The sequence below is a fragment of the Poeciliopsis prolifica genome, unplaced genomic scaffold (genome assembly GCF_027474105.1).
Source record: "Poeciliopsis prolifica strain line A6 unplaced genomic scaffold, Auburn_PproV2 SCAFFOLD012, whole genome shotgun sequence".
Taxonomy (NCBI): domain Eukaryota; kingdom Metazoa; phylum Chordata; class Actinopteri; order Cyprinodontiformes; family Poeciliidae; genus Poeciliopsis; species Poeciliopsis prolifica.
The window spans coordinates 4,560,333-4,704,511 of NW_026562387.1; the positions used below are offsets into that span (position 1 = coordinate 4,560,333).

The window sequence follows — 144,179 nt, forward strand, 5'->3', positions numbered from 1 at the left end:
AGAGAGAGAGAGAGACAGATTCACCAGGAAATATTTCCAAGAGGAGCAGAAGAAAAACTATTCCAGCAGCATATTTAAAATAAAAAAAAAAGAAGTCAAGTGAGCAGTGGATGCGACGGGAGTCTGAAAGGATGTGAACAGAAACAGGTAAACAGAAGGAAATATAAACTATGACATCTACGAGTGCAGCGCCGACGGTACACACTGATGCAGGCGCGTGTATTAAAAACCCCGGGGAAAAGTTATCAGAGCAAAAATGAAAATATGGATGGTCCTTCAGGAAGCCCCATGATGAGAAACTAAAAGCTCGTCTGCAGCAGCAAGAGGCCGCGAGACGGAGGGGCGCTCAGACTTTGAGGAAAGACTTCGAATGAGGTTTGCACTCGAGGACCCTCAAAGTGCCCCTCTGTTACATGAAGCACGGCAATAACTCAAAGACATACAGACATGCAGAACAAAAAAAACAAAAAATAGAAAGAAATTGCAACCCTGAGCACATCTTCAATCCCAAAGCAACAATTTTCCATCCGGTGAGAAACAATTTCTTGCAAAATGCAGAGGCGGTGCAGGTGTGCGGCTGCGACCCTCGACCTGTTGAACGTTCGGTCACGGCCTCGTACGTCGCCGCCGTAAAATCGTACGCCTTTGAGATTTTTGCGAGTGGTTGAAAGTTCAGTGGTGTGTAGGTGAGAGAAAGGAAGATAATATGCAACTGCTTTAGCAAAAAAAAAAAGATCTGAAAAGTTTTATCTCGTTCACCACATGTAATCCTAAAATCTCTCCTTCATTCTCTACTATAGGAAAGTCAGAGCGCAGGACATTATTTAGTCATAACATCATAAATCTGTTCTTTTTTTTGGTATCTTTTCTGAAGATGTTCTTTTTTTTGTCACTCTCTGCTTTTCTCCGCGACGTCAGGACTGCATTTCTCCACTCGCCGCGTTGTCCTTCCACTGTCTTTCCTTCCTTTGTGTTGTTCCACTTTTATTTCCCGACTTGCTCTTTTCCAGCATCAGTTGCTCGGCAACATCAAGTGGTGTTTGCTGCAAACGGGGTACAGAAGAAGCAACATAGAAAGAAAAGAAGAAGTGGCAAGAAAGAAACAGTACTTTTGAGTGTGCGGGGCCTTTTGTCATGTCGTGGAGCTGCTGGGTTTTGAAAAGCTTGAGCCGACTGCTCCGCTTCTGTTCCTGTTGTCGTGTCTACTTTCTGCTCCTAATAGCCTAAAATTGCGGGCATAAAGGAGCGGGTCCGTCGGAGCTCGTTGTTTAACTGGCACTACCCTGCCGGTTCGGTTCTATGCGGAAAGGCACAGCGGTGGCTTTGTGCTTGCGCTAACTTCAGTAGCAGCTACATGTTGGATGTCTCCACGGCGTCTTTGACGGCAGCTGGATAAAAGCTGGTGAAAACTGGAATCGCTTTTAAGAGAAAGTTCAAGAAAATGCATTCACTGAATTGGAAAGATGGAACTGAGCATCACTTGAGCTCGTTATAGGAGCTACTGCTCAATATAACGCTGGTGAAATTGTTGCTGAAGGGTGAATAGAGGAGCCATGTAGTGATAACTCCCTGAAGGCAGAATTTCAGAAAGAGCAGAAGTTTCTTAAAGTGACAGAGGCCCAATTCCAAGGCGCTAAATTACAAAGTCAAAGAGAAAGAGTCAAACAGCAAATGTTAATTTTCATCCTTTTTCGCTGTTGGCCAATGCATACATTCATGGTGACAAAGTAAGTACATTAGACTTTGACTGGGCCACTGCGACTTCTTGGTTCCTTTCTTCTCTCTCTCTCTGTTGCAGAGATGCTGCTGTGTTCAGCTGTGTTGAATCCAGTGTCATTTGCTGGCCCTCTATCATCTTGCTGCACACTTTAGAATGAGCAATTTGTTTCCAGTCAAGCTCTTAAAATTAGGAATCATTCCTTGGCATCATAATCAGATACAGGGTGGCTTTATGAGTTTTCAATGCTTCAGCGATCTTTGATTTTCTTTCTATTAACGTTCAGAAATTGTAGCTCAGGTCATCATAAACTCTTTTAATAACAGCTGCAAAATAGCCGACATCTTCATCTGGAATGGCATGATCCACAAGATATGACGACAGATTTCAAGACATTCTCTATCGCTGAGATCGAGAACTGTCTGGAAACATAACGGGACTGAGCTCGCTTTTAATAGCTTGGCTTCTTAAACACACTTGGCTTGTGTGTGTGCCGTTATGGTGATCGTATTAGCTGCACGTGATATGGATCTGTTATTGTTTGCTGCTGTGTTATGTGGCATATTGTTTTCTTGGTCTAGCATCCAAGAAAACCTCAGCCAAATTGCTTTGGCCGACGCTCTCTTACCACTGGAAAGAGGGAAAGAAAGAGAATTTCGCCAAAAATGAATGAATAACAATAAAGTCTTGTTTATCCAGAGCTCTGATGGTTCATTCAGAGGACTTTTCCTGGTCTCCTTTAAATGAAATAAATCATTTTTGGTCTGTTCTCAAACACTACTGTCACAAATATTTTATTTTTAATAGACTTGTGAACCATCTTTCTCGCTGGCAGGTCAACGAGCCTCATCACAAAGGCCACTGAGGATGTTCTTCCTCACTTAGCACTGTGCTAACACTCCCTCAATGACATCGTAACGACATAACTACTGCTATCATCGAGATGGTCGCGGTTGCTGATATCCATTATTTTCACGAATCAGAAACTTGAACATCACTGACGTCAATGTTCCTCATTAGCGCGTTGCATTTCTTAAACTATTTCTTTTAAATCCACCTTTTCTTGTGCAGGCAAACGTCACAGAGACAGGAAGTACTATTTTCTAGAGCGACCTGGTTTAAATATGAATGACTAACCACATGCTAAAATTCACCAAACTCAACTGTAGTAGTACTGACAGTCTACATAATATTGCTGTAATGCTACATTTAAATCACAGGCTATTTTAAAGGATCTTTCACCGAGAATATCAAGTTCAAAACATAAATATGTTATTTATTACAATCTTTGTTGTGGTAAGACTTTCTGAGAGGAAGCCTGGGAACTTTTAGCAAACAGCAACACAAGGATCCCAGCATGCACAGCTAATTAGACTGTACAGTGCACCAATTAGCTCCAGCCTAAATAATTTCTTCAGCAGAGCTGAATAGCCTCTTGAGTACGAGTCCTCTTTAGATCGGGCCAAATATGGATTTCTTTATTAGCCTGCACAATAAAGTGTGTCTTTGCTTATTAGTTCTGTGCGATATTAAGGAAGGTAAAGACCGAATGAGAAGCGTAAACCCTCTCCCTCCCCGTCCCCGCTGTCGCCTTTGCAATTTGCATTCACAGGGCTACGCCGACCAGACGAAGGATTAGCTCAATTAACTCGGAACACGCTTGAAGAGGAAATATGTTTTTTGGATTACTGACTTCAAATAACGATAATGAGCTTCTGTAGATGAAACCTAAACCGGCAGCTCAGATCAATCCAACTAGCAGTTCAGGAAGATATTTCAAGGCAGGATGTTTTTATTGTTTTTTTCTTTTTCTTTCCTCGCATTAAATCTTGTTTCAGGTCAGCAAGGGTGGTCAAAAATATTTCTGTATGCTTAACTGAAGAATGACGAGCGATGTCTTGCTTGGCTTTCTTCGAATGCAGATGTCTTATTTATTTATGCGGCAATTACTGTATCTTTAAAAAAATAATAATAATAATTGAGTGACGCCCCGACGATAAAGTCATGTCTTTATAATTCCGGTCGGTTTATAACATTTTCGTCAGCAGGTATGTCTGTGGGTGTGGGTGGATTTAAAGGCAACATCTCCCAAAGCAGGAAGTGGCCTACAGAGTGGGGCATTCTGGGTAAACACGATCAAACATTTGACCCAAGTCACACAGCTAAAAAGCCGTTCTTCAAAAAAAACTAAGGGATTTTCTTCAAACATCTGTATTGGAAGACAAATGTTTCCAATTATTCTAACAGTAAACAAGTGGTTAATCTAAAGTGGTCCAAAATGTAAGAAATGTAATGTCTGACGACAAAAATAAAACCCTGCTTATGTCCCTTTTTAAAGGTCCATTGTAGACCTCTGTTTTCAGCTGGAAAATTGCTGACATATTTATGTCTCTAAGTAAACATCTGACTATGTTTCGTGGTCAATTTTCAATATTATTTTAGCGTTATTGTTCTTTAAAACAGCGAGCGCTGGCACAGGCTGGTTTTAGCAGTGAAGTAGTTATTATTCATTCCGTGTCTTGCAAAACTAACACAATAGTTTAAGTCAATATGTTCACTTGTGTGAGTTACCGTTAAGATTAGTTACCTCAGAAGGCCGAAGCTCAACGTCTTAGGGATTTACAGGCCACACATGCAGAGCTGATATAACGCCAGTGGGGAATATGAAAGTGATGTAGGAATCATAAAAGAAGGTTTGTGGGACACGCCGAGTTTTTTCACACAACATTAAATATTAGCGCTTCTCTGAAACACCGAGTTTAATTAATTCCACTTAATGAGCCTTGCTCTGTCTCATTATTCGGAGCTGTAAACCCATTATTTAAGGATTCAGAAGTCAAACAACAGTCAAAGCACTTTGTTTTGGGGGATAAAAAACTAATTTTTAACACGTTTTACAAGATACTGGAGCTTTTCTGCCTTGTGCATTCACGACAAACCGCTGTCTACAACTGCTGGAGATAACACCACAACTCCATGTGATGACGAGAGTGTTTTACACCAATTTTCCCAATGAGTGGCCAAGCTTTGAGTCTGTGTGGTTCACAAAAGCTTCCAACTCCTCTCAGCCGTTTAGGGGCTTGTCTTTCCTCTCACCTTCTTTTCCCCTCATCAGGCTCCCATTCGTCTCAGAGAGGCACGAAGTTTTCCCCTCAGTGTTAGATGAAACACAGTGGGTAGGATATTTCGCTCGATTTTGTATTTTTTTTTTTTTCTCGGATCACTGAGAAGACATTTTGGAAATGCCAGCCGACGCCGGCTGCGCTGCATTCTGATTTCTTAAAAAAAAAAAGAAAAAAAGATAAAACGAGGAAGATTTAAACCATCGTCTCATGAATCTCACACTTCCTCCAGCTCACGGGTGAGAGAAACCTCACCGTTTGAGAGCTTTGAGCGCGCCGTTTGTGGCGGGTGTGTGAAGACGAGGGCCTTGATCAGAACCTTGGCCTGAATAAGACGAAGTGTCTGAACGACACGGCGTCCACCCGAAGGAGATTGCTGCAAATGGACAGAAAGAAAGAGAGAAAGAACACGCCGAAGAATAAGCCTAAACATCTGCCTGATTGGGACCGCTTGGCTAAATCCAGGCTAATTACAATAGGAAGCTGAGCACTGTTTAGGTTTAAGCGGTTCAACAGAAGCTTAAACTAATTTCAAGGGATTATACTGGTATTTGTCGACTCTTGAATGGAGATTAGAGCCCTTACTGTTAAAAGTAAACGGCATAAGCGTTATTCAAAACTCCCTATTATAGCACAAAGCCTTGGCTTAAGGTGGCATTTCTGAAATTTTTGAGTGATTCTGCTCATTTCTTCAACTTAAAATTTGCCTAGTTGACAGACAAAAAAAAAAACGCAGGCCAAAACGTACAGCTTTAAATGTTTATCAAACTACACGTTCAGCTATTTATGTAACTGACTGAATTTTCTGTATGACTCCATGATGTGCACGAATATTCAAGTCGGTTGTTTGTGTGGTGCTTTGAGATGACATTTGCCGATATGCGAATAAACTGAATCGAGTTGCCTGGAAGTGCAGGCGTCACTTAAAGTGTGAGCTGCTGGTTTATTTTACTAGATAACAGCATTTATGTTGTTTCTGGTGAATGTAGGTAACTTAAATCATTAGGATGTGAAGGAAGCGTGTTTCAGCCTGTCACGGCGTCGCATACGATACGACTTGATTCTGGAAGAAAGGGATGATTTTCTAGTCCTTGTTTTTGCATTTCTTCGTTAACCGGCTGCACAAAGACTCCCCACATGTTTCTCCCCTGTCTGTGTGCGTCTGAATAGGGTGAGGCCAAGTTCGTCCTCTGAAACATTCTGCCGAGACGCGGAGCTCGACCGGGTCTGTGACCGAGCCGCACAGATATAAAATTACCCCCACAAGTGTGTTATTAAAGCGTCAGCCCGGCCACTTCTGGGTCAGCCGCTCAATAATAGTTAATTCATCTCTTTCAGCCGTCGAACCTTTAAGGTGACGGGCCCGTTTTAGTTTTTCTTCCTCCAGTGGGTATCTGCCTTTATTTCTGAAACCCAAAAAAAAAAGTCTAAATTGGGTGGAATTTACTTCTGATAAAAAAATCAGACTCCGTTTTACTTTATGAGCATTTTTCCATTAAGCCCAGATGATGAGGCAGTTAAGTAAAATGTCAAGAGAGAGTATTTTTCTTTTTTATCTGTACAGAGAATGTTACACTAAACTCAGAGTTTCGATGAGTGTGGGTCAGAAGGTGAATTAGATTTGATCAGATCTTGCTCTTTCTCCTGACCTCTGGGCAGTGAAAGAAGTATTGTTTAGTGACGGCACCTGCAAGGCTGAACTGAATGACGTCCGCTGTCTGCCTCAGAAGGATTTTTCAGCTCAAAGGATCAAATCACTGACGTGTGACATGATCAATCTTCTGCACAAACAAGGGATTTGGCTCCAAAGCTATCGACGAGTCGAGTGGAAATGCAAAACAGAGTGTGTAGATCTCCGTCGTCGTCGCCGGGCTTTCGTATAAGCATACAGAGTTAAGCTTTGTTGTTTTGACAAGAGAGGTGAATCTAGAACTGTGTTTGGTTTCCCGCTCAGGAGAAGAACGCTTCTTCCTTTAATAAGGAGCAAGAGTCACTAACAAGTGTTTCAGAACAGCGCTGAAAGAAATGTGTCTTCTTTGAGACACAATATAATTTATTTTGAACCAGTATATGTGTTTTCCCAGAATGCTCTGGATACTTTCTCAGAACTTAGAAGTTTTTCCTGGTTTATACATCTTACTGAATAATCTCTAGAACATTCTCAGAACTTACCGCCGACTTTTTCCGGAAATTCCCGATAACCTCATAAGTTTTCGGGAACTTTCACCAATTTCACTGGCTGAATTTTCGAAACTGTACTACAACCAGTTTGGTTACTTTTCTGCAAGTTTTCTTCTCTCGTTTCTGACCATTTCCTCTTGAAATGTAAATGAACAGAACGCCAACACCCTTTTCGTCCTCGTTTCCTTGCAATAGCATTGGACCTGGTGGGATTACCAGCCGAGCCATCCGGGGAGCAATCGCACCATGTTGCAGCAACCGACTGATCAACAACCCAGTCATCGACTTACAAATAGAAGGGTTTTGCCGATGACAGATGACTTGTTATATTTTTCCCGCCCTTTGTCGCACTCGCGGCAGCTTCAACCAAACCAACAAGCCCAAACCAACAAGCCCACTTAAATCGTTATTCCCAAATCTGCGGTAATGAGATGGCGCTTCATTAGAATGCCTCACTTTATCCTCCCTCCAGCTTCATTAATTAAATATGAACACAGAGACCTGTCGCCTCATTGTATTTCCTTTCCCATCCTCCTCCCCTCAAAGATCTATCCTCAACCTTTCAAGTAAAGCAGTGGCCTTTGAAAAGTCAGGCTGTTAAATGTTTTAACAGGTGCTGCCAAGATGTTTTCCACGATGTCCTCGCCTCGCTGAGAGATTTGCCTCTCTTGTCCTTGGCAGATAAACACAGTCTTCACGCCTGTCTCCTCGCCTGATATTTAAGAGCGCACACACACAACACTCCCACCGCTTCCCTCGAGGTGCACTAAAATTTATGGATAGCCGAGGCGTGTGAGTGTGTTGTCCTGTTCGAGATTCACGACCAGATTCAGATGAGAGACTGCAGGGCCGCAGCGTGTCCGGACTTATTCAAAATGAGTCTTCTGGGCCTTTGAAGCGCCGGGCGGGGAGAGCTTCGTCACGAGTCCCAGTGGGTTTCCCGCCGCTGAACGTCTCCGAGGTTTGTCTAACGAGGGGCGGCCATGGCCATGCCGCCTCAGGGCTTGTTCACAAATCACTCGGCGCCCCGCTCTGGTCGCCCTCCCCTTTATCTTCATCTCCCCTTTTTAATTGTGACCTTGAGGTTCACGTAACGCCCTTAAAGGAGGAGGTGACCAAATAAAGGGTTCGCTGGAGAACTATTTCTGTCCACTGAATCACTGGTAAAAAATATAACAAAAAAAATCACAGGTTATGGTTGTTTTTTTCCCCCTCCAACTAAATCAAGGGAGTGATAACTGAAGTCGTCTGTCTGCTGGTGGCCATGATTGTGGATTAAAAAAAAAATCCCTTATGGCAGTTTTGAGCGAAGAAACCGTCACTATTGAGCTAAAGGTGACGCAACTGATTATCAATGACAGACGATTGCTAAAAGGCATCACCCTGGCTGTCGTTAATGTCAAATACCATACACTTGGTAAAGCTCTTCAAATGTTCAACGTGTTTGTGCTTAACAAATTACACAGGAACAGTTTCAATTGTTCGATAAAACTGAGACTTCAAGGATTTTATCCAAACTCAACGTGAATCATACACGCAAATGGCGACCATCCATGTCCATTCATCAAAACGATTCATATCTGTTCCTTCAAGTGCTGCAGAAGTCTGCTAATGATCCACTCTTTCAGGTCAGGTGTGTGGCAGAAGGAAAACGTCGAAATCGTGAAGGGCAGCGGTTCTTCAGGTCCGGAATGGAGAATCGCTGATCTTAATGTCCCTGGAGTTACACTTGGAAGCACCGACACGTAAAGACTGAAAGACTTCACGCCTGAACTCTGATGCAAAAAAGCTATGACCTTTCACCTCCTTGTTATGAAGGAGTTGACAAGCTTTGGGGTTGTCTGTTGAATTTGAACAAACCTGGTAATGTTGCTCTTTGAATTGGTTAATTTGTTCACAGGCTGAATAACTGTTGGGAAGAGGTTACCTTCCAAAACAAAACAACATATTTCTATCAAGAGATCCAAAACGTATATTTCCCAATTTTTAAACGGCTATATAAGTTATAGATCGGAGTCTCAATCAGGCCCATAAGACCCTCAGGCAGAGCGCTGAGAGGAGAGGCTCTCATACCAGAATGAAAGCACCTTCACCAATAAAACCATTGAAATACACCCATTAACGCTGACACACTGACTCTGCTTTGTAACTTAAATAGAGCTACAAACTCGGTTAAACAGAAATATCCAACTGCAGCAAATTCCTAAAGGGACTCTGCTGACATGGACTCCCATGTTGTATGACTTCCAAAAGCAAATGAAGAGGACAGACAGCTCCGGTCCGGATCAAATCCCAGTCCTCTAGCTCTAAACTAGTGATCATTGCAGAGGATTTAAACTGTGTAAGTGTAAATGTCAGAGGGAATTTGCAACATTCACAGATTTTTATTGAATAAGGCCTGAAATGTCCCAAAGGAGCCACACACACCCCACGGCAGGTCCAGCATGATTATGGTTGTTGTTCTTTGTTCCTCAGGACATAAATGTTTTAAAACCTTTCCAATGTCACTTTAAACCAGGGTTACTTTTCAATGTACTTACTGGGAATGAAACGATACGCAAGAGTTAGAAGCTAGAGTCAGAGAGATCAACATATCAGAAGCTTGCATCCTTCTGCGCTCCCACAACGGCTCCACCTCCCCTAACACGCCCGGTGAATGATTCCCGTTCACTTTCCCTCTCAAAATCAGCCCCCCAGGTTCTTTCTTCACACGGTCGAACAGCTTTTCAGCCCCTGTGTGCCTTACGGTCTCTGCCTGCCATACTCACAGACAAACAATCCGCTCTCCACAGCGAACTTGGATCTGAGGCGTTGGGTCCACGCAATGTTCGTCGGTTCCTGTGCGCTTGAGAAAAACGACGGGTAATCTTTGCCAGAAGCATTCACACAGTGAGATATGTTCTCCTGCGTCGCCATGATGGAGTGAACTGGAGCAGAAGAGAGAAAATATCAAATACAGAGATTACAGACGAGTTGTCCATGGCGGTTCGAGTCTACGTCTTCATTTGTGTACTGTAGATTGTTTTGGTCTCAAGATTCGCCTTACCAGATAAAACTACAAGGCAAAGCACCAGAGATCCAGCTTCTAGATGGTTCAGACATGAGGAACAGAGCCGATAGTCACTGGACTTAAGAAGAGAAAGAGAAGAGGTTGAAAAAACTGAGGAAAGGGATTAGTTTTCGAGTCGGAAGCCGAGGACTCCATGCCAAACCATGGATAAGGCAAAAGCTTTGTCAGAATGATGAGGGATAGAAGAACGTTTCTATCAAAGGAAAACTAATCCACCACGAGAGATTAGAACCAAGAGCAAAACTGTAACAGAACAAGCCACAAGGGGACTAACAGTGATAATAATTGCAACGGCAGATGATTGAAACTAAAACTAGATTGCCGAAAATCAAATAATCCCAGTTGAAACAAAAGTTCACCAGACTTGTTTTCATACCTTTTATCAACACTTCCGTGATCAATGCCTACAGATGAAGAAAGAAATGCTTCAGGGTGATTCCCCCCCCCCCCTCGCCTCCATAAAACACACAACTTTTCCTTGATTCAGCAATGCCAGCACACACGGATGAACCGCAACACCTGACTGCATCTGAAAGCCCAAGTCCCACAGAAGACAAGCGAGGCGCACAGATGCTCCTGGCGGCAGTTTCAGCTCCGCGCCTCCCTGCAGCAGCTCATCGGTCCCTTCATCTCCTCCGGAGGGTTGGGCCAACATCAGGCCACTGTCTGCTAATTAACTGGAACAAAGAGAGCGGCTCGGAGCGGATTACATCCACACTCGAAAAAGCTGGAATCAGAAAGCGAGATCCTTCTTTTAGTGCTTACCTGGCACACGGAGGAGTATTGTTTAGATTAGCCGGGTCCCTCTCGGAGGACCGCGAGAGAACTTAAAAGTCAGGATCGTGTTTAAAATGATTACCTCTCAATTCCTGCTTCTGCTGACTTAGCGCTCTGCCTGCATGCCTAATACGCCGCCTTGGCCAGGCGATTCACACAGGGAGAGAAAAAATAAGGAATACATTTGGCAGGGGGGCCCCAGCTGGGCAGAACAGCTTCTGGTGTAAAGAGGAGGAAGACATGGGCGATACAGCGAGACGAGACCCGAGAGTATTTGCTGAGGATCGTTTGTTTCTTCACTTATTTGAATGGCGGCTGAAGGGATAGGCTGAGCCAAGAAGTTTCCAGGTTTCAAGTGAACAGTGTTGGGTTCCCCAACGTTTCCATCCTAAAGAGCGTTGACCTTTAACCCGAGATGCCCCCCCCCCCCTTTGCAAACCCACACATTAAATGTACAGAAACAAAACACTTTATAATGTCTGATTTGTGATGGAATTTTTTTTTAGCATCAAGTAATGTTATTAATCGCATCATTCAATTTTAGGAATTAAAAAAGTATTGTTTTTTTTTTTTAATAAATGATTGAAAAAAATTCCGATTAAAGAATTTGTTGGATTCCGTTTTCTTTTCATTTTAAATTTTATTATTATTATTTTTTTGCCTTTGAATTTTTTTCTCCACAGCGCCTCCTTGCGGCCCTTTGAAAAAAACATCGGTCTAGTGTAAAACGGAGCTCGATGCAAAACCGGAAAAAAAAAAGCCTCTCAAGTCTAAGTAAACCCGTGACAGAGAAGAAATAAGCTCATTCAATCTGTTCGCTGTAGTGTTTTCATTGAGGAAACACTACAGCATGTCCATCCGTCCAACACCGCTCCAAAAAAAAAAAAAAAGAACTATAAGCCAAGTCATTCTTCGGAGGCCTCCATGTCGTCTCCTTCAGTAATTCTTGGTGCAGAGCCGCCACAGGCGACGGGGGTCAACAGGTCATTCGAAGGGTTTCGTTGGTTTTACGCCGTGCAGCGGGAGAACGAGCCGCAACAGATTTTGGTGCTCAATCGAACCGAGTCCACCAGACAATCAAGTGTTAAAACACCCTGATGCACTGACAGCGTCCTCCAATAGAAATATGCAGTTTGCTAAGTGCGTGTATTAAGAGCCCTTTGCCTAAACTGCGTTCATTAGCGAACCATCACGAAGCAGATTAATCCCGCTAAACCTTAAAACAGAATAAGTATGCAGAGCATAGTTAACGCCCAACACGGTGCGACTCGGTGAGCTTTCAACCTGGAGCGTATCGCCCTGCAGGCCTGCAGACGTTTAGACGCCTTTCGGCTTCTGCGTGCAACAAACTATGAACAGATAAAATTGTGTTGAGAAAAGATGACGCTGAAATGATAATTATTTCACAGAAAAAGAGAACAGGCTGGGAGGCAGCGTGCAGACCTGTCAGTGAAGTGATTTCTCTATTACCTCGATGTCGGCTCTGAGAATGTGAAATCTAGATCTAAACCACCTTGCGGTAAAACTGCATAAGTCACAGACTATATTATGAGCATACATGTAATATCTTTGAGATAAAAATATATATATATATATATTTATATATAAAGGATAAGTTTATTGTGAAATCAACCTTTTAAAATCTGTATGTTATAATGTCATTCTCTAATCAAAGCACACCTGGAGTGTTGCTCTGATTCTTTCATGCATGTTTGAGAAATCCTTCAGACTTTCATGACACCCAGCGGCAGCAGCAAACGAGCGTCAGAAAGAACAGGAGCTTCTTAAAGAGACAGAGTCCAATTTCAAGGCATCAAATTGAAGTCTTTTTTTAAAGACACGTTTCATGCAACATGTTTAGAACAGCTGAAAGTAACACAATCACTTGATTGGACTAATGAATGGCTATATACCTCAATAGATAATAGTGACACGTGCTAATATTTGCTAATGCTAATTGTAAGAACTCTGTGTGCGTCAGACAGGCACTAATTCAGATCTCTCATCAATTGAATCTTCCTCTGTTAGAAGGAATAGGCAACTCCGCAGATGCAGCTTCGAAGGTTTATTGTAGACTGACAAGCATCGATGAATATGGAATGAAAGGTGGTACAGTAGATGAGTTTATGTATGTGTATGTGTGTGTGTGGTTATCTGAAACAGAAAAACAATAAAGTTACATTAATAACTATGCGAGTAAGAACGGCTACACATAAGTATACAACAAAGAATGGTATGCAGCACCACACAACTCCTCCAGAGGGCACTACAATACCATCGGTAAAATGTAAGCACACTAATGACAAAACTGTCAGAAATACAAGTTAGTGTTAAATACTTTTACGTAATAATAATAATACAATAATATATATATGACATATATATAACCGAGTATAGCACAACCTGAACTATTACAGATAATTTCCTGTACCGTCGGCAGCCAAACACGAGGATGTCCCCACCTCCTGTGCTAACAATCGACATAAACACCAATATCGTATATGAAACGGCACACTTACATCATATAGAACGCACACAGGTTTTACACAAACAGGATAAAAAGGGATTGATGGTGGATGTCACCCGCAGACGCCACTCCTTACAACAGTAACACAGGAACATGAGATCAAAAAACTAGCCCAGCTATGTGCAACGATAACAAGCAAAGGAAACACAGATGCACCATGGGTAATGTAGTTGTACCAGAACGGACAGACTTTTAACAGCCGCCCCTGTATTTGTAAGCAAATACACACATGCAAAGGCTGTCAGTTCGAAGGAGGATCCGAATCTGCAGGCACTTCCGGAAGCTCCACCAGTTTGGTTACCGGTCGGATGTAGAAACTGTCCTTGACCTTCACCTCGGCAGCTCGAACTACACCATCCGTCCCAGGGAAAACTTTAGTGATGATTCCAACAGGCCAGAGTCCACGGGGAAGATTGGAATCGACAATCATTACTATTTGTCCCACAGTGGTATTGCCTGTAGATGTCCTCCATTTCTGTCTCAAATGAAGTCCTGGAAGGTAGTTCTGGATGAAACGTTTCCAGAAATGGTCGCTGATAACCTGACTATGTTGCCATCTCCTTTTAGATAGGGCATCATGAGGACCATATACTACTTGTGGTAGTCCTGCGTCTCGCCGCCCCATTAGTAGAAGGTTTGGCGTGATGGGATCCGGGTCCGCCACATCAGAGGATGCATAACCGAGAGGTTTAGAATTAAGAACGCCTTCAACCTCTATGAGAGCTGTTAGAAGCACTTCCTCTGCCACAACTTGGTCCGTAAGGATAACTTGTAAAGCTGATTTGACTGACCTAATTTCTCTCTCCCAGGTGCCCCCGAAGTGAGGAGATTGTGGCGGGTTGAAGTTAAAGTGGATCATCTGTTCGGCTAACCGTTGTTGTAACACTGGGGCCATATTTTCAAAAGCGCTCTGAAGTTCTTTGTGGCCTCCCCTGAAGTTGGTGCCTCTGTCAGACCATAGCTCGTACGGTTTTCCTCGGCGAGCAATAAATCTGCGTAACGACATCAGGAAAGAGTTGGTGTCGAGGCTAGGGAGGAGATCCAAGTGAACACATCGAGTGGTCAGACATTTATAGATAATCCCCCATCGTTTCTCACTGCGACGTCCAATCTTAACTAGATACGGTCCAAAACAGTCTACACCTGTAGACCAAAATGGCGGTTTGTAGAGTCTCAGACGAGCTGATGGAAGGTCCGCCATCTTTGGTGTGGCAGGTGAAGCACGCCATCTCCTACAGTCCACACTGATACTGGTGTTTTTTAATGGCCTGCCGACCTCTGAGAATCCAATAAGTGCGCCTTATCTCTGCATAGAGTCTCTCTGCACCTGGGTGAAACAGCTGAGCATCGTAGTGTTTTATAATGAGACGGGTCAATGGATGGTCAGGTGCTAACAAAATCGGATGGATGCTATCAGGGTCCATATCGATAGCTTGTCGTAGGCGGCCTCCAACTCTGATTAAGCCACTGATGCTGTCATATTCAGGGGAGAGAGCACTGAGCCGACTGCTTGAGGGCACAGCGTCACCTGCTTTAAGGGCTCGGACGTCTTCTGGGAAGCTATCCTTCTGTGCAGAGCGAAGCAGCTGATTCACTGCCTCTAGACGCTCAGCAGCAGTGAAGGATGTAGCAGCCGCCCCAGTCAGGGATTGGTGGGTGGCCAGAATCAGGTCCTCTAACGATGTGACCTGTGTAGGATCTGGTAGACTGTGAGATGTGGATGTGAAGCTACAGAAAGCAGTCTTTCTGAGTTCTTCACTGTCACAATTTGTAGACTCTGTTGGAGGTTTTGGCCAGGCGTCTGGAGTCTGTGTAAGGAAGTGGGGGCCTTGTGACCAGCGGCTGGAGATGGTGAGCTCTGACAGTGATTTCCCCCTTGTGATGTCATCAGCTGGATTTTCACTAGAGTTCACATATCCCCACTGCTCTGAGAGGGTCAACTCCTGTATTTCACAAATCCGAGTCCCAACAAAGACCTTGTATCTGCAGGAACTGGACTGGATCCACTTTAACACCGTTGTAGAATCTGTCCACAGATATACAGAGTGCAGAGGTAAAGAGAGTTCACTTTGGAGTACTTTGGCAAGTTGGGATCCTGTCAACGCAGCACACAGCTCTAGTCGGGGAATCGACACCTGTTTTCGAGGTGCAACTCTTGAGCGTGCCATAATGAAGGAGGTTGAGATGTGTGCTTGTTGCTCTGTGACTCTCAAATAGGCAACGGCTCCATAGGACCTTTCAGAGGCGTCACAGAAGATATGAACCTCATTAGTAGCACCAGTGATGCTGTGAGAACTGTAGCAGCGGGGAATGATGATATGTTGGAGGTTAGACAGTTCTTCCTCCCATTCGACCCACGACTGAAGCAAATGTCCTTCTATGGGCTCATCCCATCCTCTTTCTGTATTCCACAGGGCCTGCACAATGAGCTTGGCTCTTGTGGTGTATGGACAGATATAACCCAATGGGTCATACTGACTGGCTAGCACCTTATAAATGTTGCGCAGTGTGACAGTTGTGTAGGACACCGAGCGATGCTTGTATCCCAGAACATCAGTTGGGCAGTGCCAGCTGAGACCCAAAGTCGATTCCTGCGGATCAAGACTCTTGAAGTTCAACCATAACTCACAACTTTCTGACCTAGCCGTGCTGGGCAGATGGGCAATCACCGCAGGGAGGTTGCTAGCCCACTGTCTTATCTCAAATCCACCTTGTAATAACAACTCTCTCATTCTGTCAATGAGCAGCTTAGCCTCTTGTGGGTCAGAAAGGGACTGCAGACAGTTGTCCACATAAAAGGCTGTATGGATGGATTCATAGATGTCCTTATGAGTGTCTTGGTGCTCCTTCACGTGTTTCTGAAGAGCAAACGTAGCACAGCAAGGGCTACATGTTGTCCCAAAGGGCAAAACTTTCCACTCATACACATCTGGGAACCTCTCTGTTTCACCATCTCTCCACAGGAACCGTAACAGGGGACAGTCTTCAGGGAGCAGGCGGATCTGGTGAAACATGGCCTTTATATCTCCACTCACTGCCACAGGATATTGACGGAAGCGGAGGAGTACGCCCAGTAGTGTAGGCCCCAGAGGAGGGCCTGGCAGGAGGTAGTTATTGAGGACGGTGCCCTGGAACTCAAATGAGCAATTAAAAACCACTCGTGCCTTATTGTTATGATGTACCATGTGGTGTGGTACGTACCAAGATTCAGTAGAATTTTTGATCTCTTCTGGAGTCAGCTTCGTCACGTAACCAGAATCAACCAACTTCTTGATCTCTTGGTTGTATGTACAGGCCAGGTCTGGATGTTTAGTCAGCTTCCGCTCTGTGGACCTCAGCAGACCTTTAACTGCTTCTAAAGGGGCGTGCATCTGAGGGAAGTCTTTCCTCCTCAGCAGAGGAGTGGCATATCTCTCCACACCATTTACCGGAATCCTGATGGTCTTAGCCTCTAACATGGTTATGGCTTCTCTGTCCTCCTTTGAGCGTGTGACTTCCTTCTCATACCTATGTATGGGAGCATCCAGTTGCCACAGCCGTTGAACATTCTGATACAGGTCCTCAGCAGGAGAAAGGCATGATGTATGCAGGCAGTGCATGTCTCCCTGCTGTGTAGGCATACTACTACTTGGACCTTGGATGGCCCACCCCAGCTTAGTGCAGATAGCGACAGGCCCACGGGCTGGACCACGCCTGATGGGACGAACCGGCGTTATGAGGTGAGCATTGTCTGAACCGATTAGCACCAGAGGCTGTATCCGGTTGAATCCTTCCAGCTGCACTTGTTGTAGGTGATGATACCGCTTCTTCAAGAGCTCTACTGGACAGGACTGTTCAGCTAAGCTGAGCTGTTCTGCAGTAAAAGCATGTGTGATTTTGTAACGCCGTTTTGGTTGGGCCTTTGGAGACACCTGGAATGAGACGTAGCCTCCCTTTATCTGGATCACATCTTGACGGACGGTGCGCAGAGATAATGTTTCCTCCTCTGGTGTTAACCCTAACAACTTAATTGCAGCTGGGAGTATGATGGTTTTCTCTGAGCCGTCATCGAGGAGAGCATACGTGTCTAGAGATGTCTTCTGATGGTGTAACTGAATGGGCACAACCTTGAGCATTACACGGCCAGAGTGACTGACAGGATCCAGATATACTCTACGAGTACTCACAGTTAGGATGTTAGGGTCCTGCCTTCTAGCTTCAGCCAGGTCATGAAGCACTAATAAGTGCTGTTCTCCACAGTTGGTGCAAAGCTTCTTCAGAGTGCACTGTTCTGGAGTGTGTTTACGACCGCAGCGCCAGCATTTAGATTTATCCTTTAGCCAAGTGGCGACAGCTGTGAGGTCTAGCTTTTTAAAGTTCTCACAGCCACTGAGGTAATGCTCTGTTCCTTCACAGTATGGACAATATGGCTTAAACTTCTGTTTCTTCTTGGGAAGGGAAGAATGGCTCTCAGCTTCTACCTTAATGTCCGTCTTTGGCTGTGTTTGAGCAGGATCTGAGCCATAATATATGGATGCAGGCTTACTCGGTGCTTTAGGCCCTGTAGGCATTCTGAAGTTACTTCTCTCCAATCGTGGTCTATCCGATGACTGTGACTGAATGGCCTGCCTAGATAGCTGAAGAACTTGGGACTTCCGTTCAAGCCATTCAGAGAGATCGTACATGTTGTACGTGCGGCTGCTGCCAGTATGTATAATACCACGTGTGATACAGTACTCTATGAAACTGTCTCTATAGCTAGGAGGGAGTTTGGTGAGTAACCTGTCTACATGTGAACCACACTGAAGCTCACTGGCTGCTACATCATCCATAGTACTGAGGAGACCTACTAGGCTAGACACTGCCAGGGAGAAGTCTTCAAAGGCTTGAGGGTCACCGACTTTCACCGGAGAGCAGTTAAGGATAGCGCTGAGTTCACTCTGGATTAACTGTCGAGGCTGTCCATATCTCTGCTCCAATGCTCGAATTGCACTGGTGTAGGGAGTACGGTCGTGAATATAGCGCCTGGCAACTTGTAGAGCACATGGATGCTCTAAGTGATCCAACAGGATGTGATATTTATAGTCCTCTGTGAGGTGTGCATGGGGCCCCAGTAAGCTGTCTAATCCTTTCTTTAACAAGGCAAATTCACTCTCTCTGCCTGATTTGAATGTAACCAGTCTAGGCTTTGGGATGCCGTATGATGTTGCCACAATCATCTCCATCAGGTTTGGCTGATTCACTTCTGCTGTCGACTGTAAGGGAGTTGTAGTTTTGATATATATCTGGAGGTGATGAATATGTTACAGGATAATGGTGGGGAATGTCAGCAGATGGAGCTGCATAAAGCTGGCTGCAGTTCTGTTGTGCTGCCGCTCCCTGTAATGGCTGATACAGCGGTGTGGCAGAGGCTGCTGGGGGGTTATATGATGATGCAGCGTCTACTTGGTCAGCATGGCTTGGTAGTTGCTGATGATGGTATCTCTGCCTGTAGAGAGACTCAGCCTGATATGATTTGGGTTTCTTAATCTGCATGGATTGTGCTACTTGGATGTCAGGTTGTAGAACAGGCTGTATCACATGTCTCACTCTAGGCGGTGGAGCTGGCAACGATGCTTGCTGGATTTCTGGATGAACCGGAAGGCCTCTCGACTGTAGAACAGGTGAAGGTCCAGACCGACCTACTGGCTGGAAGGCTGTGTTCATCCAAGGCTGGGACGCAGGTGATGACTGCAACACATGCTGCAGTGCTGCAAGTTCATCTGGCTGTGGATCTAATGATGCAGCATCTTGTATTGGTCTCAGTAGGTTTACAGGTGTTCTGTTGTCCTGCCTTGCTGGTGTCACAACGCTCAACTGATCCCTAGCGTGATCCCTGGCGTCACTGCTATATGTGTTCACACCGCTAGGCTGTGATTGGAATGCAGGAAGGGATTCTGCTCGGTTATGTTGTTGAGTGTGACTGTGTGGCAAGAGAGGGCTGCATGACTTACATGTTCTCTCTAGTTGATCCACACGCCTGGATAATGCACCACTGGTCTCCTTCATGGTGATTTGCATCTGATTCATTGTTGCTAGAATGTTGCCCCATACTACTTCCATTTTGTCCCATCGTTGCTTCTTATCCTTATCAGGTTCTCCTGAGCTGCTGCTTGTTGACAACTCTGACTCCTCTGGATCAGATAGGTCATGTTCATACTCCGCCAGATGTCCAGGAAGCTTCCTGTTCCTACGTGGACGGGAACTATGCTGGTGACTTTTTCTCCTCAGGAGTGTTGTCTGGTGATGTTGCCATGGTGTTGATTCAACCAATGAAATATCCGGCTCGAAGGACCATTTGTAAGAACTCTGTGTGCGTCAGACAGGCACTAATTCAGATCTCTCATCAATTGAATCTTCCTCTGTTAGAAGGAATAGGCAACTCCGCAGATGCAGCTTCGAAGGTTTATTGTAGACTGACAAGCATCGATGAATATGGGATGAAAGGTGGTACAGTAGATGAGTTTATGTATGTGTATGTGTGTGTGTGGTTATCTGAAACAGAAAAAACAATAAAGTTACATTAATAACTATGCGAGTAAGAACGGCTACACATAGGTATACAACAAAGAATGGTATGCAGCACCACACAACTCCTCCAGAGGGCACTACAATACCATCGGTAAAATGTAAGCACACTAATGACAAAACTGTCAGAAATACAAGTTAGTGTTAAATACTTTTACGTAATAATAATAATACAATAATATATATGTGACATATATATAACCGAGTATAGCACAACTGAACTATTACAGATATTTCCTGTACCGTCGGCAGCCAAACACGAGGATGTCCCCACCTCCTGTGCTAACAATCGACATAAACACCAATATCGTATATGAAACGGCACACTTACATCATATAGAACGCACACAGGTTTTACACAAACAGGATAAAAAGGGATTGATGGTGGATGTCACCCGCAGACGCCACTCCTTACAACAGTAACACAGGAACATGAGATCAAAAACTAGCCCAGCTATGTGCAACGATAACAAGCAAGGAAACACAGATGCACCATGGGTAATGTAGTTGTACCAGAACGGACAGACTTTTAACACTAATATTTAGCTCTTTTCAATGGAAACTATCAGATTCCATCATTTATTATTTAATGAAATGCTAATAATGATTAACAAACAATAAAATCTTTTGATTTTAAAACACGTTTTTAGTCTAAAAGTAAATCTGCAAGACGGTTGAATAGTTTTTAGCAGTAGCTGTGCTACAAATAATATTTCAACCAAAGCAGTTTGTTTGTCTTGATTTGATAACCCAAAAAAAAAAAACCCCAGAAAGAACGAAAAGCTTTTGTCATTTACATAGCAACCAGCAAGAAATGTGTAGTTTTATTAGAAAATGTTTCATATAACAGACAATATTGACTTTGGCGCATATAGAAAGAACTCTTCTTCATATTTAGTGGAGTATTTGGTGCATAGCACATTATTATTGACTCATAAAAGGTAAAATGTGCCCTTTGAGGCTATTGTTATGGAATCTTCCATAAAAAGAAAACAGGTCCAAATAATTATCCGTGGGTCATCCAATAAAGCGTGCTCTATATATCTTTTTTTTTTTGTTATCTCTTTTTTAATACAGAACAGCATCCCAGTTGTGAGCCCACGCATTTACACAGGAGTTTACACCGGCAAATGTCGCAAAAGTTGCATTTATATGATAATCCGGGACATTATTGCAGCCACCTTTCAGAGCAACTCTGGGAAGTTTAATTGCTTCGTTTTAATGAAAAGATTGTGCTGAATGCATTAAAAGAAAGATGAAAGATGGTAGAAATCTCCTGAGACAAACAAGGGGTTTGTGAAAAAAGGACTCCTGGTGTAGATTGCAGATTGATTGATTCTCTTGTGAAGTTACGGCTGAGCCTTTTCTCGATTGTTTTCTTTTGTGGCTGCTGATCCGCACGGCCCGTTCTCATTGGGCTCTTTGCTGCAAAGCCCGGCAGATAAAAGAAGAACGCAGTAGCATGTATTAATTTTTTCTTGGCTACCAAAACACACACACGCGCGTGCTCCCCCAAACGTGCGTAAATTGCCCTTATGGAGATGTCTTCTCAAACGTCCAGCAGCAAAATGAAAGGACTGATCGGTCTTTTGGAGGCGCAGCGGACCACGGCTAACATTTTGTTTCATGGAGACGCAGGATGACCGAATACGAATTAGTTGTTTCTTTTTCTCTCCCACATCAAAATTTGATGGCGCAACATCGCAGGGTTTCAGTAAAATCAAAGAAATGCATTTATTTATTTACATATTGGCGCTTCAGAGCTGCAAGCTTCAGTGGATTTCATGTGACGGACCAAAACAGCCATGCATGACTGTGAAGCAGAAGGAGGGGGAGGGAAAACAAAAAAGATATACTCGGGTTTCAGATTTGTTTTGGAAATAAAACCCCCCAAAAAGTCAAGTGTATGTTTTTGCACCCTTCCGCTCCCCACTTGCTTTGATACCACCAAATGAAATTCAGTCCACCCTGGTGCTTTCAGAAGCCACACAGTTTATAAAGGGGGTTTTGGTAGAGGACATCAGTCGTCAACCGACGTCACACCAGACAGGTCAGCAGCTTTTTAAATAAAAAAATATCAAAAACTCTGAAATGTAGCTCAAACGTTCTGTTACAAAAGTGTTGTGTATATTAAAAGCAACTGAAAGCAAATTTGACTTCTCATATTTAATCCTTTGAACTCTTTCAGACACCCTCCCTTAAACAATGCTCCACCATTATGAGGTTTTTAACTGTTCTTAAAGTGTTGGATTGAGAAGAAGCTCAGTTCCTTCCACCATGTGTTTGCCAACTGCTGCTGCTGCCGCTAGTCTGGAGGAGCTATGTTGGGGAGGGACTGAAGCTCTGAGGCGGAGCTTTGGGAAAAAGGGCGGGGCTTTGTAGGAGTGCACGTTTAAGTACCCTGAGAGTGGTTGTTACGGGAGATTCCAATATTCCTCAAACATGCATGAACGAATCAAAAGCAGCATTCCAGGAACAGCATGAAAACATGTCACATACCGCAATGAAGTCGATTCTGCATAAGACAGCTGACTGAGTGAACTTGATAGATCGCTTTTGGAGGCAGTTGCGCGCTACATACCGTCTATTACATGAACCTAAATAAAACACACGTGACGTTTTTTGGTTATAATGTCATGGGATGAAAAAAGATTTCTATGGCTCTCTCCCTTCAAAAACACTCAGGTGAACCATCTGCAAGAAATATCTGCTTTTTCCTTTTTGCTGTTCTCTAATCCCCTGGAGACTCTCTACTTTTTTTTTTGCCACCCCACACATTAGTTACAGTTTCGGTTTCAAGGTTTCTTTTTTACTTTTCACACACACACACACATATACACACAAAAGAATCAAGTAAAATTGTTTCACCACGGTTCAATTACTGACACCTCTGTGACTTCTCTATATTATGACTTTTGGAGCTTTTCAAACAAAAATATGAATGAGAGAAGGTCATTTTTCGTGGAGGTATATGAGAAAGTTTTCTTTTGTACTAAGTTAATGGTTCCTGTAATTAAATAACCATCAGTCACAAGCACATTTAAATCAAAATGTGTTTCAGCTTTTTTTTTTTTATCCAGCCTACAGACATTTTCTACAATCCAAAATCTTTTACACACAACTGAGACATTTGGCTCGCTATTGTTTAGAATCCATTTTTTTTTTAATATTTAAATGAACTAAACAAACAAAAAAACAAAACAGCACAATAAAACATTTGCTCATTTTTAGTAACAAAAATGGGTAACTGCAAGGGCTTCTCATTGCACTCACAGAAGGATCTGAAACAGTTTAGGTTTTTCTCACCTTTAAAAAATATCCCCACCCAAAATATAAATTTATTCGCTTAGCCAGGGTATATACAGGGCATGGAGTCCTTGCTTTTTAAAGGCTACCGAGAAAGTCTGAGGTATACAACCGAAGCAAAAGCCAGTCAAAGAAAAAAACAAAACAAAACAAAGAAAAAAACAACTGAAATATTTAAATAAAGAGAAAATGGAGGTCGTTACTGCCTTGTAGGAGCACAGGGTGGCAACATTAGTGGGAGATGTCGCCGTAATTTGTCCTGCTGTGATAAATGCAGTTGTTTTACCTGCAGTCACAAGAGTAAAACAACCCCCCCCCCAGAAAAAAAAAGAAAACTCAAGTTTTGGACAGTCATTATATACAATGGGGTACACAGTCTAATTTGAAAGTAGAAGGATTGTTGAAATGCTCAGTTGTTTTTTCTTTTATTTGCTTCATGACGAGTACACAGAATGTAGAGAGGAAATGACAACAAGAACCCCGCCCCAAAAAGCCCAGAAGGTACGTACGGTTTCAACTTACTTTGTATACGTCTGAGCCCAAATCAGGTTCTGATACACATGCAAGTTTTGAAAGTGGATTTAGAAATAACAGTATTGTACAAAATAATAATAAATTTTGTTCTTTTTAATACACATATAAATATATAATTATCAAAATACACCTTTCTTTCTTAGCACCACTATATACTTTTTGTTTGTGTCGTGTTTTGATCAAGCACCATTTGTTGTTTTTGTACAGCACCCGGGGGGGTTGGAGGGGGATTTCGGCAAAGAGATCCGTTTCACCTCGTGTCGCCAGGTCCTGTCCGTCGGTCGCCTCCGATTCCTCCTTGTCCGCCACGCCGCTCCCGCGTCCCTCGCCCTCCTTCCACAGCGTGCTATAGTCGTGTGGTAGGACGACTACGACGCGTGGTACGGAGCGCTTTCCGGGATTACGCGTTGCAGACACGGAAAGACGTGTCTGCCGCGCCACCGCTCATTCAAAACTTGCATGTGGCATAGAAAAGGGTTGGGGGTAGGGGGAGTTTTAAATTTGGTGCCACCCAGGATGTCCTGGCTTGACTTTATTTCCTGTCCTCATCAAGTCCTTATTTGAAAAAAAAAAAATAATAAAAAATTTCTAACTTTGTTTATCCAAGAAAGCAGACAGGTCCAACTTCAAACCCGAACTTCTGGTTTGGGTCCCCGAAATCAGTCAACATGACATCGACGATTGGAACCTGGTCGATTTTGGGAGTGTTGAGCTCCATCACTGTCTTTCCGTAGCCGTTTCTTGTCTGCAGGATAGGAAAAAAAAAAAAAAAAAAAAGGGACAAAGTTCAATACCAGCTAATTGGTGGAAGGCGTTCTGGGAATAAATACGCCTTTTAAAATAAAAATCCAAATTAAGACAGCAATCTATTCACCTCAAAAAATACCTCAGCAGCAGGACAAGGTGCCAGATAAAAAGCACCTTGAAATTCCTTGTAGCTGAAATGTGCTATACAAATAAAATTTGTTTGATTGAATGATAAAAGAGGACTTTTCACAGCTAGCAGCCGACATTAGCTACAATTGCAGCTTTTCAACACTGTCTCATTCAGTCGGGAATAATAGGTCTGCCAGGCTTAAAGGATGAAACACTAATGGGTATTTAAAAATGTTCACCATATTGTAACCCCCTTCCCCCAAAAAAACATGGTTTTATGTTCTTAGATACTTTTTTGAAGCTCTTTAGATAATAGGAAAAATGTATGATTTATGGTTTGATTTGGCCTGATAAACCTTGTTTTTCAGACCTTTTCTGTTCAGTGAACCACACGCTTTGACATGGATGTTGTTACTGAGTAACGTTGATTCAAGAGTTAGCTGTTTTCTAATGTCAGTGGCTGGTTCAAAACTCAAGTCCAGAGATGTAAGAAGCTATTCAAAAGGCACCTTTTATTTCTAGGACACGCGTTTTTTGGGAAATCTGCCAGCGCAGACAACGTCTCGTCCACGGGCTCCACTCACCGAACATCCGTCTGAGATGGCCTTAAGGAACGGGTTATTGTCGAAAGACATCTCCTCGTCGTTGGCGCCCAGGAAGCGCAGCGCCTTGTCGTGGCTGTCGCTGGCCGCGTCGTGCCACGCCACCGACTGGTGGCAGCTGTAGGTGAAGTTTTGCCTGGCGGAGGCGGTCAGTAGTCTGAGGAAGGTCATCTGCACCATGTTGATGGCGTTTCCTTCAGCGTCCACGTAGGAAAACTGTGTTTTTGGGAATAGAAAGAGAAGACAAGATCATGAAAAGTAGTGGTACATGATGGAATAATTGCATTCGACAAATGCAATAGTCAAATGTAAATAAATGTAATGTAATAACTACATTTATTGAGTTGCGATTACAAAATAAAATCCAAAACAAGCAACATTCTGTACAATAATCAGTTAAAGATTTTCACTAAACAAGGCAGGTTTTTTTGTATATTTCTGGTAAAGCTTATGCACAAAAAATCACAGTATGTGTTTTATAAATAACATTGCAATGGTAATATTCAATGTTATGTTAGTTCTGTAGCAATAGGGTTATGTTTTGCTTTTCTATTTGAAAAAGAGAGAAATAAAATCAGATCTTTTCCATCGTTAAGCTGCTGCACAGGTACTAAAATATGTAAAAACTCAATAATATCTCCTTTTCAGGAGATTTTGGCCATTTGATTGGTTAACCTCTCTGATAAAAATTTCCATTTACTACCTATTTATATAAAAAGCTAAAGATCACTAAAATAACTCTTTTAGACACAGAAAAAATGCCTTACGTGTTTCGCTGATGTGTTTAAAAACACATTTTTATTCAGGACTGAATAAATCTAAAACAGTATGTTTGTCCCAAAATGCTTCTGGTCAATCTAGTGACACTGCGCCTCACTTTGAGCAACACGTGACCGTTGTTAGGGGTTACTACAGGTATTAAAAGTTCGTCAGTGGAGACACGAAGATAAACATTCAACCTCATATTTTTCCTACAGAAATATATAAATACACGGTCCAATGGGGAAGCTCAAAATCTGATTTTCACTACGAAAATGAGACATTAGCGTATGAAAGCCTGACAGGAGCCTCTAATAAACTCAAACTGAAGTTTCGACTGCAGGAACTCAGACAAAGAGAACCCAAGAGACGAGGCACGGACTGGATTGTGGTGAGAGACGGGTGAAAAACAAAAACACTCACTATTTTACCCCGCTTGAATTCACTGAACCATGAACCTGGAACCTCCTTGGGCCACGAGGATATTCTGACCTGCAGACAACAAAGCAGAACATCGGAGTGTGGAGAGTGTGAGTCTTGTCAAGGGTAATACAACCCGCCCACAGTCATGAACAAAACATGAAAATAGCTTAAAAGCGAAAGCTCTGGGGTAAAAATCGCACTTTATTATTCAAGAAAAAAAGAGAATGTTTTCTTCGTTTTTCTTTCTGATAAAATAATATAAAAAAAACTTAATGCCAGAGGGCTTTTGTGGTATTTTGCAAACATTTAGATGCTCGCAAAAGTTCCTCCAAGCCGAAACAAAACCTTCTTTGATGACTACGGTGTACCATGAAGGTCTACTCGTTGGTAAGGGAAGGAAATCGGGAGTTTACTAATGCCATGAAGCCAAAGTCGCTTACCCCATTGGACTTTTTATCCGGATAGATGCAGGTTTCACCCCCAGCAGTGAAGTTACAGTAGGCTTTGAATGAATCCCCAGAGCAGCCTTGGTTGGGATCAATCCAGTACTCGCCTGAAGAGAACGGATAAAAATCAATTAGAAATCATTTCCTGACACCACATATTCAGTGAAAAGAGGCAGCACACAATCAGTTCATTGCATGACAACAATTTTCTTTCTGATTAATATTTTTTTAAAATATTGTTGACAGAGACTTTATAATCCATTTTATTTATAGTTTTGAGTGTGTGGCTTTCATTTCTGTTTTATTTGTCGCTTTGATGTTCTTTACACTGTTAATGTTTACTGGTCTTTGAGAGGACAAGCTTGCGTTATTATCCTGATATCAAAACATTACCTGAGAAAATATTGCGATAAACGACGATATTATCGTTTATCGCAATATTTACTGGGACAACTTATCGTCCAGTAAAATATGTCCTCGAGTTTATTTATCACCTGAAAATGCAAAGAGTTTTGCAAAGCTGCCAATCTACCAAAGCACAGTCATCTGCATATAGTGAGACGCAGTGGCAAGAGGAAGCCGTTGTTGAAAGAATGCTGTATAAACTTCGATTTAAAGTTTGCCTTAAGTTATGTGGGTGCTTGGATTAGACAGGTCGCATTGCAACTTATTTGTCCGCCCAGGAAAAGTCACCCTGAACACACCTTCCACTTGGTAAACCTGCCAAAGTATATTTGTGTGTTAGAATGCTCCAGTCAAAATCAAGGTCTAAATCCAAATGAGAATCTGTGGCAAAATATAAAAACCAACATTCAAATATGCTCTTTGTCCAATAGCTTGGGCTATTTTCCAAATAACAGCACACAGTAACTGCTGTGTGCTGTTCTATCACATATAGAAAAAGTACATACAAATTCATGGTTGTAACAAGACAAAATGTGGTTCCTCTTTTTATTGAATGTAAAACCAAGCCAACAAAATGACTGAAGACCTATTTTTGTCAAAAGGAATTAGCAGAAGTGTGCAAAGCTTTGACTTGTAGGCTACACTTGAAAACAAATGGATTACTCACCATCGGGGAACTCGGGGTGGCACAGCTGGAGGTCTTTGCATGTTCTGGCCGGGTTGTTTTGCGTGCCCATGGGGTATTTCATGCGTTCAATGTCCTGTTTGAGGTTGTTGAGAGAGCTGAAGATGTCCTCCATGCCTTCGCCGTAATCCACGAAGGCGCCGGCGGCGTCTGACTGCATGTCACTGGAGCGCTTGGTCTTCTTGGGTGACTGAATGGGAAGGGGCTGGATGACCTCACCCGGTGGGCCCTGGTATCACACAGCATGGCTAGGTTTACGACTCGGCCCTGTGTAGATTTGATCAGTCTGACTTATGGAAGTAGAAGAAGAACTGAGATCACTTACAGGAGGACCTGGAGGACCTATTGAACCAGTGTCTCCTTTTGGACCAGCAGGACCCTGAGGGAAAAAAAAAAAAAACATACGGAAGATGAAAGCCAGCTGGTAGCACATATAGATTATATGTAGTAGCTTAGTTTGTACTTACACTTGAACCCTTGGCTCCTTTCGGACCTTGAGGACCCTGGATCACATGGGACAGAACAGGAATTTGGTATTCTGTCAGGAATATACAGGAAATAAATGTACATTCTATGAAATGTAATACATACAGGTAGACCAGGGGAACCAGGAGGACCGAGGGGACCAGCAGCTCCACTGATGCCCTAAAACACAGAAAGATTTGTCAATAGATACAAAATAAATTTCAGTCTGAGGCTTTGGTAAAGAGAGCTGGAAACAAAAAAAAAAAACAACCTCTGGCCTAAATGAAGAGGTTAAATGAATGTTAGTATTCATGAAAAGACGGCAAATTAAGTTCTAATATTAAGCCATTTTCATTTGAAGCAGTGAGGTCATTACCTTATCAAGAGAGCAACAATGAAACGGGACCTTCAATCCAATTCCAAAATTAAAACGTGACTAAAACGACTCTTTGATAAAATAGATGCTGTCATACCTGAAGCTTCACCTGCTTTTCAACATTTACCGCTGAAAACAGAACTTTTGATACTGCGGCGGCTTTGTATGAACAAACTTGTAACGCAAAGCGATCCGATGCGTGAGATCTTTTAATACCCTGAAAATAATCCCAGTCTTGTACATGAGTGTTGGCTAGAGAGATTTCAGGAAGCCCGTGAGAAGATTAAGAGAAAAAAAAAAGAAAAACATTAAAATAATGATAACAAAATATTAAACTACTGAACTACAACCAGAAACAGTTTACAACAGAGAAAATCGCAAGTCTTTTAACTTGAACGGTTCTAACACGGTGACCGAATGTCACTGTGTTAGAAACGTTTTTGTCCTGTTTTCATCAGGCTACGCTGCTGTGCTGACAACTCTTCGTTGTGGATGTTGTTACTGACTGAAGGCTCGCAGTTGGCTATTTCCAGAAGCAGTTCAGACAACACTTTGTTTTCTCCAACATATCCAGACATGTCTGCGGCACTGCGAGAAGGCGAGAGAGAGCAAGGCTTTCTTCGGCAGGTAAAACACTAAACAACAGACTCTTTTGATTTTAATAATGCTAGCCACGCTGACCATGCTGTTTGGTAGCACTAGCATAAATTGTTATTCCTTTCTTTTAAGATAGGAACACAAATATTTTTGAAAATATGATTGATTAATGATTGCTCATCGCAGGACGGCGAGAAAAAAGTAATGCTGCTCCCAAATCTTCTGCTCCCAAAGAGAAATAATCGGCAGTAGCGAGAATTGGTACAGAGACGTCTAAGCTTTACAAAAACTAAAGCTTGGAAATAGACCACAAAATTTTGTTTGGTGCTTCTGTAATATTCTACATATTCTGAAGAAAAAAAACAGCAATATCATCAACTCCAGCCGAGAAGAAGCAGATCTAAAATCTGAGCGTGCCTGCTGCAGGACTTGGCTACGCAGCATAGTCCAAACAACAGCGACCGCGTCTCGACCTTTGGCCACAGCCGGGAGGGCGAACGGGACGCAGGAAGTACGAGTTGAAGGCCAAAGCTGCACTTACAGAGTCACCTTTGCCACCAGGGGTTCCCTGGGGTCCGGGAAGACCTCGATCCCCCTTCTCTCCTTGCTCTCCAGGGGGTCCAATCAAGCCGATCAAACCTGGGTGACCCTGCAGAGCGGAAACGCACACACAGACACGAGGCAGTCAAATCAAACGAGATACAAAAATACCTGCAGTCTGAGTTGCTTTTCACGAAAGAGAGAGAGAGAAACACTTTAAGCGTGTTAACAGTGATGCTGCTTCGGTAACATATATGGAAGAAAGTCGGTGGAAAGGTAAAGGTCGTTTCACACCACAGAGCCAAGGACTTTTGAATTAAGAAAGCTCCAGCCGGGTCTTCTGATTCAACTGCATTAGAGACGTAGACCTCACACACACACACACACGCACACACACACACCAACACGCACGCAGATTCTGATGTGTTTCCAAATAGTTTCTTTCAAGCCATCATGTCAGGGTGCGAGAGGCAATTTAGACAGAGTAATGTGCCCTGTCTGAATATCCTTAGCAGTTATTCTTCACCAACAAATGTGACAGTAGGAGCAAGGAAAAGAGAACGATTGGACAGTTTGGAGTGATGCATCATATTCGGCTGCTTTTTCAATCCCATGAAAACATTTTCCCTTTCAGGGAAAGAGACAAAAAGAAAAAGAAGCAAAAGTCTTTGCAAAAGACTGCTAGAAGAAAACATGGCAATTATTCTGAGATGACGCATAAAGTCCACAATGGTGTTCTGAACCACGCTGCTAGAGACGTTTTTGTAAATGGTGCCTTAAGTTTAGGACGAGATGGCTTTCAGATGGGTACAAGAAAATGAAGGGTTGAGAAATAAATAAATAATAATAATAACATTTGATAATAATTAAAACACTCACCTTTTCACCTTTGGAGCCGGGGTCGCCTTTCAAGCCCGGCAGCCCTGGCGGACCCTGCATGACGAACACATCGAAACATTACATTGAGAAGAAAGAAAGAAAAAAAAAATCGATTGGAGCAATTAGGAAAAACACTCCCACGGAAAAGGTGTGGAGGGAAAAAGGAGAGAGCAACAAAAGACATTGAATAAGAAAAAAACAAAAAGCTTTTCGGACAAGACAAATCCATAAAAATGTGAGGTCAGCGTGCGTTTTTATTACAGTGGGACTTTGTGGGTTCAAAAAGCTCACAGAAGAGAGAGAGAGAGAGAGAAAGAAAACTGGTGGCAGGAATAAATCCAGACAGGCGGGAGAAGACGGGACGGACTCTGAATACTTACCATTGGACCTGGTGGACCGTCCTGTCCTGGAGCACCAGGCAGCCCTTGTTCACCCTGTGAAAAACCATTCAATTGAAGAGAGCATTATGGGGCTGCTGTATTTTCACCGCTCCGCCATTGATTTCCTGTGTGCGACTCGATGATTAATAGCCCAAACAGGGAGGAAAAGTGCGCTGAAATAAACAAGTAAAACTAAAGTATAAGCCAAATTGGAGTATCGATTATTCCATGAAGTCTATCATCATGCCTTCGCGGTACTTTTATGTGTGTGTGCGTGTCTCAGTCGGCCTGTGATAGTATTCACTGAACATTTTCACATTGTGTGATGTTCTGAGCACGAACTCCACTGGATTTCGTTGGGATTTTATGTGATGAACTAACCAAAGAGAAAGAGAAACGATACATTTATATAGATTCTGACTGGTTTATTTTGGGACGCTGGGGTAAACGGGGCACAGGCCGTCGCAGTTTTTACATTTCTACTTGTGAAAATGGAAACACTTGATGTTGAAGGGTGTGCATAATAATGCCATTCGGTAAATAATGACACTTCTAATGCAAAGTTGACACTTTTAATGGACTTTTAAGGCAAGTTTCAGTACAACTTTGTATTGAAAGTGTTATTATTTACCAAATGACACTTCATGACAACAGTCATAAATATTCATGAAGACTCCTTCATGTTCATGACAGTGTACTGTCAGTCTTATGCACACCCCTTCAAATAAAGTCTTACCCTGTATCATTTCCCGTCGATCTATTGTATTACTGTAATTACTTTTATCTGCAAGATAAAATCCCTATATAACACACTGGAGGTTTTATTAAATGTCTAAGACATTGTCAATAAATAAATAAATAAATAATTAAGGCTTTGTAAGCCTGTAAACAGGGACGTACAACAGGGCCAGGGATTCCACGCAGACCCTCTGGACCGGGCTTCCCGGGAGGTCCTTGGGGTCCAACAGGTCCAGTTTTACCAGCTGGCCCCTCAGCACCCGCTTCACCCTGCATGTGGATATATATATATATTAAAAAAACAATCAAAGCAGGACCCCAAACATAACATTTTCATATCTGATCCATCATATGAAAGGACTACAATGTTTTCACTGCCCAAATAAACTGCTGGCAAGTATTTAAATATGAATGTAGAGCAAAATAACAGGACATAAAGAAACACTGTGGATGCATGAGTGGCGGCCTAAAAAAAAACTAAACAAAAAACTGCAAACCACAAACAACTTTGGTACTTTGTTGTCAACACATCTTTGCAGCCTCTCAGGGCTTCAGAGTGTTTTTTTTTTGCCTTTCTTTTTTTTATTTCATCAGAATTCAGCCTCAGCCTGCGCAGAGTTTAAAATAAATATGCAGCGTGCATAACCGGCAAATGTCAACAAGTAAGCGAGGGTCTGAAATAATATGGGCTTCTGACGCATAAGGCACAAGAATAGCCAAGTACGTCGGAATTAAAAGTTACACGGCAAACATGGGGAAAAGTTACAGGAAATCAGGACTGGGCCGAGAAGTGAGCACAGATTACAGGCTTACGACAAAGCTCTAAACACGGGTTTTTCGTTTGGTTTTTTTTGTAACAGCTGCTAAATGAATGAATGAACGTAAACGATTTCTGTTTATCAGACTCCAGTCACTACAGGGGCAGCGACGAGGAGACGGATCGTTGCTGCTGCCACCAGCTGAAGGGAACTGAGTCTGAAAACGCTGTGTGTGCATTTCCATAGTGATGGCTGCGCAAATTGCAGCTTGATGTCACCGATCCCTGGCGCAAAAACAAAGACAGACAAAGGAAAACAGCAGCGTTGGTTTTCTTTCCACCAGACGCATGCAGCGGTTTTCTTACCTTGGCGCCCTTCTCTCCTTGCCGGCCCTCGGCTCCTAAAGCTCCCGGGGGTCCCTGAGGAGCCACAGGAGAATGTTTTAGTTTTTCCAACACGACATTGTGAAACCCACTGCATACCCAGTAGAGTGCAGTGGGTATGTTGCTGTCAGCAGTCATTTTGGTTTTGGTTTGACAAAACTAAATCAGGAGTGAAGAACAGTGGATTTAAAAAGACAAGAAAAAAATAACCCTTCACAGGTTGTCTTTCAGATTCACATTGACACTGGTTAGACCACTTCAAAACATCATAAAAATGAAATAAAAACAAAGCCTAAATTTGCCTGTATAACAAAAATCAAGCAAGCCATAAAAAAACGTAGATAAAATACCACAAAATATTCATGGCTTGTTGTCTTGGGGGCAAAACAACAAAAACAAACCAGGACATTTGTTACAAGGGATTTCATTGGACCGTCTGAGTGTTTTTGTTTTCGCCTTAATTTTTATGAGATTTCTCTCTGACTATTTGTCACAGTTGATAAATGCAACGCGGCGACCGTCTTCAGGCGCGGAAAGTAACCCGGCGGCATCAAACGTGCGCCACTTCAGCTATGTCAAGACCCGTTGGAGTGAGGGTCCTCTGTCCGCCCCGCAGAAACACACAATCACGCTGAGAGATTTGAACGGGGAACGCACGGCCTTCTTCAATCACGCCAACGCCGGCGCGGCCGCGTCTTCTCTCCCCCGGTCAGATTCTCTCCCGGCCTCGAGGATCCCTTTCAACGCCGCCTCGAGCCTCCGTCTTCAAACCTCCCTCCGCCATGATTCTGCTCTGATCTCCCCGACGGGCAGGCTGAGTGTTGTTGACTGAGAGAGCCATGATGCGAGCGCTCTCTTCAGGTGTCGGAGCTTTCATCTTCTCCTGATTTGTACCTCTCACTGGTGGTGAAGAGGCAGGCTATTCATCAGCACAAAGGAGCGTTTCTGTCTTGACGCGCGGCGGCGTGTAGGGTGTGCGCCTCGTGTCAAGGTTCCCTCCAGCGGCCCCCCAGCCCCTTTTTTTTTTTTTGTTCTATTCGGTTTGTGCTTCAAATGCTGACTACCAAGATTTTCACTGGATAACATTTCTTCAGATAAAAAGTGCAGAACTGCCAGTGGAGCTAGATAGTAGAAAATGCGATTCCTGTCCGCTCGAAAAGAAATTAAATAACGAATATAGACAGCTGCTACGGGCAAAGTGAAGGGAAAATTCAAAAGGTAAAAAAAAAAATACAAATAAAAATATCTTAGAAATTACACATTCAAAGGACAGACTTGCAGAGGAGCACTGGTCATTTTAGACCCTCTTTCCACCCTAAGCCCCATAAGACCTGTGTGTGATTACAAAATAGCTCCTTCCTCACTATAATCCCCCCCCCCTGGCCATTCAGGTGCTGCATATGTTTATACCATGATAATAAATGGAATACAGATTTCTGTCGACGCAGTGGGTAAGCAATCAGCCTTGGTTTGAAAATGCAGCACATGCACAATTTCTCATTGGACCAGAAAAATAAAAAAATAAAAAATCTCATTATCATCTACAACTCTGGTGAGTAATTTCTTCTTCCTTTCTTCCTTTTGTATTTTTGTTTTTTCCAAACATGGAAAACGAGCTGCAAAGATACATGAGAGAAAGTTGTTACTGAGGCAAACCCGATAGCAACTTTCATCATAATGTTTGGATAGTTTGGTTATTTGTGGGATATACGGACATAACCGAGTGAGAATTAAAAAGCCAACAGATTTTAATATACTAGTGTGTTTAAATTAAAACGAAGAGAAAGATAACCTTGAGGTTTTAAAATGATGAAACCCATAAATGTCTGTTTTTTGTTTCAAAAGCAAATGATGAATTTCAGAACAAGGCTCTTGAGAAAACGTCTACTGCTTCTGTAAGAAAGTGGGACTTCTAGATACTTCCGTTCACTAATGATTGGCTTTACTCAACCACATGCCATTTATTGCGATGACTTTTTAAAATACATTTCTGCATCACAAGCAGTCCTTCAACATTATTGCAGACGACAGGGCTCTTAAAGTTTTTGATCTATTTCCGGTGCAGGGTTCCTGCTCCATAAGGTCTCTAAAATAATATCTCTTCTAATTTGTGGGAATAAAATTTGAGCTAATTAACTCGTATTTGCGCTGAGCGTCTTACTTTGATCATCGTCGATGCATGCAGATTTCTCTGCAGCTTTAGGCAGACCTTTTTTGTTTTTCATGCTTTTGTGCGTATGAAAATCGACGCGACTAACAATTAAAAAGAAAAAGTTGAAAAGTGGCGCCGTGAGGGCTTAAAGGCGGACGTCTGTCGGCGTCTCTGTCAGGAGCCCCAACTGATTGGTGTGCTCTGCTCTTAACAGGGTACGTGTTAATTGGGGTGAGCCGTAGCTGTTGACGTTTTAACATCTTCCCTTCAAAAACGATTCAAAGCTTTAAACGGGACAACGCGCTCGTCACGTCAAATCAGACAAGATGATTGCATCGCGATGAACACGTTCGACAGTTAGAGCTTTTATTGTTTGTTTTTATTAGCTGCTGAATCTGCGCCTCTTTCCTAATCACCTCTTACCCACTCTGCAAGACGCGTCTCATGCTTCTGTTTTGCAGATGCAGCCACGGGATCAATAACGTGTCAGACTTGCTGCACATCTCCCCCCACCCTACTGAAGCGGCGCCGTAAGCTCCATTTTCGCCCTCTTTTTGTGATCTTTTCCCTTCTTTCCCCACCCCTTTTAGTAAGCCTTTCAATTTCTCACCGAGGGGCCGAAAAAAAATGATTCACGATTTTCACATCCTGACATTCATTTCTTTGTGGGCTTTAAAAAGGCTTTACCTCACTGATAGCGTAACACCTTGACCCCGTAAATCACCCACTTTGTTTCTGCCACTCTGCCTTTAATGAGAATGAATCTCTCCAGCTCCAGAGCCAGAGTGGGTTGTTGAGCTGAAGTTGCTGCCAGACGAGGCAGCATTCAACCGCTGGCTACGGGGGGCTGGCGTGAAATTGCCCACCGACGCGTGGCGATGTCGTCTTTTTGATTAAAAAACACGTCTCGTTTTATTTAACCAAAGAATTCACTGTGAATTCTTTGGTCAGGAGAATCAACTTTTTAAGGATTGATAATTGCACAACCAGATCGGTGTCTAGTCGAGGCTTGAATGTGGCTGGAAGCACATTTAGTGATGCAAACACACAACTTACAGGAAGGAAATGAGCTAGAAGAGGCAAGGACTTACTCTCTTGCCGGGTGGACCAGGTGGACCGGCCTCTCCAGAAGGACCCGGGGGTCCCTGAAAACAAGCGTGCAACAAAGACTGATGAGAGGGGGTTCTTGGATCATTAAATCGCACAGCTCACTGGACAGTAACAGCTCAGTAACCCTGACACAGTCGATAACGGCACCTCGTACTTTGATAAATGGCGGCACTTCTTCATACTGTTATTTCTTCAGTAAAGTTCAGGCAATGATGGCAGCTGTTCAAGATTCATGCGGGTCAGAAATTGACATCACATAAAAATTATGGTTTAAGCTTTTGCCAAAAGTGTATTTATTCTTTTGCCTAAATCATCTTTCTCCATTATTTTAGTATGACTCCAAAGTTACAAATACACCTTAAAAAGGGATTTTGGAGGATGTGAAATATTACCAATAAGACTATTTGCATTTTCATATTTCGTATTTCTTTTTTTACATTATTTTATGACTTAAAATATCAATATTGTACAAATAATACCTGTTATAAGACTTGTGATTGAGAAGGTTTCTGTGTTGGAGCTAAAATGCCTTGTGATATCATGATGACAGACCTCAATAAATTTATCAGATCATGATAAATGTGATATCATGATGACAGACCTCAATAAATGTACACAGCAAAAATTTGAGAGACAATTTGATTCTTGTATGTCTTTGTTATGATTCTTAGTGAAAGGTAATCAATAATTCATTCATTTTAATTAATAAACGGTATTGACTACTTACAGGTTGACCGGGCTCACCATCCTCTCCTTTCTCTCCTGGTTCTCCATCAGTACCCTGCAATTCAAGCGTAGGTTAAAGAAAGGCTCAAAGAAACCAAAAAATATATTTTCTTTACTCCAGTCAGTGTACAATGTCAGCATCAATCAAAAAACAAAGATATTATCTTTTCATACAAAGCAAGCGGTGTGCTTTCATACTTACAGCGACGCCTGGCTCTCCAGGGGGTCCTGGGTCTCCAGGGAACCCAACAGGTCCCTGTGAGAGAGGAGAATCAAGTAATAAAAAAAAATCAAACAAGTAAAGAAAAAAAAAAGGACACCAGAGGAACAGCTGCTGGGAGATAATTTCCTTGGAAGCAGAATTTGGAATGTGGGAGGTAATTTGGGCCGGGATTTCGTCCTGGCGTACTTGGTTACAACCTGTGAAGGTAATGTAATGAACTTAATGATAATGTTGCAAATCCAAGTGACCCCGCTGCCTCCCATTACCATGCAGGCATAAAATCTAATCTCCCTCAATAAAAAGGCTTTTTAGCTCTTGAATATGAGACTGGGTAATATGACCCGCCTTTGAGGTGTGACACTTTTCTTTTTTTTTTTCTAAAAAAGCAGCTTGTGACTGAGCATGAGGCGCCACACTTTCACTGGCTTCAATCGCAAACCTGTCAGACTTACGGGGTTGCCCTTTGGTCCGTCATCTCCAGGGGGTCCTTTGGCACCGGCGGGTCCAGCAGCTCCGGGGGGTCCGGCCTCTCCTTTCTCTCCTCTCTCACCTTTGGGTCCCTACAGTGACAGGGTATTTGTTATGTCAACATTAAAAGAAAGCAATTTTTTTTTTTAAAACTACATTAAACTCAGTGGAGGGAAAGAACCTGCGTGTCCAACATACTGACAGAAATTGGCTCTAAAGGAGATCTTGGACTATTGACAGGTCTGGATGCTTCTGTGGCCTCTGAGACAACGGAGCTCGATAAATAACTAACTTAACCTCCAAACGTTTAAAAAAGAAAAGAACATTATGGAACATTATATTTGTGAAAATATAAAACCTCATCTTCTGCTTTCCAGATATAATCCTAAAGTCTTTGAGTCACCAACAAGATTAGCACGTTTTTTTAAAAACCTCGCCGAAGTAGGAAAACAAGTGACAACAAAACAAAACTAAAGTACAACAAATAACCCAAAACAACTTTAACTCTGTTGTACAGAGTTTGTTTTTTTCACCCCAAAGTCATTATGTTGCAAGTAAAGTTCAAAGCTAAATTTAGATCTTGTCCAACAGAAACAAATACAGTTACTGAGACCTGCTGTACAATAACTGGTTCTCTTTTTTTACTTTTTTGATCAGCTGTTGTCCCTCTCTAACTTCTCAGAAATTTTCATCAGCAACAACAAAAGTCGGACAAAATAAATAAACTTCTTCCATTAATCAGCCTAACAGGCGTATGTACTCAGAAATTGGTGTTTGGGATTTGATTTTTTTTGTTGTTGTAAACCTTGTTCTTTAAATCGGCTCCGTCAGACAACTCTTCCTGATAATTACGCCTTAAGAGTCTGGAGGGAGTATGATGTTGGCAGGACATGCAGAGCACCGGAGCCACGCTGAGCTGAGCCAACCAACCGTCTGAATGCGAGAGGAAAATTACTTCTATTGCGACCGACACACAGCAGCCCTCCCTCTGTTTAGCACGTTTGCTGTTTCATGCCCGCCCTCAAGCTATGCAGGATATTCGATCGCGGTGGACGAGTGGTCGGAGCCGAGCGCCTGTGACACGAACCGAAACCTCTGCATGAAATGCAGGACGGCATTCGGTGGTGGACTTTATTCGTGTTGGCAGAGGGGCGCAGCGAAAGACGGCGTATTCTTACCCCAGTTCCAGGCTCTCCAGGTGGTCCCGGGTTTCCAGCCTCACCTTGTTCGCCCTGTGGTTAGATAAATGTCAGCGTCTCAACAGGTAAACATTCAAGCTGGTGCATGGAGAGCTCTCAAATCCAGACGCAGGTTTGAGGTGAAAGTCTGCACTCTTAATGGTAGTCAGGACTCAAAGCTCGTGACCATAGATGAGGGTGTTTTTGAAATCATAACTATGTAGAAAAATCCAGAGGAGTTTTCAGCTTGACATTTATGGAACATGCTACAAAAAGTTTGGACACCCCTGCGTTAAAGCGAGTGCAGAATTTCATCTCCGTTTCACATGACGACGTTGTCTGGATAAAGCGCCCCGCAGGGCCCTGATGGGGTCCTGTTGGGGCCTTACCTTCTCGCCCACAGATCCTACGGGGCCCACGCCACCCGGAGGACCTTGAGGACCCTAAAGAGACAGAGAAAAAGATCAGTCATACTTCATTTTGGAGTTATGATAATGACACATAAGCTACTACTGATTAGACATCTTGCAAGTTGCTGTAAAGATATATATTTTTCAGGCTGATTTAAATTTGAGAAAATGTTAAATTATGAATAATAATTTGCTTGACTAACTTGCTGGATAATTTAAGGTGAACATAACTTTGTTTGCCCAGATTTATGCTTTTTGCATCTGGCTTGGTTGCTCATTGCTTTTACACTTTTGCATCTTTCACACAGTATAGAGTCATGGCAACACTTCTCTATTTTAGCAGACTAATAAAATCCCAGTGTTTCAATTAGAACCTTATTAAAAATACACTCTGCCTTGACGAAGGAGCCCTCAGTGGATCAGAAAACAAGAACTTATTGACTAAACGGAGGAGTGGACTTTTTTTTCTCCTGTCTCTTTGCAGGCTTGAGGTAAACTCTGATGGATTTTATGATAAATTTGGGTGGTTTTGCTGCTCTGCATCACGACTCTTGTCGTTTTTTGGGCTTTTTTTTCACAGCACAGTAACTCCCTGAGTTCCTCGGGCAACAACAAATGAAACGGATGAGCAGCACTGCTCATCGATTTAAAAAGTTCATGGGGTGGGGGAAAGCAATAGGCGTACAAATGAAGACTTTTCAAAATTTTTTCGCCAAGATGATTGAATGTTAAGGATTTTTAAGACCTGAGGAAAACCCTGAGGGGTGCGTGGTGTTGCAAAATTTGTGCAGCAGATCATTCAGGAAGGAGAGTCTGAAAATTTGATCTACATTCATAAGCGATACGTACATCGGCTCCACTGGGACCCTGAGGGCCTCTGGGACCAGGGGGACCAGGAGGACCCTGTACATAAAAAAAAAGAAGAGAAAATGTGATGATGCGGTAATAGATTTAAGTTTTACTCGCAAAAAGTTGGGAGTTTCTCTTACCATGGGCCCGACGTCGCCGTTTTCTCCTTTTTCACCTGGAGGTCCGGGAAGCCCCTGGAGACATAAAAAACCAAAATAAAACATGACTGCGTATTTATTAGCATGCTAAAAAAATTTAAATATTCAAGCTAAATTAAGCAAAACAATGTAAAAAGCTACTTAAAAGGAAACTGTATTTTCTACTACAGGTTTACTGAAAACCTTTTCAAAAACCAACGTGAATAATAACTTGAACTGAAGTAATACGTCTTATGAAGTGGCGCTACATAAATAAGCTGAATTGAACTGAGAGAGAGCACGACTTTTAGCACATAACAGGAAGGCTAAACAGAATACAGCAAAGTTGCTTTCCTGTATTATTTTAAGCTTTAGACCTTTTTTTGTCGTGCAGCTGAATTGGGCAGGTTAAGTAAGGATTCTAAACTCGCTATGCTAACCACCCCAGCTGTGCTAACTGCTGCTGTAAAATGCTAATAGTTTAAAATGTCAACTGTAACCATTTTGTCCTTGTTATATTTCACACACACATGGTGTGACATCACCTCTGGTCCTACACTGTAAAAACAAACAGTCTTATCAAGTATTTTGGTCCAGTTTGATGTGCAGATATCTTAGTACATTTGAATTAAGATCAAACTAACATACAAGTGACTTCTCGGCAAGATATAGGATCTTGTTTTAGGTCAATTATTCTTGAATATTGATGACAAAGTGCTAGTTCCACTGGCAGATTTTCTTCTCTTATAACAAGGGAAAATGTTTTGTTATAAGTCAAGTAATCTGAAAGTGGAACAAGCATTTTTAATCAATATTCAAGAATTATTGCCTTAAAACAAGCTTGTATATCTTGCTGGAGAAGTTACGTCTGAGTTAGGCCTGTCTTAGGTAGGCCTGAGTTAGGTGGACTAAGATATTTGGACAAGAAACTAGATGAAAATACTTGGTAAGACGTCGTGTTCTTGCAGTGTAATAACCCCATTCGACTGGAAAACTAAAAATGTGTAAATTTTTCACCTTTATGCACGACAGCCCTGAAAGAAACGTTGGAATTCTGCAATAAATTCTGAAGAGTGCATCTTTGAAGATATCTGTACTGCAACACTGATGAGCTGTCGTGTGAAGAGGGCTTTTCATGTGTTTGCATCATTAACTGCATTCACAAAAGCTGCTTGCTCGCTGCTGAGATTTAATTTGACCACGGGAATACGTTGCTGTGATTCTGCGACTCAGAGCAGCATAAATTATTCAGCGTCAATGAATCAAGATTCATGTTTTAGCCGGTGCTGCCTCACTCAATTACGTGTTCATTGAATTATTTAAAAAAAAAAAAAAAAACAGTAATCAACAGTGCGGGGTTGAGACTAAGTTTACTCAATTAAACCATGTTTTTTAGAAAATGAGGTGCGTCAGGCATCCCGTAAACGGCTCTCTTACTGTTTCAACTCAAGCTGCTGTTTGTTCTCATTTTTGCTGTCAGTAACCTCTGCACACATATACGTATATATCTTGACTCTAAGGCGCAGGAATTAATCTGTACTCACTCACGCACAGCGAATGAGCAGCATGTTGGCGACCTTACGCGTGTTTGATCCCTGACATTTTCTCCCAGTAATTGGTGTGATTAAATTGCTGCGGTAGCTTCTTTTTGTGTATGTGTGTGTGTGTTTACTCTTGATCTGGAGGCAGTTTGTTGTCAAAAAAAGGTGTAGGGTTGTATAAAAAAAAAAAAAGGAGGACATCGACAAAGAATTCATTCAGGACGGTGAAAAACAAAACAAAATTGCCTTTGTGCATCAACACAGATCTTCATGTAATTGCCTCCGTTCAGGTTCATGTCTGTTTTTTTTTTTTTTTTTTTTTGAGTATTGCCGCTACCTAGATTGCCACACATCAGCTCCCGCCCCTCGCTGAGAAGCATCATTTGTGTAAAGGTCTTCTCTAATGCTAAAATCGGTAGCAGTGGTGCTAATTATGCATCCCGGTAAATGAGCTTGATGAGGAACAGACTGCTGGAGTAGGTCAGTCCGTGCAATTAATGGGATTGTGATGGGAAGTGAATTACTCCCAATTAAAAGTCCATCGAAGGCGATCCTGCTGAGAAAGAATAGCGCCGAGGAGCGACCGTCAGCGGCGTGTGTAATTTCATCAACACAATGACCCCGATCCCCGCAGCAAACTTCCAAAGTATGGGGCTTCGGAAGTTGATTCCTAATAAATGCATAATTACAAATAAATTGAACACAACCGTGGGAAAGGTCACACATCATTAGATCTCTATGCTGGGCCAACAAAACATCATTAAGGCACGTTAAAGTGCTTCCTTGTGTTTTTCCCTTTCTTCTTTTTACAAGCAGCTTCACAAAGTAATACTACATATTTGTGAGTAGCCTGGACTTTTTCCGTTTGTTTCTCGGACATTACGTTGTGCATTTTTTGGTTTGAGTTGCTGTTGAATGCAACTCCTGCGTGTTGAACTAAAGAGTCGAACCTTTTTGAGTGTTCGTTGCTCTAATGTCGTTCACTGGCTGACGACCTTCCAGGGAGATCCTCTAATGTAGTGCCACGCCGGCCGTTAGCCATTAGCTGTGGCTCCAGATGCAATTGTCCTTTTCTTCTCCCCATCATTCTATAATGTTGCACGCTTCGTGTTGTGGCCATTTATTATTAATCACTGTCCCCTGTAGGGCAGCTGTTACATATTCTGGACTGATGTATGAAACTGGTTTTTGTTTTAAAATAGTAGTTTGGGGCTGACAGGTGAGAGGAGGAGATAAAAGAGGAAGGAAGTGATTTTGTTTTTTGTTTAAATCTGGGGTGTGCACCCAGAGTTATTGCGGTGAATTTTTCTTATCCCAGAATATAGGGAGGTGCAGCAAAAGCCCAAGGATTTTCCAGCTCTGGTGAGACTTTTGCTATCCAGTTGTTAATCGATTCATCTAAAAATTGTCAAAAGATTAAAGCCTACTCTGTATTGATGGTAAGCAATAATACCAACCTGTAGACCAATGGGACCTGGGGGTCCAGGGAATCCTCTCGGACCCTCGTCTCCCTTCTGCCCGAACATGCCCTGCTGACCTCTGGGTCCTGGCTCTCCATCAGCTCCCTGGCAAACGACACACACGTTACGGCTGTAAACCATGTGATGATGTTCCATCTGTACTTTTTATCATAGGTTACTTTACACCTTTGGTGTCAGCCGGTGTTTATGTGTTGGATGTTGTTAAGATGTACTGAATTTTGCATGGACTTACAGCAGGACCTGGGGCTCCGACGGGACCTTGAACACCAGCCGGTCCGGGGGGGCCCTGGGAAAACAGAGTAAACAACATGTTGGGAGTAAAACACAGAAATAATAAAACGCAGCACCCCAGATGCTGGCAGACAAAGGAGGCCGCGTTCTGTTTCAGAACCACCACAGGAACACGAACCTGAACTTTTTAAAACTGCTGACATCAGCAGGAAAAGTTCCTGCAGCATCATAAGCGGCGCAGGTTTCATTAAAAATATGCTGAGCTGCTAATAGGATGATGTGCTTTACATTATTGAACCTGATTTACATCTTATTTCTGTTTTCTATTATCAATTGGGTCGTTTTGGGTTTTTTGTTTTTGCACAATGAGAAATGCTGCCTTGTTCTTTTTGATGCTTCTTACTACACAAATTTGCATAGATTCATTTGATTCACTTACATCACGTCGTAAAATTGAGTTAAACACAGCTAATTCTTATAGTGATTTATTCCTGTCATGTGAAACGTAATCTAATCAAAACACACAGCCAGCTTCATGTGAATACAAGATGTAGATTCATGCGCTTTTCATAACCCACCTGCTCTCCCTTGTCACCTTTGCTTCCTTTCTGGCCCGGCTCCCCAGCCTCTCCCTAGAAAAGACAAATACACACACGCGCACACGCATGCACGCACACGCACACAGACACACATAGTCTCAGATCCAATTTTCTTCTTTTGTGAATGTCAACAAAATCACTGACAACCCCGCAGCTCAGACAAAAAGCCAATATGTGTGACGATAATCCTGGAAGTTCCATGTGGATGAACAGATATGGAGATGTCCATTTCCTGTCCAGGTTAGAACGCAGGTAGCCTCTCAAGTGACGGCTGATTGGCAGCTCCGGAGAACACCAGGAGATTAAATCGGTGTTTCAGTTCTGCATTTCCTACAGCTGAGTTTTGCCTCCTTCACGAGGCAAATTTTTATTTATTTAATTGTTTTTATTTTTGTCCAGATTTTCCCCATCTGACAATCTTAAAGCCCTGATTATTGGGAAAGCTCTTATGATAACCTTAAGAGATATTCCTGCCGTGTTTGGTGTGCTAAGAGTCATCTGCTTCGCTCGGAAAACACTACGATCTAAAATCCTGGATATTCAATATATTGGATTGGATAAAGGAGAATGTAGCACGTCAAATGTGACGTGGAGCCAATCAGAAAGAGAGGGAAACAGAGGGGAACCCATAAAACACAAAACAACTGCTGATGGCTGACCAGAAAGTCCGGTGGACGTTAGAGACTTTGTATTGTTTTTCTCTGGTAAATATAGTCCAGAAACTATCACCGTTGTTTCTTCCCGGTCGGCCATGTTTGTTCACTCTGAACAAAAATGGCCGAGTCTTGGGGCACACCTGTCAAGTCTGAATGTCAGTTCACATGAGGTGAGTGCTCTCTCAAATTTTGAAAATCGGTCACCATCTTCAGAATCTTGGCGTAAGAACCAGACCTCAGCTGAGTTTTATGTTTACTTTGTCTGATTAGACCAAAGTGTTAAACATGGAGCTGACGAGGTCAGGGCGGCGGACGGACCTTGTCACCGTCCTCTCCGGGTGGGCCTTGAGGTCCAGCGGGGCCAGGAAGTCCGACAGGACCCTGAACCCCGTCACGACCGGCTGGGCCCTGCGGCCCTTTCTCACCCTAGAAGCACAGAGATGTTTTACTTTAAAAGTTATCCTTACATGAATGGGTGAAATTCTGTTTAGGAACAAAATACTCACAGGAGCACCTTTCTCTCCAGCAGGACCTGGAGGACCCTGAGGACCAGGTCTACCAGATAAGCCAATTGGGCCGGCTGGACCAGCATTACCTCTTTCACCAGGAGAACCCTTCAAGCATAGAAAAAAAACCCAAACCACTCTGTAAATAAATCCCTGATTTTACTGAACAACAGCTTCTGCCATTACGATCCTGGCAGACCCTGCTGAGTTCTACCACTAATGGATCAATGCACATATAAACAAACCCTTTAAAGGAAAGTGAGAAAACAGCAGAGGCAACACACAATAACAGGTGCCTTTTAAGTTCTAATGAAGCGGCGCTGCTCTTTTATAATGCAGTTGGCATTATCTGCTGTCCGGGGGCTGACGCCTCGGTGCTTCTGCTCGCTCTGAGGGACTCGTGTCTGCTACTGAAAATACCTTTTTCTTTTCAACATAAACACACTGTTGTATTTACTGGAGCTACAGGAAGTCAGTGTTTACCTTTGTCCATAAAACACATAGGTAAATACACCGTCTAATTGGCTCCATGCACCTTTTGTTCCTATTCAGACAGGGCCACAGAAGCAAACATTTTCCTCATTGTAATAGGTCTGACTTTGTACCTATTTATCATTAGCTTCTTGATGTGCTGTTACACAGTTTTCTTTGAAACATGTGAACAGAAAAAAATGATGCAATCAGCTTAAAAGATTTGAGAAAAAGGAAACAAACATTTCAAGATGTCATCCATCCATCCATCCGAGTCGGCTTATTAGAATAACTTTTTCCATTTTTAGCTTCCGTCTATCATCTTCTAGCTCCATTTTGTCGCTTGTTGAAACCGCACGGTGAGTCAAGTCCAAATCGTCTGGAGTTCGCATGCAGTGAGCTGCACATGTTACAGTTGAGATAACTCCTGCTCTGTATTTTCTTTCTTTCTTCCATAGTGTAAGCCATATACTCCTCTACTTAGACTAGAATAAATAGATCGGTACAGCTTTATGTCATGCATTCCCGTTTAGTTTTCTCTCTGCTGTATGTATGGTGGATTTATTAAAAGCCCAATCAGGCTGTTTGAATTCAATGTGGACATGTATGTTAACCTTTCAATAACTTGAGCAATTTTACTTCAAGGGAGAAAGCAACAGGGTTTCTGTGCAGTCGCAGCTTCGCTGTGCCATTATCTCAGTTCGCTTTGTCTTTTTACAAAGTGCTGTCGAATGTGAACTGGAAGAAGAGCTTGAAGTTATCAAAAGCACTACTTAAATAATAAGTATGGTCCTCTGAAAAGGAGAAGAGAAAGGAGTGTGTATACGTTCCCCAGCTGAAACCTCTGGGATTGATCCGGGATGCGTAGGAGGAACTCCCAGGGTTACTCAATATTTTGACTCAGCATATGGATGCTTCATGGCTGTGTGGTTTTATTGAGAGTGCATTTGTTTGCTTCTCTCGTCGTCTGCCAAGAGGCAAGAGAACAAATAGTCTTTACAGAACACAATGCCGCTTGTGCAGGGAAAGACACACTAGATGTGGATTAGTGAGTCTGACTGCATCCCATCTATATGGTTGACCCCCAAACAACAGCATTAATTTAGTTTATTTGATATCCCCTAATATTTATCATACAATCACTGACTGAAATTTAAGATTTCTAACGCTGTAGTTAGCTGAAACAGTGAGCTTTGTTTTTGACAAATACATCCAGTATCTTGCAAGAGTATTTATTTGTAGCCCTTGTACTTTTTCACCATTTTACAACTTAGTCGCAATATTTACTGAGCTATTACTTTGTAATAAACTGTTACTTTATTACAGAGGCACTGCTTTTCTTTTATGGACAATTATTATTGCTGTCACAATTTTTTACTTATGGACATCTATTATGACACGCAGCCATATCAACGAGGCGGTATACAACCGCGAGCAACTGATTAACATTGCCAAAGCTCAAATAATACCTCAAACAAACCTCAGATTAGCAGAGAAGGAGGCGTCACGGAGGCAGAACAGCAGCAAAAAGAAGAGAGAGAAGGAGGAAGTTAAAACCTTTGTTGTCGAACTTCTGTGCCCTAAAGAAGAACCTGCCAAAGCAGCCACTGTGGCACGACTGCACATCCCCGACTCCGATGTTTTTGCTACTGGGCTTCCACTTCTAAGCAACCTTTACTTGTAAACCTTAGTGGAGCTTTTAACGCGGGTTAATGAGTTAATTCAGGGAGTAAAAACCAGAGTACTTACAACAGGACCCGGTGGACCCTGGGGTCCCTCTCCACCCTTCAGACCAGATGGGCCCTGAAATGAAGAGAGAAACAATACTGACCATCACAATCTCCACATCTGCCAGTAATAACGCTACAATCTCCATGCTGGATCTCAACACAGGTTTCATTAAATGCCAGTCGAACTCCAACTGTCTGCCTCTGGCTGCCGGTTTGTCATTTAATCCCAAAACGGCAAGAAATGAGCAGTGAAGAAAATTCAGAGCTTTTCACCCTCCACGTTCGACGCCGTGAATGAGGTTTGACATTTTCATTCTGGCAGAAACACTGGCTGGAATAGAAAGTCCAAAAAAAGTAGTAAGGAGGTTGCAAATCATCATCAGTTGGCTTGAAGAGCTTCGTATAAAGAGCACGTTTGAAATAGGTTGGTGTATTAACACTTAAGTGAATCCGACTAAAAATCAGAAAAATTACTTCAGCTTTAACAAATATGGTTTGGGTCAGTTTTTTTTTAACATGTATTAATGAAAAAAGTCATGTTTTTGCATGACTTTGTGTTTGTGTAACACATTTCAGCAGCAGCGTAAAGCACTGCTGCTAAAAAGTGCTACACAAACAAAATTTGATTAATTGATTGAAAACTTAAAAATAGGGAGAGGGGACTTCCTCCTCCTAAAACAAAGATGGAGGAATGTTACATGGGGCAATTATTGGGGCTCTTTCTCATTACTTTCTTCAAAATATCACGAAGCTGGGAAACGGCTAAATGGGCGGTTGCCCAGGGTGGCAATGGAAATGGGGAATAGCAGTGATTTATTACATTTTGGTCCATCTGATGATGTCATTTTAAAACATTAAACGATTGACAATGTGATCACTGACTCAGTACTCGATTAGCTTTTGTACCAAATACCCTTTTTACTGTTGCATGAGCAATTTCAACTTTTTAATTGAGTAAAAAATATGTCGAAGTCCTGCTGCTCTCACTTGAGTACAATTTTTTGGGTACTCTTCCCGCCTCTGCTCTCTGGATGCAGAATTTGTAGCAATTGGTGGCAAAAATTCAGAAGTCATCCGAATGTTTAACAGCCGCACTGTATGCGAGAGCGTGTAAACAATTCAAATCCACATTCCTGCCTCTGTGGCTGTGTGGCAAAAAAAAAAAACAAACAAACATTGCATGGAGAATGCTTTATTACATATCCATCAGCGTCCAACATGGGCTTGCATGCATGCACGAGTGTTTGTATGCGTGTGCAACTCCCCAGTGAGCTCCAGAGCAGCACAAGGCAGTATGGGTAATGAGTTTCTGCAGCCTGTGGCTGCATGCTGGGCTAAATTACGGCGGCAGGGAACAATCAGGCGGGCCGCATGTCCTGCTGAGTTCGGCTGACCTTGAGGAAACACTTTGTTTCCCCGGCTGTGTATCCGTCCCGAGCCGCTCCAGTCTAATTGCCAACATTTTTGACTTAATAATTTATTTGCTAAATAATGCATGCGGCAACAAAATGCCGCGCCTTCCAAAAGCGCTGGCACTGACAAATGATGAAACAATAGACGTCCTTGAGTTAAACTGGGGACAAGACTTTCAATAAGTCCCTAACAAATCCCAAATTCTCTAAAAAAAAAAAATAATAAAAAAAAAATATATAAAAGGAGGCCCATTATCTACTGCAGCGGTCCAAGCCATGGATTCTGTGGTGGTGGAGCAGTGCGGGAGCAGTGCCTGTTCATTTGTAAGGTGTCACTTCGGATTTCCTCCCACCAGATTGATTGCTGCAAGTGCATTCCAGGGCTGCTGCCTCTAATGAAGTGAACAGCTCCAGATAGGTGCGGGTTCATTTGTTATGTAGCTGTGGTCTGTCGCTTTCTACCAGCAAGCGCATGTGGAGAAAAACTGTGACGGATATCTGCGGGTGAGTTCTTACCGTGGCACCGGGTAGACCTCTCTCTCCGGGGAAGCCACGAAGGCCCGGCGGACCGTCTTTACCAGGGGAGCCTTGCGGTCCAGGATCACCCTGCATACACAGAAATTGTATTTTGTTGTTTTTGTTATGATTATTATTATTGTTCACAAAGTGTCAGAAAATAACCTGAAATATTTAAAAAATAACCGGATGAACAAATTGTATTTTATAATGTCTTAACAAGAGAAAAGGAATCATATATTATTAATATCAAAGTTTAAATGTTTATTGCATATGTATGACAACTAGATTCACAAAGCAAATTACACTAAATACATGTTGGCAGGTTCAACAATGGGAATAATTTGCTTTGATTTTTTTTAAATATCAGGTCATAATTATTCTTGTATTTTAATTTTATTACGTTGCTTAATCAAACTTCAAAACGAACATTTAACTATAAGAAATAATGTCAGAAGGACGTTTTCAGCTGAATGAAGAATCACTCTTACCGATTATTTCAGATAAACCACACAAGCTACAGTTGGAGAGAATAAAAGAAGTTGTCACATGAAACATAGCGCTTTCATTCGCAACAAAATCAGAAAAACAACAGAAAAGATTAAATGAGCTACATTTATTACCATTATAAAGTATCCGATGGAAAGCTCCCCAACCAGAAGGTTTGCATTTGGTGTTCATAAAAGTAACAGCATAATTTCATCTGGTCATTTTCAAAAGCTCATTTTAATCTAAAAACGAGCCTCATCGCATTTTCAAATTTACCCGATGTGACTCTGCGGAGGTTGAATGTAACTCTTTTGTTTCCGGTAGTGAATTACTGTCTGTATTATCTCTGTTTACTTTGCGCCTGGTGCGTTTGATCTCAATTCTGCCCACATAGGACTCGCAAAAATCATCAAGTCCTCAAAGACTCTTTTTTATGTCCTCCATGTCTAAATACTGACTGTGCATCAACTAATGGCTTTGTACTTTCCTGCTGGAACAGCAGTGTATGTGTCTCAAAAGCACCAAGCAAACCCTAATGGCCCATTAGTGGCATTTACCTGAAGCATGTATTGTTTTCTATTCATCAATGCTGCTGCAGCTCAGTCAATGAAGGGACATCACCAAATCTATCAGTGTTTTCACACAAACAGCCACGGTCTGAACATTGGCTCAATGAACACATAGAGAACAAGATTTGGACTGAAATGAAAACTCATTAACGCAAGAAAGTATAAATATATTTATACGTTACCTGAAGGAAACCGTTTCTGTCTCCACTGTTCAAACGTTCTCATTTAAAGATTTTATTTTAATAGCTCTTTTTGATTTTGCTCCAAAGAGGGGGGAAAAAAAAGTGCCAACAAACTGCTGCTTTTCAAAAGCAATGATGTTTGAATGAAGTGGGGAAAAAAACTTCAACCGCTTGCCGTTTTCTCTGTGTGTGTTTTGACTTTATCTGCCCACTGCGAAGCCCAGACGAGAGGGCCTGAGAGGTTTTAGACGATTCGGTCTCTGCTGCCAAGGCTTCGCCGAAGTGACTCTGGCATACTGATGCTCGGGTCTGAGAGAGGTGGGAGAGAAGCGGGCCGCTCGGGGTTTGGATTGAGCCGACAGACTTGATTAAACTGTCTGTTCAGAGGAGATGGGAAGAAAATAAAACTAAAAAGAGAAGCTCAGAGAGAGGCGTAGGGGCGGGGCCACGCTGGAGGCTCCTGAGAATGAGGGGCTGGTCTCAGGTCTACTAAAAAGGTGACCTCCGTTGCTAATGGGCTCTTCTAAATCACCAGACTGGGAATGACAGAGAGGGAATGAAAAGATCTGAGCTGCTTAAGCAGAAAGGAAAAGTGAGAATCTTGCATTTGATTTTTGCTTTTTTCTAGAGACAATGCTCCAGAACATCCAGTTGTCCCTTGAGTGTTCATGACCTCAAGAGGTCATAACTCTTTGGATGTCTTCATAACATCTAAACTCAGTCATACACTGAACAGTTTTTGTTTTATTTGTCCGATCTCCTATGAAACATCCTTATGGCATCATCTAGTATGAGTTTCCATATGTTTAAGCATCTCCCTTACATTGCTTTCCTATTTATTGTTTGCATATGTATATTTTTATGCTACAACCATACCTTGGCTCCCTCCTTGCCAGCAGCACCCGGAAGACCCTGCTCTCCAGGTGGGCCTGGGGGTCCAGGATGTCCGCGCTCACCAACAGGACCGGTCTCTCCTGTGGGTCCCTTAGATGATCACATGTTCATATCATTACCTTTAGATCAACACAATATTCCTATCAGTGATACGGGACTTTCATCATCAGATTCCTGCTCCGATGGATGATGCATTTTGCATCACAAAAAAATTTGGGGAAGAGCATCTGCGCATTTTTCTGAATGACATTTTCAGGTGTTCATGCAAAAAAAAATATATTTCTTTTCTTTTTGAGGAATGAAAATATCTCCTTGGTAAAGTTATCGATTGCACTTTAACATTCATGAATGGTTGTCCGTTTGTGGACAAACTTTCAGTCACGCGAAAGAAAATATGCTTCAATTATCACAACGGTATTTAAGTTTTCTTTGAGCCAATGCTGCACTTTCTTCTTTTATTCCTTTACAGCTAAACGCCTTTAGGAGTACAACAGTTCGTCATATAAAACGGCTGTAAATGATTTATAACAAACAATAAATCTATGGCTTGGAAATCTGTCTTACCTGAGGCCCAACAACACCTCCTGGTCCCGGGGGGCCAGTTTTTCCTTGGAAACCCTGAAATCAAAACGGATGTTGGTTTAATACAATGTATATTTGTCATATATTTAATATTAGCTTCTTCATTTTTGAAAACAACTCAACAGTGAACAGTTTATAATTCAGCTAACTCGTTTTGAAACATTTATTATTTAATAACAAGAGATGAAATGTTATTAACACTGTGCGTGTTGGAAAAGAGTATTGACCTAAAAGCCAATACATATGAGTTAGATCAAGTAAATACATTGAATTAGACCAGGATTAAATATGTTAAAACGGACATCAGGTGTTCTGAATGTAGATTTTCTTGTGTAGGATTTGATATGATGCGTTCAAAACAAAAAGCAAAACTGATGACAGAGCATGTTTATGTTTCAGTGTTAGATACATTATATTGATCTCTACGGAGGAGATGCTCGTTTTCTTCCCCTTCATAAGAATCTTAACTGTTTTGACAAAAACTCTGAAATCAGTTCAATATTCAAGATTTTTCAGGGTTTTTCTCTCCGGGTTGTTGGACGCTAGACATTAAAAAATGTGGCAGCTTATGGAGTTCAGACTGAAGGTAAAATTGTGATAAAAGAGAAGGAAATTACACTTGACATAGAAAAAGACAAAAGTGCCTCTCAGTAGCGAAACGCATTAGTGTTCGGTTCTAAATTGCACAACATGCCTAGTAATTGGGCAGAAATGGGCAATTTTACTCTTTCGGGTTCACATTATAATGCCATAACCACACAGTTAACTCGGGTCTCTTGAAAATGCACTTTGTTAAACAACCTTCTGCGAGGTACATTTTTCCAAAAATGAACTCCTTTTGCTTGCTTTACTTTCTTTCCATAGTATTCTGACGTCTCTTGTTGAAACCTCGGGAGATTTTAAGCTGTAAGGAAAGTGCTAGAACAATAAAAACTCTGCTCAGGTGATGATTATGTAGCGCGTCTACAGAAAACCTTTCAAATCCAAGGGTTTTCAGGAGCAGCGGCCCCACGAGAGCGGCGTGTAGTCTGGCGTTCCTAATTGATCCCAGAATCAAAGCAAAGGTCTGATCTCCTTTACGTCCCTCGAGTCGCATCTCAGGTGCTCTACAAAGAAGAAACCCTCTACTTCCTAATTAGGTGACTTCCTGAGGATTTCATTTCATGGCGTCAGAGGAGCTGAACACAAACCCGTGCTGTGCTTTTCAGATTTTTACTTGAAAAATGTTAAATGTGATGCATTTAACAGACGACCATAGGACGTAGTTAGAGGATGATGGCTTGGCACGATTTTCATTGTCTTATTGTGCGGACAAACGTTTTCACGTGTGATTCTAATTGCGTTTCTTTTGTAACGAAAACGCCGCGATTGGGAAAATTGTTTTTTTGTCGACGATAAGCACTGCAGTCCTCACATGCACGGCCTTAGCAAACAGGATGCCACCAGTCAACACTTTAAAGATCCGCTTTGCTCTGAATCTCTGAGAATGACGAGGCGAAAGCGAAGTCGTTTAACTGCACTAACCGCTTTGAGCTCACGGCGACTCCTTCATTTTGACTTTCACCTGACTTTTCCAGCTTGATGCGATCGCCCAATCCCTCAGTTCTCAAATCCATAAGCAATTTCCAGAGGATAAGTTGATTTGAAACTTATCATCCTAAAACCAGAGAAAGATTTAGATCCAGGCGTTCGGGAAGCCAATCCCAGCTGACACGCGGTGTATCCCCGGGCTTATTGATCACAATACTTTGTCATTCAGGGTGATGTATTATTCAATGAAGCACCTTCAGGCCGACGGCGTCGCAGAGGAGACATGGGCATCTCCGCTTGATTTGCACTTCCTGAAATCCGGATTGTTTTGCTGCGAGCGTCTTTATTGCCGTGATCCATTTTCATATTGGATGCTCGTGCTGCCTGTTCACCAGGACGTAAATCTGCAGCCCTTAACGCCGCTTAGGAGTGAATCGTTACGGCTCGAGGCGCGGCAGGCGGAGGGAAGAGCTCGCTTGTTGCGTGCCACGTTATCTACAGGGAAGGGGACGGGTGGAAGCGGAAGCTCTAATAACGGGGTTGACGATCCGTCAGGCCCGCGGTGAAATTTATCGTCCTCAGAGAGTCGTCGAGCAAAGGTTCACTGACGCATACTAAGTGCGGGGATCGAAGATGAGAGCAGGGGGAATGCAGCAATTGCAAGATGGGATCGAATCAGTTTTTCTTCCTTCTTTCCAGTGGGGTAATTCTTATACAGTAGTCCTTGGGACATTCCTGATGTGGCTGTGCAGCTTTACTTGAGATTTAGTAAAGATATTAGTCATCAGGGGTGAACAGGGACTGCTGGAGGAAGCTGCAACGAATCCATGTTAAACAGTGCAGCAGTTTTCAGGTTACTTTTATCTTAAGGATGGGAGCATCAACATACACACACACACACACACACACACACACACACACACACACACACACACACACACACACACACACACACACACACACACACACACACATATATATATACATTTTTTGTCACCAGTAAACCTTCATGTTGACCTTCATGTTCTCTCATCTTTGCCGTTTTGAAGAGCGGCTCAGAGAAATGTGCCTCTGTTGCATTTCAGCTTACAGAACCAGCAAACAGCAAATCTACTAAGACCTACAAGATTAATAAATACATAAAGTCAAATGTTTCACAGTGCTGTGAAAATGCCCCTTTTTGAACGTAAACTAACAAGGCCATGATCCGCATGTTCAGAGTCTGTTTTAGTCAAACGCAAAACATTTTATGGATAGAAAAATGTCAAACTTTGTGAAAAAGTGTCACATCTCGTAAGTGTGTCCACCTTTCCTGTGTTGAATCACCTTTTGATTCGATTCCAGCATTTAGTTTTCTTCCGTACACAGCTGCCATCATTTATAGTGAATTTGATGAGTTATAGTTTTCTTATTTTTTTGTGATATTCCTGACATTTGCTCTCTGGAAAACACAGTTTTCCAGAGAGATTACAACATCAGAAATAATGGTAGGGTACAAAGGTACAAGTCAGGAGAAGGATACAACTCTTACATTTAAATTTCACCTGCACTTACTTCATATTAATTATTAATGACGATTTTATTCAAATTGATATTTTCTCAGTATTCTTTTTCTTCAACTTAAAACAAAAACAACATCAATTCAAATTTTGTCAGAAACTTATGCTGCTGCAATAAAGAACACATTTCTATAATTTATTTTACCCTGGTGCCAATAAATGCAGAGTCCACATTTATAGAGCCTCTTTTGATGATAATAATAGTAAACCAATATTTCAACAATAAGCTCTATCATATACTGAACCAGATTTATTCTGCAGTTTAGCTGTGTGAAAAGGAGAGTGAATCTTTGCTAAATAAACGCATTATTCACCAATAATGAGATTATTCATATTTTGGATTGAGGGATTGAAAGAGTCCCATTCTGGTGCCCTCACCGTCTCTCCACGCTGTCCAGGGTGTCCGGGAAGCCCGTCCTTTCCAGGTGGTCCCTGTTGGAGAAAAAAAAAAGTATCACACACTGATAACGACATTATTGAACATCAGATTATTTACAAATCAATGCTGGTAGTACAAAAGCCTCTTTGCTCATAGCTTTTAACTATCTGTTTGCGGTTTATATTTATTATTAAGAAAAACAAAAATGCCTTGACTTTCCCAAGTTCTATAATTGTAAAAGAAAATAAATAAATAAAAATAAATTACCACTTGTTTGCTGTCTGAACTGAAATGTGAGAGAACATTCATGAATACTGCAGTGCACAGGTTCTCCATGTAGTTCTCTGTCTGAATCAACCCTAATGTGTGTTTGGAAATCGGGGAGAGAAGCTAATCGAGAGTTCCTGTCGGAGGTCCTCGTGTGAAACCGAAGTGCTACTCACAGGGGGGCCCTTTGGTCCAGGGAAGCCCACTGGCCCCTGAGGTCCTTGAGGTCCCTGCAACCAGCAAGCAGAAATCCGATTAAACTGCAGAAACTACACGGTATTTAATATGCTGAAACATTTAATATGGTATTTAAAACTGCTGAGTGGATTATTACTAATTCAACCAGACATTCTGTAAAGCAAATAAAATCTGCACAATTAATTGACAAAAATAATTTCTCACTGATCTGTGCTATAGTGGAATCTCATTTGGTGTTTTTCTGAGTGATAAAATACATTTTCTCTTCTGCTTTCTTTCATACGACATATGAGCAGCAACTACAAGTTACCTTGCATACCGTAGTCTGACATTTTCTGGCTTTGTACACTCAAAAATATATATAAAACCAGATTGTAATAAAGCTTTTAAAAATAAATTTGTCTCATTTTCTCTCTCATCAAGCCCTGACATAAAAATATATTTTATAACCCCAACCTAGACCACATAATTCTTGCTAATAACAAAAAGACTCCATGTTAACCTTCAGTGTTTCACAAATGCAGCGTATCCGTTACTTTTCTTCACATCTTGACATGTTGTAACCTCAAACTTCGACAATATTTTACATGATGGACCAACCCAGAATAGTGCATAACTGTGAATTGTCCCCTCTACCCTGATACCATTAAATAAAATCAGTTATTTTTAAATTGTAAGTAAGATAATGACTTAGTTTTTCCATGTTGAGTATGATCAAAGAAAGTTTAAAGTTGTAATGTGACAAAATGCGGAAAACATCAAGCAAGCCGTTTTCTGGATCTCTAGAAAGCCTAATACTAAAAGAAAATCCAAGATAAATTGCTGCAATATTTGCAACATATTTTTGTTTCTCTATGTAAAAAATAATCCGACATTTCAAAAAAGAACAGAGACTTTACAGAACGCTCGAGTCAAACAAAACAGACGCAGATTTTTGCGAAATGGAAACATTACTCCTGATACCACGGCTAAATATCGTCTTTGCCGTGGGCTTCATTTTCATCCACTTGTTCTGTGGTTGTGCATACAAAAGACGTTGAAGCAAACCTCCCAGATTCAAGTCAAGAGGGTGTAAACGGTGAGGACTGAGGGGTTTATGACCTTCCGGCTTAGCCAAGTGAAATGTCACATCACTGAATCTCGGACTTGCCCTCCGCCCACAGAGAATCTCAGGGCTGAAAAGGTTGACGACTGCCTGTCAGCATCTGCGAATCGGAATCACCAGAAGTGTCACATCAAGCTGCCCTCTTTGGGAAGTTTTAAAAAGCTTCAGGGGAAAAAAAAAACATCTTTCTTTTAAATTAATAGAAGAAAATGTTTGTTTTTGTTGGGGTTTTTTTAAACTAAGTTTTGAATATTGAAGATTTGTTGGTTTATAAGCAAACTTTAAACAAGAGTTAATAAAAGATTACATTTTACTGTACAAAGAGGTATCACAAGACTTGAGGCGAAGTACTAGGAGATCATCCTGAACTCTGCTCACCAACAACAATAGCCACCAATTTGACTATTATAAACTAAGGCGCTTTTACAAAGTTGGGCAGACCGTCAGCATTTTAGCCTCTGGCCTGCGTGACTTTGAATTCATCCTGGAGTTTTTAAGAATGACTCCTTCTCTCCGTGTCCACCAAGAAAAAAATGCAAACGCGGATACAAATGAAGCACGCGCTGCAAGCTGATTTATCGGCCAAAGCTGCTCCTCTGTGGCTTTTGTCTCCGGATTCACGTCGGAATGTCACAGTTTCTCTGTTACGGAGCGAAATCAAAGTGCGCCAGAACAACGCTGGAAATTCAAGAAAGAAAAAAAAAGAGAGAAATTCTCTGAAAGTTATTAAATACAGCGCACCACTGCTGGGAGACTTTTACTGTGCAGCAACTTTAACTTTCCTGCTGAGTTGGGTCACCCAGGGCTGAAGACTGGGAGTGTTTTCATTTCTTGGAGAAATACACTTTATTACAACACTGGGAATATAACTATTGAGATTTGGATTAAAGGAAATGTCAGGAAACAAAAACATTGATGTAGAAAGTATAGAACATAAAGACCTGACCTCAGGGATCAATTTAATTGATTTAATCAAATTCTTTATTATTTTTAATAAAGCTCTTTTTAATATCCGTGAGAAATACCAAAGGGAAAAAATAAATGTGCTACACACGGTTCACTGTGGTGCGCAACATATTCAGATTCACTTTTATGAAACGTTTTAAAATAAAGAACTTTCAGGAAAATCAATTCATTTTACTCTTAAGCAGTATTGATTGGAACTTAAAAATACAGTTCCCCTCCACCCCCACTCAACCAGAAAACAATCCATCCCTGGGTGGATATCAAGATGGTCCTTTTAGTTTTGAAAACTCTGTTTGCTTTTTTCAGCATAATTAAAAGGGGGCTTCAAAATGGGGTTGGACAAAGTTCAAAAGGTTTAAGAAAGTTCTGGGAAGAAGTCATGGATGTTGACGCGCCTCATGACCGGCAGCTTCACGGAGATGTTAAGGCAGGCAGACAGATGGCAGCCAGGAGCTCCGGCTCAGCAGCCTGCAAATGTCACATTCTGAGTGCTGGCGAAAGTCATCCGGTTAGCACTAACATCAGACCAAATGACGAGAACAAACAGAGGGAAGCGTGCCTGTAGCAGGAAGCATATGGTGCATCAGACCTGCGCTCAGGCGTCTCCGTATGGAGAAGCTCTCTGCTCACCTAGTTTTCAATTGGCTGATTGATTGATTTTGTAGTAAGTGTGTATTATTGCACACTGAGACATACTACATTTGTTTTTGCATCGTGGATTGCACAGACATGAAACACAGGTGTGGAGGACTTACTCGCTCACCAGGTGGGCCATGGGGGCCGTCGTTTCCTGCTGTGCCCTGAAACACACAGCACAGCATCACTGTTGGTCAATATTTAGCTAGAGAATGAACTTATTTCAGACTGACTTTAACTGAAGGATAAAAGACTTCACAGGAACTTTGGACTCGGTGAAACAGTGGCGTTTTGTTGCGACAGGTTTACCTTGGGACCGGGTTTGCCTGTTGGACCTCTGGCTCCTCGAGCCCCACGAGGCCCCTATAGAGAGGAAGAGGGAGAGAACCTGCTCATTAATACGATGTCTTTGCTGTTTTCAGATTGTTTGATGGTATGTAATCGGTCAATAAATAAATCATCGAGGGAGGAGGACATACCGTTGGACCTCTTTGTCCTCTCGGCCCAGATTTCCCAGCAATGCCCTGTAGGATAGCCAAAAGAAAACAGGTCAGTTTTATAAGGTTAGTCTTTGTTCCACGCTTTTTCCTGATATTTCCTAGACAAGGATCAATATCATTACGATGCTGCAGAGAAAACCTTGAGGATTTGCACCACTGTCTAAAGCAAATGCCTGGTTTTATTTCTTAACATAGACATTAAACAGAAGTCGGTCATTTTCAGGGCATTCAAAAAACTTTTGCGCCAAAGGGGGAAGAAGTGGAATTTTTTTTCTTTGTTTAATCAGTATGCTGTTAAAAATGCCAACAACAAGGTGGCTCACGTTGCAGGGAAGCGGTGTGTGGGTGGAGCTGTTTACAGACGGTGAAAGAAAAAAAAAGATAAAATCATTCTATTCTGCTTGTTTTCCTGTTTTTGCACGCCAAGTCAATTTTACATCAATGCCAAAACGACACACAATGCCGTCAGAGTTTTGAAAAATAATGCATTCAGTGTGCTGTTCAGATCTGGAGAGGAGGGGGTCAGGCTTACAGCTAAATCCTACCTCATCTACTTTGACTATAAGCTGCTACTCATCAGAAAAATAAGCAACACAAGTCATACACCTAACTTTAGAATAAAAGTAAGCTGATAATGCTTCCTCTGTTGTTTTGTAATATATGCAAAAGTAATTATCTGTGGCCAGGCTGCAGGGTGATTTGTTTATATGGAGTCAGTCCCCAAGGTTTTGACTATAAACTCAAATATTTTACCATTACTAGAACCAAACTTATCAAAATTTAAGTCAGAGTGTGCATTTGGAGCGTTAACATCTCCAAGCAGTATGCTGCTTTCGAGCTAAATCCCATCCATTGTTCTCTCATTTCTGCTCATAGTTCGTTTTTTTTTTTTCGTTTTTTTTTTTGCCATCTGCTTATCAACAAGCCTTAATTTGACCAAGAGGTTTGCACTTGGTTTGAAATCTAAGCCATTTCCATAAACACTTCAGCGTTTTGATTTTTCAACCATTTTATCACGAATGTCGGACGACATGGATCTCCACCAAGATGCACATTGATGGTCAGCAGAAGTAGTACTAACAAATCCACATGTAAACTGTATCTGGTCTGGCACAGTGTTAGTGGTACGGCTCGCGCTTCCCTCTCCAGACATTCTTTTCTAGATGTTTCCAGCCAATTAAAAGACAAATTTCAACACGGAAATCCTTCTTGCATCAATCTTCGGAGGTCCATGTTGATATTTCTGGTAGATTTGCAGCTGATATTGATGTGTTTTTTCTAACTGAAATGTTTTTTTTTTCTTTTCTTTTTTTATTATTAGCAGCGGTTCTTCTTACAAGAGTTTTGTCCAAGTATCCGAGCAAGCTCTGCACTGGTGGCAACACAGCTCAGTAAGAAATTGTCTCGATTCTAAACATTATTAGCGCCATCTTCACTGCAGCTGAACCTCCCACCATAAAGATTGTTTTTTGGTGATGAAACATTTCTTTTACCTGCTATATTTCTTGGGTCTTTTTGATGCAACCGTTGCTGAACGCTAACACAATCGACAATGATGTAACCAAACTCAAGCTGTTCGGTTACACCATTAGTGTAACGACAACACGCAGAAAGCACACAGCAGTCCTACAATGTTGCTATAATGCAGTGATTCCCAAAGTGTGGAGTGCAGAGGATGAATGGAAAAAAAACAAAACAGTTACACAAAAGTGTTTCACTGTAAAGATGGTTTGTTTATTGTTTTGTTGCAACCTGAAGTATGAAATAAACTTCAGTGGAATTTGAAAACAAAATGTGTGTATAGGTTTATGTCTGGTTGAACAATGCGTGAGCCCAATTGATTTTTTATTTTATTTTATTGTAATCCAAAGAAAATCTTTGGGAACCACTGCAATAATGTATCTGCTTGATAAAAGTCTATAGAAACTCCTTAATAAATCACTTTGCACCATTTCTCAGTCTTCACAGTTTGTAGTAATTGATAACAGGAAATAAGCTCTGCTAAACCTTCAACCCTGGGTTACAACTCAAAAGCAACATTAAAAAGTTCAGTGCTCTCTTAAAAGTTCAAATTAAATCCTGGTTTCTGAATTTGATCTGAAATAAGTCGTGAGAACAAGCTCAGCCTCGAGGCTCCAAAACTGTTTCCAAATCAGTCGTTCTCTCGCCCAACATGGCGTTTGCCGTAGCTTTATTTGACAAAAATCCCTTCATGGCGGAACAAATTTTAAGCTACGTATTATAAGTGGGATTTTTTTTAATGTCTCCGGTGTTATGAGTGTGTGTTTCCCCTTACCCGTGCTCCTTTCTCGCCGTTTGCTCCAGGGAAGCCGGGGAATCCACTCGAGCCCTGTCAAAAATCAGAGGGAGACATCATGAAGGCAGATGAGGCTTCATGGGTCAGCGCATACATAACAATAAGGGATTATGTTGCATTCATCTGCTGACATCATAGATATCACTGTCATGAACGTTGTAAAACTTACAATGTTCATGACAAAAATGCTTTTTCCCCCCCTCTAATCAGTGAATAGACCATAATGCTGCAGTCCAGCTGACAACAACGTCAGCCATTTCCAGAATCAGCGACGTGTTTAGAAATAAGTCAGAGGAAGCGCAGAGCTGTTTAAGAGAAAACGCAACATTACTATATGGCTGTGGGTTTTTTTTTTTTCAGCCTGAGAGAGAGCCAAACTTAAGATGATAATAGGAAGACTGACTGGTGAATTGGTCACAAATTGTGAACGTTGCATTTCTTGTCCAAAAACTGAGCATGAAACACAAATGAAATACAAAGCAATGTTTTATCCATAGCTTGTGCAGAAAAGCCTATTTATAAGTGTCATTTACTAACATATCTTTGAAGTTTATGTTATTAAAGTCAAACCAATCAAAACTTTCCTTTCCACAAAATGTTAAAAAGTATACCTTTAGCAAGTGCCTGTTTATAATTCCATGTCTAATAATCAGTCACTTTTATGGAAAATGTATATTTTTACTCTCAGCCGGAATCGTTTATTGAATCAGGTTATTCTCTCTTACGTATGGCTCGTATTTCACCTAAACTGCTGAAATGTTTCACCTTGAAATACATTTCTAGGTGTACAAAATATATATGAATAAGATTAAAGATAGTCTACACACTGGCTGCTAGGGCCCACTGTGATGTTTTATCAGGTATGATGCTTCTTGTGTTGAAAGTAACTCATATTTACCTTTGGTCCCTGTCGTCCGGGATAACCTGGCAATCCTGGGACTCCAAGTTTACCCTGGGACACATCGGCAAGATGAGCAAGGGCAAAAGTCCAACTTAGCTAGAGCCAGGAAAATAAAAGAGTTTTCCTTACTTTCTCTCCCGCTGGACCGAGAGGCCCCGACTCTCCGTTGGGGCCAGCTCTGCCTTTAGGTCCCTCAGGACCGTCCTCTCCACGGGACCCAGGCATGCCAATTTCACCCTGCCATCCACAAGAAAAATAGATATAAAATGCTCAAATTAGTGTTTCAATATACACAGTAGAGTGAATGAAGTTCACAGCAAAAACACAGAATCTTACAGAGTATTTATCCTCTATTTTTAGTGCAAATCTTTGTACGCCTTAAATTATGCAAAACTAACTTATTAGTAACTTTTTAACAATATATAAAAGGTTGTTGTAAGTTCTAAAAAAATCTGTAATATTGGTAATAAATAAATAAAATACTAGCTCCACCATTACTTTATTTAACATATAACAACATATTTCCCCATATTACAAGTGAAATAATCTCTCAGTGAAACTAGTACTTTTTCATCAATAAGTTTTGTTTTAGCTCAAGTGTGCCAAGATATTTGCACTAGAAAGTGCCCCAAATACCCTTGGTGGGTTTTCTGTGTTTTTGTTGTGTGGTGGAAAAACAACAAAATAAGTAAATAAGATGTTTTATTCAAGCTCCTCACCCGGTCACCCTTGATTCCCATGTCTCCTTTAAAACCTGGGAAACCGTCTTCGCCCTAAAAGAAACAAATATTTGGTAATTTCTTTAAAATACTGGTAAAAAAAAAAATTCATTTATAAACACCAAAAAGGATCTGATCTAGCTAACACTTTGCTACATTTAACCGATTCCTAATGGGCAACAAAGGAGTAGAGCTGCCATCTGGTGGCCAGATAGTGGAATAGCATATCCAAAAAATCAATTCACTGTTCTGATTTCTTATACTTAAGACCAAAATACTGTTAACATCAAAGTCTGTCTGTTCAACATGATATATTTGGCATATGCATGTGAGTTCCTTCCTTCCTTTCCTTTTGACCTCTTGTGTTCCAGCAGTACCGATGCATAATGCAGAGCCGAACATGTTTTTGCCTCTACCCTGCTTCCTTACTGGATACACACTTCAATTAATCCGCATTGTTTATTCATAATTTTTTCTCCTCAAGGTCTGTCTCCCCTCCTCATCATTAATAATTCAGAACAAAAATCAGACAAATGCCTGCCACTGCAGTGGGAACAACTCCCTCGAGTAACATAATAGATTTTTGCTTTTTATATGTATATGCCGCTGCATAACCGCGCTGATGCTGAATATTGGAGTTGGTTTAAACTCCGGCACAGATTGTGGCGTCTGGTGACTGGAGTGGTTTCTCTGACAGATGAAGCTTTTCAGCAGGACAGCTTCACATCCAGCTGTGAGTGACTGAGGGTCACTTTAAAAGCAAGACTCGGCCTCCCTCTGAGGATCTTGGCATATGCATGTGAGTCGACTGACCGCCGCGTCGTGCTCGGCCCGCGCCGAGCTGCCACTTCAGCTCAGGAGAGTCAAAACAAAGTCGACAGGTAGACGACGGCAGCTTCAGACAGAACATCTGTGACATGAATGCATTCGCAGCCTGTTCTCAAACTTTTTACGCCTTCTCTGCTGTTTTCACTGTCACCCCTCGCTGTCCATCGCGTCGAGTCTGCTAGAAACCTGATCGATATCTATGTATATAAAGAGATGAAAGAAAAGTGGTGACTAAGCAGAGGAAGGAAACAAACTCATTTACAGTCAGAATGAAGGCTGGAGCAAAGGAAGAAAAAATGGAGGTAAGGAAGGGAAGGAGGAAGTCTTAGACAGAAAAGAAGCAAGGAATAGAAAAAGGAACTAAGGAAGGAAGGAAGGACGGACAGAAAGAAGGAAGGAACAAACAAAAAAAGCCAGAGGAACAGTGAAAAAGTATTAAAAGAAGCAAGGAGTAAAGGAAAGAAGGAATGATGGAAGGATGGAAGTAAAATTATTTTTTATACGTGTTTTTTTCTTTATGTATCTGGCAATTCCATATGTTTTGGTATTATTGCATTTGGCATTGTATATGAACATCTGCACTCTGACTTAGGAGATCAAACTGGCTCATTAACAAGTTTACCTTCTCTCCTTTTGATCCCTTCAGCCCACGAACTCCGTCGGCGCCCTGATGAAGAGAAACCAGAATTAAAACCCAACACAAAACCAAAATGATAAATTTCTAATAAAAATCATTCACTAAAACAATCCTACCTTTACACCCCGGGGGCCAGGATAACCAAGAGGACCCTGAGGACCCAGTGGACCCTACAGCAACATCACATTTTATTGATTGCTCAATGTGTCAAAAAACTCAATTCTAATACTGCTTTTGAAAATAACAACTTTGTTTCAAGATCTCATTACATTTACGCAATAGTGCTCAAAGCTAATTATTTTCTCATCTAACATTTAAGTATAGTATGCTATATATCTTAATGTAAAATGTCCAAAAGATAAATTAGAAAATAGCTTTCAGAAGCTAGTTTTTTTTTTACCCATATTTACATCAAAACTAAACAAGAGTCTCAATAGACTGTAATATTACGTACTCTAATTTATCAATGATTGTGAAATCAAGAAAAAAATTTATGAAGCTTTCTAAACCATACTAGAAAATCAATAGTAAGTAAACAGTCACTACTTATCGACTTACTTACTAGGAAGTGAATACTTTCTTAAAGCATCTGCTAGTAAATAACTGAAGTTGTGTCTCATTATGTCATAATGTCGACTGACAGAGGAAGTAGTTAATATTGATTATTTCTCCATTGGGGCACTGGTTGTCGTATGACAGGTAACAGACAGGAAGGGAACGTCTTGTCGTCATAGCTGATGTGTTGGAAGCAGGACAAATGGAACATTTTAAGGGTTTGGAGCAAGTTTGACCCACTTTGAAGATTTTTGAGTGTTCCAGGTCTCCAGTAGTTAGAGTATGGCAAGATCCAAGGTAGGAACAGTGGCAAAACCGACAACAGCGGCCATGGTTCGTTGACGAATGAGGGAAGCGAAGGCATGTCTCTGTAGTGGGACTCAGCAGACGAGTCCCGCAGTAGCAGACGAGCTACCGCGTTAAGCTAGTGCTCGTGTGAGGATACGCAGTGCGGTTTGCTTCCTTCCAGACTGCAGGGTTAGGGTACATATGTTGACCTCTATCCACCTCTGAAGTTGTCTTATAAAAGGCTCATGAGAACCAGAACTGTACCACTAAACAACAGAAGGTTGCCTGGTACGGTGAATGAAGTTGTCTTTTACATCACACAGGTTTGTGCCACTATATTTATTAATGTGCATTAATTAATTTGTAAATATTACCTGAGAACCTTTCTCTCCAGGTGGACCCTCCTTTCCAGGATGACCCTGTGAAAAAAAGCGTCAAACTGGTCAGAAAAGACCCACTTCAATAATGTTATTCAGTAAAACGCTGAACACAGTGGCTTGTGACCAGACTCTCATGCAGCAGCTCCTCAGAACTATCTGAGACACACATGAGCTGGTATTGCCACCAGCAGGAAGTCTCTGAGCCGCACTGAATATCTGCTGCAGATGGCCAGCAAAGCAAAACGTGGTTCTATGAGCCAGATCAAGGCCAAATACTGCAGGGTCCATGAATAAAACATCAGACTTTTTTTTGTCCTTCTCAAGCTTCGGTTTTATCAACAGGACGTTCGAGCTGTGTGAGGGGTCATTTTGACTTAAACCGCTACTTTTAATAGCAATAAGTGATTAATTTTCAGTGTTATGACGAGTTGGTGTGATGAAGCTCCCTGCTACACCAGGAACAGCTTCGGCTGTGAGGAACAACCGGCGACTTGTTATTCGTCGTGTGACGTGGAGGCGGAGAGCTGTAAGTCGGGCAGCTCTTTGGCCCGAGGGCAGCTGAGAGTGTTTGCCTCTTCGGCCGACGACTCGGTGCAACAGCAGGTCTGGATAACAAAGCCCACGGGCGCTTTACTGCTGCCGTGAAAAACAACCTTGAGAGGTTTCAGAGGCACATGTCTGCCAAAAGGTTCGCCATTTGTCGTAAACCAAAGAAGAAGACGTATATTCTGTCTGTGTATTTCTTCATTGCATAGCATGGATGATGTTTTCTTTACAGTCCAAACTGAATATACATGACATCCAGTGTCACTCCCTTGTTTTGTAGCGAGCGTCTGCCGTGATTTCTGTCATTTAAAAACTTTACACTTCAATAAATGTGGACTTTTTCTCTATAGGAATGAATGAAGGAAGCTTTAAAATCATGACTAACGTCTCACGTTTGTTGAAGGTCAATTCCTTCCACTTACTTTGAGCTAGAACAAAAACAGGACCTCAGGCTCTTTTTCTAATTTTCCAGCTAATTCTTCTAGTAGCATTGCTGCAGACAAAACAAATGTGCAATCCAACAACTGTTTTAATGTAAATGTAAATGTTTAAACTGCTTTAGAAGATTTGGAAAATGTCCTACTTTATTTCAGCTTTTTCAGCTAATTTGTGCTGATCCGTTCATTTAACAAGACAGTGCCACATTTAAGTCTGTTTTAATTGGCACGAAAAAAAAAACCTCTAAATTTTTGACATTTGTTCTTTTTTTTCTGTATTAAAAATGGGTCTTACAAATTTTTAAATAGTTTTCTCTAATTAGCTTTTTTTATTTCACACAGAATTATTACATTCTAACTTGTTTGCGAACAAGGATGTTTCTCAAAACAGCAGCTACAGATGCATCTAGATAAACCTTTTCCTTCCACTCAATTTTCCAGCAGTGAACCAGTCCTTCCCATGATTGTTAAGTCCATTAGGTGACCAGTTTCAAATTTTGAACTACATTAACCTTTTGTTGACATTCTAATTTACTGAGATGGACCTAATTTACTGAGGCAGAAGGATGCTATCTTAAAGAAGTGATGCGTATGTGTGCAGTAACGTATCAGGTGAGCACGCACAGGAGGCCCGTCAGCTCCAGGCAATCCAGGAAGTCCCGACCTGCCCTGAGGGCCCTGTACGAGGAAGAGATGCAGAAGATTTTAAAAAAGAAGAAGAAAACTGGTGTAATCAACTGCAACAACGCAAGAAAACGTACATCTAAATCCATTTGAATAAGAAAAGAAAACCTACTTTTTCTCCAGGTGGTCCGATCGGACCTTGAGGACCCGGGAGGCCCTGTAAAACAACATGCACTTAATAAATAAATATCTGTGTAGCATCAACAACAAACACACTCAAACCCACAAACACAAGTTGAGTAAACCCAGGAGTTTGTTGGTGCTGTAAATAGTGGAGCTGCTACTGAACTGTCAGGCTGTGTGTGTGTGTGTGTGTGTGCGTGTGTGTGTGTGTGTGTGTGCGTGTGTGTGTGCGTGTGTGTGTGTGTGTGCGTGTGTGTGTGTGTGGAGGGACATTTGCATTCAGTTTGTGGAAGGGAACACATTCAAATATTTGTGGATGTGCTCCCGTATGTGCACCCGATGCATGCTGCCGTTTATTCATCAGGACACCAACAGGTGGAGCAGCTGAGCAGGAATAAAGAAAACTAAATGTCATAACTTCTTAAGAATAAAAAACTTCTCATTCTAGATTATTTCACTTATATCATGTGAAAAGTGACATAATCTGCCAGTATTCCTGGTCATTTTTGTATTAATATCATGGCATTATTAACTTAAAACAAACTCCTTTATCTTGATGGAAAAACTACTTCCACATTAGTTTTGTATCATTTCAAATGCACTAAAAATATTTGCACTAGAGAGTGGAGCCAACATATATGGTAAGATTTTGTGTTTTTTGCAGTGTCAGTTTAAACACTTAGCTCCCATATGTGTGTGTCATTTATAAAGGATAAAGAGATTTGTGGCAAATTAATTATTCCAATCCAAACTTGGCAAAAAAAAAAAAAAACATATTTATTTATAAAACTGAAAATGCTTAAGCGCTACATCATGTAAATTAGGCTGTTGGGTTTAGAGCTGATTAAATTGATTTAAATACTGATGTGGCCGCTGTCTTGCATGTGCAGCTGCACAGCATGTTTTCTGCTGTGCGTTTGATTCGTTCACCTGCGTTCCAGGGATTCCCTGCTGACCCGGTGGGCCCGGTTCCCCTTGTGGTCCCTTAAAGAAACAGACTGACTTAGTTTAAAGGAAACTGATCAGGTTTGAATATTGACCTCATACATGTTTGCATTAGCACCAGGAGGAGTCCAGTTTTGCTTTGGAAAAGGAAAGGAAGAATAAAAGGAAGAAACAAAAATGAAAGAAAGAGACCAAGAAAGAGAAACAAAAAATATCAAATAAATTCTGAACATTAAAAGAAAGAAATAAAAAATAACATGTTAAGTTTTTAAACATCATTTATTTTAAAATAAATACATAATATGAAAAAATAGACAAAAAATAATAATATGAATAAGGAAACATAATAAGATTGAAAATAAAATGGAAAGTTAAGTTAGTACTGTTGAAAACAAAAAAACAAAAAAAAAAAACACTTATCCTAAAATATAAAACCAAATAAAGTGGGGACATTCTTATGTTTTATTTCTTAAATGCAGTAATTGCCATAATTTATTCATTTATTTCTGTTTCTTGCCAATTTTTTAAATGAATGAAAAGATACCAGATTTACATCGCAGTTTTCACCCCACAAAGGACTTCATAAAGTTGCTTTAGAGTAAAAAAATAATATCAGAATCTGAGCTGATCACAGTCAGGTCATATTTGCGTCTTTATGTTTGTTTTTACCCTCTAATGCTTTTACCGTCCGTTTAATATGAAGAGGAAAACTACGAGCCAGGTTCTGATCAGCTGTTGAACTTTATGTGCCCTGCCTCGGAGCTGCTTCGTGGTGCTGGGCTGACCTTTCACCCCACAGCTGTGCATCCTGCAGGCATTTTTTTAAAACCCGGTCATATAGGGTCCAATCTGAACCAATAGTCCAACACCCTTCGACGTTCGCAGCCCCGGGAGCTGATAAGGAAACATTTGAGTGTAGAGGAGGGTGTGTGTGCGTGTGTGTGCGTGTGTGTGTGTGTGTGTGTGTGCGTGTGTGTGTGTGTGTGTGTGTACCATGTTGCCTTTGGGACCCGGTGGCCCATCCACTCCGGCAACGCCCTGAGGACAGGCGATAAGAAAACGATTTGTCATATCAATTACAGGAAGTGGGTTATCGGAGGAGGGAAGACGATAACAGTCACGGTACGCACCGGCACTCCGGGAGGTCCCGGAGGACCGCGAGGTCCCAGCAAACCTCTGGGGCCCTACAGAACAACAGAAGAAAAAGAAAAATAACACAAAGAGTTGGAAGAAAATTATTAGCCCCAGTACATGCCAAAGTTTTGTAGAGTGATCCGACTCTTACGCTCTCTCCAGCTAACCCTCTGGGCCCAATCTCTCCGTCTTCACCCTTTGGAAAGAAAAAAAAAGATGAATATTTTTAAAAATGCTGCAGGTTGGATAAGTAATGCTAAAATAAAAGTACAACAACAATCTTTAACCTGTTAGCAATCTGTGATGTAAAATAATAATAATAATAATAATTGTGTAATATTGTCTAATTGTGCAATAAAACACATTTGGATTGACATGCAGGTTAATACTGAAGGCTCTGGATAATTTTGAGGCTCAAAAAGTTGATTAAATGTGCAAGGGTTTTGCATTTATCTGCAAAAGTTTCAGTTTAACTGCATACAGTATCTACAACATGACACACATTTAATGATTATTGCTTGTGTTTGTTTAATGCACGATGTGCCACTTTATTACGTTGGCATTTTTAATAAGGAGCCACGTCCCCACGTCGTAAAAATCCGTAAAGCGGCGGAAAGTGTTTCAGGAAATGCGCAGCAATGTAATAAAATCAGCCTGCAAAATGTTGTCAGACATTGTTAAAGGCGCATTATGTAATAACTGATGCAAAATAAAATAACATTATTACATAACGTGGAGGAAAGTACAAGCGCGTACAACCATGTAATAAAATCAACCTTCTGCATGTAGCAAAACCACATTATGGAATAATCGGAGCAAAAAACAAAATCACACCCTTTTAATGCATCTTGTGGTACTTGGTGCCACTCTGATGCTTTTAGTGTGGCTTTAATTAAATTACAAAATGTTTTTTTTTTTTTTTTTTTTAGAAATGACATCATAATGTGGCACAAACTGTTTGTGTTCGTCCTAATCTTTGTGCTAATGAGAACAATCATGCAGATTTTATACGCACTTTAATTGAAACTTTGGTCCATAAATTCCAAACTGTTGGTGGTTTTGTCGCCTTTTCAGACTTGTCACCAGAACTTTCGGTACCAGTATGACCAGTATGTTGTTCAAGGCAAAACAATTCAAGTCAATTGGTACGTAATGTGGTTTTAGTGAAGTTTTATTACATTCTGAAGCCTGATTTTATTACGTTGTTACATAATACGGAGCAACACTACTTTTAAATCAGGCGGAGATCTAATCTGAGCCTGTGACAGCTTTGTGGTGGATGCGGTGTGGCAGTTTAGGGTATTTAGTTGGAGGGGTGGAAAGGTTAGACACAAATTCTCCTCCTCCTCAGTTTATTGTGTCCTCCCTGTGTGTGTGTGTGTGTATGTGGGTGTGCGTGTGTGTGTGTGTGCGTGTGCGTGTGTGTGTGTGTGTGTGTGTGCCTGAGGGTGCAGCACAGCTGATTTAGACAAAGCTGTCACCTCTGTCAGAGGCGGAGAGGGAACTTTAAAGGGTACTCACTCTCTGTCCATCCTCTCCTGGGGCTCCTGCTGGTCCCATCGGCCCCGGCTCACCCTGCGAACCACGGCAGACAGGTTCATCTTTCATAGACCGATTACCATTACGTCGGCTTGGCTTTCTACGTTTGGTAAAACTCAAAGTTGTTCTTTGTTCTGCAGCATTCGGGCTCGTCTCATTGTCATTTTGGCTTCAAAATGGCCAGCTGTGGCGCAATGCATCGATAAAACTATTTAACAAACTGAACTGAAAAAAAAAGAAAATATTTATAATAATAATAATAATAATAATAAAATTTGTCAAAATAATATGAGAACAAAGTTGTAATATGAAAACTCATGACATCATGACTTTAGTCTCATCCAACTTTGTTCTCGTAATAATATAATTTCTTTTCTCAAAATGTCACAATTTTACTCTCATAACTATTTTTCTAACTTCTTAGCATGGCAGTAATACTTGTGCATTTCCATTGTAATTTTTAATCTGACGTTTTTCACTTCTATAAAAGACTTCCTATTAAACGTGACTGTACAAAAAGTGCTTATCAAATGAAAACTGATTAAAATTGTTGATCGTGGAGTTACATATTTGATCAATCATTCACTAGTCTGCTGAAGGTTTTCTATTCATCCACTTTTGTCCACTTTAATATTTGCTAACACCTGACTTCATTTGTATCTACATTTGAAAATGCATTTCCCTTTTGTACTTTTTAATGAACTATTATACTATATCTTCTTGTACTATAAAATCTTCAGGTCTTGAAACTGATTCATTAAACTGTAGTAAGAAATAAATTCAACCACAACCGATGTGGGATGAGCAGAGAGACTGATGCCCTCTAAAACTATTGACTTGGCTTCTACGCTCCGCTTTGATTTCATCTTTTCACGCGTTCTGATTAATGCGGGTCAATGAGTGGAATAGAGATCAGCTTCTCATTCAATACCTCCCCCCTCTTGGCACAGCAGCCGTTCACTCATCACATTCAAATTTAAGACGCGTTCTCAACACGATCATGAGAAGATACTGGGAATCTAAAACGTTAAAAAAGCCCCCGCCACCTCGTTGGTAAATTATAGTAATCTAAGAAAACAAATCACCAGTAAGGAGATTTTGCTTTAACGCCGCTTTTTGTGACATAAACAGTATTTATGTCATGAAGCTCAGAATTAGCTAAAAGAAGTGTTTCATACCAAAATAATCTGTTTTTGGGTTTTTTTCCCCCAGCACATCAGATTCTCAGCTTTTAGCTCTGATCTAAAACAGCGACATCATCAAAAATGGAAAAATTAAGTTTAAGAAACTCAAAAAGCAACGTCGGCCTCTCTGCGCTCACCCTGTGGCCCTTTTCTCCAGGCAGCCCGGGAAGTCCATCGAAGCCTCGGTCACCCTGTGGGTGAAAATAGTGACACACAATGAAACCACATCCTCATGAATGATACGCAGCCGTATTTCCCTTATTATCCCCTTTTAACACGTTCAGTGGTTTTTACCTTAGAGCCTGGCTCTCCGGGCATTCCACGAGCGCCGTCAGCACCAGCCCGGCCCTTATTATGGAAGAGAAACACATTTCACACTCAAATATTCATGATATTTATCCGCACGTAGATGAATGTTTCATAAATACCACCGTGTTTTAGATTAGTTAAGATCTACATAGAAGTCAATTAGAGGTGATGGTGTCTGTAATGTTTAGCTCTTTCTTACCACCAGGTGTGATTGGCTGTAAAGTAGCCCATAAATTGCTTTCCAATGCAATTCTGTTTGATTCTCATCTCCCTTCAGTGCTCCGTTCGGGATATTTCCCACTGAGAGCAATTTCAATTGCAGAATTTCCACAATTGGCCAATAAGCGAACGTTGACATTGATTTTCTGTGCTGCTTCAGAATTGTAGTCTGCCTGTAAATTTAGCAGTGGCAACATTTACAGGACGTGAACGACGGTGTCAAGTTTGTGTTGGCCACACTCCCAAATACCGAGTTAGCATTAGCATTAGCATCCGTGGTCATTTACAGGTGCAAGAAATTTCCAGGAAGGTAAAAAAGGTAAAACTTCAGTCCAAGCCTCCAGGAATGATTCGTTTCTCAGTAGAGAAGGGTTCAGATCCTCTGTACGAAGCAAAGCAAAGACCAAGGACTTGGGTTTTAGCAACTTTTTTTGCACAGGTTGAACTGTAAAATTTCACCACTGTGTATTAAATGACTGAGTTTGTCAGGAACAATTACAGTATTCAATGAAAACTACAACAAAAGTGGATCATTCCTAATGATGAAATATTTTACTGGAATGAAAAACCTGAACTACAGATACTCCAAGAGAAAAATAATGTTCCTGAGTGAATTAGAATTGGTCAGAAACATAAAAATCACAAATTTTTACGATTTGTCAACGCAACACACTTGAGCAACCTGATAATGTAACTTTACAGTGTGGAATTGAGTGAAGAAGACTCAAAGCTATTTGGTAAGAATCAATTCAAAATCAAATTGTATTTTCTTGAAATGTCTGTATTTTGTTCAGCTTGTGAGCACATTTCCTCAAATAACATGAAGGCTGATCAGAGAACAGCAAAGCTGCTCTGCTTTACTTTAAAGGGCTTTTAACCTCAGACTGCCACAGAAGTTGCTGGATTCAGAAATGCTGGCAGATCTTTAAAAAGCTCAGAGTCTAAAGAAAATCCACACAGGCTGCCATAAAACTCATATTGACAGAGATTTCTCCCACACAAAAAGAACAGGGACTAAAAAACGTCTCAGTAAATTATGACAACTCTTAAGAGGCTGCATTTTGGGATCAGCAGGTCAAGTTGTTACAGAAAAGTCGTTACTCAGAAATCAGCCACAAAATTTCAATTGATGCATTTCTACAAATAAATAAGTTCAGCACCTGTTGCAACCAGCATAACTTTGATCAATTATTTAGAGTGTAGTAACGATACAGAAATTCATTTTGTGGAAGTAATAACCAGGAGGGTAACTGGAAATAATGGATAAAATATTTCGCCATCCGTTTACAACAGAGGAAATAGTAGATCCAAAACATGACCTATATCCGACTTTCTGTCTGAATGACCCGATTCCAATCTTTTCACTTCAAAACAAAATCCAAATGTCTGCCACATCCATATGCGGTGCTAATTCAAATAAACATCTGATTGTTTTTCAAGTTTGAACGATCATGTCGCATCTTATCCGACTTTTTTCGTCACTAACGTGAGACGTGCGTCACATTTCTTCACCAGAAGAAGCCAGATGCGGTAAATCTGGAGGTAATCTGGAAATTAGATTTCTGAAAACGTGATGAAAGACATCTGTGTCACTGAAGCGCATCACATCACAATCGCACCATTCTTAGTCCTGACTGTGCATCCAGACAGAAGTTGTAGTCGATGCTCGACAGAAAGGCCGTTGGTTTTAGATGTGCTCTGTTTTCATTGGCTTCCTTCGTGTCGCTAAGATCTTATGACGACACTATTGGCTCTGAATAGCTGTAAATGTATCCATAGACAGTGTGTCCCATTAATATTTCTGTAAACAAGTACAGCAGTACTTGTTTACAGAAGTAGAGTTTGATCTCAACAATCCTTTTCTGTACATGCGGGTCGATTTGGAGTAATAAACCGTTCACACAGAAGTTTCATTACAGTCACATTTAATTAGTGGTATGAACGAATGCGCAAAAAAAAATAAGAATAAAAAAATAAAAAATTGAATTTCAGACAAAAAAAAAAGCCATAGATCTATACTTAAGTTACAGTTTGCACAAAGAATGCCTGAACTAGTAATTTGACATTTTAATGTATTAAAATATAACTGTTCAAACCATTTTCTAATCAAGAAGGCTTTTCTTAGCATGGCAGTATACCTGGAGCTGGTGCATTTGCAAGCCTGTCCTATGTGAAATCAAATTACCAAGTTGCCACAAAGCTTGCTAACACCTCAGGCAGGCTGTGTGTGAAAGCTCATGTATCAAACTCCTGACACAGAGACGCTTTCTAGATTCACATAAACAATTCAGAATTAATTAATTCAAACACTTCAGAGCAGACGAATGAAACTGGTTCATTTCGTAAATTTTTGGACGGTTTCTATCCATTATTGTCCTAATATATCAGGACGTTTGGCCCCGAGTTGAGCTCCTGCTGCACAGTGGCGACTGACTGCAGGCCCCACATCCACAGCCAGTTTTCCCACTTTTGGAATTTTCAGACAGATTAGCTGCGAGGCCGTGGCTCCCAGGATTGGCAGCTGCTCGGGGGCCTGTAAGCACTTATCAACAAATTGTTTATTGGAGTGAAAACAATCTTCTCAGCGTTCGAGTCTAGCGAAAAAATAAAAACACGGCTGCACGTGTGCACACAAACGCACACTTTTCCACGTGGGAGTTCAAGGTGACTGAGTTCACTCACCCTTTTACCAACTTTGCCAGGTTGTCCAGGGGGTCCTTGAATGCCACGTGGGCCCTGCGTAGGCACAGGAGACCCATTTAGAGCCCAGCAAGAGTTTGAAAGCAGCATTTAGTGGGAACTGAAAGACACTTCAGTTCATCGGCTGAATTATTATTCCTCACTCACCTGAGGTCCGGGGTCACCGCTTTCACCCTTCAGCCCACTTGAGCCAGGTGGACCCTAAAGACAAAAAACACACCAACACACACTTCATGAATCTTTTGCTTCGGCTATACCTCGGAGCAAAATAAATGACATAATCCAGACCAGACAGCAGATGGCATTATTTAGCTTGGTATAAAGAGAATGAATTCAACTCATGGCAGCGAGAGCTGCATGGAAATATGAAATTTCAAGGCTCTTTCACTCTGTTGTGACAAATTTTTTATTTATTTTTTCTTATTATGGATTTTTTTTTTTACAAATATTGATGTTCAATTCAAAATAAATGTCTCACGTAAATCAGATTTTGAAACATCGGTGCAAACGATCCAAACCTTAGAAAACGCAAAGTACATCATATAGAACAACCACGTTATTTATTTAGAATATTAAGTTGCACATTTATTTACAATGAAAAAAACAAAACAACAAAAAAAGAAAGATCAGCTTCTAGCTCTGACATCAGCCTTCATATCAGCGTAGATTTGAGAGCTGACTATGGAGAAGCAGCTTGATTATAATGACTCCCTTTGTTTACTATTAAGTTATTATTTCAGTCAGATAGAATCCACCAATCGCTGATCTAATCTCATCTTTTTCCTTCGGATCGACTTATTACCATCTGATCTTATCAGAGTTTTCCTGCTGCTCCTCAGAAGAGATGAGCAAATTGAATGGGGTGTAATTCTCTGTCTCGTTTCCGCGTAATAAGCCCCAGATCGTGTGACAATAGGTCCCAAGAAAAATGAAGGGTCTGGGTGTGGTAGGGGGCAGCTACACTTAACAGACAGGTAGTGTGTCCACTGAGCTGCTTAAGGCAGGAGAAACAAACTAATAATACACACATCAGACACAAACTTTAGGCTACACTAAAAATAATCATTTCAAACACCTTAAAACGTGTTTTTGTTGTTTTGGGTTTTTTTTTCTCCTGTAAGGTTCAAAAGAATTTGCTGACTGCCTCTCCGTCATCCAGGCAGATATGACGGGTCATGTCACAATTTGTGAACAGCAAAATATAAAAAAATGAGAGCCTCACCACTGGTCCAGATCTTCCAGTCAAACCCATTGGCCCAGGAGGTCCCCTCATCGCCAGCTGCAGGCCACAAACAGAGACAACACCAACATTTTCAATTTGAAATTGTTAGACAAAAACAAAAAAAATTGATTAATTTAAATGTAAAGATATGTTGTGAGCATGTTTTCATTTTCTCTCCAGGTGAGCAGGCAGTCTTTTAGAAGTTCCTTTAATATCCAGACTGAAACATTTGTAACTATTTTTGGCTGTTTTGCACTATAGAGATATTTTATTCGGGTATTTTCCTCATCAAGAAATGTTTAGTGTAGCCTGAGGGCCATTTTGCAGCCCTGACCACCGCTCAGGAATGCCACAAATTTGACCCCCGGCACAGGTGCTCGATGCAGATGGACGTTTTTTAAGAAATATTTATGAGGTTTATTTTTACTGAGCTACTAAAATGCACAAATGCTAGAAACAAACAACCAGACGTTGAGAGTCTTTTACTGGAAGAAAACTATCCAAAAATCTTTAGTGCTTAATGTTTTTTAATGAGGCAAACGCGCAGGACACCTTTTTATGTTTTAGCTGTACGATGACTCACAGATGCATCTTTAACAAAAACTAAGTTATAACTGAGTTAATTTCATAAATATACTGTCTGTTTAGTTTACTACACAGGTTAAAAAAATAATTGAAATTAGTTTTGTAATTTAAGTATTCCAAAAATCTTGTGTTAACTAATTGGATAATTCACTGAATTTACATCTTATTCAACTCGGTTGCAGTTTTCACCCCATTTTGTCCAGCTGTTGGTTCACCCAACCCAAATATAGTAAGTTGTATTTTCAGCGGACTCTCCTGCATGAGCATCTGTTCAAAGTGGTTATTTATTTTGCTGCTCTTAGGCCCTTTCTCAGCAAGTCTTCTTTTAGCCTCACAAAGTCAACAAAACACAGGGCAACCCCCTTCCTTTTCCCCAGCAAAACCCCCATCCAAACACCTCTGCTCCGCTCACCCCCCACGCAGCGAGCACTGTGTAAAGAGAAGTGGATGCAGCTGACAGTCTGTAGGTTTTCACTCACCCTGGCTTGGGAGAGGATGGCCTGTGCTTGGGCTTCTTGGGCCGATACCACCGGACCCTTCTCGCCGTCCCCACCGAAGCGAAACTGTTCGGCACACACAAACGCAAACGGCTCGGTACGCTATGTGAGCGATGGGATCAAAAGATGGACTTCTTTTGTGGTGGACTTACCGGGAGCATCAGCATTGTACCTGGAGGTCCCGGTAAGCCGTCGGCGCCGGGGAGACCGGCGCGGCCAGGGGGACCCTGATGTTGAAGACGAGGCGAAATCAATTTAATAAAATCATCACCAACTCATCTCTGGTCCTACTGTACGAACTCTTGGATTTGGAACTAAAAGCTATTAAATCAACAGTTCTAGATAATGAAAATTTCACTTATGTTTTGAATAATTTTGAAATGATCTCGTTTTATATTCCTTTGTTTCCCTGTGACTCTTTAGTTTTATTATTAATGTTTAATGTAAATTATACTACTTTTAGCTGTATGTTGAAATGTCCTCCTTTCTATTGTTGTGCTGTGTGTTAGATAGAATATTTAAATGTCCTAATGGCTGATATTAATTGAATTTTTACTTGCAACAATTAATCTTTGCAATTGTTGCCCCCAAACAGATGTAACCTCGTTATGCCTTCAATATTGCTCAGGAAAAAACAAAAACAAAACTCTCCACAGGTGTTTGAGAACCATCCCACATCTGGAAGCCAGCGTTGAAGACACCACACTAAATCTACATATTCTAAGACCTCCACCCCACCACCAGGCCCTGAGCTCTGCCTGTCCCTTTGTAGACCAAACAGTTTTTGGTCCAAAACCAACATCCTTTCAGAGCAGCAAGGACGTGTTGTCTGTGTGTGGAAGTTAGTGTAAGGATGGAGCAAAAGCCTCAAAAGAGACAGCCAGATGTGTTTAGTCGTTGTTATCATAAGCAACATGTTCATTTTCTTTTTCTTTAAATTTTGGATTTTTTTTGTTTGGTGAAAGTAACAAAAAGATTTCAGTTCATACAATTCAGTCTCAAATTATCATCTTGTTTCAAAACTCAAAAGCTACGTCACTGTTATGCATTCAAAACTGATCTGTAATTAATCTGTGTTGGAAAATCTGACTTTTCAATGTTAAAAGTAAAATCCAGCCATGAAAAACAAAAAATATTAAGTTACTTATGAAAAAAGATTTTATTGACTTTATTTTATTAATCTTTACGTTGCTTAATGATTTTGGTTTAAACTTTTATGGAGTTAACAGGTAAACTGCAAAATGGGCTCATGAACATCCTTCAGGTATAAATACCTTGAATACAAACCTTTTCGAAACGTCTCAGTTTTTGTCGTGGAGTTACTAAGTGCAGATAAAACTTAATACCAACACTTTTAATCAACAATGGAATAATACACATGATGCTGTACTGCAAATAGAAACAATTCGGACAGGTTTGGGAAGGTATGCATTTGCTCACTCTGTCACCAGGATCTCCAGCAGGGCCCGGGGGTCCCTGAAGGCCAGATGGTCCCGGAAGACCCTGAAATACAAATATAAGTGAGCATTACTACCTTCTCGTCAAATCCCACATATATTTACATTTACTTTTGTTTTTACGCCACACTTACAGATGGGCCAGGTGGTCCTGGGGGCCCTTCAATCAGCATGCCCTAAAGAGACACACATTTTGCTGTGTAGGGAGTCCATTATCACAATAATATTTCAGATTCTCAATGAAAACTGTAAGGAAAAAATCTAGACATGCCAAGGTTTTAAAAATGTTCCAGTGCCAGAACAGCTGAGACTCTGTTAATATTACTTCAAATGTTATTAAGTCCTGACCATAATGATAGAGCAAAAGCACAGTTATGCCTTGCTGCCCCTCCCCCACCAGTTGCTGAAATAAACCTGTATTTGTCCCTCGCTTACGAAAAAAGACACACCTGGTTTATGTCTCTAAACGGCTCAACCTCAGGCTAGCTATGAGTATTAATCAGTTAATATGGCTTGGTTATATTTCTGTCACTCTCATCACAAAATGGTGTAAAATATGTTTTTTTTTTCAAACAGAACCTGAAAACTTAAATTTCAAAGATGTTTAATACATATTGTTTTTCTTGAGGTACGTATACCACAATCCACATAACACAGTTGCTCTGGATCATATGTAATTTCACAGTAAAACCTGATGTCTCTATCATAACGACAAGTTATTTAACACAGATCATAGCATTAGCGTGTTTCGGACATGTTGGACCTTACAGGTTCGATCACAGCCGGCTCGCCCTTCTCGCCCTTCTGTCCGAAGGCTGCTTGAGAACCAGCGACCTGTAGACAAAAAAAGAAGACATTGTTTATATAACAGGTGAAAATATCCAAGAAGCATTTTTAAGTAGAAAGTTTCATTCAATAGTCTGCAGAGGAAATACGTACAACACAGAGACACCAGACTCTACAAATGTTAGTCTTGAAAAGAAAGAACACACATCAGACTTGAAATTAGGTAAAGTTGTCATTGCATCACAATGGATTGCACTGAGTAGTGTGGGTAAATACTTGTTCGAAAGAAAGACAAGTCTGACCTTCTTGGTGGTGTCAGTAGTGGAAATAATACTTAAGATTTATTAGGGGAATGCCTTGACCTCGACATATTCTGTATCTATGTTTGTGGCCTTTACTTTGAAGTATAAAGGGAAATAGCTCCTGAGCTAGCAAGCTAGCTGTGCTGATGAAGTTTGCTGACGAAGCAAACAGAAACCGCTGTCGCTTTTCAAATGTTTTTTGTGGCGGCATGAAAGGTTCTTAGAAAAAAGTAAGAAACTGTTGCATAATAATAATTTGGGAGCACTGTGAGACTGCAACGACGGGCTGAAGATTAGCATTCTAGAGTGAAGGGACGCTGGCTTACATGTTTATTATCAAGGTAAATTATACATTGTACATGTTGCTTGGTGAAAGCCAAGCCCAAAAATTTTGGCAGAAAGTGAAGGCAATAAACCCGAACATCATGTATCTAATAGAGTGAGTGCATGCGTGTGTGTGTGTGTGTGTGTGTGTGTGTGTGTGTGTGTGTGTGTGTGTGTGTGTGTACTGTGCAGGCAGTGCCAATGATGATTTAATGGTTGTCTGCAGTGAACAAAGGGAGCTACATGTTACAGGCTGCTTGTTAAAATAGCAGAGATGAAGAGGGAGGGATTGGGTCCAAGTGCTGAGAGATGAGTGGGTGGGGAGGGGCAGTGGGCTTCCTAGGTATTTATGGGCGTGGTGTAGGTTGGGCCAACATCCACTGATTGTAGGTTGTGTGTGAACAGATGAAGTGTGTTTCTATAGGATGAAGAGAGACGGAAGAGTATAATTAGCCAATATATATGTTTTGATTCTTCAGATGCATGCACTTTTTCTGTAGTAGATTCAAATCGAACAAGAGAAATATCAACACTGAACTACTCCACACTCAACACGTCAATGACATATTGCCCAAACCAAGCCAAAAGAAGTCCATGCACTGGGAGACAGAGGGAGTCCTCTTGTCATGCCATTCATGCACACACCCCTCCGTCGGCGTGGTCGGGGTGCGATACTTACTGTATTTTCAGAAAAGTCGGTTTCGGCAGCGACCCCGGGCCCCACTTCCTCATCATAGGCTGTCGGGGCTTTAGATGGGAGGGGGCCGTACTCATCGTATGTCCCGTAATCATACTTGTTGTCTAACTTGCCCAAGTCATACTCGTTCAGGTCATACTCCTTAAAGTCATACGCCTCAGCACCAGTCTCCGAGTTGTCCCCGGTTTCCAACACAGTGCCGGGCTCCGGAGCGAGAGGAGGGGCTTCGGTGACGTGCGCCCCGATAAAATCCTCTACAGCCTTCCCATTGTTACACAAGTGAAGAAGGAGAAAGTTAACAATCAGCAACTAAACAGGTGAGGTTGTTAGTCATGAAACTGAGGCAAAAATGACTTTCACAGTCCAATGCAAATGAATTCATATCCTATGAACCCCAAAATTCATTGTTTTTGAGATTTTTCTGTGATAGACCAACACAAGGCAGTGCACGACAATTTCCTGAGCAAAAAGAGAAGTTAAAAAGGATAGAGTTTAATTTTTAATTTTTTTTATTTAATCGTACCCTCTGAGTAATTGTTTTGTAAAACCACCTTTCATTCTCTTAGTTTGTCTTTATGTCTCTGCCAGCTTCACACAACTAAAGACAAGAACGGCTCCCGACTCTTCTTTGGAAGATTGCTCAAGTTCAGTAAGATGTCTTCAGGTGACACTTATTGTGAAACAGCAATATATACATGAATGAACTATATTCAAAAGACTGAATCCAAAACATTTCAAAATATAAATTTTCAAATTTATATTTGAAAATTTTTGGCTCTTATTTGGATCTAGATCTGAACTTTGCCCATTCTAGCATAAAACATTCTTTGATTTAAACCATTTTGTTGGCCGCAGCTGTGGCTGTTTGTTTGGAGTTGCTGTGACCTCATTTCCTCTTTTGGCATTCCTGCCATTTGTGTTCCTTGGTTTTCATGATTCTGTTTGTTCACTAATGTTCCCCAACAAAACTTCAAAAGCCTTCACAGGACGTCTGAACTGCGCACTATTAAATGGGTGATGTCTAAAGACACTCGCTTCCACTAGATTTTATTTAGCTGCATCAGACTAAAGGGGACTGAAATGCCATTCTATTTTTGGGTTCAAAAATAGGGAGAATCTTTCTTCTTTTGTTTTACAATTATGCAGAGCTTTGTGTTGGCTCAATCACACAAAATGACATCAAAATGCCTTAAAGTTTGTTATTGTAGGATACTATTATATATCCAAGAGGTATCAAAACCTTTGCAAGGGATTGTAAATGTGACAAAAGCAAACTACATAGATATTAGGCAACAGAAAAAATGAAAACATGACAATGATAACACTTAATTTTTGGATATTACTTGTAGGTTAGTAAAGGTTGGTTGGCTTTGTAACTGCCACATGTCTAACTAAATATGACTAAAAGTAGTAATAAATAAAGTGCTATCATCGATTTGTCAACCGTTCCAAATGGTAGCTTGGTTGACAGCCGTTTTCTTTCTCGTCATGCAGCCATTTTTGTGCCGACTGCAGAGAGAAAAGGCTGCCTGATGCCACGGATCGCTCTCTCACAAATTTGCAAACGCATCAAATCAGTCCGTCATGTTGCATGAAGACATCAGGATTTGACACCCAATGAATCATTGTGTGTTTTAGGAACCTTTAAAGTTGCCTCATGATCTCCGTGTCTGGCATAGACTTACTGTAACCACAGTGACTTGGCAGAAGGTTCTCTCACATTCCAAATGGTGATCACTGTGGCTTTAACCTCGCAGCGCAGCAAAGTAGATGCGATTACACACTTGTTGGAAGTAATCCTTCCTGCCCAATAATTCATTTTAAATACCCGGCATAATCACATCTAATTTGCCAAACAATGAGGTAGCAAAAGCGCGATCATAGCAGGCTGTGAGAGGATTTTCAGGCTGTTGATCATAGTTCTATTTGAAATAATTAGCAGAACTATTGATCAAACTATGTGATGGACAACGATGGGGAATATGTTGGCTTTTTGTGTTCTTGAGTTATTTATAAGGTCACAGAACATTATCTATTTCCACATTCTGAGATATGAGTCAGGCTGGTGATGAGATGCAGCAATGATGAGCCCACAACGAAACTCTTAAAGCCTAAGTTTCCTTTAGTTGAACGTATACTTAGACAATCCAAAAAACAGACAATACAAAGCGAATTGCAAATTATTTCATTTTGTGATGACTGGACTACAACGTCTCACCTATTCACATAGTTTCTCAGATCAGAGTAAAAGATGAAGCATTATGTGTCGAGAAAACTGCTTGCCATAGGAAAACGGAAGCTGGAAACAAAACGGATGAGAATGTATTGGTTGTTGGAACTTGTGAAAATGTGGTGGAAAACCTTACTTTTGTCTTTTATTGCAGCAGAATAAATTCAACCTGAAATGGACTAATTTCTGTACCAACGGAAGAGACATTTGAAGTATTAACAACAGATGAACGTGCCACCTGTGCTTTTCCTTGCCTCACTGATAAAGGGTGCGTTCATGCCATCCCTGTGTAGTCCGCTGCAGTTCGTTTGCCCGGAAAGTCCGGTTCATTTGGGTTGGTGGGAATTTGCAACTGCATCTCTGGTGTGGACCAAAAAAGGGAATGAAACTAAGTCTTGGTTCGATCGAAGTGAACTCTGGTGCGATTTGAATCCACATCCGAATGCAAGACACCACTCCAAAAGCGGTCCAGCGGACTACACAGCAGGGCATTCTGGGTAATTAGTGTGAAAACACCCCAAAAACATCACATTTCTCCAATTGTTTCAGGTTTTAGATTATTCTACAGCAATAAAATTAATTTAAGGCTTTCAACACATTTTCACATAGTGCATGTGTTTTCTTCTCTAGTGTCTAGTGGAGAATATAAATTGTCGCTCTTAAGTACTGCTTAACATATCCCATGTCGATCACAAGTTCAGCTACATACTAGACCTCCAACAAATCAAAAGACACTTTAATTCAGTTGAATGGTTGTGTATTTATCATGTCATACCAGGTTCTCCGTCAAACGGGTCAAACGTCCCAGAACATCAAACAGTGGCTTTTACTTGGAAATGCAGATTGAGAAGGAAGAAAACAAAATTACCTCGCTTGGTCCGCTCGTGGCAACAGGTGACTGAGTCTGAGTACCATCTAGAGTTCCGTAGTCAATGTCTGTATAGTAATCTCCCTCTACATTGTTTAGCTGAATCATGTTGGAAGAAAAGGAAAGAAGAATCTGGGTTAATACAAGGCTCATACAAGAGGTCGATCGAGGGAGGGTCCTCTGGAGTTCACTACACTCTAGGCTACATCTACAGAGGAGAGGTTAGGGGAACTCTACATCCGCCATCATAGATTCTCCCTTCGTTGTTCAGGGCAAATCTTGATCGGATTCGGTTCTTTTTCCCTGGGAGACAAAAGTTTACCCTATAACTGCCTCTGGGTCGCGCCGGTGCTGTGGCCTGGTAGCCCGACGTCGTCTTCTTGTTGTGGAAAAACGTTTTAGCTGGGGATTTATTGGCAGTCGACTTTAAGGGCTTATGCTTAGTTTTAGTGGGGTACTTTTTGGCCGTCTTCTTTTTCATGGAGATGCTACGTTTGGTTCTCTGTAAGGGCTGACGGCGACAAAGACAAATCAAGACAAACAAACATATAACAGCAACAGCAGTCCTCGCAACTCATGCACAGAATCATTATGAATTCATAAAAAATCTGCGCATTGGCTGAACCTGTTCAAAAATCAAAGGCAGGGACGATTAAGTGACACAAAGGATTTATATAAAGTACGCAAGTAGATCTAAACCGGTGCACACTCGTCTTTAAATGCTAGGAGGAACATAATAGATCATGGTACACCACTTTAAAAACTTTTACGGCTTTATTAGAAAATCTGTTCCGTATAATTAAACTGAAAGAGTGAGCGAACGGTTAATGTAAAGCTGTAAGTTGTTGACAAATTGAAAAACAATCCATGTATGTCTAAATGTGAGGATGAAGTATGTCTTGCTTGTTATCCACTCTTTAAGCTTACTGAAATGTCTCCCCACAAGCAAAAGTCATGGACAATATGAAAAATACACATAAAGCAATCCAGACTTCTCAAAAAATGCTATCTTGTTGCATTTTATTCAAGCTGTAGTATATCACTTTAATAAAACATGCGCTTGTTAAAGCTGGCACCACGTCATGACAGTTTGTTATGAGACAGATAATCTGTGAAAAACATCAATCCTCCTCCTCCATCTCCTCCCTGAGCTACGATTACTGGGTAAAGTAATGCACCATTCTGACCAAAAACAACCAATCAGAACCAGGAGGAGGGTCTTAGTGCTGTCAATGAAGCTCATTCACTCACTGCTAAACGTGCTAATGGTGGAGAAACAACATGTCATTACAGGAAAATTGTTCATCTGCTGTCATCGGTAACTATGCTAACTAGACTGAGCATTCACAACAGGCTATGCTAGCTGCAACATAGCACAGAGCAAGGGGAAGAAGCGGTCACATGAGACTGTGATTGACAGCACTAAAACTCTCCTGCCACTGACTAGTTGTTTTAGCACTTTGAGAAAGCAGCAGAAATAGATTTTTTACAGATTATCTCTCACACCACACTTTCACAACATAATGACAGTTTGAACAAATTTGTGAAAAACTGGATTACAAATTGACACTTACCTTTTTCTATCTCTCCCTCCCCCTATATGTATTTTTTATTTTTTTAAAACTGATTTTATAATTTTACTTAGCAGCATAGTAATTGACACAGTCGTTCTTGTTTTCTACTGACTGCTGCTGAACACCGTCAAGCGCTTCATGCAGATCCAGGGGGGTTCAGAGCAAATATGGTTCTCTGCCTTTTGGTCTGGGAGTGGGAACATTCAATTTTTACTGCTGAAAACAATCTTCAAAAACACAATATGATTAATTTTGCATTTGACAGGGCCCCAATTTTTTAGTTTTATTTCTATGAACAAAAAATAAATAAACTGCGAAGGGCCCCCTGTCGGTCAGGGGCCCTTAGAATTGTCATAACTTTCCCCCCTATACGGCGCAGCTGGTTAGATAGAGGAAGCTTAGAAAGCTAAGTCGTAGCTCAGCCTAAGCATGCATACCAGGATTACTTTGATTTATACAAAGGTATCAGTCAGGAGAAGGGTCCAAAAATTATTGGTAATTAATTGGGCAAAACAGAATTGCTGGCACAAACACTGGTTGTGCTCTAGTTATGAAAATAATCTCCAGCATTTTTCGTACAATTTTTTTTCTCCCAGGCTTGAATATTTTCTTTTTAAGAAAAGTCATATGCAGAAAACATAAAATCCTGACTAAAATCTCCAATTTTAGACGGGTTGTGAACACTTCTTAGATCTACTGCGTCTTCAAAACTGTTTGAAGTATCAAGCAAACTCTGTGAAACCTGTAACACCTTCAGCACATCTTTGGAAATAATGTAGGTATTAGATTTGGCGTAGAAGTCAAATTAGCTGCCTTTTCCTAACTATATACCATCCAGCTGATATTCTATTACGCTTACATTATTTTTAAGGAGGTGCTGAAATGCAAAAGCATACTTGAAGCAGGTAGAATCAGCAAAGGCGGCTTCAGAAGGACAGTGTGTGTCTGCATGTGCACGCAGATTCACTCCTCTACTTCTCCATTGTCAGATTGCTCACATCCAGCCATGAATGTGACTTTTGTCAGTCAGAAAATATAGTGGATCGCTTACTCTGACTTTTTTTTTTTTTTTGTTATTTTTGTGCAAAATACACACTGTGATTTTTGAAACACTGAGCGCACATGTAGCCACAACTCAGACGAACAAACAAAAACAGCTTTTCTTTTCGCATTTTTTTTTTTTTTAATTTACCTGTTTTTCAGAGTATTCGTCAGTCGGGACGGAGGCTGTTGGTCCTTCAGGGTATTCATAGAACTGTCTGTAATCTATATCGTCAGTAATGTACTGGAGTGGTTGAGAACGGCAGAGAAGAGACGGAAAAAAGAAGAAGAAGAAGAAGAGTGGGCAGGTTTTAGTTTCTAGCAAAAGCATTAAAAATGCAGAACGTGATTTCAGCGAGAAGATAATACGGTACGCATCATCTTCAGCAGGTCATAACTTCAAACACTTGAAGCCATTAAAGTTTTGTGTTTTTAGGAAAAAGTTCCAAATTACATTTTATGCATTGCGATAAAATGGAGACGTTAACAGCAAAAGCAAATGAAGACTGTATTAATAATTATGTTATTGAACAAAACGTCATATAATGCATTTGTACTCGTTTTACAGTTCAGACTTACAGGTAGACAACCAAAACATGAACTGGATAACTAAATAACAGCTGAAACCTGCTGTGTTGGTCTGAACCTACAAACATGAGCAGATGGAGTGTTTAAAAGGCTCATAAAAAAGCCAAAATTACAAGCTGCATTCAAAGAATCTCGTCATGGAACTTTTCTCACTGGAAGCAGCTGCAAAAACAAAAGGTGAGCCTCGTAGCAACAAGCTCGCCGTCTCAGCGACGCGTAGCTCTAAGGTAGTTCTCATCCTGCGAGTCGTGACCTAGCAAGGCGCCGGAAACGGGGTTGTCGATTTACGGTTCTAAAAGCCTTGGATGATTCTCCCCCACCTGTTGCTGCGTATTTCCAGACGGCTTTTCTACACCTTTTATTAGTTCAAAATAATGACAAATGTGATAGTTTGGAGCGGTTTTCAAACACAAGAGTCTGATTTTCATGTTTTATGTTGAGTCAACTAACTTAGTAATTAACTTACAGTTAACTGGAGTGTTTTGATTAAAATGATAGTGACGCGCTCAAAGGAAAACAAATTCAGAGCCGTTATCAAGTCAAAACTTAACAAAAAAAATTAATATATTTAAGAAAAAAAAAGAAAACCTGTCTGCAAATATGTTTTACCTAGAATTCCTTAAATGGCTTAATTTTGGCTTTAAAAATTTTATATAAAGCTTTGCGGCAAATCAATAAATGTGCACTAAAGGAATGATACGTTATTGCATTTTAGGCAATGACACAATTAGTTTCCGAAAAAAGGTTTGAATTAATTATTTATATGTGTTTCTAGTATGACATTAAATACGCTCAAATAGTCAAATGAAAAATCTACAGAATGTGCCAAATTTCTTAATGCATTTGACTGATTAATCATCAGAATAATCGATGGAACACTCGATTGCTAAATAAATAAAACTCGCCTACTGCAGCTGTACAATTTACTGTAAGGGTTAGTTTAACGAGGAGCTCTGCTTGTTGGCTGACCTCTTCGTCTGGTTCCTGGGCCTGAAGCGAATCCTCGTGCGGTGTGTCACAGTCCGGGCTGTAATGGTCACAGTAGTCATATGCTGCTTTGGGATCAGCGACAATCAGGAGCTGCTGGATGTCCCCCTGCAGAAAACAGAAACATAGGAGTGGGATATTTAAAGTGATCAGAAACTCAGAAATCTGATTCTGTTCCTGTCATTAGCTGCTCCTGTCATTAGCGAATTGCTAAACGTTTGCTCTAACAACGTCAGCCTGCAGGGTGGAAGTTGTTAGTAAATGAAAAAAAAAAAAAAAAAACAGAACTGAATGTTCATTAAGGCGCCAACATTTAGAGTGAGACTCCAGCAGATAACAGAAAGGCTCAATTCATTTATTAGCAGAGTTATTTTATTATTTTGAGCTATTCAACTCAGCACTGGAAACTGATGGATTTGGAAATAATGGGAGCAATTTGAAAATATCTCACTTAAGCAGCTAAAAAACACACTGATGCTGTTTCTTTAAAAAAATGGAAGCAGTGGTTATTGCTGGCAGAAAATGCTAAACACTTTGTAAATAATAGTTGACTACACTCACACAGTGTGAAGTTGCATCAGCTCCTAATATGAAGATGAATGAACTGTCTGAAAACATTTTAAACACTGAAGATGCTGTTTTAGCAGCTTCTAGCAGCAGAGATTTCACAAACTCTTTGAATTTGTTCCAAAATAATAAACACATTCACTCAGTGGTGGGGAAAGCTAGAATCAAACTTACAATATTTCAATCATTTTCAATTCATAATCTCTCCATTTCTAAAGAAAGAACTTCATAAATGTGTTGTCGTGTAAAACCTTTGCAAAACTGGAAACTGAATATTAAACACGTTAACATAACAGTAATACATCCCATTACTGCATTTTTGCATCTGCACTTTGTGCAAATGTGTAATATTACATGATTTATGTGATCATATTTTATATTTCACAACTGCACAATGCGGTTTATGATCCTTTCAAAATACTGTCCATATCCTTTATAACCAAAATGTTGCACCATTATGCTTGACACCACTCGAGCAAAGCGTGGCTTTGTTACTTCGGCCAAAGTACACAGCTCCTCTGTAAGACAGTAAACACAGTAGTGAACGCATGTCAACCGTCTTTGGAGTCTGTAATTGGTTGGACCGAATTCCTGCAGGCTGGTATTTGAGTCGTGGCTTCCTCGCAGACAGCTGATGAGGTGGATTTACAAGCTCGTGTCTGGTCGGGGCCGCTGGCAGGTGAGAACACATACACAGCTGCTAATGCAGAAGGATAAAATCCTGACTCGCGCTGGCGGGAGGACGTTACCTGTTTCGAGAGCGGAGAAGAGTATCAGGATGAAACACATGGAAACGAGGCAGGCTGCAGCACGCCGAAACGACGTGTGTGTACATGTATGCGTGTGCATATCCTCTCTTTGCACAGGAGAAATATATTTTATGGATGTCTAATATGCACTTTAGCGCAACAACCATGTTACTTAGGCATGTTCCAAGAGAAAATAAGCAGTATTCCATAAAACTTTCTCTTTGAAAACATATCCATAAACATCTTTACTTTGGCAGCCCAAAGACTCCACCCAGAACATTCAGCCTATGCACAGTTTGTTCTAACATGAGCTTTGAAAGAGTTTGCCTTCGAGAACAAAAAATAGTCAATCTCCGAATCAAGACATATTACAAAACTTAAATAAATTTGTGCAATTAATAATTCTGTTAATATACAGTGACTTACATAAGTATTCAAAACCTCTTGTCCTGTTACAACCTCAAATACCACTGGTCTTTGTAGGGTTATTATGTAAAATCCATGGATTTTACATAATAACCCTACACAAATTAAGTGCAAGTGAAATAATAAATACATTTCTGGTGTATTTCTTTAACCAAAATAATATCTAAAAGGTTTTAGGTATTAATTAAACACCTAATTAGGATAAAAAGTCCCAATACAAACATATCTAACTGAGCACTAGTCTATCCATCGCCACTAAAGGAAAGAAGCCAATATGACCTTGACGCAAGTAGAGCATTAATCTGAGACACGGCTCAAAATGCTGTTAATAGGCCTCGAGCCAAGAAGCCAAAAGAAAAGATCAAGACTCACTTTGAGTGAGCTTGACTTCACACGTCGAACATGAGTGCTTGAACCCTGAAATAAGTCAGCTTCAACTAGGACACATCTGAGAGCTCCACGTTTGCGCCGGTGGACAAAGTCCGTCATCAGATGATTGCATTTCTGAAGCTTCTCGGTTTCACTGGACAACATTGAACAACAAAAATGACAAATGATCACAAAGAAGTCAAAACAAAGGCTTATAAACTGTGCCGTACGTGTCCATGACGCATCAAAATAAAACCAACAGTTTCTCTTCCACAAAATAAGAGAATAAAACACTCACTGCTACACCTGCCAAGATTGTCACAATAACGTAGGACGCATAGCTAATTAGAATCATCGCACAAAGCCACAAAGACTTAAGAGGGAAGAAAACCGCCAGTAAATTCATGAAAGGAACACCAAGAGGTACACAGAGACCAGAAAAGAGATTAAAACCAAGCAGCCGAAATAGTAAAAGACGTTTTGTGAAGGAAGGCACCTGGGGTTCATTACACTGAGACTGTCAGTCTATCGTTTTATTGTGGGCTGCTGAAAAAAGAGGCCTCTGGTATTGTGGAGCGACGCTACAACTTCGAAAATACTCCTCGCCAGAAAACAGCACTGTGCAGGCGAGCGAGCCTAAATGGCTCTACTGACAGGGGTCAGCGGAGAGATGGGGTGAAAATGAGAAGCAACTTTAAAGTAGACAATGGAGACTCTTAAAACTGTTGGACAAATCTGTCTCACTTTATAAATGTGCTGTCTTGAGTCACATTAGTGCCAGTAAAAGCCCATAGATTTCAAAGCATCATAAATGGAGAATTAGAAGATGCACAAAAGGTAAACTTAAAAAAAATAAATAAATCAACACTTAACAGTTAAAGTTAGGAGAAAAAGTTAAAAAACAACAACGGTCTAATCAATAACAGGATTCAGTGTCTGATTCCTGAAACTGAGCTGCTCTGTTTTAAAAACCAGAACACTACAAAAAAGTATTTTCATTATTTACCAAATCTACTCAGGAGTGCACATCCTCTTTGATTTACTCTACTCAGCAGGTTACTACAGCTGCATTTCCACTAGCCACAAAATTGCAAAAAATTAAATAAATTACCTTAATGGAAACAAGACAATTAAATTCATCTTTTTATTTTATTTTTGTCATATACATTAGCAGAACACAAACATTTATGCACATTTATAATGGAATCGCAGCTTAAGGTATGCAAATACGGAGAGAGAAGGTCAAATGTTACAGCTGTGTAGATGTAGAAATGTTGGATTAGTCCACAAAAGGAATAATCCACAAACCAGCAGTACATCTCCACTAAAATCCTCCTGGGCTTTATAGCCTACAGCAGCGATTAACTGGTTAAATTAAAGCCACACACTAATCAGCATGGCTCTGAAAAACCACAGCCACTTATAATCAGACAAGTCCATGTGGTCTGTACCTACATCTTTCGTGTAATTACAACCCTTGAATTTGTTATGACATTTTGACAAAATTGCCATAGAAATCAATGTGTTTCAGTAGGATTTTTATGGGACAGACCAACATGAAGAAGCACATAATTGCAAAGTGAAAAGAAATTGCATGATTTTTCAAAATGGGAACTAAAAATTGGAGAAACCTGCAGCTGCATATCCTTCGGTTTATGTCTAGAGACTAAAATGTTTGTCTATGACTCTTTGCAAAAAAAAAAAAATAGCTCCAGAACAGTTGGACTGGACAGACGGGTCACGTGAATGGCACTTTAATTGTCTTGCCACGTAGTCAAAACTGAAATTAGATCCGGTCTTTGACTGGGCTAATGTAACAGATGAATATGCATCCTTGTAGAACTAAATTTGTATTTAAGGATGCAATGATATAAAAAATTTTGGGCTGATATCGATATCCGATGTTGATTACAGATGCACAGATCGGGAATTAATAGCTGTATCGGTGTCACTGTCATTTCAAATGACTAAACAAAGAACATTATGGCAAAATTCCTGCTCTCCACCTCCAGAAACATAAACAGCAACAAGGTGTAAATAAACATTGGTTGTTAACATCAGACTAACTCTACTTATCTGACTGATACGATACATTGTAAAAAAATGACCCAAAATGAGCGATAATGACGTTTATGCGATATATTCCTACTTTAATGTTGCGAAACCTTTGTTCTGCTCTCAATCTTTTTGCCTTTGCCTTTCAGAAATGGCCTCCATTGACATCTCCGAATCTTTGTATAAACTCTGACCACCTTCCCTGGCAAAACGATGCTGCCATAATCAAGCTGGAGGTTTCAGCTTGATTAAGCCTGGCGGGTCACCAGGCTTTTGCTTGTGCCCCCACCAGGCGAAGCATTGCTTATTTATATCAGTCTTTTTCAAATGTTTGCATTTTATAAGGCTTTATAGTTGGTGATCAGGTGTTAATCTTCCAATCTTTCAATAACACATGATTATCAAGTAATATTTTCAAAATTTCAGTCAACTTTAAACATTTTTTAACTCAAAAACAAGACAGCCCGCTGAATAGATGACTGCCCTAGCATAGACATGCAAGGTTTTCTGGTAATGTATGTTTTCTATGACGTCCTGCATGTTCATTTTCGGCCTTTGGTATCTTCCTGCCTGGAAAACAGCAAACTGAATTTGTCATTGCTTTCAACAGTTATGAATATATAACCAGTCAGGAAACAAGAACTTGTTTTAAAAATTCTGCCTCTTTTTGCATGCTATTCAATTCTCACGGGTGATAGGGACAGGTAGACAAAACAAGCGGAAACAGATCTAAACTGAAGTGAAAAGTAGGAAATCTGCTGTCTAAAATAAACAAACATGCACACGTGGGGGGAAAACTGTCAGGAAACATCCTTCACTGCGAATATTTCAATCAGAACTCACTGATCGCAAGCAGACAACACCGAACACAAACCACAGTGCATATATGGTCTGATGTTTCCAGGCAACGCTGGTGGCTGAGGCTGCAGCACAATGTACTCCTTCAGCTCAGATGACTGAAAGGCAGCGAATAGGCCCAGGTATGTCTCTACATGTGAACCCGACTCAGGCAGACAGTGTCCGCTGGGCATGAATAGACGGTCTCATACGTTAGGCACATGGGGGAAGGCCTCAAGATGGGAAGGGTACGGAGGGAGGAGGAGGCACGCATGGGGGGAGAGAGAGAGAGAGAGCGATGTCAATATTTGAGGAAATAAAGGAGGCCTGATGGCTGTAATGAAAGACGTCCATTCATACCGGCATGGTCCCTTTGGTGGTCGCTTCCAACTCGAGGCAGGTAGGGCATGAATGGATGTTTATGAAAAATTAAGCGTGGATTCCAAACATACACACACAAAAACTTTACTTGCAATAAAGATGATGTTGTTGTGCTTTTAAATATTACACATATTTAGTCAAAATGTTTAAATTGAGAAATGATTGAAAACAAAAGGAGAAATGTCATCTCCTAAAAAAGTACTGCTTGTAATATCTAGTCAATCAGCTCAGTTATCAGACTGAAGAGTTGTGATTTTTCTATATTATTAAATCACTGAATAATTTGACGTCGTGTCTGAGCGTAGCTTCTCTTTAAAACGGTGTAAAATAGACACAAATATATCCCAGCATGCCAAGGGGTTTTGTGGATCACCGAGAAGAGTAGAAACAGAAGAAAATAGGAGACAGAAAATAAAAGAAAGCATTAGTTATTTTTCCAGCTTCGAAGTTGTTACCGTACTTCTGACCTAACACACTTATGGGTATAGACAATAATACATAAGAAATAAAAAGTGGAAGTGCCACAGGTGTAAGTATCAGAGTATATGTCACAATCCATCCATTCATCATCTATACGGGTCATGGAGGCGGTCATTGGGTGAGAGGTTGCCAGTCCAACACAGGGCAACACTGGGGCAAACAATTGCGCGCGCACACACACACACACACACACACACACACACACACACACACACACACACACACACACACACACGCATACACACACGCATACACACACACACACACACACACACACACACACACACACACACAAACATACACCAAAAGACAATTTAAAGAGACCAACTAGCCTAACAGTGATGTCAGCGGTGTTGAGAAGCAAAATTAGAACCAATGTATGCATCCCAGGCTGGGATTCGAACCCACAACCTTCTTGCTGCAAGCCGACAGTGTTCCCAACTACGTCTGTATGTCACAATCCTTTACTTCATTTTTTATAGTTTTCTTGCGCACGCTTTCAGTTGATGCCTTTACAGACTGAAAGAGGCTGGAGTTTTTTACACTATGATGCATTAAATGGACAGAAAAAAAAATGGTCTGATTTTTCAGAACCGAACCTGATGGTCACCAATCAGAGATGGGCTGATTCCAAACTAACTAACTGTTCAAAACAAGCAATGTGATAAAATACAGTAAACTACAATCCAAAACTAACTTTAGAAGGACTGGAAGGTCAACTTGCATTTGGATGAAATCTTAAAACTAAATTAACACATCAAAAAACTTTACTCTGTAAATTGTTGTCACTAAAAATCCCTCAAAATTTACATAATCCTTTTTTTTTTTTAATGATTTACTGACTTTCTTTTGTTGTAGCCTAATTCATGGTGATGTAGCTGATCTACTACCCTTCCTCTTCATCAAACATCTAACAACCATGCAGCTATGGTACTTCCTAAACAACCTCAGTGTGGCTCTGGATGCAACCACAAAAATTGTGGTTGCAATTTTTGTGAACAAATATTAAGTGCTTCGTAAAAAAACATAAAAATCAATAAATCATAGTTTTACATTTGTGTCTGGCAAAGAAAAGTCAGAAGCAGTAGCTCAGAGAACAGCAATAGTTCATCAGGCTCACGACAGAAGGGTGACCAAATTAATCTAAGCTGCATCAAGACATGCACAATCCTCACAGATTATTTTGCATCTGCAACAAGTTAGACAAATATGTGAAACGTAACCTACATCAAAATCCATCGATTCAGTGTTGCGAGGTTGTAAGATCTTTAAACGGAAGAGAAAGAGCCTTTCGTGTTTAATTATGGAATAACTTTCTGTCTTCAAGATCCTCATAAAACGTCAACTCTGGATGTTCTCTGTTCTTTTGTTTTTAATAGAAACACTTTCTTATTACTTCAAATAAGAGCCAGGGTTTTGTCAACACGAGAAAGTATCTCAGATGATAGATTTGGTGTGCAAATACGACATTATTAGAAACAATTTGTAAAAAGCAAAATATTGCGATTAACACAGGATTTTAGCAGTATTTCTTTAACACAATATTTATGTTTATATAAAAAAAGAAAAGTTGCCCTAATCACAAACTGTATTACAGAGCCTATACTTCCTCTACTTACTGCTCATTTTTCCCTAAAAAGACCTTCACAGATCTGGTTTTTCATATGTTAAAAAAAACATATATATCCAAAATGCTCAGATTTTGGCAAGCAAAGTATTTTAGATGATCCTTAAAAATCAGTAAAACAAACCTTTTAAACTCACTAGAACCGCTTTGAGACAGTCCACCTCTGAAAGCTTTACCTGAAAAACATCCTCATCCAGGATCCTGGTGCCAAACACCGTAATGCCGTTGGTACTGATGGAGCCATGGTCACTCCTGAGCAGAGGCTTGGTGATGTTCCTCGTACAATCCACAATGATGGTGACCGTCTTCTTCTCAACACTGATGGCCACACGGCGCCACCTGGTCAAAGTCAGGAGAAGCAGACGTTACTTGAACAGAAAAGGTAAAGTCCAGCTCTATAAAACACTGTCTGTGGTAAGAAAAATAATGCATTTAGAGAGCAATTCTAAATCTCCTAAACAAATCTGAAAGCTATTAATTAAATGCATGTATTTACAAAGTGTGGTTGACAAAAGGATCCAAGAGCAAAACCCCAAAAAGGAAAATGTCTGACCAATTTTTGTGAACAAAAAATTGAACGGAAATCAAGTCAAGACCGCGAGTCAGGCTGTGAGACTACTGGAGTGTGATGATCTTGGGTTTGAGTTGGTTTGAGGTTTTGTTTCCTTGGTTCATTTTCTTTGATTTGATCAGCCATGTTTCTGTTCTACTCTGGTTCAGTCCTTTGCTAGTGATTCTAGCTTAATGTGTTTTTGTCTTGTGTCCAGTTATTCTTTGTTACTCTAGATTAATTATGATTCTTTGGTCTAGTTATGCATTAACTAGACCTAAAGAACAACAAGTTAGGTCAAGCACTTCCTCCCCTACTCTAAAACCATGCATGTTGGCTGTGTGGTAGACCGGCAGTCTGTCCAGACTGTACGCCTCCTCCAGATCTGTGACTGGTGGGCTCGGTTCCAGCTTCCCAGCAGGGGCTGGTATCGAAACGTATTGAACAAAAAACCACTGCGGCTCAAAAATCCTCATGCACCACAGTAGAAATTATTGATGATCCAAATGGTCGCCTCGGGTCGCATGTGAGTCCGACACCTCAGCTGCCTTTCCACCATTTGTCACTACGTTCAGGAGCTGTTGCATTCCAGGCAATAGCGGACCACATTCTTGGCCCCACACTTTTGCCCCGTTTAGCACAGGATTACACTCATTAAACTCCAAACTTAATCCTCCTTCTGGGTTACTCGGCATGACAGACGTGGTGAACATTGTGGAAAGTGTGTGTCAAGATCCAGGAAGGCCTTTTTCCTGACAGAACCGGAGGTGCAGTCAAAACACTCTTCTAAGGTCGAGGATGAGACCTTTTGCCGTGCCCCGGTTTAGGACGAGAACCTAGAAAGCTTAGATTCCAAAAAGTAGCATTTCTGATCTGATGGTCATTCATTCATTTAACACAGCTAAACCACACAGACACATTCCAGGGCAGGCAATGGAGCTTAGGGAGAAATAAACGTGCACTACCGGGTAAGCTCAACGTTGCTGCACAAAGGATTACTTGTTACCTATACAGCAGGCAAACAAATGCTGACTTAAAGGAATAGTTCAGGATTTCTTAAAGGGGTGTTCTATTAAAAGGTAAGCAGATACAATTTTACTCTCCTCAGACTAGCTGTTAGCATTAGCATCTGAGACCAAGAGAGTTAACTTCTCTAAGTAAGTTATGATCTGGTCATTTGCTTCTTAACAAAACCTCAGTTCAAAATGACCAGAGTATTACTTGATGGTGTCCAAAAATATGGAAGAGATCAGTACAGCGACGTCTTATGTGAAACATTATTTTGCAAATCGTCTATAGAGAATTTTGAGAGGATCGAACTGATTTGATCAGTTTTATCTCTCTTAATGTGAAGCTTAAGTTTACATAGAGATTTTAGAAGAGTTAAGTATTTTTTTCTTTGTCAGAATATTTGCTGTGACTATTATTTCTCAGCACATAAGACAATACACAGTCTGAGTCACTGAGGATTTAGTCCTGGACTGCCTCCAAAACACAAATTGGTCAAATCCTCTGTTGAGGACATAATTTCATAGACAGAAATTCTTAAATGGTATATAATTTACTAAGAAAACTAGCTGAAAAGAACAACATTTCCAAGGCTTTTAAGTAACATTTTAACACTTCAGGTTATAACAGCGCTAGACATGAACACAAATTTTAAAGACAAAAAAAAAGGACAGAATCTACTTGTGATTTTACAACTCCCAAAAGCTCCAATATGCTAAGTCATTTCATCCTGCACTGGTACGTGGGCTTTTTTCAGCTTCAAATATCTGAGTGACAACTCAGCTGGGAGTGGATAATCAGGTTTTCTCCCCAAGGTTAGAAGAACTGTTTCTGGTTTGGGTAAGGTAATCCAAGGGGGCAGAAAGGAAAGGTAGAGCTTCTTCTATCTCCTCCTAGCTTCCCCCGCTCTAAAATAACAGAGGCAGGGAGTTCATGGATGAGGTCAGTTTGCCCATAACAGCCCTGCTGAGGCCCAGTAATCCAACGTCTTCTCGTCCCTGACTTGTTTTGTGCCCACAGAACCCTGACGAGATGGATAGTCCAGTCGTGACAACCTGTGCCGCAACAGGACTGGCTTCCTGCTTTAAATCAAGACTTAATGGAAATCTAAAACAAAAAAAGAAAGAAAGAAGGAAAGTGCAAACACTGTGTTAAATTTAATACGAATAAATATGGACTCAGTATTTTTGTCATTGTGAGCACTTTTCAGCTTTTGTGAATGTGAATTGTTTTCATGGAGAGAACTACAGATATGCCAGTTTGTGCGTTATCTAATTTATTTGAGAAATCCCTCCTTATTTTTGAAATGAGGATGAAGCAGTTCTTGAGTTTCCTTGTTGTGTCAACAATGTCAATTCATGAAGATTTCTCATCAGGTTAAGTAGTTAGCAATAAAAAAGCCTCATCACTCCAATTGCTTATGTGGAACCATTTCTCAGAGTAAAACAAGGCGGTGAAAAATGCTGACATGTATTGGATTCACTTTAAAATATAAATTTATTGAAATTTGTTATAAATAAATAAACAAAAAAAGTTTTACCAAAAATACTGCAGTGATCATGCCTTGTCTTGCCTTTGTGAGATGTAACATGAAAACACATTTACGATCAAATCAAATGACTAATGCATCAAAGGAAGAAACAACTGCAAGACCATCTGTAAAACATCTGGAGCCGTGGTCACTCCGACACAGCTGTAAAAACAGCATTGAAACAAATGTTATTTCTTGCATTGCTTCCCGTGCAAAATCTGAGACCCCTCAATTGGCTGGAGTTCATGTTATGCAAATTTCTCTGTATTACCATCATCCGTAAGTCCAGACCTATCTTTCTGAGCGTAAACAGCCCTTAATCGAATAATAAAAAATAAAGATGTACATACTTTCCATTAGAAAGGTTGAGAGAGGTGAACAGGGGGTAGTCCTCCGGGGTTGGCTTGCCGGTTTGGTCTTCGTACAGGAAAGCAGGTGAGCGTCCCACCTCTACACCGAGCTGCTGAACTCCTTGCTCATTGTAAATGGACAGCAAGAAGGACTGGAGGCCAGACTTGGGGCGCACGGTGGTCAGGATGGAGAAATCCTCAGGAAAAACACCACCTGGATGGAAAACAGAAGGATGGACCAGCCAAGTGAGGTTTTTACCGGAGCACGTTGGGTAACTGCAACCGACTAAGGTAGTTCTAGTTTTATGATGATTTATGTGAAAGTTTTGTATCTTGTGGTCACATTTCTACTAAATCTGCACATCAGCATATGCAAGACGAACTAAAAACAAAGGGGTTCATCTTACCAGGGAACAGCTGTGAGGTGGGAGCACTGATCTGGATCTGCCTGGCGATTCTGTAGGCTGAGTCTGACTTCGATGCTCTTCGGTTTGCACAAAATCCCGTTACTTTTGTCACTCCTTCGGGGTAATTTTGAAATCCTAACGCTTTTAAGACGTCCACTGGCTCTGCTGTTCAAAGAGGAAATGGAACATCAGTTCGTTGTACTCAAGACTTTCTGATTTCATTAGACTGTGTAAATAAAATGAAGAATTTTAACTTCAAGTTTTTATTTTTTGCCACAAGAGACAACATGCAACATTTACAACATACCAAACCCACAGGTTCAAACAACAGTGGAAGAAAAATGTTGAAAACACTTTGGTGAGCATGAGTGAGCATTTTCTAGGTCGGAATACGAAGAGTTTGTTTTTTGGGGGTTTTTTGTAGCGGAGGTCATATGTTTTTGTCTGAGCCAGTCATGGATCAGTTTGTCTCTGTGCTGATTCACATCCCAATGCTGTGACTGTGCGTAACTTTTTTTTTGTCACGCTCCACTTTCACTTTGTACCTGTAAACAAACCACACATGTAGATAACCACTGCAGTTGACTTTTCTTGGTAAATTAGCATTTTCGGTCAATTACGGAGATCAATATCTGTGAAAGTTTTCAAATGAAATAGACGTTTTCTTTTTCTGAATAGCTTAGATTCAGTTCAATTTCTGTTGACTGTTTTTCTAATCATTGTTCAGACCGGAACGACTAACATGCCTCATAATGACAGAATATGACCCGGTGGATGGTGGAACAAAAAGTCCGGATAATCAACCCAAATGTCAAAAGCGAATAATGGAGAAAGATGAACTGACCATTTTTATTTCTTTACAAGACATAAAACTTTGAATGGCATGAAGACTATTAATAATAACATTATCTTGCCAAGTGAAAATTTGAGTATCATCCTGATGAAGTGCTGAGGTAAATCATTCATACTTTTCTAAATAGCTATGCTAGGAAGTGCTGCAGCCAGACAGGAAATAACTGAGCATACCAAGCACCATAACGAACAAAGTAGCAACAGAGTTGGAGTTGTATCACACCTGAATAGGTTTTCTTTGATAAGGCTCTTCAATCCGCTGCACTTCACATAAAGAAGCCTGTGTGAGTTCCCACAAAATCCCCTGGGAAGCATCATCATTATTCTCAGGCTAACTCCTCAGTGTAACCCGCTAGCTTGAAGACAAGCTAAAGCTTGACATTACTGTCTGGGAAACAACCAAGCCAAACAAACTAAAACTACACTTACTGCAGGTTTCACTTCCATAATTATACAACAACCTGATCAGACTTGAAGTAAAATGTTATAAGGTAGAATGACGCTGATATTAACTTTAATGTGTGTCAGTGGACGGTCTCAATCACTTTGATTCACACTAGCAAACGTATGTTGACTGCTCAAGCTAATGTTAGCTGTTTAAGTTCGAAATAGTGGACACATGCTAATGCTACCTAGCTTTGGTCAACAAGCAAAACAAAAAGGCTTGCCACGTACAAGGAATAAAGAAATATCATGTTCAAAAGAAAAGAAAAAAAAACATCAACAGTGTTTCCTTTCTACATTAGCATTAGCAACCCTTTTCTTCCAGCTGCTATAACGAAACATGGCCTCCATCTATGTAAGCTAACAAAGTTTCTGCCTCCTTCCATCGTTTTCTCACCAGAACGTTTCAGAATGTCAAACAAATTTTAACATCACAAAAAGTTGAATAAATAAAATTTGTTTTAAAATGCAGTTTTATAAAACATGATCAGGGTTATTTATTTATTTTTAAAAAAGCATCTAAACCTATCTGGCCCTATGCAAAAAAAAAATGTAATTTCTGTTAGTTCAAGGTTTGTAAACACTTAGAGAAAACCTGCAGTGAACCTGCTCACCAACGGCAAACAAATCAAAAACTCATTCAGGAGGTCACAAAAAACTCATAGCAAGACCTAAACTTCTGCAGGGCTCGTCTGCGTTAGAGAAAATCAATTTTTATTATTCAGTATTAAGAAACTGAGAGATCCAAGGCCAAAACTGCTGCCAACAACAAAAGGTCTGTTTCACATTTACTAAAAGACATCTTGATTTGATGTTATTGAATAAATATTCTGTATGCTGAAGAAAAAAACTAAGTGGAACTCTTTGTAATGTGTGCATTCTGTTACAGCAGGTATAAAACACACATTAAAAATAACTTTAAAAAGAAATCATTATGCTAACATTCAAAATTGGTGACGGTAGTGTAATGATCTGGGTTTCTTTGGCTACTTCTTTCTTGAGGGAATCAATAATTCTGCTCTTGAGCAAAAAGTCCTGAAAGAGTTTGCCAACTTCAGCTCAACCGCATTCGGTTCATGTAGTAGACGAACAACAAGAAACAAATTTTTGCAGAGTCCTAGTCAAAGTCCAAACTTCAACCTCACTGGGCTGATCTGACATGACTTTAAATAGCAAGTCCAAGCTTATCGAAACAAAACTACCTTTTGAACTTGCTCTGCCTCTCTTTCCATACAAAAATGTGTTTGATGATCTCAAATATTCAACGGTGACAACAAAAAAAAGCAAAAATAGAAGACATAAATGGCCAGACACATTACAGCACTGTATGTTTCATCGTCTGCGTTCATCTCATTACTGCCTGCCAATAGTGCATGCAACAAGAACAGACCTGCTTCAGCCAATACATCATGCACCATGTAAAACCCTGCAAGCCAATCAGCATCAGGCTGCATTTAGTCAAAGGCAGACATGACTGTCATCTCTTAAGCATTTTCCTCTCAGCTAGTAAAAATGAGTACCACCTGCATGTGCCCACATTGAGTTAACTTCCACATAAGCAGATTACAGCAAGTAATCATAACATGCATTTAAGTCAAAGCGGCATTACTTCCAGTCTGTTTGAATGCTGAAATACTAACAGCAGCAATAACAGCTTCAGGATGAATCAGTTAGGTCAGCCATAAATTAATTAATTGCATGATAAATGAAAACGAGCACAATAATTTCCATTTGCATAATTGATCATTTTACTCTTTCTACCAAAAACTGTTTTGACAAAAGTCTTCAGTTTGGTCTCAACTTTTTTGAAGAACATTTTTGTCTACAGAGAGTTCACAATTCATTTGATTTGTTTTGCTTATTTACTTTAAAATATAAATTTTATATATTTAAAATATTGTCCACTTCCAATATTTTTTGAGAATTCAAGGTTTAATGATCTTTGAGAAAGTGTTCTTCTATTTCTACGTCATTACCATTATATTCCCTGAAAAAGGTCTCCACGCAACAATATTATCGTTTATTGCGATGTCTTCTGGGACAATTTATCGTCCAGGAAGGTTTGTTATCATGAGATGCCTGGAACCAGGTGACCTCTCTCTGAGTTTGTGCACAGAAACTCAGAGGCTGCAGCTTGTGCAGCCTGCGACCCTCACACCGAGGTGTTGAGAAAACACAAACACGGGCCAATCCATTAAGGCGGCCCAAATGAGTGTGTGCAGGCTTTGAAAGGCTGCACCTGATGAGTCGGTGCGTTTGCCCTTAGGGAGAAGCAAACAGGCCGCATAGCTGAAGGAAAACTCTTTAGACTGCACAGTAGGGAGGATTAAAATAGACCGTCTCTTCTGTTCAAGCATATACAGACTTGGGAGGTGTGAAACAATGGGAGGAGCAGCTTCTCTTCAACTCGAGATTGGATAGCACCTGCACCATGTTCATGATGAAACCCCTATCTTCTTAGAGATAACAGAAGAGCATTTCTCTGGGATGAAGCCAAAGAAATCCGAGTTCGACAAAACCAAAACAAACAGGAAGCGTTAATGTTGTTTTTTACACCTTAACAGCGAGGTAAATCAGTAACAAAAAAAAAAACAAAAACCCACACACACAGGTGAAACCTTTTCACCTGCAGCTCCCTGAGACTCTAACACTGACTTCCGTCAGAATGTCTCTCCCTTCATATATAACCCCGTACCCCTCCGCCCTCTTCCCCCAGCTCTCCCTCCTCTCCTCTGGCTTCCTTCGGCTTCCATCATGCTGCCGGCTAAAACAAGACGGCTTTATGCTGAGTGTCATACCAAGGAAATTTCACTCAGACCTACCCAGTTTTTCAAAGCATTCCTTCTCTCCACTCTCCCCTACTTAGGTTTTCCTCGCATCAACTCATGCTAATATATGCCTCCCTGTAGAAAAATTAAATAAATCAGCATTTGTGTATATGGTAAAGCAAAAACCTTAGTTGTCACAGCTATAAAGAAGTTTTGAATTCTGACTCGAAACATCTATTTGTACTTTATCTGGCGGACAAACAGATTGTCTCCGACCGGGAGGTCAAACGCCATAAATCCATCGATGCTTCAGTGGGCAAAGCTCTGAACTTCCCAGTTGAACATATTAAGCAAAGTCCTCTTAAAATGCAAACTTTTTTTTTTTTTTCGTCTTTTTGTTGGAATGCGCATCTGAGCTTGTGCCCCGGGGGCTGAGAAAACGTGTCTGTACACTGCTGAAGCGCCCTGCAGAAACTGCTCTGGCTGCTATAAACAGCTCTGGAGCGACTGACTGGCTGAGACAGAGGAACACAGATGGGCCCTGCAGCGGCACACTTGAAAACGTATATATGAAGAAGCAGGACCTGGAGAGGTGAGACTTCGCAAATCCGGCATGCAGTTCCAGCAATCATCCAGCAGGATGCATCGGCAGCGAGCCAATTTAGATGCTACACCTAATTTAACTCGATGTTAAGTGAAACCGACTCCAATTTGTCGAGTTATTGTCGCAATTTCCTTTGAGATCCTTTAATAGTACAACAAATTAAATGGTTGCGTCATATGTTCCGCCAAATTAAACCTCAGTTGTCCAATGTGTGAGGCCTGAATAATCTTGAGCCATGCGACTACAGTGCCTATTATGACTGTGGGCTACCTCTTCATGCAGGCCCTGCCCTTTGAAGGCTCCGAAATCATAGGGAAGTGCAACAAGGACCGTCATCAAATAAGCGCTCAGTACTTAGAGGGGAAGCGGTCCCACCAATCACACAACCCAGCCTTGTCCTGCAGCCTACCAAGCAGCAGAGTGCAAAGTTGGAGAGAGACGAGGGGTGTGGGGGGGTGGAGGTAGGGTAGCGGGCCAGTGACTGGGCCTTTAGTGTGGCCCAGGGCAGCATGGAGATAGGGTTCGTCTGCCTGACCTTGTGTAACCCCTCTGGCAAAGAAAAACAATAAACCTCATCCCAGCAGTTTGGAGTTATCCCAGCGCCGTGTGCCAACAGACTGCCTGCCATGTGGGCCAAGAAAAATTGCAGGTTGCATCATAGCCTTCAATTAATCACCCATCCTGTCGGGCCTATATCCTCTTCGGGTCATGGCACTACACCCACTGAAGCATTATATGGAGGTACTGTCAATTAAAGTGAGTCTAGACTTGCAATTTCACATCCGGATGGGGGTGACATTCTTGCCACTCCATACAGACATTATCAGGAAAGCATGGATGCTGTTCGATATCGCCAACTGATTACAGTTCCCTCGCATTTTCATCAAGCTGCTCTTCCTTTCCCAACATCAGGATGACCATCCCGCTCTCCTTACCATCTTGAGCACTGAGCACTCTGCAAGGGATGTGGCCCCAGAAGGCAACCAAAGTCCACACAAAGTGGCCAAATGCCTTATGAAGAAGCAAAGTTTTCATGCAGTACCTATCAAAGTACTGCATCCGAGCAGCCCTTCACAATACATGGAAGATGTCATCAAAATGAAGGGTCCAACAAACGTCCACCCAGCTAACCTCGTCCACATCCACCCAGAGCACCTCCACTCTTAACACAGAGGTGTCTGAGAGATGAAGTGACTCTTTAAAGAAAAGAAAATGAGAAAGCTGCTCTGCTCCAGGGTCTTTCTAAGCGCATACCAGCGGCTTAGGATCAATTTAACAGAGCGAAATGTTTCATCCTCTGGGCAGACGTAAACATGAGTTTTCTTTTCTTTTCTTTTGGAAACCGAGACAGAACACTTTAACGCACTCGTCGTCTCCGGCAGAAGAGCGCTCCGCTGTCTGCACAGCCGCGCTGCCGCAGGTGTCCACAATACAACTCGCAAACCTGTTGCTGCTGCGCCCAGGTGAAAAAGTCCGACTCTCGACCCCCTTTCCTCATCCGGCCAGCGCTCCGTCTCAGCCCCAGCTCACACCTCAATACGCCTCTCCTCTCGTTGTTGCTTACCTGCTCTGACACAAGCAGCCTGCAGAAGCAGCGTTAAAGTGATGAATGCAGTTCTAGTGGAATCCATAAGCCAACGTTTCGTTTTCCACCTTGTGGACCACCGCTGCATCTCCATGTTCGGGGGTCCCGCAAAGTGAGCGCGACTTCGGGTGACTTTTTTTTGGTCTGTTTTTTTTTCTTCTTCTTCTTCTCCTTCTTCTTTTTTTTGTTTTGACGTCCCTTCCACGATCCCGGGTGAAAAATGGAAACTTTCCTACAGAGGAGCCATATGTGTGTGTGTAGGGGGGGAAGTTGAGGGGAGGAGGGGGGGGCAGAGCCTCTTCTCTCCACCACAAAGAGGGGCCAGATCCTCTTTCCCGGCGCCCAGCCTGCACAGTGAAGGTAGCGGGGCTTTGACGAAAACGCACACCAAGCGCAAGCCGCTCCACTCCGTGCGTCCCCCGCGACAGGGAGGGCTGGACAAGCTCCCGCAAACCGGTGCAGCGATTACACTGTGGGGTGGGGGACAAGTCGACCAGCCCCCGGTTGACAAATCACGGGGCTGGAAGCTCTCCTCCGGGTCCACCCATTGGCTCCGTAACGCGCCCCGGTAGTCCTATCCGAGTGCATGTGCATTCAAAAGTGGCAAAGTTCATAAAACTTAAAAAGCAAACAAACAAAACATACAAAGTGCTTGAAGAGTCTCATTAAACATCCATATCACTCATAATGGAAGGTCAGAGCAAATGTACATAGTTTGCTCAAGTTGGCTGACAAGATTGATTTTTTTTGTTTTTTGACGAAAAAGTTAAATGAAATAAAAATGAAATACTCCAGGTGGAATTGGAATGAAACAAAAACTGAAAAAGCGCCCTTGTTAAGCATGGTAGAGGATCTGTAATGCTGTGGGCCTGTTTCATCTAATAATCACCGTGGGAACCTGCTACGGCTGCATGGCATCGTGCATTTTCTGTCATAACTGAACATTTTAAACAGAAATCTCTTGGACTTTGTTAGAAAACTGAAAATATATATACAAAAAAAATAAAAACTTCAACATATTAACACGTAAGTGAGGATGTTTCAAAAAGTATTGATGTCTGGACTACCAATCAACCATTTTTAAATCCAACTTTTTAAAGTCTTTTAACTTTTAAATCCAAGTTAAAAGATTGTATTAAAAAACAAAAAAATACTTCCTGGGTTTTTTGTTTATACTAAAGCGTTTCACTCATTCACTCATGCCAATATATGCCTGCCTTTTTAGGTATAAAACCATCAATAAATGTTGGACAAACAACTCTATAAAAGGCGCAACGTGTAACTTTTATAAAGAACATGTATGTCAAAACTATTACCATGTCGTCATAGTGTGCTTTGAGACAGATGATCTGTAAAAAGATCCGTTTCCAGATATATTTTTTAGAATAATTACGTACTGCACCTTTAACAGAGAAATTTGATCTTGAATTGTCTAATATTTACCTACCATGTCAACATTTGAGCTTGTACTTTTGGATTTATGAGTTAAGGTCTATTATTTTACCGCTATAGCAGCAGTTTGTCTTTCAGAACCAGCCTCTGTTGTTCGGCCAGCTCATCCTTCCCAGCCAAACAGGATCAGATGCCCCGTGGCAGACGGCAGCGCTGCTTCTCTGGTCCTGATCTCTGCCTGAGCAGAAATGGGTTTCGTGCCACTTCCCATCTGTCTGAAGCTCATAAAGCAAAGTTTGCTTCCTGTCACCAAGAGCAAAACCTGATTCCTAAAAATTCTTTTTTTATGCTTTAATAATTTTTAAAAAATCACAGGAAAGCGTTCAAGAAAAAACAAACAAAAAAAAGACTTCATAGCAAATGTTATGCATTGTTCTGTGCTGATATTTGGCAACAAACATTTCTGTTTAGTGTTTGAGGGATGAGTTGGCAAAAATGGATGTGACTGAAGGATGCCAGGCTGACCAGGGCAGACGGTAGCCTCAGGAATCCCATGCTTGGTTCACAACTGGAAGTCTGCTGGACTGATATCCTGTTGGGGAAAAAGACTGAGACAACGGGTGGAATGCATTCAGCTTTCATTCACAAATTCTCCCGTGGCATTCACAATCTAGAGTATGTCAAAACTTTACTCAAGCAAACGTAGCACTACTTTGACGTATTTTTGTTTGAGGCAATGTTGCCAAGAGCATGCTAATGACTTTGAAAGTGTGGCCAACTTGCTAAAACAAACAAACAAACAATAACAAAATCCAATAAAGTATTACATTTTTGAATTTTTCTTTTTGGAAATGTATGTATGAAAAAAAAAACAGGTGGAAGGTTGAAGATTGTAGGTCAAGATCATAACAGGTGAAAGTTTGGCTTTTTGGATGAACTAGGAAAATAAAACTAGAGGTAACATTATATATTTCCTCATAAAATTTTACAAATTAATGGTATAAAGTGTTTCTTCAACGTGTTGGGAGGCCTGCAGTTGACATGTAATAATAATCACTCATCTTCATCATTATCATCTTTATTAAAGACACCAAAAATACCACATATATACATACTGTATATATATATCTGAATAAAGCATTGAAAACTTAGGAGTACTGATGAAAAGGGTGGAAGATAATAATACTGGTCTATTTGGAAATTGATTAAAACAGAATTCAGGTAAAATGTCACTAAACATAAAATACGGCATCGTACATCTTGCCTTGCATCGTTTGCTTCACCACTGTTAAAACAACTTCCTAAATGCTTTTGTGCACTTAAAGCTACATCAATTGCTCTTTTCTTCTCTGGAAAGTAGAACTACAGTTCTCGCATGTGTTTAGTGGTCAGGGTGCGGTTACCAGGTGACACATGTGCCTCTACGGGAAAATACTTAGTTATGTTCGTTTTATGGTATATAGAATGTAACATTCAGGCTGTTCTTTTTATTACTGCTTTGATTGAAATGGGAAAGCAGGATTTCTTATTTGTCATCGGTTCTGCCCGAAATAGCATTTTTGACTTGAGCGTTTTCAGGGGCACACTGTTTGTTACCGTTTACACAGAGGAGAGCATAAAAGGCTCTTTCTGCCTGTAATACAACCAAGCTTCTCACCAACATTATTTTTGGCTGCTACTGTATTTAGAAAAAGTGAATAATCTTCACACCTTTTTTAGTAGGGAAGTTTAGATTTAGCAGGGAAACCTCTTTATATTGTGTTTTTTTGTGACCATACCACTAGGGATGTGTGTGGTTTCGGTTAGTGTGGTAGCATGTTACATGATATGCGCATCAGATATAAATATGTGAATTGAGGCCAAATTCAAAGTTAACATTGACTACAACAGTCATTTTCTGGACATAAAAACCTCAATACGTTGATTAAAGTTCCTCGGTTTGCTTGATGGAACCCTGACCTGAACTCTTTAGCTGCAGCACCGGTTCTATGTTTAGGGTTGCCCTACAGTCTAGCTCTGTCACCAGCAACTTTGACTAGCTTCGCGCTGTTAACGCTGAAGAAGAAGAAAAAGAAAACAAACAAAAACAAAACAAACATACCACAGCCTGCCTGATGCTGCCACCAACCATGTTGGACTGTTTTTGTTTCATCAGAGCAGAGCACTTTTCTTTAAAGGTTTGCCTCCTACATGACTTGTGGCATAGTAAGAAGAAGATACATTATTGATATATATATATATATATATATATATATATATATATATATATATATATATATATATATATATATATATATATATATATATATATATATTGTATGTATATTTTAATAATATCTTAGTTTAGGTCAAAATTGTGTACTTCACAGTTAATAGTTGTCGTGTGGAGAAATCTCCCACCTGAGAGGATAATTTCTGCATCTCTTCCAGAGTTCCCATGCGCCTCTTTGACAGCCATCATAAATTGTACATGCAAATCTATGTAAATATGTAGCCAAAGCTCTGATTTCAGCATGTGCTCTCTCTCTCTCTCTCTCTCTCTCTCTCTCTCTCTCTCTCTCTCTCTCTCTCTCTCTCTATATATATATACATAAAAAAACGTTCAGCAGAGTGAAAATCACTTACCATTCAGTGAAGGTAGCTTGGTGTGGACTACAGGTGTTTGTAATAGGAAGCGGCTTCATTCAGCAGAATGAATCAGAAAGCAGGAATATTGCAACCAGACTCTCAACACTGTGCTGCAGCAGAACATCTGAGGAGGCAGGAATGTTCCCCTGTCTGGGCATACTGTTGCTTTGAGGCATCCAAAAATGATGGCTTACCTTGATAAAAGTTAAAGGTTTCACTTCAAGGCTTTTGAGATGTTCGGATGGGAGATGGCTTTATAATTATGCACCGCATCAACTGCAGAGCACCGTTATTTAGACTCGGGCTTCAGGATTTGCATGAAAGCCCTTTGGCCCTTCAGCTGGATTTTGAAGGCGTAATTTCTCCACTCATAAAACGAGAAAAAGTCACATTAAAAATGCTCAACCATACAATTAGTATTATGTTAATATAGACTATGGAACATTTCCAAAATTGCAGAAAAGTATCATCTTGGCTTTACATAAATTAGAGCAGTATTTACGTTGTTTTATATTTTATTTTTTTACTTGAAACATAACTCAGAGAATAGATTTTAAAATACTTTCGTTGATCTATAAATCACTGAATGGCTCAGCACCATCCATCCATCCATTTTCTGAGCACCTTTCTCCCTAACGGGGTCAGGAGGTGCTGGTGCCTATCTCCAGCTGCGTTCTGGGCGAGAGGAGAGGTACACCCGGGACAGGTCGCCAGTCTGTTGCAGGGCTCAGCACCAGAATACATTAAATAATTTTCATTGGATCAACCTTCCAAACCTCTCAGGTCTTCTGGTTCTAGTCTAATCTGCATTCCCAGAACCAAAACCAAACTTGAAGAAGCAGCATTTAGCGGCTTCTTATAAATTATGAAGTACTTATTCTCACTGGAATAAGTAACAGGAGCATCTAGTTTATATCGTCAGGAATTAAAACAAACTTAGAATCCAGAGAAATTTTTATTAGCTTATCTAGAGAAATTACTCATGACCCTAGATCAACATTATCAGAGAAACCCCTTCTAGTTTATACTCACAGACTACTTATTCTTAAACATGGGGTTTGCTCTTTCCTTTGTTGTATTTCCTTCTAACTCACATAAAGCACTTTGAATTGGCTTGTTGCTGTACAATGTCCTACATAGATAAATTACCTTACCTTCTATGCTCCGCTAATCCGGAACAAATATCCAGAAAACTACAAACTGCCGAAACACAGATTTCCTCTAAATCAAAACTAAAAACCTACCTATTTAGAATAGTACTAAGTGGAATATTTATCAAAATATTTGATTCAAATTTTCCAGATGATTTTGATGAGGGTATTTGGAATGCTTATTGCTTGTTTATTCATTGCTGTGTTAAGTCTTTACGATGTGAAGCTCTTTGAACTGCCTCGTTGTTGAAATGTCCAATAGAAATAAACTCGTCTTGACTCAACACTCGCCAAAAAAAAAAAAAAAAAAAAAAGCTGACAGACCAGAGACGTATTCTAATAAGCCTTCAGAAACTGGTACATGAAATCCTCACTGCCCGCCTCCCGGTCAAACTCATTCTGCAATTTTAGTCACTTAATGTTTAGGTTAACATTAGCTGAGTCAATGAGGAAAGAAATCAATAACATGACTGGACAGAAAGTGTGAGAGTCTTCTATGACGTGAGGTGGGCGGGCCTCAACCAGCTATTAGCCTCTGGGTGGATTTATGTCTGTACTTGCGAGTCTAACAGGTCCTATTATGTGGTGGAAGCCACTGATTTTGACAGATTAAAATTTGTACATCAGAAGAACTCAGTGCACTTTCGTTTGAGGTCATTTTGTCTGCATGAGCGCAGACAAAATGGTTTGCTCTCTCACAAAATAAATGTCGATTGGAAGTTTGGTCATTTTTCTAAACCCACCTCCCCCCATCGACAGACCAACTAAATAAAAGCCTGAAGGGAGAAAGTAAAACATGCAGCGCAAGAATATGAAATCCTAATTCTTTCAAAACGTTGTTTTGAGCGACTTATTGTGGGCCTTAGGTGAACATGTGTTACCAATATGGAGCAGAGGTCCACTCTTCAGCCGAGTAAATCTATTTTTCTCTCAGATTTCCTGGTCTGCTTCACAGGCAGCAGTCGTCGGCCTCATTCATAAAACTCATTTTCAGGCAACTGTCTCCTCCCACAGGGTCAGTAATCCGGCCTGACTTTGTGGATGGTGCCCTCATTAAACACTGACCGTAGAATTTAGCAAACAGAAATTATGAAAATTACCCAAAAAAATTTATTTGCATAATTTTACAAAAATCTGCTTAATGGTTGTCAGTAATAGGTCTTTGCACTAGGATGAGGTGGTTTTCCGGCTGTATCAAAATTATTGTATTACACACAACTCCAATAGAAACACTTTTACCTGCACCACGAGTTATGTAAACAACCGGTGGGAAAGACAAAGAAAGTGACAGGAAGTGGTATGAAAATGATGGTGCGGCATGCTCTTTTCAGTTTTACTTAATTCAAAATTAAAGGGACAGTATTATTTATTTTTGAGGCCATTTTATAGCACAATCAAATAACTATTTTTGCTTAAATGCCCTACAAATCAAGCCTACCTTCAAAGAAACAATGCTTTTCCTTCAGGTCATCCATGAGGATGTTGGACTGAGAAGTAGCTGATGAGCTCAGCGGACTCACAGTTCCGCATAGAAATGTGTATGGCAAGACCTAAAGACCAAAAACAAACGATACAAAAATGGTCAAAATAGACAAATAAAAAACCAAAACGCAAACGGCCAAGAAATCCAACAGCTATGACGTTTTTGGCCGTGTAAAAAGTCAGCTACGTTGACTGCCTGTTAGCTTGTTTACTGGGCACTTCTGAATCCGGTCAACCACAAGTAAAAAATCACATATTCTTGGGTGGTTTGTAAAAAAATACAAGCAAAGTTACTCAAACTTACTCCCAAAGCCTTGGTTGCTTTTATTTGCCTTCTTGTGGTTCTGCATCAACAAGCACAGCTGCACATAATAAATGCATGATTGTGTTGTCGGTGTTTGAAGCAACTGGTCATCTTGTTTGACACAGCTGGGTAAGTTTTCTTTTTTTCACTTTTTTTTTCTTTACAGGGAAAATAATTAGCAGAAAAATAAAGTCAATGCTCTCCAGGCAGGAGAGAACACGTCCAGATATGGCAGGCCTTGATGCAGCCCTTTTCCTGGTTTGCTTGTCCTCCGATCGAGGACCATGTCCCAGTCTTTCACCATGGGAAAACATCACTCCCGTCGTTTTCCTGCTGAACTAAAGACTCTCCACTGTTGAGAATTATGGACACAAACTGCAACGGGTTGCAGTGAAATAAAGAACCATGAGAAAACAATTTCTGTAAAAGCTCAAAAGTTTCTACTTTTTCTCATACGTAGAGCATTTTCTAGGATTTTTCAGGAATATGACAATTCAGAAAATGGAGATTACAAACACTTCGACAGGTTTTAATTTAAACTCGGACAATATAACCATCGAAGCCTGCGTCTCATGTTTAGATGCAGGATTCGGGCTCCAATTTGACACTAAAAGTGCTTCCGCACCAGAATAATCCAGGGTGCTCAGTGCAATTGGGCAGATAATGCAGAAATCTCTCATCCACTTTCGCATAGCAGTTTTAAAAGCAAACCAGTCTGCCTGAAGGTCATGTAGCTAAACAGCTGTTTGGGACGGAATCACAAGACGTTGCTCTTTATGAGCAGCAGGTGAGTCTGCAACTTATCTAGCATGCAACTTCAGAGGGAAAAACCCCCCAAAAAACTCAGAGAGCAAGTATCTGGGACCAAGATTTGTACATTTTCAGATCTCAGTATATTTACACTATATTGGAAATAATGACAACAACAACAATAAAAAACAGACGGCGAATAGAAAAGCTTCTGTTGATCATCAACATTGGCTTTGCTCATCGTGTAATAAATAGGCGATAGGAAGCATTTAAGGGTTCAAGGTATGAATCCATATTACTTCTATTTGTGGAAGCAAACACAGACAGTTCTTCTCACATTGGGAAGGGAAAAATTTGTGTTATTTATTTATTTATTTTCTTTTTGCTTCGCCGGAAAAGCACTGATAATGTGGAGATTCACTGTCACTGCAGTTTCTATAAGGTGCAGGCTCTTCCTAATTTGCAGTTGTATGACTGGTCATCCATCAGCCGAAGAGCGATGGATGAGACTAACGTCAAGTTTTTGAGGCTCCAACTCCGAATCCGCATGTTGCAGAAGTCTTTTGCGTATGTGACGACACTTTATTTCCGCCAGCGTTAAAGCATGAAAAAAAAAAAAAAAAGAATAGTTCTTATGATGACTAATTGATCAAAAAGCAGAATACACAGAGCCATCACGTGTGCAGAAAACGATGACCTCAGCTCCGAGTTTGAGCATCTGCCTTTTGAAAAGCTGCGAGACTTTGCCTGGAATCTATTAAAGTTGTGAATGGTCTCCGTATGTGCTCTCTCTTCCCACCAGTGCCATCCGACTCTCAGATGGTAGATTACACGGTCTCTGAAAACAGTCGAGTTTTCTCTGCTCTCTCTCAGACATGAGATTAACCCGAGAGGTTCATCTTCCTCGGAGGCAATTCTCAGACCTTTTGCAGTCATGTCAGCGTCCCGTAAGGTCAAACTGCGTACGGCATTGTTGTCGTACGCAGGCTGTAATCACGGAGAGGGCAGTTGTGGCATCATCGAGCAAAAGAATAGAAACCGATGCAAGCACTCAGCTGTCTTTGTGTCCTCTTAAAAGGAAAAATAACCTTCAAAGGGCTGAAAATCTCTCCCAGGGAGTGTAATTTCGGCTGGAGGAAAAAGTTGGGGTTGCCGGCTGTAATCCAGCTGTGTGCCTTCTTTCACCATGTGGTCCAGTCAGGCTCTGGGTGGTGCCCCTGCATTAAGGACATAATTAAGAGTTTAGAGAGGGCAGTCTCGATGCACCGGCGGATCGGGATGATGTGGGGAGACAAAATATGCCACAGCAGAATACAGGATGCAGAACTATTTGGAGGATTTTGAATGCGAGGCCTTTTGAGCGTAAATAGAACAGGTGGGTCCTTGTATACAGTTTGGTTCCTCTGAAAACAGTGAAACTACAAGTTTAGAGTGATTGGTGCTGCTGCAGTTTTCAGAACCAGTGGTTACTGGCGCTTTGTTTTGTCTGACAGAGCATAAAACGTTTGCCACAAAGCAAAGCTTTGTCCTGCTCAAAGAAAGGCTAAAAAAGTCCATTACCATCCTGAAAGTGTCGAGTTTAATAACAGTAATATGATATATCATATAGTATGATATAATGTAATATATTATTATATAATAATAGTAATATTCATCTTGTGTGGCTGAATAACTTTGAGGAAAACCATTCAACCCCATGGGGGTCAAACCCCATAGTTCCATAAAGTTATGTGAAATTAATTCTATAATTTTTTCTAGCTATTTTTTACATTTGGAGCTGAGAATTTTTTTTCATATTTATATATATATCATTATCTATCTATATCTATATCTATATATATATATATATCTATATCTATATCTATATATATCTATATCTATATCTATATATATATATATATATCTATCTATATATATATATATATATATATATATAGATAGATATATATATATATATATATATATAGATATAGATATATGTATCCTAGTGTCCTTTTGAACTCTCAATCAACTTCAGTAAGTGCATGTCTGGGTTGATTGTGAACCTACCTATCACAAGATAAACTCTGCCATTTCCTTCTACATCACATGTTATCAAATGCTTCTTGTAAAATGCTAATCAAACAAAGTCAGACACTGGTCATGTTATTTGTCTCTTTGTAGACTCCGATCACCTGGAGTGGTTAGTGGTTAGCTCAGAGCCTGCGATCCTGCATAGCACCGTTATTACGACCCACGTAAACAGAGTGGGCATCCTGACTTTATCTCTCCTCGTTGAGCACTGCTGAGACATTAGCACGAAACATTCGCTTGATTTCAGTCCGGCAAAGTTGTCTGTTCAATGCAAACTGACTGTGCGCGTACGACAGGAGACATGAAAAACAATGTGCTGTAAGTAATTTCTTTTTGGAATCCAGCAATAACATTTTGTTGCATGATAACGTAACATGATGCATCTGTTGTCTCTTTGAGAATAGGTTTAACTCTTCAGTTCGTTAATTCATTGCACCTGTCGACAAGATAGCCTGGGATCAAGTGACTTAAGCGCCATGTCTTGTCTGCTGTGGCTGACTGAGAGATGGTGGAGTTCTTCAGCGAGTTTGGAAACACCGACTGGATCTCTGCAAGCCTGCAGAAGCTTACAAGACCCAGTGGGAGGCAGTGGAAAACGAGAACACTCTGGCTGTGCAGAGCCTCTTGTCCAAAGATCAAGAGGCCATTAATATCACCATTAATTTGACATTTGTTTGCAATTCTAAAGTCTTTCTGAGGAGCTAGACTAGCTAGACTAATCTGTTGAGCTGTAAAGGCCGCTTTTAAAGTGATCTGAAATGACATGCTGCTACTTATGGAACTCTGTTTTTATTTTGATTTTTTGTGGGGAGTGGAGTCAAATTAAAATTGGTTTGAAAAAATTGTAAAGTCATAAGTTCCACCTAGTTTTTCAACCCACAATGGTGGCTTAATCCACGCTGTGTTTTTCCAAGACGTTTCCATGTGGGCCAATGAAAATCCATGACATCCCAGCACAGAGGGGCCCCCATTCATTGCCTGTATCAAAGAGTCCATTTATAGCTCTGGAAAGCTGGACATGACCTGAGTTTACTGTCTGAGATGTACCAACATTCAATCAGGGAAGTCGAGTGGTAATCAAGAGCTGATAGCGCTTGCGGGAGTCTTCTTGGAGTACAGAGGCTGTGGAGATTATTTAGTGTTTTGGGTTTAAATGCAGCTATGACAGTCCTTAAGAGGCTTAGTTTTGCTCCTGAATACCACTGTCTTGTTGACAGGTGCAATTAAATCACAATGTAAAAATTAAATAAAGCCAGGTTGTTTATGGAGTGTAAGGTAAGTTGAGTTCAAAAACCTCAGCAAACCACTTGAGTCTGTCACACAAAATCCAGACCCCAGCTCTGTTGCCACCTGAGTAATGAGCCCAATGACATCAACAAGAACGTTCTGCACACACGCTCCAAACAAGTTCAGTTCTTGAGTCATCCAGAAGACCGAGACCCCGAAGAGACAATCCACATTCTTAAAAAAGTCAGGGAATCTTGCTGACCAAAACTCATATCTCTTTGAGGCCTTCGTCCAAAGGTCTTACTTAGGGCTGGCTGTCTAAAAATTGTGCATTTTAAGAAAGCTGCTTTTCCTTTGTGCCAAAGGAGCAAGAGGGCTGACATTCGGCAAGCAAGATCCATAGGGAGATATTCTAGGGAAGGAAAGCTGGGATACCTTTCAGATGGTCCCTTTGAGAAAACACTAAAAGTGGTACGTCTGACACCAGAAACAAAATTATGCCAAGCCACAACACAGGTTACCAAGCACTTTTTCTGCATTTTGCTCAAATTATGATCACACTACTTGTTCTTTCGTCATGTAGATAAATGTACATAACAGCGTAAGATTTACATAGCAGCACCTAAGACAACGCACACAAATTTGTTCTGCACTTGTGAAAAACTTTATCTATTCCAGAAGACCCTGAGGTACTTCACATTGTATTCAGTCATTCACACACTGAATGATGTGGTTACTACCTTGTAGCCTCAGCTGCCCTGGGGCCGTGCACCCGCACCACGCGCCCCCTCTGACCAACACCAGCAGGCAAGGTGGGTGAAGCGTCTTGCCCAAAGACAAGTAGAGAAATTTCAAAGCCAGTTCTTCCTTTTAAAGCTTAAAAATGGTCAAAATCAATCATTGAAAGCCTAAAAATGACCAACATTGGTTCATGTCAAAATTCTGACTGACTCTCTGACTGTCTCAAGATGGGAGCTTAATGGCAAACATTTAATTTAGTGGCAGCTTTGCACTTTAGAAGTTATTATGAGGAAAGCTTGCTTATATAGAGAGGTACAGATGCATTAACAAACCTTAATCACATTTTTTGGAATGTTTTTCTTTCTTCTTTTTACATCTCTTTCGTTAAAAGTCTTCTAATCTTTTTAACCACTCCAGCTGAAAACACCTATAATCTACAAAAAGACAGGGAACTGCCTTCGCTGTCTTCTCCGCTCTGTTAAACATCGTGTTTATTTATGTGTAATATTTCATCTTTTTACAATATAGTATTCCTTTTCACTTGGCTGCGACTGGTGAGCATCCCTCTCTCGGTGAGAGCAGGCGACGGGAGGCCAGGAGGAGGGTCGAGTGTCTGCCGTTCCTCCCGTCACCTGTGAAATTTCAGAGCCAGGCCACGGTGAAAGAGGGCTTTGTGTCGCCCTGCGGAGGAATGCCCTCGCGTTGCTCGTCAAAGAAAGGGCTTCATCTGGGCTGGAATTTGGAGGCATCTCGAGAACTGTAAGGGAGATTTTCCCTGGGGGGAGAAGGAGGGTGAAAAGACGACCGTGATTTTTGAGTGGAGAGGAAAAGCAGACCTTTTCTGTAACTGCTGCATTTAGATTTAGGTAATAATATCATCTGATATCTAAGTGCCAAGAAGCAGACAGTTTATTCTAACTTTGGGAACGTCTCTGTCTGTATATCCAATGAATAAATAAACTAATTATAATTTTATTCAGCTGTGGTGGGCATGATTCAGTGCTAATAAAATTCTTTACTTTATCTCACTTAAGATTTCTAGGAGCAAATTGTGAATGGATCCCGGTTGAATGAATGCTTCAGGTCATGTACTGTATTTCTGCTGCAGACATTCATTATTTCAACATGGTTAGGGTGACATCTGCTGGGGGGAAAGAGCATTGGTAGCTGGTTGTTCAGTGGAGAAATATCCCATTTTAAATAACAAAATATGGACATGACCTGAAACAGGTCTACATTTAGAATGAAAATGTCTGCAATTGCTATATACGCCAAAGAATGTGGCTTCCTTGCCCTTTTATTCCACATTCTTTTGCGCAACAACCACAGCAGACAGGTGACATAGGAAGTTATCTCGCATTTACAGGAAAACTGACAACATAGCAAATTTATGAGAATACCACACAGAGTTCCTAAAGTTGTGAAAATAATCAAGTGTTCACCAATCAAGAGTTCTCTAAAGATTAATAAAATGTTCATTGACAGTTCAACTTGGTCGGAGCTATCAAGGAATGTTCTCCAATGGCCTGCATAAAGTTTATCTGCAACCTCCATGGCTTAGCCTTCAGAGAATCTTAAAAAGAATGTTTCCTAAAGTTTATGTGAAGGTACCAACGTTCTGCAATGTACCCAGAAAACATTCCCTAACAGTTTCCTGAACATTATCCACAGCTTTTACCATGGAACCAAAACAATCCCAGAACGTTTCCTGTAAACTACAACCTTCTCAATGTGGCCCTGAGAGAGAGTTTCCTAATGGTTCAGTGTAGGATATCTGCAGCTTTTACACTAAAACATTGGATGAAACTTATGGAATGAGTCCTTGGGGTTCCCTGAAGATCATTAGTAACTTTCGTGGGAACTTTTTCTAAAGGATTACTGAAGGCCTATTAATACCAAAAATTCAGGAAATATTCCTTAAAAATTGATCTACAATGTTCACAATGTAAATCACTGGAAATCATCCCTAAAGCTTTGAATATGAATGTTAAAGAATGTCCAAGGAGTTTTGTTTCCCAATGAAAGTGTTTCCTAACCTTTTCAACATTATTTAAAGTTGTCTGAAAGTCATCCTCAATTTTCTGAAATCTGCTGGGGAATGTTTTCAAATCGTTCACAACAACTCCACCAATGGCTTTTTGCAACCTTTTAATAATAAAAATTCTTGTGGAGGAGAAATTTCAGCGTTAAAACCAAAAACATAAAACTGGATAACATTAAAACAGTAGGTACTGTTTTTTTCTTCACCAGTGTATTGTTTTTGTAAGCTATAATTTATTAGTTCACTGGTCGAGCACATCTAAAGAAGAGCTGGGAATAATTATAAGCTTGGTAAACAAATGTGATCACAAAGTTCGGCGAGAGAGGAGTAGTGACTTCATTCTGCCACAGGGAGGCAGTATGTCTCTGAAATGTGTGTCGACTGGCGGAACGAAAAAGAAGAAGAATTACCCGGAAGTCTTCTTGCAGTTTTAGGAGGCAGGTATGAAATCTGTTCAATGGAAAGCACAGTTCTTCACGTTGTTAGAGCTCTTTACTAAGCTGAATTCAGTCGGTTTATGAACGGCGCCTTGTCGTTAAAAAACCTTGTAGAGTAGGTTCATAAAATAGATTTTAAACCTGGTCGGTAGTAGCAGTAGCATTACGCTAGCTCAACCTGAGGAGGGATTTCGCGAAAAATGTCTTTTTTGCCTTATGTTGCTTATGGAGAATTCGTCTCTTCGTTTTCAGTGCTTCTGAATATACTCAACTACTTAGCACTCTTTGTTATTTGATTCGGCTTCGTTTATTGCAACGTTCTCCAAGAGAGAGGGTCATTTCTAGATGTTTCGTACCCCTGTTCATAGAAGTTGAGGAGTCTGTTTTGTGATCACTAAGCATTAAACTCTATTTCTTATGTTTTTGCTTTTTTGTTCTTGTTTTTGGTCACGTTTCATTTTTAAATTTTAATGTTACGGTAACATATCCAGAGTAAGTAGGAGATGTCATTTTCCTGCTGTTTATTTTATCAAAGAAAAAACATGTAACCTAAAGTCATGTTGCACCAATGACTGCAACAGATGACGTCATTTTTTGATAGCGAGCAGAATTTATGGTTGAGGTCAACAGACAGGCAGGGTGGCTTGAAAGGCTATTTTCCTGGGGAAAAAAGCATTTGATTGCATTCTATTATCTTTTCAGGTGACATCATTCTGACATTATGTTTCACTTCTATTTGTATTTGACAGTAAATCTGAAGTATAAACTTAACTGAAAGTTAAGGCAGGTGTGAGTTATTCGGAGGTCTTTGTGGACCAACCTTGTCGTTTTTTTTTTGTCGCCTTCTGTCCATCAAGGAAATGGAGAAAAATGAAGACTCATCCAAAAGCAACAGCAGCAGAACGCTGCTTGTCCGCCACTTGCCGGCTGAGCTCAATACGGACGAGAAAGAAGACCTCCTGACGTATTTTGGTGCAGAGTCGGTTCGAGTCTTTTCAAACCGGGGACGTTTGGTAGGTTTTTTTTTGACTCCATTGCATCCTAAAATCTGACTTTTACTTCCTTGATTAATTTATTTATTCATCCTTCTTAACAGAAACATGCAGCTTTTGCGACATTTAAAAGTGAGAATATGGCAGCAAAAGTGAGTGTCTTGTGTCCAAAAGCCACAAAATATTTTTTTCTTTGCATATAAAGATATAACTATGTTTTCTATGAGTTTGTGTTGCAAAATGGTAATCTCCCTCCCATCCTATTTCTTGTAGGCCCTCAGTAGGCTCCATCAGTTACAGATTCTGGACCAGACCCTCATTGTGGAGTTTGCACGAGGCCAAGATAATTCAACAGTTTTAAAGGACCCCCCAGTGTCAGATGGGTATGTTTTTCTGTAGTACATCACTCTCGCTTTCCTATTCAACATATTTTTTCCACTTTTAATTGTTGCACTGATTTCATTTGTGTAGACTCTCATAAGTTTTGGGTTTAAGCTCTTCTCTTTTCCACACAGTCATGTCAAAGAAAAGCAGAAGACACAAGAATTCAAACAGCCAAAAATCCCAATCATAGAGACTGGCGTTTCTCCTAAACTCGGGTAAGAATGACAACATGACGTAAACAAAAGGGTTACTGAATTATTTTTGAGTTTCGATCACATTTTATGAGCTATAAAAGAAACTACATACTAGATGTTTTAGGGGCCCCCCCTTACATGGAGTTTGTAAAGCCTGCACTCTCCCCTCAAATCGACCGCGGACACTTCAGTGTGCTCGCATGACGTGATCCTTAACAGTTGTCAAGGCGTCATCAGTTCGCTCTGCAGAAACCGCCTGCAGGCGAGCTGACAGTGAACCTGGAAGAGAATCTGAGAGGCATATTTGGGAGCTGTCAGACACCTTGTGTCCAATTAGGTAGCTGGGCTGCCACTGAACTCCTGACAGGCAGCCTGGCCTGTCAGTTGACGGGACCAGGTGCTCTTTGATACCGTTCGCTACAGCAACAGCACGCTTTCTCGTTGTTGCAACTTTTATCTTAAGCCAACTTCCAATTTTTAAACGTTAACATGAACTGTATACGCAACCTAAGCAAATCCAAAGAACATCTCAAAATGTGTTTTGCAAAAGCAGGAGGCAAATGTTCCCCTTAAGAGTAATACTCACAAGATATAATTACTTAAAGGCTAAAAACAACCATTATTTTTTTGTCTCTAACTATATAACCACTGTTGAAATTTTGATCCCAGTTCGAATTGAGACGAGACTCAACCATACCCACTTACACATCAAAGCATGTGTTTCTTAGTGTTGCTTCATCTACAAAAAATTGCATCATTGTCTTTGTTGATGCATTGGCAGACCCAGAAGGCAACAAATGATCCGGAAGGAAAAAAAAAACAGGAAAGAAAATCAGATTTTTGTCCTGATTCAACCTTCTAGTCACTGTTTAGAACCAAGTAGTTGATCTCTGATTGGTGGGTGACTCGTTATGCTTGGTGTTCACGTTCCCTCTCCTCTTTTTGAACCCTTTAGGATGAGATTTCATTCAAATCCCACGCTGAAATATTTATACCCACCGCCATCCAACGGCGTTCTCACAAACATAACGCATGCCCTCATCGCTGTGCCAAAGTTTTATGTCCAAGTGAGTAAACACCACCTCTCCTCTGTTCCCTTTATTTTTCATCCAACAGCATAATATGCAAATGTGGAGAATCTCCATGGTTTGTGTTGCATTATATTCCTTTCTGGATTCTGTGTTTTCCAAGAAATGTGACCGAAACAAAAAGCATGCAGTCTTCAGATTCTGATTGTGAAATAGAAACAAGAACCAGGAATAAGTGTGCCCAAGGTTTCTGAGCACCGTCCAAGCTCTTAAGGATCAAACGGCAAGCGTTTGGCTTTTAAAACCCAATTCGGGGGAGCAAGTATTAATAATAAAATGTAAGTGGGAAGCATGAGTTATGGGTTTAGCATTTCCCTGGGAGCCGAGCTGCATCCCGTGTTGGCGTCTAGGTGGTGCTAGTGCGCCAGCCGAGCGGCTCTGCTGCACCTCAGGTATCTCTCTTCTGCTTCAATTCCACCTTGATCCTCATATTTGTATGCAGAAGTCGGCCGGTCTGTTTTACATACGGAGCCTGCGTTCCAGGCTGCCTGTTTGGGGAGCCGCAGTGTGTTTATGCAACCGGCTTGTGTTAGGATTCCTCACACACACACGCACGCACGCACACACACGCATTCTGCTGTCCCTGTTCTAAATGCGTGCATATTTCACATCGAAACAGGTGCTTCATTTGATGAACAAGATGAATCTGCCGTGCCCATTTGGTCCTGTCACAGCAAGACCACCCATGGTAAGATTCCAGATGTGGTTCCTGAATACAGAATTGGTATAACTGGTCATACTGGGTCTCGCAAAAGCACTGAAACACTTTGAACTCACCAGTTTGAGACAACTTCCATAAAATATATATATATATATATATATATCCGTCCAAGCAGATATATTGTCTATCTCCACTTCTTCCTCTGAATCTTACATCATGACACAATTTTCCCTTTGATCCTCACAAATGTGATATATTTAGGGATGGGCAATATGGCTGTAAAGTTTTATCACAATATTTTGTGGACTGTTGCAATAACAGTGAAAGCGACTATAAGAATGACTTATTACTTCTGTTTTTGGTCATTGTTAGACTCGTGTAATTAGTGTCAACGCATTAATTTAGATTATTTAATTACATAGGTTTAGCACATAAAAACAATTTATAAAATTTGTATTTTTTTACATACAAAAGTGCCAGACAGAACCATATATTCACTTGTTTCTGGAATGCCAATAAATCTGATGCACAAGTGATATCTGCTGACATCACATGGATGACAAAGCCGCCTCTGTTGACTCAGAGGGAGTTAATTTGTTCTTTAGAAAATGATCTCATTGGATGCTGGAAAATATTGTCTTTGTGTGCAAGTTTTGCTCAAATAAGTTGGCCTTTTTTTGTATCTACTCAAGCCTAAAATAACATTGAGATGCTAAATATGTTGCAGCAGCATAGACACTCCCAGCGCTAATTTCAACGTCCACAAAAGTATTTTTTTAAAGAAGTTGTATAAATGATCAAGGGATCCTGAAACACTTGAATGCCGAAAGGCTATATTAGCATTTGTGCCAATCTGATGGTTGAATAGCCTAAAAAATAAATGAAAACTACAGATCTTTACTTGTGAGCTCATATTCAACAGTTTAGCAGCAAAAGGGGTTTCCTGACTTGAAAATGTTGCGTATTTTGTCGATACACACTTTTTGATTAATTCATTAGCTCTTGCAATTAACTTGACTAAAAATTTGAATCGAGTCCCACCGCAACCTTTGATGCATGATTTGTTTTTTGTTTGTTGCAGTTCGAGCTCTTGCCTCCTGCTCCACCCTTCCCCATGCCTCCTCCTCCACCCACTGACTACCCACCTTTACCAGAGGAGGATATGCGGAGGTCCAGCGAGGAAGAGTCGGAATATGAAAGCGGGGATGAAGAAGATAAAGAGAGGTGAGGAGAGGATGCAGGCATCGAATCAATATTCATAGCTGTTATTTCATTGTGTGTTTAGATGTTGTGTTTTTTTTGTACATGCTAGTCATTTTTTTTTACCCCCCTTCCTCCCCTTGTTTTATTTGAGGATCGCACGTTTGATGGGTCTGGTCAACCAAGCATGCAAGAGGCCCCTGAGACCAAAAACAGCTTCAAAAAGGAAGAAGCCCAAGATCAAGGACCTGCTCTACGCTCCGAAACCAGACTCTCAGAGGTACGCAGCAAGCACTCAAGCATGTCACAGTCCTCAAACATGATTTATCTGGATACCGTATTCATGGCTCAGTTAAAGCACAGGGCAAATAATAAAAAAAAAACCCTCCAGACGATCCGTCTTCCTCCTGGAGACGGCCCCGTGTGGCTCAGCGACTTGTCCTTGTTCCACATTCTCACACACCTGCACACCGCCTCCCTCATGAACAGAGCGCAGAGGCTGCTTTCCGAACTATAAATACATCTCCTGGCCACTTGTTTATCCGACTGTGGAACATCTCAGCTTTAGCAAAACACAAAAAATGGCTAAACCAACCATACATCATCCAGGTTTGCTGTACATTCAGTTTTCTCTCTGTTTCTCTGTGATCCTATTGGTCTCAGTGGTCCGGTGCTGCAGGCCTCCGACGTGTTTGAGAACCCGAACCCCGCCGGGCCCAGAAAAATCGAGTTCCACATTTCGGTGCCAGAGGCGGCAGCCGGCGCGGAGGGAAGCGGCCTCGCCAAAACCGATGTCGAAGTCGAAGGTAGGACTTTTTGACCCCCGAGCTTCACATGGATTAAAAAAACCCCAACAAACCCACTGATTATGGTTGGAATTAACAGGAAAATAAACTTTGGTGACCTAGAGTGAAATTCAATATCCAGAGAGATTGAGTTTACTTTTATAACCAGGGAATTCACTTCATTAAAGCGGCTTCAGGTTGGAAGTCCTTGCATTTACCCTGAAATGAGACTGGTGAATTATTTATAGTTGTAGAAATGAGTGTGCAGTTCTAAAGGACAAACAGAGCAGAGAATGAAGAGGAGGTGGTTGGGGAAAAGTACAGTGGCTTGAAAATGTTTTTAAAGGGTGCGGTGTTATGTAAAGTTGACATTTATTTTAACTTTACATCACCATAGAATGTTATTTCCTCAGCAAAAACATAGCTGGAGTGTTGCTTTGATTCTTTCGTGCATGTTTAAGAAATTCAGCTGTGCAAAACGCCATGGTGGATGTAGCAACGCTTTTGGGAAGTTCGTCGTCTGAGTTTCCAAGCTTCTGAGTTGCCTCCACCACGGCTCCCCAGCTCAACTCCTTCAGACTAGCCAGCAGCAAATTAGCAAACACTTGCTGGAGCTGCGCAGCAGCTGAGCTCCTTGTACAAGCTACTTCTCAGTGCAGTGCAGCTAAAATGTTATTAAAGTGTTAACAGAGGAGCGATGTTGTGATGACTTTCTGAAGGCAGAGTTTCTTAAAGAGACAGAGGCCCACTTTCAAGACCTTGAATAACATAATCAAATGTCTTTTAAGTCCCATGTGATATATACAACTGAAGGTAGAGCAATTACTTGATTATGCTACAAACTAGCACTGTGTAAAAATAAATTCATAATACTGCCTCTTTTACCCTATAACTATTGTATGATAGCCACAAACTCCAGGTTATTTTATTGAGTTTTTAATGAAAGGTGAATAACATGATTGACTAAGAACTCTAGTCAACTAAATCTAGAAATTATTGATAATTTGAATAATGCACAGCAGCCCTGTTTAAACTCAGTACTGTGCTTTAACTGTCTCAGTTTGGTGAGTAACAATGCTCACAGCCTGGAGAAACTCAGGCTGTGTCAGATGTATGAGATGCACACATACATCTCATCTGTCTTGCAGATCGCTTCTCTTGCTCGAGTCAAAAGCTCAAAAAGGCTCTGGCCTCTCATCAGTGGAAGAGAGACAGAGCAAGGCTCCAGCTTCTCTTCCGTGTTTTTTGTTTTTTTTTATCACAACGAGCCAAGAGATGATTTGTCAGGCCTGTTGACACAAGTTCAAGCCCCGACTAGAAGTGGAGTCGGAGCCCAGTGTTACACGGCAGCGCTTCAAAGCAGAAAGTTGCAGCAGAAAGGCTTTTTTTTAAGCTATTATCTGCGTGAACAAACGTCTATGAGGACACAGTCTGAGCCTCCTGTCATCTCCGGGGTTCCCTGCTTCTTTATCTCCCCTCTCCTTGGCTTCAGCTTCACTCCTGAAAAAGTAAAACAGATCTCAAAGTCGTGTACAAAGGATTTCCTAGAGGCAGGGGAAAGATAAACTCTGACAGGTGGCTTTTTTTTCGTCTTCTTGGATTAGTCTTGTTTTGGCGAGCGGGGCGAGGGAGTTCTGATAAACAAGCTGTTTAAATAAAAAAAGGGGGAGGTGGGCGACCGATAAGGAGGACTGTAAGTTCGGAAACGGCGATCTAGTGTTTATCAGAAAAGCTCCACGGCATTCTGCGCCTCGACACTCGCGCACATACATCTCATTGATATGACAAACCATTTTTCCTCCCTTTCTGCGGATTTGGAAAGGCTCACTGCTCTTTTCCATCGACAGCGCATTCACGTACTGCTGAAAAGATTTATCCCCGCTACCTTCATTCAAGAAAAACAAACAAACAAACAAAAAAGCTATTTCTTTCAGTTTTCCAATTGTTAATTTCTCACTCTTTAAACCACAGCGGGTAAAGGAATTATTTGTTTGCAAACTGATTGCCACAGTTACTCACATTTTTTGCTGCTTTAACATTATCTAGCATGTTGTCGATGCACTACAACCATTCATCATACTGTGATAAAATATGTGATGTTACAAATGGACGTTAGTGAGCATTTGGGTCATGAAGGATACACCTTTATGACCCAAACGCATTACGTGCAGGTGAGAAATAAATTCTATTGTTGGGAAAAAAATACAGAATAGAATTGAATGTCCTTTATTTATTCATAAGGGGGAATTGTTTATTTGTTGAAAAGCTAGTCCATCCAAAGTGTTAAATATTAGTACAAATATAGCCATAAGTGATGTAACATTTCTAAAAAAAAAGCAAACATAAGTGTGACATTGTAGATAATTCTAATATGACTAAATATGAAATCAATACATAAAACAAAATGGCTCAAACTTTAATTACTAGGACTATTGAAACAATTTTGTTCACGTTGAGATGCGTCAAGTCCCTCTTAAATTAAGACAAGCGTATCCCTGGTGAACCAGGGTGCAGGTGTTAAACCTCAAAAGGGTTTTCCTAAACCTATCAATTTTCATAAACATGATTCATATTTATTTAGCAATAAAATAACTGAAGTACTATCACTTATACCTACTTTGTCCACAAGCAATCATTTTGACTGCAGTGAATTTTGCTCTGTTCTTTCTCAGTTTTCCTGCCCAGGCAAAATTAAAATAGGTGATAGTTTTTAATAGTTCAAGTAGTCAGAATAATATAATCTTGCTTTCTTTCTGCAGGTGACGCGCACAGTGCAGTGGGTGCAGACACAGCGTGATGTTGACTGATAATCACTCTTTGTCACTGTCTGAAAATATGGAACCGATTGACGGGGTTTTCCTCTCTTAGCAGATGAGAGCAAGAGCGGCCCCAGCAGCAGCTCTCAGGAAGCGACGGAGGCCGAAGGTTTTGGGAAGCTCTACCCCAGCGCCCAGACCAAGCAGCAGAAGGACGAGCGCAGCGACGACGAAGAGGACCTGGTGTCAGACGTCATCTCCAGGAAGGAGCTAGAGAAAGGCCGGCTGTCCAGAGACGGTAAGGAGTTAGAGTAATCCAAGCAAGGTTGTCACATTATGGATGCAAACTTTGTTGTGCAGGTGACACCACACGTTTACATGCAGTTAATAAAAAAGACAGATTTTCCTGTGACTTTTTTCAGTTTTTTTCTGAAATAAAATATTGTAAAAATCAGACCAAACTTCTCTTGCTTTTGGTTGCCACAATATTAAGAGAAATAATATGTCAGAGATTTACTTATTGGTTTTGCCAAGATCAGAAGTTTACATACATTGCCTGCTATTTAGTAGCTTTTCATTTGAACTGTATGACTTAAGTCAAACATTTGTAGGTTTCCATCGTCAATCTTCGCAACAGTTTGCTGGAGTTCTGGTTTGAGTATTTTCCTCTCGAAAGACCAACTTGTGTCCAAACTTTAACTTCCTGTCTGATGTCTTTAAATGTCGCTTCAACATGTTCTTTTCTCATGTTGCCGTCTATTTTATAAAGTGCACCAGTCCCTCCTGCAGCAAGCAGCCCCACAACTAAGACTGTTGCAATAACACATTTTACTTTCCAATAAATTGTCCCCATTGTTGTTGCGACAAACGATAATATCGTTGTCTTCTTCCTTGCTGATTGGCTTTTCAGCCCATGGCGTGTTCTGCCAACATTCCCATTGTCTCTGTACTTGCCTATAATTATTTGAGCAAACGAACGCGACACCTTCAAGCATCTGGAAATTCCTCCCCACCATGAACCAGACTTCCTAACAGATACAGTCGTATATTCTTCTGTTGAATTGCAAAAACGTGGAAACACAGCGCAGTGAGTTTAATTTTTTAACTCATCACAACACCATTGACGAGAGACAAAGAACAAAATTCTATAAAGTCAACAAACATTAAAACACCTTGGAGGGACGCGCTTCGACTCGAGTACGTGCTCCCAATGACAACATTCCTCCTTTCATGTAGGTATTGCGGAACAGCTGTAACGCTCTAATTTCCTCCTCGCACACTTCTGTTGTGAGGTGATGCAACAAGCGCAGGATGCCGTAGTTCGTTTGAAATGCATATTAGGATAAGCCGGGAGTTATTCTGATAGACGTCGCGGCTAAACAAAAAGAGAAATGATTTGCAAACTGTGGGAAAGTCAAACCTGAAACCAGAGACGAGATGAATCCCTCAGTGAAGGAGGAGCTGCTGGTGAAAGTTTAACAGCAGCTTGAACTTTTTTTTACCCCCAAGATCTCAGGGTTTTATTTGCATTTGATGCAAGATGCTTATTGTGAACGTCATTTAACAACCGATGAGTACAAATCGACAAAGCGTCGCCTGTGCTGAAACATTGTGTTTGGGAAAACATTTCCAGAAAGGTGACGAATGAAATCAAATCAAACCTCCAATGGATTCCGGAGCACAGAAATGGCTCTCTGTACCTGTGTTTCTTTGTTGTTGTTTTTTTTTTTTTCTTTTTTATTCATCTCGCATCAATTTCTCTTCTCCTTCTCCCCCCTCTTTTTAAAACAGAGATAAAAAGGATGTCTGTTTTTAAAAATTATGAAGCCGGCGAGCCGACCTGCAGACTGTACGTGAAAAACATCGCAAAGCAGGTGGAGGAGAAGGTAGGTCCAGCTGTTGCACGTGACCCACTTTCATCCATCCTTCCTGATCCGTTTCTTGTTTTGTTTTTTTGTCCCAAACACTCACCTGTATCAGCGCAAGATTCTGTCTTCAACTTTCACACTATTAACATATTAAAACTGCAAATCTGAGTCTGTTTCATGTGGAGTAACACATAACTTAAAGCGGATGAATAAGGATTGATGTAGTTACAGATACAAATCTGAAAAGTATGGCCTGCTTCTTTATTAATTGTTGTTTTTAATGTGGCAAAATGACAAAAAGATGTGCAAAGAAACGTGATATTTTCATTAATTATCTTTAATGTTTCCCAGGACATGAGGTACATCTATGGACGATACATTAACCCGTCGTCAGAAGCCGAGAGAAACATGTACGTAAACAGAAATCTTGCTTAACATCGAGTGGCATTTTTTCTCCTGTTTTGGGGCTATTTTTGGCCCCGGCAATTATTCCGCTCTTCCCAAGAGCCTCCAGTAATTTGTGCTGACTGTGCCTTTCATTTTTTAATAAGTATCCACACTAATACTGAGATCATGAGGGACATTAAGATGCTGGTGCATCAGCACTCCCTCAAATAGGCTTGGGCCAGACTCCTGTGAGAAACAGGAAAGAGAGAATCTCTGCCTGGGGCTCCGGCTGGCCTTTACCCACCTGTGGCTTCAACTTCACTGTATATTTTTTTTCATATGGAGAACAAACATGGCAATAAATAAATCATTAAACAATTACTGACAAGTGTAACCACGTTTTGTAATCTTTCCAAAAAAAAAAAAGAAAATATCTGAATTACATTATTTACTAACAGTTTCGTTGTTCCTTTGTTACTGTCCTTGGTTAAACAATTTAAAATTTGGCTCTTTACATGGACTCTGATTGGCTGAACTGCACAGCTAGTTAGCCTGCATATTGCATCATAGCTCTGTCTTTTAATTTGGGAGAGCACAGTCTGCAGCCATCATCTATTCTGACAGAAATGATCCAAGATCTGATGCTTACTGAAGCAGATGGGCCACAGTGTTGCTGCCGACTGCTTATTTTATCGAAGGTTGTTGTCATCTGTGCTGTCCAGGATTTACTGAAGTGGGGATGTGTTTTATGAACTGCTTCCAGAGGAAAAAAAAAAGGCTTTACGGGCACATGCCCATCAGCGGCAGATCCTGCCCTGAATGCTAAATAAACTTTTAAAGCCTCCTGTTGCTCGTCTTCGGCAAAAATCAATTGTCGGGATTTAGAGCCCGCAGGTCGTCGGGCTTTGCCGACCCATTCGGTTTTATGTGCTCACAGGAGCAGATAACATTTCCCCGTGTCACGCCCAACGGAGCGCGGTGCAACCTTTGAGCCGGACGGGCCACGAGCGTACAGCCATAATGATGTGTTCCCGCTTTTTCTTCGCTCCCCAGGTTCGACGTCGTGTTAATGAAGGAGGGGCGGATGAAAGGGCAGGCCTTCATAGGACTCCCTAACGAGCGCAGCGCCGAAAAAGCCCTGCGGGAAACCAACGGCTTCGTTCTCCACGACAAACCCCTGGTCGTTGTATCCTTTTATTCTTGCTGAATGAAACGAGAACAAGGCTTTTAAAAGGAGGGTAACCGCAGACTTTGTTGGGGTTTAATTAATTTTTGTTGTGAAGGCACCCAGACATGCCAAGATGTAAAGTTGTGTTTGGTGTGAAAAATGTTTGTTTGGAGTCCAAATCAGCACCTTTTTCCAACATCACCGATTGAAAAAATAAGCAAGCCAGAACACATTTCACCTGTGACTAAAGTAAAAAGAAAACCGTTAATCGTAGGAAGGATGTGTATCAAAGCGACACAGGGAACAGGTGAAGTAGTTTCGGTTTATTAAGTGAACCCTCCCCTCCACAGATGTTTTGTTGGCTGTGCCCCTCAGTGCTTTCAGGAGGATGAGGACTAATTTCTGGCAGCTTTGAACCACCACCTGCTCTTCCTTCTTTCTCGAAGCTAATTATGCATCAACTTTTGAACCTGTCACAGGGAGCAAGGCTTCTGATTTTGACGCCGTTTTAATGTGCATTTCGCAGCGAGTTAGCTTGAAGACAGCATTGTCATGTGCTCGGCTTAGAATTTAACATCTGGATCTGGATCGGTAGCATGGCTGACATTGGTCCTCATTACCTATGAGGTCCATATAGGTATATGTAAAGTAAGGAACTGGTGGACTTGCATAAAGTAGCGCATAAAACGACAAGCTCTGCAATATTTATTTTTTAAAGATATATTTACATATTCTTTATCTAAATTGCCTGAGCTGATTTTGTGTAGGGCTATGACAAAACAGGGGCTGAATACATGTTTGTGTTGGTCTGTCACAATCATCCCCCATAAAATACTTTGTCGTTGTGCTGCGACAAAATGTGACAGGCTTCAAAAAGTCTGAATTTTTGCATAATTTACGTTTTAGCTGAAATTGGGAATTAGCATAATTGCTGTTTCAGTATAAATTCCATTTTAGCGTAAATCTGGATTCAGCCTAAATTCCATGTTAGCATAAATTCTGTTTCAGAAGAAAATTTATTGTTAGCAGAAATTCCACATTCAGTTCATATTAGCATAAGTTACATTTTAGAATAAATTCTGCTTGTTAGCTTGAAGTTCATAGAAATAGAGTGCAAAAAGAAAAAAACGTATCAGAAAGTCAGGGCCGGTTTGCTTTGCTGCTGAATTTGTTTAAAGAAAGCACAAGCAGTGAACCTGTATAAATTCATAGCTTGTTAAAGGCTTGCCCTGCAACTAACCACTCAGTCTGCTAGAAAAAAAAATCAACCTTCCTGATGTTTTGGCAGATTAAAGCAGGAGGTTTATCATCGGTAAAAGTCCTTTGATAAATCCCATCCACGCTTTTTATTTAACCTATCATCGAGGTGGCAGCTTTAAAACTCTGTGCTATTTTCGAAGCTGTCGCAGCTCAACCGAGGCAGTTAAACAAAAACAAAAAAAGCCCAAAATGCGTCCAGTCTCTTATAAGGTCAGTTTTGGCCAGTGGTTTGCTGACCTTCCGAGGAAACAGCTGCGACCTTTTCTCAAAATTTAATTTACACGAGGCAGAGAGCGTGGCTAGGAAAAAACGCTCAGAGCCGCATCGCGCAGAGCTTCAGCTAGAACCTGACGAGTTCTGTGTCCCGTACGAAAAACAGATCTGCTCCTGGACAGCCACAGCTGGGTAGGCTTAGAAACCAAGGTGGCTTTCCAAATGTAACTCTAAATGCACATTTGTCGAAGCAGAAAGAGACATTCACTTCTGAAAACCTCCAAAGCACCTTAACTATAAAACTCCCAGCAATTCGCTAGATCCGCAAGACCCAAACCAGTCAGCACAGACGGCAAGAAGGGCCCAAAGCAGCGGTGAAACCAGCAGGTGAGAAAACTCCCCAAAGCCTTTCAACTCTTATTTTGTTCTTTTTCTCCGAAGAACAATTTCTCACATATCCCCATTATGCACCCATTCGTTTGTGTAGCACAAAAAATGTCATTGAAATACTTACAGTTGTGTTTGCACTTTATCTATTTAAGATACCAAGGCTGGAAAAACCATTTGTATCCTTATGTCGGCATATCCTTTGGAGGAGCAAAACCTCAGCCTTTTAGTTATAGTCACTATCATAAAGATAAAGCTTGAAACTTGTCTTGTAGTTCGCCGAGTATTGTTTTTTTTTTTTCTTGCTTTTTTGTTTGTTTATGCCTACTGATTATTTTTCCTTGTTTGACAGAATAGGTGCTGGTCTTCAGAAGCTGTCTCCTTCTTTTCTCACATTAATAAATAAAACTATTTTCCTCAGAATGTCTGCTGTCATGTTTTTTTTTTTTTTTTTTTCCTTCTGATTACCGCCTCAGACACACATCTCAGCCAAAAGCATCATTAGTCCCAAAACTTAAAGTCTTGTCAGGCGAGTAAGTACAGAGTGGGGAAAAGGTATATGAGATCTAAACGGGGCTCAGCGGCAGATGGTAGGCTGTCAAAACAGTGGGAAAAAAAGAAAGAGAAAAGAAAAGCACTCCCGAATAGAAGGCAAGCAAAACAAGCAGACTGCAGTCTGTTTGGAAATTGTTGGGACTTGAAAAGCTTTCCTCTCCAGCCCTTGGCCCCATTTCTCTGATTACAGAGCACAGCTTTGGACAAATAAAACCACAGGTGTGCCGTTTCTTGCAAATGCATTCATACCGGTTGAAATTTGTCATATTTCGACACTTGTTGACCTCCAACTGCGATGTGATTCAATTAGGGCTTTATGTCTGCAATTATGTGCACTAGCTTGTGCAAAAGTGTGACGTTGAAGGACTTTTCAGAACCGCGTCTCTCAGACAGATTGGACGGAGGGGATCGATGAACGTGAGCTTTTCAAGTCTTGACGCAGATCCTGAACTGGTTCAGGTCTGAACTGTGACTAAACCATTGAAACACATTCATTACCTTGCCTTGAGCTAATTTGTTTTACGTTTATTTGTACGCTTGCCTCTTTCCTTTTATCAATTGCATTTTGTCTTTGAGGTGTGGTTTTCTCATTTTTACCCACTTCGGCCTCTTGTCTCTTTAAGATCTCCCCGCTCTTCAGGAACTCAACACCACATATCTGCTCTATTAATCCTTTAACAACGTTTTGAACAGCACTTCACGGAGCAGTAGCTCATACACCGAGGTCACACAATGAGCTTGGCAGATGCGCCGTTCCACAAGGTGTTCGCTAATTGCTGCTGGACAGTAGAAGGGGCTACTAGTAAGGCGGAAGCTCCGAGGACGAACTGCATTTGAAGGCCGCCTTCAGTCCACAGAGGCTTCCCTTCTGTTTTTTTGCACAGCTGAATGGTTGCCAAAACATGCATAAACAATCAAAGCTGCACTCCAGGAATGTTTTTTGATCAGTGAATAACATAACATGATGTACAAGTTAAAAAAAAAAAAGAAAGAAAAGTTGACTTTACATAACACCGCCCCTTTAAAAGAAACTAGATGTGACAAACGTGAGCCGACAGTAAATGTTAACACTATATATTTGATCATATATTTACAGTTTGTGTAAGTAACTCAGTTTCGGAATAATTAGTTTCTTTAACTGCTATTCAACATCACAAAGCAGGCGACTGACTTAAATTTGACCAATCATTTGTTGATATAAAAGGAGTTGTTTGATTTAAAATAGACAAAAAAAAAAAAAAACTTTTGAAACGAAGCCTATGAAAGCTAAAAAAGAAAGAAAGTAAGGAACAGTTTTGTGTAACGTTACTGTTTTATTAATTTTGAATGCATCACTCAGTGCAGTTGATCGGGTCCCGGTCCCGGCTGTGAGCTCGGCCCGCCTCTGGTTGAAACCCAGACACTCGCAGCCTTATCAATCACCTGCGCTCGTCTGCCTCGACCCGCAGCTCATACTTCAACGCCACCGTCGGGGGAGAAGTTCCCATCTGTGCCCTACTTTGCCCGCCATCCCAACGATGACAAATGCGCCACCCGCCGTGGAAATATTGAGAGTTACCAGGACATTTATCAGGTGGCGTTTGAGCAATATGAAGGATAACCTTTTGTAAGTGGACGCAGATAAAGATGTATGCTCTGCCTCGGCTTTTGCGCGGGCCTCATTTTCAGCCTCATACCGCCACTCTACCCAGGAGTAATATCACAGCGATGCGCTTCGTATTTCAGATTCAACCAGGTGTGCAGTCTGTTGGGGGCTGCTGAATACACATGCTGACTTTTTTTTTTTTTTTCCTACTAGTTCAGGTCTTTCATAAATATCAGCCTTCAGTTTTCATATTGCTTATTTTTTTTTTTTTTTGTGAAAACTGAGTGACATGTTTACTAAACTGGAGACATCAACAAGCCTCGGGCCAAAACTCTTCACCCCTGAAGACACCGTTTATGCCTTTCTCAACCCATGGGGAGGTGTTCTTCTGGGAAAATAAAGATTTTAAGAAATAACTTTCCAAGTTTTGCAATTTCACTGCTTTTTAAAGCACTCCCTTAATCACGTCAGCAGGTTGTTTTGTCACAACACAGTGCACCACAACTCATTCAAAGGGTTTTAATACAAGGAAGATTCTCTGATACAAAAAAAAGAATTATAGGAATAAAGCTCAGGAAAGCCGAGTCATCCTCAGAAGTGAAGAACGCCCCAATTGGATGAATGGGCATTGATTGAATTGTTTTGCAGTACAGAGAATGGGTCATTGATGGGCGATTGATCAAAATTGACTAATTCCCCGTTGATCACTTCTCACAGAAGGTTAAAGCTGAATTATAACAAAGTTAGAAAAACACTCAAAAGAAAGCAAATGAATTTAAACTATGGGATTAGAAACGAATAAATTCCAGCAAATGTTAAAATATGGCAGAAAACATTTAGTTTGCATCTTTGTGCTTTTAAATCCCACCAGAGCAGTGCTGATCTGACATCTGATATATTTCCAAACAAAAAAAAAGCGTGATTTCTGCAAAATGCTAGTAAGATGGCCAACACTCTGTACAGTTTCTGATGATAGTATTAAATCAAAATTCAAAAATTTCCCTAAAAGGAAAGTAAGCTCCCTTTTGTGAATCACCACATTAGTGCTGAGTGAATGTTGCATTCTCTTTTGCCTTATACATAATTCTGACATTTTTTTTTTATCATTATGTTTTACCTTGTTGTAAACACAACCCATACAACTGAAGTGAGCTACAAAAGAAAGGTTGCAGAAATAATGATGCACTTTTTTTTATTATTTAATTTTATTTTATTCTTCTTTTTGATATTTTCTACTATCAACTTAGTTGTGTGCCTTTAAAGTTTTTCCTAAAAGGGTTAAGTGACCAGTAAAGATGGCGTCTGTATCCATGAGACAATGGGGTGACGTAGGGTTAGGGTTGCCAGTCCATCACAGTTTACGCTCACATAAAATGCTAAGCAAAGTTGTAAAACCTCCAGACCCTTTGGACTCTTATTACTGCAAACGTACATCACCAAAAAAAGACCACAGCGTTAGGCTCTAAAAATAAACAAGTAAGTTCTTTTCTTAAGGAATCTGAACAAAACTTTTATCATGTTTGAGACCTGACCAATATTGATAGGCAAGACACGACATTTGCTGGTGGCGAGACGTTTAGCAGCGTTCGGAGCGGCTTCTTCTCTCACCTGCTGCTGTTTTTCTGAAACCGCAGCACTCGTTTTCCCCGAAAAAATTTGATTAAATAAGAAATACGGAGCAAAATGTCTGTCAAAACATACCAGATTCTAGAAAACGCAAGACCTCTCTCTGACGTAGTCGATTTGTACCCCTTGTCGACCTCTTCCTGAACTGGAAACCTTATAAACAATTGATGTGAACCATTGAATTTCCCCTCCCCGCTGGGAGCGACTTACCTATGCCTCCTCTGCTGACTTCGTAGGTGCAAATAGTGGGGATGACGTGCACTGCTTAGTCAACTTTAACTTTAACTGTGTCAATTCTAATGTATGCTTATTCATTATGGAGGGAATGATGGCTTGATCATGCATATTTTATGCTTTCAAATCTTGCAAGTTTCATGAAGTTGTCCGAATGAGTAGCATTTAAAGCTGAACTAAAGTAATGCAGCTGAATAATTAATCCGTAATGTCTTTAAAAACTACGCCCAAGGTCACCAGCTCTGCTTAAACCCAAAATGTTTGTTTACTCGTCTTGATTGCGGCTTTCGTTTGTCGATCTTGAATGCCCGATATACTGCATTTACTCATTTGCAGCGTGACAGAAAACCGAATCCTGCTCGGAGGAAGTCTCGTCATCGAAGGCATGTCGACTTTTTTTTGTTTTTATGTCGGTGTGTGTAAAAATAGACCTGCAAAGGTACAAAATGCTCATTGCCAATGCAGGTCCCTCCCTTTGCTTTTTCACCGCCACTCGTTTCTCATCTCTCTTGCCCCACGCTGTCCGAGTTGCCAACTAAATCTCCGCCTCATCTTGTCCGCCGTAACCTTGTTTATTCCCAACAGTAGCATTACCGGAGCTGTAAAAGTATTTATGGGGGTACGAATGCGGGACAGCCAATCTGAGGCAAATCTATAAATCCTGGCGGTTGATTTCTCAGGGCCAGGAGTAGCAGGCCGGTGATCAGTAGTGGTAGAAAGTATTCCCCGGGCGGTTCTGTGTGACTAACGCGCACAGGCCGAGCGGCATGCCAAGCAGACGCCTGGGCTGATGCTGTTGTGCCTTTTTAATATGGCTAAGCTGGCCTTCACCTCCAAAGAGAGGCACCGCCTGGCAATCCATCTAGCACGAGTTGCTATCATTAGCTAACACCCCAACAGGGACCTGTGCTGAGAAAACAGTGTTTGTGTGCAGTCAGTGGTTTGTTGCAGTTGAGAATTTGTGGGTAGAAAAACCTGGAGTAAGCAAAAATCTCACCGTGTTACTTAGCAATAAATAGGACATAAATGTTCAAACTTTTTGGGGCCAACCATATGAAAGCAAGCTGACAATAAAGAAATTGGAATTCTAGAAATCAGAGCCAAGGGGAAAATGTCTTTTTACTGTACAATATATCTTCTCGGTTCTTGGCCTGGACTCCTTTTGCATGAATTTCTGCATCAGTAAAGTGTTTCATCAAGGCGATCAGCCTCCATCTCTGCTGAGCTGGTAAAGCTTTAATAGTGGCATGAAGCTCTTCTGCATTTTTTTTTTCTCTGGTGCTACTCATTTTCTTTAGACTTAGGGGTTAATTTAACCCCTAAGTCAACTGTTTTTGTTTTTGCTAAACTGTAAATAGTTTATTTAGGCTTTTATCTTTATGTTCCTGTGCGAATTTTTACATTTTCGTGCAAATTTGTTTAATTCTGCAGTTATTTTACCTGAAGCCAACTGGGTGAATATTCTACTCAGTCACATTTTGCAACTTGCCATGAAGGTCACATTCATTTCTCTTACCGCTGTAGCAGCCTGCGCAAGCTGGAAACCTGTAAGTTTGATTTTTTTTTTTCCCCATATGGAGACATAAAGATCAGTCAAGGAGTGCAACGTAAGCACGATCCAAACTGTATTGGGACTGTTGTGGTAATAGAGGCGACGCCTGGCTGCCAACAGAACGCTAAGAGCAGAGTAACTAACAAGAGGAGGAGGATGAATTTCAGATTTAGTGCATCCATCAACGTTGTGAAGCGCAAGCCGCCACACTGCATTTACAGCACACATTTCATTTGTGAACTAAAGTAGTCAATAATTGAAGTAAGTGATGTGTGTAAGTTTTGTACCAGACACTCTCTTAATGTTTTAGCTTGTAAAAACCTACTTTCTCTTCCTTTGTTTTTATTTTTTTAGGGGAAAAAATTTTTGCTTCACCAGAAATGAACAAGTTTGAGCTTCTCTGTAAATGCAACTATCATTTTCCTTAAAGCCACCGCAGTCTTTTGTCTTTTAGAAACATTTAACCACCTTTTTTTTTTTTTTTTTTTGCATGTGCATACGTTTACAGCGGGAGTAAGTGAGGCGCATCGTCTCTTTCAGCGTCTGTACTAGTCATGCCTTCCTTTAACCTTGTGCTCATCTCGCTCGTCGCGCAGGCCGCCAGCTTCGCCTTCCATCTCTAATAAGATTTACAGAGAGTACAGCCGAGAGAGCCGGGCGATAAGTCTCGAGAGCTCCTCCCCGCAACCCCCAGCCTCAGTATTGGCAAGGAAATCAATGTGGCGAGCAAACCGACCGGCACATTCTGCAGTCAGCTCCTACACCACAAAGTAATCAGTGAGTTGAACTAATCCTGGAAGGTTTCCCCTTCCGTTTCAAAGTTAATAACAAAGGAGTCATCCCAGCCTATGTGTTGAATTAGGAATTAATCCAAGAGTAATTACCGGGAAGGGTCATGAAAGAAGTGACCTTGCAGAAGAAGTCTGCGGTTGTTCGTCTCGACGTTCAACAGGTGCCTCGCTCTGAACGTAGGAACAATGTTGTCTATCCCTGCTGAATGTGGGCTTTTTTTGTTGTTGTTTTTTTTGTCTCCCTTCACTCCTTGAGAACAGTGAACCCCAGAAGGCGGGAACCTCATCACCTGCAATTTCTCACTTGTGTACATTAATCCCGTCTAGATATTCCCATGGCAGCTCTTTGTGATTCCGCTCTATTGTCTCGGTTTTGATAGACAGCCAGACAACACTCGCTAATTAGCTTTGTGCGAGTCTGGAAGTTCTCCACTAAGGCTCATTAATGGGAGTCAGGTCACCAATTTAATACTTTCCTGCAAGGTCTCTAGTGGACGCGCTCCCTTCGGGCTTTGACGGAAACCCAAAGGCCGAGTCGCTTTTGTCATTTTCGGGAGCCACATGCAAGTGAAACCGGGCGGGATCACACGTGGACGCCAGGGACGCCGCAAGCTGTCCGCCGTGGTTATTTGGCGGGAAGCAAAGATAAAGCGTACTCTTTGGTGGAGCCTGTCTGCCAGCCAGCTGTCGGGTGTCATTTAAGTTTAGGACGGGTCAAGTGGAGTCATGTTTGGCTGAATCACACGCCGGTCCGTCCAGCCTCTCTGAAGGAAATTGCCATTTATTTAGAAAATGCTGAATGGTAAACACACTTTTCTGCAGTGTCCACTTTTGTGAAACACTAAAGCTCCCCTGCTTCAGCCGGACGGCGGCTTTCATTAGTGCTCCTGCCTCAGCCTGTAGAGAGAAAGGAGAAATGTTCTTCACACATAGAAAGAAAAAAAAATTGACGAATATCTGTTCATTAGTTTCCTGGACGAATACATTGCTTACACTTTTAACCCACTGTGCTTTGGAAAAATATTCATTGCTGCTTAAACATTTTGAAATTTTGTCACTTTACAGACAAAAACTACAGCGTATTTCAATGAAATAGAGCATGTTAAATGGTGAAAACAAATCTGAACGTGTCCATTGTAAGTTTGTATTTATTTCCCTTTTACTGCTAATTATAGCCCCATACAAACAGTTACCTTTCGAGTGCATGCAATTAGTAAATCTTGTCTTGTACATATAATTTTCTTTTATTTATTTTTCTTACCAAACATTAATAAGCAAACTACATCATGAAGATGAAGGAACCAAGCAGACTAGTTAGGGGAATATGTAAAAATTTAATGGGTCCACCCAGGCGTTTTACGCAGCTGAATCGGGAGATTGAAAGATTTCTGAAACATGTGTGAAAGAATCAATTCAACACTTCAAGTTTGTATATAATGAAGGAATAGCAATATGACATGTCAAAAAGTTTGATTTGACATAATATAGTCCCTGTAATATAATTATTTTAAAGCTAGTCGGGCTCTGGAACGATCAGGGAAAACAGGGAAATTTCTGCGAGGCTCGTGACTGAACAGCACACTGAGACCAGTTATACTTTTAGTAATTATTAGCAGTATATCTAATCGGTTTGGCATGTTTGTTCATGTGTGGAGACAGAAAAAAAACAAGCGCTGTGCATGGGTGAGGCTTTCAGGCCTTGATCTCGGTGTGTGGTTCTCGGTGAGGGTGGACTGTTGTGTGCACAGAAATGACCCGTCAGAAATGTATGCCTTTGAAAACCGGGGATAATCCACTGGGGCCATCTGACTAAATGAATTCTAACTGGAGTCGAGCCGATCCCCCATGTGGCGACTGAAAATCGTAGTCCATTCCTGTGGTCTTTTATCAAACCCTGAAAGCACAGAACAGATAACACTCTTGACTTGCAGAAGAGGATTCTGTCTTTTGAAGATATTGTTTTCCTGACACATGCTACGTTGTGTGGACTGAAATCTGGTCCCCACAAGGGGAAACTTTGTTTTTGAGTCAGGGGTTAGATTTTGGAGTTAATTGAGTTTTGGTTGTGTAATGGATATGGTTAGAATAAGGTTAGGCTGTAGAAATGAATGGAAGTCAATGGAAAGTCCCCATATAGATAGCCTCTGTACATAAGTACGTGTACATCCTAAAATTATTTCTATTTTCTAAATACCGCAAAGCTTTCCAAGAACTTTTTTTTGTGTGTGTCTGGAGCAATCATGTCTCAGAATTATCAAAATGTTTTTCTCTTTTTTATCCTAGTTTTGATTGCTGACATATTATTCAAAGTAATACTCTGAAATATAATGTTTTTATCCCACTAACACTGCTATCACAAAGTAGACTGTTCTGACTTAGGTGAAGAGACTTCTTACATCATGTACAAACTTCACCAATAATCACAGTTATTCCAGTGCTATAGGAAAGAAGAAAAAAAAACCCAAACAAACTCGTAACAGCTGGGCTCTGCTGTGTTGCAGATTGCTTGTGAAGTTTGCTTTTGGCCTCGTTCGTGCATCTGACAGCGGCAGTAAGTAACAGTAACAGTGGGGGGAAAAAAATGAACAGAATTATCTTTTACAGTTTATGTCTATAAACATCACCGAGCCACTCGACTGACAACCTCTGCTAAAAATACTCCTCTTCAGAAGACAAGATTCAACTTACAAGAAAAAGAAAAACAAAACCAAAAAAAAAAAAAAAAAGATTCCAACTGTCTTAACAACTGTATGTTAAAACCTTGGAGTTGAAGTAGATCAAATTCAGAGGTTTTCCAGATTTTTATATACATCTTGGCAGCTATTGCTCAAGATATTTTGAAAATAATAATGATAATAGACAATATCACATGGGATCATAGAGTGAGAATGTTAAGCAGTTCTCCTTTTGTTTTTATTTTACATTAGAAACGCAGAGAAAGAAAGATTCCCGCACTACCTTATTATTCATCTGGTACAACGCTGGCAAAAAGAAAAAGAATGTAATTAAATTTTGTTCCTTCAAATATGGGCCTGGACAATTAATCAGTAACATATATTGTGATAGACATGTGACCAATATCAATAGTTAATACATCTGATAGAATATTCAGTGCTTAATAAATAGAATATTCACTGAACTGAAGCATTCTGGGAGATGATCTCACGGCTGGCTAAGCTAGTGGCGTGGCATCAACTAAAACTCCTAGCAACCTTGCGACTCACTCGCTCTTTGGTTACCTAACAACAACCTGTTCAGTAACTTGGGCAACTTCTCAAAAATAATAATAAAAAATTATTTTTAAAAAATGCCATGGAGAGAAAACCATGGCTAAAACAGTATTTCAGTATTTATTTAAAACAAAAAAATCCCTAATAAAATCTTGATGGTTTTTCAGCCATCTCTATTCAAATATGTTATGTTGCGTCAGTTCAAACACTGAAAGCCAACAATAGCTTTTGGTCAAGGATTCTTCTGGACGTTGAGGCTCAAAGCAAAAGAAAATGGCAATTCCTCTTTGAACAGCTTCCAATCAGTCGATCAGCAGAATTTTATTTGCATAGCACCTTTCAGCAACAAGGCATTTTGAGGAAAGTTTGGTAGGTGAAGCCTTTAAGGCACGCATCACTGTCACAGGTGCTAAATGTCCACCCCTGACACAAATAAGCCACTTTAAATGAGAAACCCCGGCGTGCCAAAATGACTTTTTGATAGGACTCCCCCAAACTGT

The 144,179-nt window shown here is 40.8% G+C and overlaps 2 protein-coding genes across 7 annotated transcripts; one reads left to right on the plus strand and one right to left on the minus strand.

Annotated features, from left to right (window-relative positions):
* Positions 1-20,985: 20,985 nt before the first annotated feature.
* On the minus strand, positions 20,986-106,976 carry col11a1a (collagen, type XI, alpha 1a). Of its 4 annotated transcripts, none has more exons than XM_055037575.1 (67): positions 106,517-106,976; positions 100,285-100,446; positions 99,878-100,091; positions 96,615-96,777; positions 88,930-89,055; positions 87,524-87,616; positions 84,758-84,856; positions 81,642-81,920; positions 80,319-80,384; positions 79,685-79,726; positions 79,534-79,596; positions 78,246-78,320; positions 78,076-78,159; positions 77,012-77,068; positions 75,937-75,990; positions 75,772-75,825; positions 72,856-72,909; positions 72,699-72,752; positions 71,360-71,413; positions 69,990-70,034; positions 69,835-69,888; positions 69,698-69,742; positions 68,690-68,743; positions 67,749-67,793; positions 67,577-67,630; positions 65,964-66,008; positions 64,863-64,916; positions 64,732-64,776; positions 63,282-63,335; positions 62,692-62,799; positions 62,560-62,613; positions 61,641-61,694; positions 59,324-59,368; positions 59,154-59,207; positions 58,964-59,008; positions 56,116-56,169; positions 55,672-55,725; positions 52,187-52,240; positions 51,605-51,712; positions 49,489-49,578; positions 47,580-47,633; positions 45,360-45,467; positions 45,172-45,279; positions 44,177-44,230; positions 43,600-43,653; positions 43,344-43,451; positions 40,349-40,402; positions 40,209-40,262; positions 39,339-39,392; positions 38,950-39,003; positions 37,756-37,863; positions 37,283-37,336; positions 37,082-37,135; positions 36,336-36,389; positions 33,075-33,128; positions 32,114-32,221; positions 31,214-31,267; positions 30,834-30,887; positions 29,956-30,063; positions 28,568-28,621; positions 28,444-28,479; positions 28,302-28,355; positions 27,959-28,205; positions 26,881-26,993; positions 26,441-26,509; positions 25,241-25,474; positions 20,986-24,525 (listed from the first exon to the last, which is right to left on the minus strand). In XM_055037575.1, exons 1-67 carry the CDS (start codon positions 106,629-106,631, stop codon positions 24,379-24,381), a joined length of 5,427 nt encoding a protein of 1,808 aa, XP_054893550.1. In that variant the 5' UTR covers positions 106,632-106,976; the 3' UTR covers positions 20,986-24,378. The 4 variants fall into 4 exon arrangements, with proteins under 4 accessions (XP_054893550.1, XP_054893549.1, XP_054893551.1 ...); XM_055037574.1 differs by having other exon boundaries at positions 100,285-100,449; XM_055037576.1 differs by lacking the exons at positions 81,642-81,920; positions 84,758-84,856 and adding an exon at positions 85,080-85,268 and having other exon boundaries at positions 100,285-100,449.
* Positions 106,977-120,695: 13,719 nt separating this feature from the next.
* On the plus strand, positions 120,696-134,523 carry rnpc3 (RNA-binding region (RNP1, RRM) containing 3). 3 transcript variants are annotated; one of them, XM_055037911.1, is made up of 16 exons: positions 120,696-120,767; positions 121,621-121,776; positions 121,860-121,907; positions 122,029-122,138; positions 122,271-122,354; positions 123,289-123,400; positions 124,041-124,109; positions 125,164-125,306; positions 125,437-125,562; positions 125,946-126,088; positions 128,936-129,121; positions 130,615-130,709; positions 131,043-131,101; positions 132,132-132,264; positions 134,029-134,106; positions 134,262-134,523. In XM_055037911.1, exons 2-15 carry the CDS (start codon positions 121,624-121,626, stop codon positions 134,095-134,097), a joined length of 1,530 nt encoding a protein of 509 aa, XP_054893886.1. In that variant the 5' UTR covers positions 120,696-120,767; positions 121,621-121,623; the 3' UTR covers positions 134,098-134,106; positions 134,262-134,523. The 3 variants fall into 3 exon arrangements, with proteins under 3 accessions (XP_054893886.1, XP_054893888.1, XP_054893889.1); XM_055037913.1 differs by having other exon boundaries at positions 128,939-129,121; XM_055037914.1 differs by lacking the exon at positions 124,041-124,109.
* Positions 134,524-144,179: the final 9,656 nt, after the last annotated feature.

Coding starts and splice junctions, on each gene's coding strand:
- rnpc3 (XM_055037911.1), top strand. CDS start 121,624: ATGGAGAAAAATGAAGACTCATCCAAAAGCAACAGCAGCAGAACGCTG. Junction 121,777..121,859: donor TTTCAAACCGGGGACGTTTG/GTAGGTTTTTTT, acceptor CCTTCTTAACAG/AAACATGCAGCTTTTGCGAC. Junction 122,355..123,288: donor GGCGTTTCTCCTAAACTCGG/GTAAGAATGACA, acceptor TGAACCCTTTAG/GATGAGATTTCATTCAAATC.
- col11a1a (XM_055037574.1), bottom strand. CDS start 106,631: ATGGAGATGCAGCGGTGGTCCACAAGGTGGAAAACGAAACGTTGGCTT. Junction 69,743..69,834: donor CGGGACCTCCCGGAGTGCCG/GTGCGTACCGTG, acceptor GCCTGTCCTCAG/GGCGTTGCCGGAGTGGATGG. Junction 52,241..55,671: donor CTGGACAGCGTGGAGAGACG/GTGAGGGCACCA, acceptor TTTTGATTTCAG/GGTTTCCAAGGAAAAACTGG.